At 44.5% G+C, this 142,292-nt stretch overlaps 4 protein-coding genes and 1 long non-coding RNA gene across 10 annotated transcripts in view; 3 read left to right on the top strand and 2 right to left on the bottom strand.

Annotated features, from left to right (window-relative positions):
- The first annotated feature begins 12,230 nt into the window (after positions 1-12,230).
- LOC107312893 lies at positions 12,231-21,869 on the top strand. The gene is made up of 3 exons (XR_001554684.2): positions 12,231-17,814; positions 18,470-19,077; positions 19,646-21,869. It is a non-coding gene; the product is annotated as an uncharacterized LOC107312893 (long non-coding RNA).
- A 1,080-nt stretch (positions 21,870-22,949) lies between these two features.
- On the top strand, positions 22,950-28,577 carry VMA21 (vacuolar ATPase assembly factor VMA21). Its single transcript, XM_015860830.1, has 3 exons — positions 22,950-23,079; positions 24,422-24,531; positions 25,526-28,577. Exons 1-3 carry the CDS (start codon positions 22,994-22,996, stop codon positions 25,666-25,668), a joined length of 339 nt encoding a protein of 112 aa, XP_015716316.1. The 5' UTR covers positions 22,950-22,993; the 3' UTR covers positions 25,669-28,577.
- Positions 28,578-68,707: 40,130 nt separating this feature from the next.
- Positions 68,708-109,340, top strand: PASD1 (PAS domain containing repressor 1). 2 transcript variants are annotated; one of them, XM_015860790.2, is made up of 22 exons: positions 68,708-68,955; positions 87,071-87,162; positions 88,608-88,664; positions 89,898-90,052; positions 90,293-90,384; positions 91,909-91,998; positions 92,704-92,824; positions 93,535-93,648; positions 94,323-94,441; positions 94,841-94,923; positions 97,895-98,001; positions 98,971-99,118; positions 100,933-101,014; positions 101,914-102,037; positions 102,180-102,277; positions 102,355-102,429; positions 102,852-103,010; positions 103,526-103,720; positions 104,375-104,574; positions 104,731-104,823; positions 105,262-105,469; positions 106,461-109,340. In XM_015860790.2, exons 3-22 carry the CDS (start codon positions 88,633-88,635, stop codon positions 106,629-106,631), a joined length of 2,466 nt encoding a protein of 821 aa, XP_015716276.1. In that variant the 5' UTR covers positions 68,708-68,955; positions 87,071-87,162; positions 88,608-88,632; the 3' UTR covers positions 106,632-109,340. The 2 variants fall into 2 exon arrangements, with proteins under 2 accessions (XP_015716276.1, XP_015716277.1); XM_015860791.1 differs by lacking the exons at positions 68,708-68,955; positions 87,071-87,162; positions 88,608-88,664; positions 89,898-90,052 and having other exon boundaries at positions 90,357-90,384; positions 92,708-92,824.
- A 2,418-nt stretch (positions 109,341-111,758) lies between these two features.
- On the bottom strand, positions 111,759-138,355 carry TBC1D8B (TBC1 domain family member 8B). Of its 4 annotated transcripts, XM_015860784.2 has the most exons (21): positions 138,137-138,349; positions 133,193-133,303; positions 129,573-129,691; positions 128,847-129,072; positions 128,141-128,381; positions 127,161-127,368; positions 125,526-125,690; positions 124,616-124,765; positions 122,273-122,423; positions 121,267-121,481; positions 120,713-120,830; positions 119,738-120,023; positions 117,962-118,091; positions 116,955-117,053; positions 115,685-115,753; positions 115,239-115,479; positions 114,328-114,393; positions 113,959-114,042; positions 113,053-113,109; positions 112,672-112,769; positions 111,759-112,341 (listed from the first exon to the last, which is right to left on the bottom strand). In XM_015860784.2, exons 1-21 carry the CDS (start codon positions 138,264-138,266, stop codon positions 111,931-111,933), a joined length of 3,375 nt encoding a protein of 1,124 aa, XP_015716270.1. In that variant the 5' UTR covers positions 138,267-138,349; the 3' UTR covers positions 111,759-111,930. The 4 variants fall into 4 exon arrangements, with proteins under 4 accessions (XP_015716270.1, XP_015716273.1, XP_015716274.1 ...); XM_015860787.2 differs by lacking the exons at positions 111,759-112,341; positions 112,672-112,769; positions 113,053-113,109; ... (2 more) ...; positions 115,239-115,479; positions 115,685-115,753 and having other exon boundaries at positions 117,946-118,091; positions 138,137-138,353; XM_015860788.2 differs by lacking the exons at positions 111,759-112,341; positions 112,672-112,769; positions 113,053-113,109; ... (3 more) ...; positions 115,685-115,753; positions 116,955-117,053 and having other exon boundaries at positions 117,973-118,090; positions 119,736-120,023; positions 138,137-138,353.
- Positions 138,356-141,748: 3,393 nt separating this feature from the next.
- The window catches only part of RNF128 (ring finger protein 128), a 27,017-nt gene continuing 26,473 nt past the window's right edge, over positions 141,749-142,292 (bottom strand). For both annotated transcript variants that reach the window (XM_015860738.2, XM_015860737.2), the window contains exon 7: positions 141,749-142,292. This exon is cut by the window's right edge and continues 888 nt beyond it. The gene's annotated coding sequence lies outside the window, so the exon portion shown is untranslated.

Below are 142,292 nucleotides of genomic sequence, written 5' to 3'. Positions count from 1 at the left end.
AAAACTATCCTGAACAGTTCTGTGAAAGAGAAATTACCCAGCATATATCCCTTATCCTATCTACTGTGAAATGATTTGTTACAGCCAAATGAAACTGTCCAGCAGCAATAATTTCAACAAAGAAATCCTCTTCATCAGTGCAATGAGAAGGTACAATTTATTATGTCAGAGTAAAAGAAATCTATTCCATGCACCTAAATCTTGGACCTGGAGAGATTTCCTACAGCTTGATCCCTTCCCTCTTGCAGGAAATTAGCCTGGCCCCGAGATATCAGCAGCGGCTCCTCCACACTTGGCCCCACTGACCAACAGGGACTACGCTTGTAGCACAGAGACGCACAAAACCAACAAACAAAGAGAGATTATTCTTGCGTATTTATGGCAGCTGGCTCTAGAATTGTAGCAGTGTCCACAAGTGTTCCCCAGTGAAGGGTGAATCCCAATAGAGCATTCAGAACTGGCCTCCAGAGAGTCTCTTCTGCCTTAAGTAGCTTGTTAAAGCATCAATCTCTTCCCAGATAGGCTAGTGGGACCCTTGCAGTTTGTTTGTTGTGGAATAGTTCATATCATAGTTCACAGTGATATTTTTGTTTGCCCATAGGGATGAGTGTGTTGTTGCAATACATTAGCTTGTACAGTGTGTTCAAGACAGAAAGGTCTTTCATGTATTTCTGCTTCATCATGCTCATCAAATTAACAGTGATCTGCCACAGGGGTGGATCAGGGTGGACATTAGGAAAATGTTCTGCCTCAGAGGGTGGTGGGCATGGCACAGCTCCCAGGGCAGCAGGCACAGCCCAGAGCTGCCGGAGCTCAGGGAGCAATGGGATGCTAAACTCAGCCATAGGATTTGGGTTTGGGTTTGGGTTTGGGTGCTGCGTTGTGGGGCCAGGGGCTGGACTCGGTGATCCTTGTGTGTCCCTTCCAGCTCGGGATATTCTATGATTCCCAATATAATAAGCACATTAGCCAGTGGTATTTTTAAAAGCTTTTCTGGGTGCACTTATATATCTTCAATTACAGGAATGACTCAGAAAATAAAGCTGCATTAGTTACTGGGTTTGATTCACAGGGTTTGAAATGTATTTCTGAGACCAACGAGCCTTATGAAGAGAAGCAGTGCATTCAAAACAATTCCTGGTAGCCTTTCCATTGCAATGCTCTTCCTTCCCCTCACGATGTCAACATCCAAAATCATCTATGCAACAGATTGCCCTTCATCTCACATGGATAAGGAAAGCTGATGTGCATCCCTCGAGTGCAAACACAGAAGGGGAAGGAGCCTTGTGCCTTAAAACAAACTGCTCTTGCAAACTCCCCCTTTGGCTCAAAGCTTTTAGAAATGTTTAAAGAAAGCAAGGTCAGGGCAACAGCACATGGAGACACTGTCATGGGTCAGTGAGGGAGATGCCTGAAAAGCAAGCAAGCTCTGCTCTCCTTTCTCACTTGCTGTGCTTTAGGTATGTTTTCTCAACAGCTCCTTGAGGCAGGAGAGAAAAATCCCCTGTCTGACACGCTGGGATGGGGCAGTACAGCCGTACATGGGTAGTGCAGATGTGGAAGAACCAAAATCAAGGTAGAAATAATGCCACCTCTACCCATACCCTATCCTTTAAGCTGTAATTAGATTGTTACTGTGATGAAATGTGCTTTCTATTTCATAATATGTTTATTAAGTTGGCAGTCTATGATTTATTATGTTTTTAATAATTAATTTTCTTGCTCATAAGTACCTGGATTTTTGCAAAGGATGAGATAGGACAGCATATTACTGTCACTTAGGAACCTTAACTGAAATGAAGGGTTTGGCTTTTTAATGCAATTTATATTTATGAGAAACTAATGTAAAATGATTTTACATCATCGAAGTAATATAACTAGTAAAAGATCATGGAAATGATAGTAGAATCATAGGACTATAAAGGATGGAAAAGACCTCTAAGATCATCTGGTCCAGCCATCAACCCATCACCACCATGATGCCAACAGAAATGGAACAGCTGCAGACTTGGGTCCTGGTTTTTCTAAGCACCCAAGGGTACCTCATATGCTCTTGAGGGTTCGATCTAGGGCAGAACTGCAACAATTCAAGCACAAGCTTCACTTGTATTCATTCTCAGGAAGCTCAGCCAACCTGATGAGTATTTCCAGAAGATTCACATGAAGAGTGTGGTCGGCATGGCAGCGTTAAACTGCGTTTGAGTTCCCAGTTCATGGGTATTGTTCTACCTTTGTGAAAATAAAGCTCAGATGCCTGGTCTGATTGTAACAGCACCCTGAATGTCAGCAGCTGCCACCTGAATGAGGAGAAGAACCAGTTTTGTACATCTGGAGATGAAGTCTACAGAGCACAGATAACATTGTTAATGCATTTAAGGCATTCTGAGTCTGCCGTTAAGAAACCACTGTATGGGAAATTGGTAATCACAGCCTGAACCTCTGATTAATCAGCTGAGACAAGTGTTGGGTCAGCTGTGGGAGCACAGGTGAGAGTAATTTAGCTGTGCTCCCAGAAGGGGTGGAGCTTGACTCCATCTCCTCTAGACCTCATTTAAGGGCTGACCACCACTAAGGCAGCATCTCTTGGAGATTGCTCCCTGGTGAAAATTGCTTCAGCATTTCCCAGCAAAGGCATCCATATCGGTGAGTTTTTCCTTATAAATAACTTTTTGAATATCTGTTACCATCTTGTATCATTCCACCTTAGAACCACAGATCCCTCACATGTCAAGGTCAGCTAGAGGTTTAGGAATTTATTCATGCCAAGAGAAGCTAATGAACCGGTTAAGAGTGATATAGAGGTCTGACTCTGTGAACGTGTTGGTTAATCACCTGAGAGTCAACTAAAGGTGATTTTGATTACTTTCTTGACTTTTTTTTTTTTTTTTTCCCTGTGTTTAGCTTGAGTAATATTTAGTAGCACAAACTGATTTTGCTATGAAACACACTACTCCACTGATTCTTGGAACCTATATAGTTTTATGTTAAATAAATGTAAAAGCTCTATAAAACAGGAATACAAGCTGTGCTGTAATTTCAAGGAGTAATCTGCTGAGGTGAATGGATAGGTCCGGGTGGACTTGGCAGATGTTATGGGGTGATCATTTCCCAATGATTAACACTCCGAATACTGCCGCAGCTATTAAAGCTTCACTCCATGTGCTGAAGCAGATAGGAATGTGGATTCAGTGAAAGGAATCCACAGCAAACTCATCTCAGAGCTTTGTAGATCCAACAGATCTCACTCAGACAAGGAGCAGAAAGCATTCCTGGTGAGAGCAGGGTCTTCTCCAGAGCCTGGCATGCAGGAACATCAGAGGTCTCTTTGCTTGGCCCACTTGGTCTTCCAGTTCTTGTAATGCTGTGTAATCACCTTGAAGTCTTTTCATGGGTTGTTTCAACCTCTTTGACACTTACTGGAAAGGTAACACAAGATCTGTTCCCCTGATGAGACTCTTCAAGAGCAGCCTGTTTCTCTTCTGCTTTAATGGACTTCATTCCTCTCCATTTTCACCAGCGCATGGAAAAATCACAGGCTCTCATTTCAGCTCCAAAGCTCCCTTTGCAGGCTCATGAAAGAAGGCTTTTTTTTTTCCAAATCCAGCTTTTTTTTCCTTTCTCCTTGAGAAGGGCAAGCAACATTTTAAATCAGTTGCTTTACTGCATCTAATACGGATTGATAGTAGAGGAGAGCAAACTGATGCCACTGGGAGCTTGAACACACTCCTCTCCAAGTGAGGCAGGCATTGCTCCTCCGGTGCTGTACGGATGCAGCCAGTCCCTTTTGCTGTGAATCTAGAAGGTGAAGAACCCAGCTGAGGATGGCAGGAACGAGCGACACAATCTGGCTTTGCTGCAGCACATGCTACAGCAGCTCCAGCTAAAAGAAGAGGCCTGCAGGGATGCCATGAGAAACAGCCTTATCTGATGGCTACGTTTCATGTTGAAGTTTTCCAGTGGCATTTCACAGGGCACATTTACCCCTCTTCACTCTTCACTTAGTGTCTTGTTCTCTCTTTCTTTTCCAAATCAGAACATGTGGCCCCAGCTGCTAAGCCATCCATTCAAAGCTTTGCAAAAGGAGTGATTTAAACACGTGATTTGACCTTGCAGAGGAGGGCTGATAATCAAGCACTAATTTGAGCAACATTTTGAAAGCCGTTATGTATTTTATTTGCGGATCAGGAACTGCTTAAATCAGTGGTTGTAGGGCACATCTTTGCTAAATCTGTAAGGTGCTCTCTGCAGGCAGCTGTGCTTGGACATTTCTCAGTTGTATTTCTGAAAGCTAAGGGAGTGACATGTTCAAGGCGTGCCTGGTTTTGCAGCAAAGAACATTTTAATCAGAGAAAAATTGCTGATAGTGTAATGAAACATGACAATTTCTCATTTGTTTCACTCGGCAGGAGCATAGCTGGCAAAACTGTAACTAGTAATTAGAGCTTATAATGAAGAAACATGTTTACTAGTGGACACTAGAAGAGAATGTGGAGCTCATTTCTCATTGATGTTAGGTCTCTCAAGCCCACTTTGATCACAGGAATTGTGGTTTCTCCCATATCCCCAGGGGCCAGGCTCACCTTTCTGACCCCTCAGCCCCCAAAATTAGAAGCAGGTATTTACTTTGGAGCACAAGGCTTTCAGTATTTTGAATGTTCTCAGAGCCAAAGCTGATGTTTTTTCCACTAGTTGGTGAAATGTTTCATCCTCTTCTGAAAGCTTTGCTCAGCTCTTCTCCTTAGCTAGGTCTCACAGCAACAATTTCCACTGGTTAATTGCATTGGTTTTCAATAGATGTCTTCTAGCTGCATGGCCAACTGTAAATTACCTGATTTCTCTCTGCTGTACCCCACATCTCAGCTTGGTGGGCCTGAAGAAACGTGGCAAATACCCTGGGAGCTCCAAGCATCGTTGCCTGCGGGTGATGAACCACCTTATTTGTGCAGTGCTTGCAAGATTGCTCTGGGAAGAGTTAGTGGCCTGAGGAAAACACAATAACACCTTAAATCTTGGCCTTGGCTAAGAGTCAGCATGCATTAATATATAACAGTGTGGGCTAAATCAAGCACTATAAATATAGGAGACTAGCTCATTTTGGCTTCTGTGTGAAACCAGAGCAACAGAAATAATACATTTTCTGCTGAAAAGAAGCCCTAGACTGAAACCAACCTTGCACTAGAAGACATATCAAACCTGCTTACGTTAATGGGAGCTGCTGGCTTTTACCTAGAATAAAATGTGCCTGGATTATTTACAAATTACACCCTCGTTGTGGTGGAAAAAAATGAAGAGAAGTGAACCTACACAGAATATCTGTGAACTCTGGGTCAGGCAAGGTTACTGTTGGTGTTTAATCATCTTTTGAGGCTACTAGTGCAGATCTTGGGCTCCTCAGGTTTTACAATTAGTGAGTTGTAACCTTCCATTCCAGCACTTTTTGGTGGAGATGATGATAGACTGAGCATTACACTGAGAGCGATGCATGCTCATGTGTAAGGCAGGAAGGCAGGAGTCTGGGCATTACTTGCGTGTGATGTGTGCACCCTGTTGTGTGCATCAGGAGAGATTTCAGCTGCAAAGGGATAGATCACGGAGATATGGTAGTTTAATTTGAGCTTGTCATCCAGAAGTAATGAGATAATTATCTTTCTAAATCTGTGTGTTTTGACGATGTAGAAAACAATTTAGAGTCAAATAGGGGTCATTGACTTGCTTTATTCTTGTTCTAGAATGCCAAAATATAAATGATTACGCTAACAGTGTGTCAAGGTTGTCAGTGAGCCCAGAAACATGTCATGTATCTGTCTGCCTGGAATGAAGATTTTGTTCTGTGTGCTCTGGATTCAGTATGTTCAAACATGGTGGGCAGAATAAAAAGGAAACTGTAACTGTGGGGTTGCCTGGTGTCCTCTTGCTGAGAACAGCTTCCCCCACTACTGCTATCTGCAACCAAAGGAAGTCCCCCCCCCCCCCCCCCCCATTTTTGAATGGATGGAGGCATTCTTCATTTAGCACAATAAACTGTGAAGCCTCTAGGCCATAAACAAGAGGAATAGTTCAACTAATGAAACGGTTAGGGCAGCAGCACTAGGGGGGACAGATGCATCAGCACCTATAAGCACGTGGGCCTGGCAACATCTCTTTTCAATCAAACATCTCCACCAAACTCCTGCAGTGCGCTGGTCACACATCTGTGCTGATAGCAGAGTGATATGCCTGGCCACAAGCTGCTGCAAATGGATCAATTGGCATGGCTGACCTGCTCTGGGGACAAGCAAGCCCTGCAGACTGGCTGGTTGGACTGTGTCTTGCTTTTCTGCTGCCATCTGCTCCTGTGAGCCCCCACTTCTGGGCCACTTCACTTCCCAGCCATGGCACAGAGCAAGGCAATGCCTGTCTTCCTGTCACCTTCCTGTCCTCCTCCTGTGTGCTTCCTTATCTCTGGAGTGACTTTTCCAAGGGAAGCTGATCCCATCTTTCTTCTGTGCCATCTTTTAGGCCCAGTTATTATTCTTGTTCTCATCTGTTCCATGTGCTTTTCCTTCAAATTAGCTAGGTAGGAAAATCATATGTCTACAGCTTTTCAAGGTAGGACTTGTAGTGGAGAAAATATTAAACCCAATTATTAGCCAGTGAAAACAAAATTATTAAGTCCTAGGGACTTATTATACATCTGGTATTCCAGCTGTTTCTTCCATTTCTTGCAAGTCTGAGCTGTACCAGGACTTGAAATCTGGTCTCTGCCATTTTATTTCCAAATGGCTTTATCTCTGCTTAGGCTGTGCTACCACCAGCAGATACACTGATGTGAGCTATTGAGCTGTCAGATCTGTACACTAGGACAGCTTAAAGAATAGCAAGATTGTTCAGGAAGATGGAAGTGCTATTACATTTCCTACTGAACTGTTGCTCTTGTTTTAAAAGCAATTGTCCCCTTGACATCTAGAGCCTGTCCTCTGCTTTCAGCCAGAGCTGCTTTGGGGTGCAGGGAGACAAGACTGCAGCAACAACCTCAGGGTCAAGTCCATTGACAGGCAGGTTTTCAAGTGTGCTCTCAAAAAATGCAGCATATACATCCCTTTGGGATTTCATAGGCTAGGTGAGCGAGCAGGTGAAAATAAGAGTGAGGCAGGTATTTTAGATGGTATCACAGCAGGACTGGAATCATACTTCTGTGCTGTGTTTTTCAGTGTATTTAATGCGAATTAGGGCTTCTGGCTTTGCCCCACACCCTAGGCTGGCAGGCTCCTCTAAAGCAGGTATGTGTGCGCAGTGGTGCTGTGGCTGGGGCAGGTAGCTTGGGGACCAGCTGGAGACAGCTGGTCTGGCTGAGGAAACAGCAGGCTGCTCCTACGCTCTCAGATGATCAGGCACAGATTCACAGCTCAGTGCTGCTTTTCATGCTGGGATCAGAAGGAGAGAGTAGGCTGAGGCTCGGGGCTTCAAAACCAGGCTTTGCTTTGGAGATGCAGTCGTCTTATTTACACAAGGAACTGAGAACCAGAACCCCCATATAAACAGCTTTTATCCTTTCACATCTTTGTGGCTCTGTTTTTTGTGGGCATTTTTTTTCCCCCTCCAAACAAACATCCTCTCCTGCATGTAGATGCTGACATTTCTTTCAATAAGCTTCCAGCAGAGGGTTGAAATAGGTGTGTCCTTCCAGAAAGCCAGGTTGTTTGAATAACTCCTGCTTCCAACAGGCATTTGGGAGGTACACTTGTCTGCGAGGGGAGTGCCCCCAGTTCTGCAGTGAATGAGGCAGTTCTTTGAAGAATCAAGATCTCAGTAATTAACAGCTGATCTGCTGTTTGTTTTATAAGATTCAGTGTCTTCTGGGTCTGTTTCCACACCTCTTGCAAGCCAGGCTGGAATCCCCAGGCCTCTTCTTCCTGCTTTACGGCTGCTGTAACCAGGAGGAACTACATTCTGGCAGCCTAACAGCCGTGACCTTTTCTTCATCTGAGCAAGGGGCTTTTCTTTCAGCATCCTGACAAATGTCTTTGCCCTACAAATAACTTTTGCAAACACGGAAAGCATCACTGGTCAGAACGGAGAAATGCATGCTACTTGGAGATGCGTTAAGCTGCAGCGTTCCACAGAGGCACCAGGCGCTGTGACCACACATCTAGTGCTGGGCTCAGGTAGAGCGTAGTATGAGCTCCTGTGGTGTGTGCTCATAGCCAGGCTGCAGAGAGATCTTCTGCAGAGTTTGGAGTGCACCAGGACAAGAGTGGGGTAGCTGAACGCAGTGCTCTATCTGCAGGAGGACATGAGGGCAGTGGAGATGTTCCCTTTGTCCTACGTGGGCTGGGATGCTCCGTGTTTTTGTTTTTCATGGTTTCATAGCTTTGCACAGGAAAAAAAGACTAGTTAGCACAAAAAGCGTGCCATATGCTGCTGCATATGGCTGAAACATCTGCATATGTACCCAGAGATCTGATACGTGTAGGGAACTTCTGTTACAAATCTAGCAGTGGAAGAATTATCTTTGGGATTTGTATATAAATATACATATACGCACACATATATTTTAATCTTTAAGGCCTTAACTATATAGTGGGTAAAGCTCATTGAGGGAATTCAGTCTCTTGGCTTTGCCTTGATGTCTTCACGAGCAAGCGATGTACACAGAAGGTACTGACCAGAGTGCCAGATTCTTTCTTCTATGTCTGCTCATACAGTACCTACAGGGATGGAATCCCTTATCCTTGCAAGGGGTACAAGGAAATACTACAAGTCAGTGAGTGAAGTGATGGTTCCATGCTTCCCCACTGAGCTAGGAAGATGCTGCCCCTGAGGAGTCCCGACATGGGGATCTGAAGCATGAAGTGCTTTTTCTAAGCACATATGAATGCAAAGTATCCACCTCCTTCTGTTGTATTTGTGGTGCAAAATTCTCAATCACATGTAAATTCCCCCAAACATTTCAGCAGATGGCAGCTATAGGCAGATGGTGGAGGTGGATAGAGGGTGAAGAGATGGAAAATCATCTGACAAAACTAATGGAGGAACCAATTGAGCTAGTCCATAAATATAAATGTATTCCAGACTGCATTCTTCATACCTCACTTTGTCATCATACAGGGGGTGGACTACTGATGGGGAAAGGCAGATGGAAGGTGGGGGAAGGTGAGTCAGCAGGCTTTGATCATGACTTGGGTTGCTCGCTGGGAAAATTCTTCACCTGCATCTTCCCAGTTCCCCTGTGCAAGAAGAGGAGATGTTAACGCCCATGGGGTAAGTGGGAACACCTGAAGGTGGCTGCCTACAATGGGGCCGCCTGCTACGGAGGTGGTGGTACACAGGGCAAGGCTGTGTTTCTGCTGTTCCAGCCACCTCCTTACCAAGCACTTCTGCAACAAGTGCGTAAGGCACATCTTTGTGCCACTCTAATGCTCCCGCAGAGTCACGCACTGTTACGCTTGACAGGGAAATGACTGAGTATATTTCAGTAGATCAGAGAGTTGATTGTACACGCACAGGCGCCGCACACAAACCTCCCCAACTCACTGGGTTGTTTCGAGACAGCTATAATTAGGTGTAATAACTGCAATCAGAATTAAAGCTCCTTTTAATGGGGATACTTACTTCTTAATTCAGTATTAAAGTGGTCTATTTCAATATTGGATAAACACTTCAGAGAAATCAATGAAAACTAAATTGCACAAACAATTGATTTGGTCTTGGGTAAAAACTGTTGGGGGACAAAAAAGAGAGAGAAGAGAGAGAGAAAGGAGCTTACGTTGAAGTCCTAGGCTTCAAAACAACATGAGCTAAGAAATAACATGTTATCTACTTGTTCCGTACTGCATGTAAGAAAACATACGATTCCTAAGGAAGGTTTCTTGGATGGCAGAAATTCCTAGACACTATTTTAATTATCGTGTGCCAATAGTGCAGCATTTGTGGAAGGTGTCATCTAATTAAACTAGAATTTTTAAGTACCAGCCAGCAAGAAGGGCAGTAATAAGGGACCAAGATCTGTCTGTAATGCAGATGGGATGTGCAACTGTAATAGTATGGCTTTAGGCAATATTTAATTGAGTGGTTAAATTATCTTTTCCAGACGGGAAAATAAATTACTGCTCATCTCTCCAATTTATTTTAGCTTCTCCACTTTCTGTTTCCTGAGGGAGTGGTGAGGGAGTGTAGGACATCCCTAAATATGTCCAGGATGATTTATTCTCCCTATATACCACAGACCTCATGCTTTAAGGATGTATACGCACATGGAAGGTGGAATGTATGTGGCTGTAGCTGTGCACTCACTCTTTGGAAGGATATGGTGCTGGTCAGTGCGGTGTTGTCACCAAGGTCTGGCTGTGCTGGTGGGCTGCTGGGCTGGCAGATGTAGCATCCCTGTACAGTCACCTGGTCTCTGGCTCTTTGCCACTACTCCTTGGCAGAGACCCCAGGCAGCTGAGACACCTCTAGCCTAGCCCTGCTGAGCTGCTGTGATCTTACAGGTCCCGCTGTATATATATATGCGTTTAAACGTATATATACATTTAAAAACTACATCTATATTCTGCAGCCAGATCCAGAGCGTGTGTTCTGCCAGCTCTGTGCTGTGTGCCTGGGAAGATGTTCCAAGCTCTGGGACAGCCTGAAAATCTTCCCTTTGGCTCACAGCTTTTTGTAGCTCATGATTGTCTAGGGAAATTTTCAGCTTGCATTTTATAATTCCTCAGGTTGCCCCAAATCAGCCAAACAAGCGCACAGAAATACACAGCAGTGTCTGGTGCGTGGGAGCAGAACGTGAAACATTAGTGGAAAGTTTCAGTTACTTATATTGGTTGCACGTGACTTCAGATCTCCGGGCTGGATGAACTTTTTCCACAACCAAGTGTCCCCATCCAGACATGGCTACGTGATGCTGCATTAGCTGCAGTGCTTTCTGCAGGCTGCGGGAGCACGGCTGCTTCCTGAGCTGCCAGTGGGTCTTCTGGGACAGTCTGTCCCAGGATCAGAACTGGCTGCCCATGTTGGAAGCAGGTTGGGGTGCTGTGTGAAGGGCTGGTGTGGTTTTGACGAGTGCTCCATGCCTAGAAATGAATTTCTCCTATCTGCTGTGTGATTCACAGCCTGGCCAAACAACTGTGCTTTTTGATGTTGGGGACATAGCATTTCTTTTTATGGCAGAATGCTGGTTTCAGTCTGTCAGCTTCCAGACACATTCACTTTGCACTTGGGCAGCTCTCCTTCCAGCCACAGACAGATGGAAGTAACCACATTCTCCATAAAATTCTGCTGAAATTCTGGTGGGGAGAGGAGGGTGAGGTGCTTGGAGGTGCGCATGCAGCTTTTCAGGCCTTCTCCCCCAAAAGCTTTGTGCCACTGCAGGATGATCTCCTCATTACTGGAGTATTGTGGCTATGGATATCTGCTGTCCTCTCTGCCAGCACCACCACATCTGGAGCTGGAAGCCAGTGCCTTCCTTACCCCAAAATGAAGGTGTGATGGAAAGGAGGCATGTTCCTACATTGGCAGTTTTATTTTTAAAACGAGCATGCACAGATGCTTTTTAAGCTGCCTGGAACATTAATTTAGTACCCACTGCTTCTGAAAGCATTTTACTTTCCTTTCCAATCAGCCTCTCTCCCTTAGCCTGGTTGAAGTCTTCCATGCAAACAGCCCCTAAACACTGATGTGGGGCAGGAGCAGCAGCAAGGAGCAGCTGCATGGTAAGGAGGTAAGGCTTGTTCTGTACCCACAACTATAAATCAGCAGTAAATCCAATCTCCAAATATATTTTATTGTGTGTCCCTGCACATCCATAAATGATGTTCCATATTGGCATTGCAGAAACAGTAAGTACTTACAATTTCTACATTTGCTTTAATTAAAATGTATTTAAAGCCCAAGTACAAATCAAGATTGGATTCCAGTGATTTGTTGCTCTCAGTGGTGAGTATTTATTCCCATTCAGCTCTTGTGCATACTTTCTGACTGCAACATGAGAACAGTTCAAACTTCCTGACTTTGGATCTGATGGTTGAAATGTTTCTTTGTAGAAAAGAATATTTTGCTTGCTAAGCCTCAGCTTCAAAGATGCTTTTCTCTGCCTCTCAGATTGTTCCTGCTGTCGACCGTAATAGACTGCTCATTAGAAAGACGCCCTAAGAGCAATGGGCACAGATCTATTTCTTCTCTATTTCTTCTCCTGTGATGTCTGGCTAGGCTGTTCCAAAAGCTGATGGATCTGGGAGAGATGAGCAATTCAGTTCTTGTGGTGAGAAGGAAAACTCTCTGGACAAGTGGCATTTCTAGTCCTCTAACAGCCACTGGACTGGCTGATGGCGGGGAGGAGGCTGTGGCTAAACAGATGTGTGAGGACTGGTCCCTCTAGAAACCTTGCACCAAAGTGGGCAGCAGGAAGGAACTGATGGCATCGTTCCCTCTGTGAACAAGCCCTGCAGAATGGCCTCAGGTGTTAAGGCTCCCCTGGGCACCAGGAGCATGAAGCACAGACTCATAGGGTTTGGCTAATGGGACTCCTTCCATCAAGTTCTCCATTGCCTGTGGAGCAGCAGCATGCTGTTGTGGAGGAAGTCTCTTTAGAAATTCCATTTAGGAGATGCACTGGAGATATTGGCTCACAGAAGTTGAGCTGAGTGGGTGGCTGCTCCTGCCAACGGAGCTCCATGCAGAAACACAGCTGTGCTGAACAGCTCCCAGTCAAACAACAGGGAAGTGTCACATCAACTCCAGCCTCTTATCTTGTGCACAAGAACATGAGAAAAGTAGCAATGTGTGCACTTTGATTTACATCATGTGGATCTCCTGAACCAAAAGCCTGCAGAACTGAAGGTGCTGATTGTGCAGGGCTGTGGCTATGAGGAGCTCACAGGTTGGTCGTGCCAGCAGGCTTCTGCCTGCTGCTTTGATCCCCTACCACCTGCTGAGACGGATGTAAACCACTGACACGTTTCCATGGGTACCCGTTTGTAATGCTGCTCTTGGGTAGGATTCAGGGTTTGTCTCTCCCAAAGTCTGAAGCTTTTCAGTAGCTATTGTGAAGGATTTGTGCTGTTACCTGCCCACACCAGGGCAGGTGGGGTGTGCTGCTCGCTCTTCTCTTTCCATTCAGAGAAGTGCTGACATGGCACAGCAGGTGCCATGTGAAGAGATCCGAGCTTTCCGCCAGTTGCCCACTGAGCTCCGCAGCGGTTCGAGCTTCTTGAGAGGTTCATTTAACTCATAAGGAGTACTGCATTTGCACTTATGCTGCTTCGGGTATCTAAGCTAGTTTCTGAGAAGTACCTACCTAGAGCGTTCACACTCCTGCTGCCGTGTGATGCCTCTCCCAGGGCCAATGTGATGCCTGAGCCTGAACACCTTGAAGTACAAAAAGCACGTCTTTGAGGGAAAATAATTGCTATTTCCATCCAGACAGGATCTGCAGGAACCAGGGCTGAGCCAGGCTCCATCTACCCAGAGCCCTGCGTATCAAGCAGACAGGGCACTGCCCTCAAGACAGGATGTTTGCTGCTCTCTGAGGGCAAACACCAGAGAGGTGGCTGTGGGGAGACTCCCGCAAACTCACCTCCAGCTCTTCACAGCCAGGCTGCTCACAGCCGCGCCATCACCACTGCTGCAGGGGGTTCTTCCCATGTGCGGTAACACAACTTGTCTCTGAGAGACTGTGTTTGCTTTTGGTTGTAGCCAGTACCCCAGAGAGTAGCTCCAGGCTGGGCTTGCTCTTTGGTGCTCAGCCATCCCATTCATCCATCAGTGGGGAGCTGCCCATCTCTTATCACTGAATTTGGGCTTAGAGCTCCTTGACAGAAAATAGGAAGGTTATTTTACATGTGGAGGAATTTATTAAGCCTGGACCTGGATCTCATTTTTATGCAATGCAAATGAGTAATAACAAGCCTTCTTCATTACCAGCTGAGCGCTTGGGCCATGGCTATTAAATCCCCACCTCCCTTCAGTCTGTTTCTATCAGACTGCCACATTAAGCCGCAACCTCATCGGAATTCATAAAGCCAGCCCAGACTTGTGTTGGGATCTGAGCCTGCAAAATTAAAACTCGAGTAGCAGAACACAATATTTCTTTGGCTATTGAGAGGAGCAAGCCGGGATATTTTGGGGCATGGTGTGTTGAATGAGGCATGACATCACCGTGATTACTTGTGATAATGAAACATTTCACAACAGCCATATGGTGAGGGAAAAAAAATAAGGGTTCATTTATCTCACTGCTCTGATCTGGTGACATAACACTGACATAATGGGCAGAACCATCCTGGGTTTTGTAGTCCAGGAGTGATTTGCATCACACAGCGCTGACTGTATGCCTTGGGGGTGGCTGCAGAGGAGCACCCAGCTGTGTGCAGTCCACCAAGCTGCCTAGGACGTGCCTGGAAGGACAGCGCTGCATCCAGACCTTTGCACATGTGAGACCAATGTTGATTCTTTGCAGATCTTTCATCTAGTTGGAATTCTGCTTGGTAGCTGAGTGTTAACACTAGAACTTTAAAAATATTAATGGCCTTTCTTTACATAAAATGCAAAGAGCAGGGAACTGCCTAAGGGAGCAGCGGTGATTCCGACCTCTTTTTATATGGGAATCCCTTTCTACCAGGAGACCTGCCTTCAGTTCAGGCTTTCCAACAGCAGATTTGTTCCAAAACACAGCTTCTCCCTCAAGCAAGCTGACCGCAGCCCTCCTGCAGGAGCCCTGGCTGCTCCAACCAGGCAGAGCTGGCTCCAGATGGCAGAGCCCCAAAGCTCCTTGCCCCAGTCCTGATGTCCCAGTGAGACCCCAAGCAGGGAAAGACTTCTGGTCTCTTCCCCTTAAAGTGTCCTGCTTTTTGTGGGGAAAATAAGTACTTGGTAAAGCAATGAAAGGAAAAGGTCCCATGACTCTCTGTTGCAGGTTCTAACTCATTTGTCTGGGAGTACTGAGTGTCAGTGATGGTTATGGATTTTACACCATGCTCCCCCTTGAGTGATTTCACTCCTCGGAGACTCACTCTCAAATACTGAGTCGAGTCCTGAAGGTGAGAAAGGCAAGAGGAACCCCTTATCTGTGGATTCGGATGGCATTTTGTGTAGGCTGAGCACCAACTGTTCAGCCTCTTGTGGATCCTGCTCTGCTGGTCTGCAGCGCCGTGTGCTGAGCGAAGAAATGCATATCCCAGGGAGCTCCTCAGAGATTTGGTGGAATGAAAGGAGGATGTAAAAGGCTGTGAGCTGCCTTTTCTTTGCAGGCGAAAGCTATCAGCGCTTTACCTGGAGCAGTTCCAGAAACTGTAATTATGCTTTTGTGTATGAAAGGAGAAGTGTGTTTGTACCTGACCTGGTGTCTGGGGAGACGAGATGTTCTGTCTTGGGATATTGTCACCCTGGGGCTGAGCTGCCTGCACACAGCTGTCACAGGGTGCAGATTTCCCCTGCAGTGTGGTCACAGTGATCTGACATTATTCATCCAAGTCTATGGCAGTCTTTTCTGCTTTCATTGCCTTTGGGTCAGGCTCCTGCTGGTCAAACAGTGCTAATGCTGGTAGGACAGATTCTTCAGACCTCAGCCTGTAATTTCAGTACTATTGCATTACCTTTAAAAGAACCAAAAAGTTTCCCAGCGAGACACAGGTTATTTAGATAGAAGGTGATGACTTGTACTAAAGTCTTCTGAACTCCCGAGCAACCTTTTGCTGACATCCCTGGCGCTGACAGGCTGCAAAGCAGAGATGGCCATGCAGAGCATCTTTGCCACGGCGAAGTCCTCACCAAGAACCGTGGGCAGGGTCTGGGTACAACCTGGAATTGCAGGTTGGCTACTAGATTATGACATGCGATGTGACTGAACTAACTTCCCCCGGCGTCATAGCCTGAAATAAACTGATTTGAAGCAACGCGTGGCTCGCTTCGAGGACGGGTATTAGAGCCGTGCGGGCGCTGAAATGTCACCCAACGCCCTGGCGCGGCCGTGGGCCATTCCCTGCTGCGCAGCGACACCTACAGGGAGGGACCCGCACATCACCGAGCTCTGCATGGGACTTGCTGTCCTAAAACTCAGCGCTGGGGAGGCTTAGCAGGTAGTGTGAAAGGAAATATCCTCTGTGCCGTTATGCATTTGGTTTTATTAATATATATATATATAAGAGATGAAAGAATGTAATATTTGAATGTATAACTTAGGAAAAGGGCTAAGGAAGTCAACATGTGAACTCCGGGCTTCCCAAAGAGACTGGTGGAAACCAATATGATCAAGCACCAATTGCCTTCAAGTAAGGCAAAAGCAACTGCATCCCGGGTGCAGCTGACAGTATCTGCTGGTGCTGTGCCTTCAGAGGCGGTTCAACAGCCATAGAGCTCAAGTACGTGAATTTAAGACTCAGAGTTTGCCTTCACATCACCCTAGCTGCTTCTCCCTGAGCCATCACCCCCTGCAGTTTTGTACCCTGTGCAGGCAGTGTAGCTTTATATGTGCATATTTCTTTGCAGTTACAGAGAATTGCCAGTGTGTCCGTTTCAGTTTTTAATGTGGGCGCTGACCTTAATCACAGCCCCTGAGCAGTGCTGGCTGGAAGGGAGCTCTGGCCCCCACTCCAGCTCCAAGCAGGATCACCACTAGCACAAGCCCAGCTCAGCTGCAGCTTTACCATGCTGAGTCTTGAAAACATCTAAGAACGAAGATTTCACCATGGCTCTTAGGGCAACCCATGATGCATAACCGCTGCCAGTGAAGAATATTACGCCTTGGAGCTGACTCAGTCCCCAGGGATGTTTAACAGCAGTTCTTATGTTGTAGCCAGCCAACAGATTTGAGCTATTAGCATTAACACCAACAATTGCTGCGTTACCCTCCACCTTTCCCTTTTTCGCTTTGCTTCCATAAGCTGTTAGTCATTACTCCCCAGGCCACTTCCAGAGGTGTCCTCCTGCTCCTCTTCAGCTGCAGCTCTTCAGTCCAATAGCAGCAATATTTGCTAGTTTGTGAGAGATGATGTGAGATGGGAGAGATCATTGTTTTGCCAGAACACCGTGATCCTTAACCGAGCTCCCTGAAAAGCCCAGGTACATCATAATGCTATCAATTTCTCACTGTATCAGATTAATTTTGAGCGGGAACTGCTCAACTGAAGGAGACCGTACCAGCAAAAAGCATGTTTATTTTTCCTCTGTGTGCAGCAGTGACCGTGTCTTCATACAAGACTTCATGCAATGCCCATCAAAGGCCAAATCCCTACTAACCTCAGCAGACACATTAGCAAGCAGAGCAAGGGAAACACCTCCCTGCAACAAAGCAGCATAAGACTCAATGAAATGTGAGTATTATTTATTTAGAAAATAATTGCCCTATCATTGGCGGGCATCAGTGAAACAGAAGCATCTGTCATGTAGCCTTGGGCTACTGCTGAGCTGAGGCTCACACTGCTGCGTGCTGTACACGGTGTACCCTCATGTACTATTCGTTTCAGCCCCTGCAGCCTCCAAGCTTAACTGGCACACAGTGATTCTTCTTGGAAGCTTTTTGTATTTTACAATTTCTAATCTGTTTAATTCCTTACTTTAATGATTGCTTGTCATTTTTACCAAGAGGGGTTGAAAGAGACATTTGACACCGCACCAAGTGGAGAACTACTTGTGGGCTACTTCTGCTACTTAACATGTCAGTTCAGCCGCATATCAGGGAGAAGGAGAGCAGTCTTAGATTGGTGAAATGCTTGACAGAGGGACCTGATGGAGAAACCAGGAGCTGTGCTCTCATTGAGTTACAAGCAGGCCATTGTGGCCTCAGCATTGTTCCTTCACCTGAAAGACAAACCGAGGCTCTGGCTGGACACAAATATCTTGTGGGTGAGTACTGGATCAGAACAAATAACTCCTGTCAGCATAGCTGACCTTGGAGATTTTTATTAGCTAATTTAGATGCCACACGCAAAGGGCAGATTGAAGCTACAGTCTTGGTTAAAATTTAGCTCTCTCTTAATTGAGTTGAAGAAGTCTGGCTTACATCCTAAACTGTTGGCATCCTGTATTGCTACGAGAGTGCTGCTATTTGTTTTATTGGAGGATGCAAATAACATCAGTGGCATAGTGGTACATGGCTCAGTATGTAACAAGATCGGGAAAAGCCGGTCATTTTATAAACGTTAATAAAACTGTCTAAATTCTGTGATGGAGCTGGTGCATCTTGCGGTGCTTTCCAGGACACAGGATGAGTAGGGACCATTTGCTCTATCAGTTCCAATGAAAATAAAACAGATTTTCAGGAATGGAGAGAAGGAAAAGTAATTTTTGTGTAATCACTGCGAAGCTCATCAGAAATGATGCACTTTTAAAGACTGTTTCAGCAGAGAAATGACATTTTTCATTATCTCCCCACGCAGTACATTTGTGTAATGTTTCCAGTTGTTGTGCTGGATCATTTACTCCTGAGCACTGTTATTTTTAGTCTCTCTTTTGAAGCACTTGCATATGTATTTCTCTGTATCTATTTATCTTTCTACAGGCAGCATTTCAGCGTACCAGAAGTCTCGTGGTTCACCTGAAGTCAGACAGTACTCTCAGAGTCTCAGAAGTACGCAGCTAAATATGTTGAGGTCTAACTGCTCCACTAAGGCCTTCTCAGAATCTCTACTCTCTACTGCCAATGGCTCACGGTGCTTGAGCAAAGATTTCCCAAGCTGTTCATGAAAGGATGTTATGAGGTCAGCCAGGATCTGGCTGGAGTCTGAAACCTTTGGATTCTAAAACTCATTTTGAAGGAATTTTGGACTTTAAGAGCTTTTCCTAACCAAAATGAGCACTATATTTTATCAGCTGGATTATATTCAGAATGGAGAATTTGCATTCATGTCTCTCAGCAGGCTTTGGAAGTACTTTAACCCCATGTAAGGCAACCTGTTGATCACAGCCTGAACCTCTGATTAACCATCTAAGGCAAGTGATGGGTCAGCTGCAGGAGCACAGGTGAAGGTAATTCAGCTGAGCTCCCAGAAGGGGTTGAGTTTGACTCCACGTCTCCTAGATCCCATTTAAGGGCTGACCACCATTAAGGTAGTATCTCTTTTTGGAGATTGTTCCTGTGTGGAGTTTTTGTGGCAAGCTTTGAAACTGGTGAGTATCCATTTGGACTGTGAGCCTCAACACTGGTGAGTCTTTTCTTACATACCCTCTAGCTATCCATTCACTTTATATAATTACAACTATACATTTGTATAGCTACAACTGTATGCTCCCATTCTCAGCCATTCTGAATGGCTCTCGATACAGCACTGAGCTGTGATTTTGGTTCTTTGTGTTATTTTCGTGACCAACAGGCTTAACAGATAGCCTTATTAAGCATGTGGGACTTCTTTGTATGTTTCTGCCTCTGCGAGATGAAAGTAAAATGCAGATGGTTCTTTGAAACTACAGGACTAGATCCTTGTGACAAAGGCAGAAGGGCTGGGGAGCCATGAATGTTCCCAAACTGGCAGCGGTAGTAGGGGAGGCACAGCTAACAGTGCTGTCCTGTTGCCATATGGCCACATGTACTGGGTAGGAAGGCTATAATGTTGCAGTTTGGCCATCCTGATTGTCTGACAGTAGAAATGCCTTCTGTGAAAGAAGGAAAGCCATATGGGTATGGCCATGATCCAGCCCTAATACAAAAGAGGTTTTCCCTCTTATTTTATGCTAACAGTATCAGTCTTGGAGCCAAAGGGGTATGTTTTACACTTCTGAAGAAGTCACTGAAGATCTGGACTCTTCCTGCTGCTTCTGTGCTCCCCTGTAAGCAAGATGTGACTGTAAGCCTACCACAGAAGCTGCCTTTTGAAGTGAAAGGGCTGTTGTCCCACAGCAGCACAGCATGGGCAGAGCTAACAGGCATGGAGCCTTACAGTTCCCATTGCATAAAATAACATCCTTTTTATGAGCAGACATTATTCAAGCTGTAAGTCACACACACTTCCAGCACTATAAAACACAGCTCTAGAACTGGCCAGGAAACAGCTGCTTTTTCCAGTTTGTTTGCATTTGTAGATGGGGGATTCCACTTAATGTTTGTCACAGCACCCTCTGCTTTTCATGTTGACAGATCCCTCCTCCCCGCCGCTACCAGTGCACTCCAGCCCTGGCTTCATCCTGCTCTGTCTAATGGTGCATGTGCCAACCTCAAAACTTGCTCTGCTGGTACAAGGAATTGCCATGGATGTATTTATTCCAGCCAGCATCTTGCTTCCAGTGGTGCTTGCAAACACTGCAAGAAAACACAGCCTTTTCTACGTCACCTGCTGGGAGCTGATGCTGCTCAGCTGTGTATGCCGGGTGCCTGCAGAGTGCTGGCTGCTGCAGCCTAAACCTGCTCCAGGGCCAGCTGGCAAGGAAATAATGGGGATGATGGCAGGGAGGGCTTTTGCCTGTGCCTTGCAAATAATTGGTTTTCTGGTAAAGGGGCAGGGAAATTTCCCGGAGAATCAGACAGTGAAGATAAAACTAATACAGGATAAACACAGATGGCTGGGTTGTTGCTTTATGCCTCTGCAGTTGGATATGGAGGTAGAAAAGTCTCCAGTTGTTGATGCTTTTTTTTTTTTTCTGGGCACTTAGAGTGTCTCAGTTATACTGTTTTGGCTGGATTCTTTTTTTTTTCTTGGGAATCATATGAATTACCTAGAAAAATAATCTCCTCTTTGTGATAAAGCCCTTCTGGCAAAGGTGGAAAGCAGCTTGTATTCTGTTTCAGCTCAAGCCTGTGAGACAAATCTACAACTTTGATTGTATAGTCAATATTGCCTAGGCAGCACTATAAAATGTCACATACTGGCCTAGTTCCTGTAATATGTAAGACCAATTCCATTTGCCAGAACAGACAGAGGGAATTTCTTCCTCTTCACTCAAGTTCATTATCTACAGTTTCACTTGTAATTGGTAAGTATGGGTTGATTTATATCAGCTGTGGGAATGGAGCCTTTCCCACTCTTAGTGTAGGGCCTCAGGTATTTCACAATGGGTGTGGAAGGCAGCCATTTCTGTCAGTAGCTCTATGTTGTCTCTGAAAAATGACAGCAATTATAGCAGGAGGTGGAAATTAGCCTGGAAGACTTCTAACCTCCATTAGCTAGTAAGACTATCTTAGCTCTTTACTCTGACTTATCCTAGAAACAGGCAACAAGGTTATAACAGAAACTATACTCCTATAAAGCCCATATAAACAGTTTCTTTGTTAAACCACAGCATTAGTGATAGTCTGGTTCTAAATCCACAAAGCTGGTGCTCAAGTCTGCAATGTGGTCTATGCTTTCCTTTGAGAAGCTGGACTTTTGGACTGGAGTATCACAAAGAAACAACTCTTTCTTCCTGGGGTGCAGAAGTTCAAAAACAGAATATTTGCAGTACTGCTGGAACCGTAATAACATAAAGAAAATGAAAGGGTTTGGTAGGAAGAGATAACAGCTTCACATAGATCAACTGGCATCGCTAGAAAAAAAGGGATACTGTTCTGGCACAGAAGCCTTCATTATGTAGCAAGAGACTGACAGCCCCTAGAATAATCAGTTTGTTTTCTCAAGTCTATCAGATGCTGTAATAAAAATGTTATCATGCCTTACAAACACCAGCTCTCTACATAGGAATTTTCCCTCTGTACTTCAGATCCAGTCACAAACATTATGTATCTTTCCCCCAGCCATGGCAAACCATGACCTGAAATAAAGCTGTGTCTCACACCTGCCCTTCTACATCAGTGCCTCTGGGGCTACTCCATAACCCTGTAACATACATTTGCTACATCTGATTAAGTGGTTAATAGCCTCAAGGAAGGCTCTACTCAGTATTGCTTGCTTGATGCTAGGAAATGTCATTTCAAAAGCTGGATCCCAGGGATTACTTGGCATTTCTGCAGGATCAGCCCTTCTAAGTTGTGTCTATTCATCATTCCTTCCACGTATCATCTTCTGTTCTGATCTTCTGGCTTATATCCTCTAGTCTGATAAATCATCAAGGAAAAAAATCCTTGAATATTACATATACACGTACATCCTCACAGAATCACAGAATGACCCGGGTTGGAAGGGGCCTCAAGGATCATGTAGTTCCAACCCCCCTGCCTGGCAGGGCCACCAAACATACACATTTACTAGATCAGGTTGCCCAGGGCCTCGTCCAACCTGGTCTTGAACACCACCAAGGACGGGGCATCCACAACCTCCCTGGGCAGCCTGTTCCAGGGCCTAACCACTCTCCTAGTGAAGAACTTCCCCCTAACATCCAACCTAAATCTTCCCTCTTTTAACTTAAAACCATTTCCCCTAGTCCTGCTATTGTCAGCCCTTTCGAAGAGTTTACTCCCCTCCTGGGAGTAAGTTCCCTTCAGGTACTGAAAGGCTGCAATGAGGTCACCCCGCAACCGTCTCTTCTCCAAGCTGAACAAGCCCAGCTCCCTCAGCCTGTCCTCATAGGGAAGGTGCTCCAGCCCCCTGATAATCTTCATGTCCCTCCTCTGGACCCTTTCCAAAATCTCCATATCTTTTTTGTACTGAGGGCTCCACACCTGGACACAGTACAACAGATGGGGCCTCATCCTCACAAGCAGGTGGTTCTGGTTTTCAAGATCTTCCCTTTTCCAGCTCTGCACGTGATGTGGGACTCTCTTTCTCCATCTGCCACTAGATGCTATTGCTCCAGCAGTTCTTCCCAGCTGCTCTGGACCCTCCCTGAGACTAAGGCAGTAAGTTCAGAGTGCTCAGTCTGCACAGGCTCCCTTCTCCATCCAGATTATGAAATGAGCTCCCAAATGCACCAAGTTCTGCAGACACACAATGGTTTGCATTGAGTTGCTTTCAATCTTGTGGTCAGACTGTGATTCACGGGGAGCAAAGACAGGGGCTGCAGCATGAATAAGGTTGAGAGAAAGGGCAATGCTCCATGTGCTTGGGAGCACACGGCCATAGTTATCAGGCCAGCTGGCTTTATCACTGCTTCGCCCTGGCTCTCCATGAGCAGGCCGCACCAGCAGTCAGCTGACGGGAAGCGGCGGCAGTGCGGTCACATGATCGGAAGCAGCGGCGGCGCGGGGCTCATGGAGCGCTACGACAAAGCGGCGCTGAACGCGGCCTTCGTGCCCGAGATTCGGCAGTAAGGACCGGGAACGGACGGGACCATGGCGGGGCGGTGGGGGCCGGGAGCTGGCGGCTGGACCGGGAGGGAGACGTTCCCTGTGTTGGTGCCCCTGGGTTGGGAGGGCCGGCTCCGGGAGCGGGGTGGGGGAGGGTACCCAGAGAAAACTTAGGGCAGGTTGTGGTAAGGGAAAAGATTCTGGGCATCTCTTCTTTAATCTGTTTAATAAGCTGCTTGAATGTATGGCGATTTAATGGGGCCTGATCAGCACAAGTGCTGCTGATCAGTGCTGATTTAGTGCTACACATCACTGTCATTTTGTGACCCTCAGAGTATGAGGGTTTGCTTGATTTTTATTCCCACTTATAAGAAACATTGAGGGTAAAACATTATTTCAAGTGCTACGTTTGTCCCAGATGTCTGGAGCCTTCACAAATGGCTGTGGGTTATAAGAATTGTGTGTCCCTGACTTGAATTGGTTTGGGCTCTGAAGGACATGTGTCATTGTTTATGGTGATCTTTGGAAGCCAGAAGGTATTGCTTGGCTTACATGTTCACTACTGCATAAAATAATGTGAAGTCAGTGAAGCGGAGCAATTAAAAACTGGTAGAAGTACATACACACACTGAGAAACAAGCTCCGTGTGTTGTTTTGTGAATACAAAACCTGTTCTAGCAGGTGAAGTCCAGGGAGAGCTTCCCAACTACGTGGTCCCTCCTCATTCTTCTGTTCAAGGTCATTTAAGCTTAGGTCTGGAAAGGCAAAAAAGAAACAAACAACAAAATAAAAACCATAATGTATTAGCTCCATCTTCTAATTAATGCTACAGTTACTCCAAGGTTTTTAGTGGAAACAGGGAAGTTATTTTAAACAGAGGGACAATGCTTATTAAAGGAGCTTCATTTCCAGCTTCAGATGGTTAAGTCATCCCATGTACTTCCCTCTGTGATCTAGCCCATGGTACTTAGCTGGATTTATAGTTATTTTTTCCAGAGAAAATGGGGAACTTGGCAAGTTTTGATGTGAAATATTGTCACGTATGTCGTATACACGGATATCTAGTACTAGATATTTAATAATATGAAAATAACACTCCTGTGTTGTTAAAACTAGCAAAACAATAATAGAAACATCTAGTTTGCTCATCTTACTAGTGAACTTTAACAGCCATTCCTGCATCTTTTTGCGTACTGTGGTTTTCTGTTGCAATTAGCAAATGTATGCTCAGTCTTTGTCACTTCAGTGCCCTCAGTTCTTGAAAGTAATTGGATTGCTTCTGTTCAAGACAAGTTCTTTTCTTGTGTCAGGCATTGCATATTGTGACTTCCTCCTATCTGTAACTATTCTTATTTATTTCAGAAATGAGGGTTCATTAACATCAACTTTAAGAACACTTCTGTTCTTCACAGCTCTAATGATCACGTTACCTGTTGGGCTGTATTTTTCATCAAAGGCTTATATATTTGAAGGTAATTCCGTCTCTATCACTTAGCATTACTATTGCAAAAACAGGAAAACTTTTCTTTCCTCTTCTGAGTGTTAGTTTATTTATACAAACTCAAAGCTCTGTTATGTTTAACTTGTATGCATATTCTGTGTGTCTTTCCCTGCATTATAACCTGAAATTTAACATTCACTATTGTTATACAGTGGTTTATATTGTGTACAGGTGCAGTATTTCCTTTACCTAAAGAGTATCTTAACACCACACTTCTCAGAGCTCCATCAAGATTATCAGGGATGGGCTTCTTGCAGCTGTTGCCAATTAAATGTGTGATCACGACAGAGTGATATTATTTAATGATATTTTTTTTCTGCATTTTAAATCATACCTGCATTTATAAACATCAGCTGTTAAAGGTAGTTGCTTTTAAGAGCAGTTTGTGACTAATTTGGAAGGTCTTGCAGGATGCTTCTCCTTTTGTGCTTCCTGCTATATGTAGTTCTCAAGGCTGAGAAACTTGCTAAGTTACTTTCAAGTTTACTTGTAGTATATTGAACTGTAGTTCTTTTTATCTAGGATATTTTAGATGGAGTCTTAACTTTGCTGTATAAGTTAATGGCAAATGTCAGCATGGATAAGATTGGGCTTCTTTGAAAGGGTGCCTTACTGGTGTGTGTGTACTTGTCTTTTTTGTTATTTCTTTATTAAGAGAAATGATGTTTCATGGATTTTGAGGCTTATTTGATGCTGGAGGATAAAAAAAGAAAATGTGGATGTTGTAGAACTCTGAATTGTGAACTTTAAAAGCAGAGCGTTTAATCTTAAATATTTTGCGGGCTTGATTTATTCCAGATATGCTTTCAAGGTCTGTGATTATTGCAGTACATTCTTTCTTTGTATCTTTTTGCTCTACGTCTTATAGCAGTACGTTGAACTTTGGTCTTTTGAGGGGGAAAAGAAAAGGGATCTTCTGTTTCAGCATTCATAACTAATTTTCTTTCCTTCTTTTATTTTCTCAGGTACCTTAGGAATGTCCAACAGAGACAGCTATTTTTATGCTGCCATAGTTGCTGTAGTCACTGTTCATGTGGTACTTGCGATGTTTGTATATGTAGCATGGAGTGAAGGCAGTCGACAGTGGCGGGAAGGCAAACAGGACTAAAATGAAAGCCATCATCACCTGATACCTACAGACTGTAAATATCATTTCTGCAAATGAAAAGCATTCTTCAAAATGTGTAATAGATGTACGCAAAGATCAGGCTGATATCTCAGCCCCCTTCAGTTATGATAAGACCCGTCCTTGTCTTGGATGTGTAGCAGTGTTTTCTGTAGTGCTGATGGAAGTTGTATGTGGGTGTAATCAGCTTCTACTAGGTTGAGCTGAGGAGATATTCACATGAAATCAGAATGAAATACTTAAAAAAACAAACAAATCACATAGCTATTTTTGCAATTCTTAGTATTTCTTCTGGCCTGCTCTGAAAATAACATTGCCCTGAAGCAAGCATTATGTTCTTAAATTAACTAAGTTGCTATTTAAAAAGTAATGTACTTCACTTGCTGTCCAAACAAAATGGAAAAGATGAGATTTCTGTGATTAGTCCAGATGTGCATTCACTTATTCTAATTCATCAGGTTACTACAAATATAGTTTACTTTGTTGGACGAAGTGGAATAAAGGCATTGTCCCAAATAGGCAGCTCTTTATGGTGATGCGCCAGGCAGAAGCTTTGTACCTGTACCAACTGGAAGCTGTCAGAAAAAGCTGCAGATGAGTTCTGAAAGTCTCATTAAGGAGCACCTTCTGAAGTATTCTGACCTTCCTATCAAAAACAAATGTTGCTTTCTGACTTCAGCAATTCATTTTTTCAGGACGTCTCAATTCAGTTACTTGTGTGGAATCAGTAGGTTGTTTAAAGTGTAACACGAGGTAAATGTGTTTAGTGACCTTATCCTGCAGTTAGAGTGTGAATCCAAAGCACTAGACAAGCTTTGTCTGCTATGAGGTGGAATTACTCGTTGAAGAGGTTGAGTAATTTGAAAAACTAGAACTTTTTACTTAGAAAATCATGGGGTGTCTTCCTAATGTGGAATACTCGCCTTTCCTCATCTTCAATTGTGATTTTTGTTACAGTATAAAACTTAATCTCTAATTTCCTTTTCTATTGTTTTGAGAGCATTTGTCTTATTAGCACAGTGCTTATCTTTCTGTTCTTCTACGGTTAAACCTCGATGAAGCAAAAGAAATGTGGCACGCTTTTTTTTATGTCCTTACTTCTGTATATGTACTTGATAATTGCTGAAGGATGCAACTGCATTGCCTGTGGGGAACTACAGCAGTAACAGCTATAAGCCGCGTTAATGAGCAGTGGAGGAACAAGTGAGGTATAAGGGAGAAAACAAGCTGTAGCTGTCTGCAACTGTTGTCCTTTATGAAGCAGAACACAAGAACGATCACGTTATGGAAACTTTGCTTTTCTTCATGTGTATGAATTGTACACTGTGAAGTGATACAATATGTTGAGCTCTTTTTCTTCCTCAGTTGTGTATGGACACTTTCTGTAGTACAACAATGGTGATGCTTTTGTGTTGTAGAATAACAGCCTAAATTTCATATCTCTGTTGGACTGATGTTAGCAATTAATTTAGTGTGGAGAAGACTTCTCCCTTAGGTTCCAGCAATGCACAGAACTTTTTCTAAAGCTGTTCACTTTTAACTTATTGTACTTCAGGTCTTTCTGTTAAATTGAGCTTTCGGTTTGTTGTATTAGTTGAGTATTTTTTGAAGTGTTTTGATTAATACAGGACTCAGAATTATTGTGTTGCTACACTTGTCTTCTGTAAAATGTTCCCATAAATGAAACAAAAATCAGGTGTCCATGCCCAGTAGTGAGAGGAATCTGTTCCCAGAACTCATTCCTCTTTTCAGCCTGTGTGTGTGTGTGTGTGTGCAAACATACACACTGTGTTAGGGCGTTAGTTAAGCATTAGCAATGAAACCTACACAGGAGCATGAGGCTAATACAAATTACTTTTACTTTGTATTTCTGCAATGTTAGATTGCTGCCAGCAAAGTGGAGAACAACTGATGACGGATGAGAAAAGTGAACATCTCATAGCACTGAAATAGGAATGTAGTTCTTATTATGATGTATTGGGTCTCTGTTCTCCAGTGTGTGGAACACGCACGTTGTAGAACAAGTAATTTACTTTAATAAGAAACTGCTCTGCAATACATGATGCACTAAATAAATGTGTGTGCTGAACATTTGGAATAATATCTTTAATAATGCTCATGAATACTGCAGCTTACAAGTACATCAGCCGTGGCATTATTCAGTAGCTGTGGTTATTTATAATGGTGTATGGATGTGAAAATGGTTGTTGTGCTTTACTGCTTGGGTCTAGTGCTGTTTCACTTCATACACCTGAATTCTTAGCTGCTAGATTAGTTTCCTAGGAATAGTAAGGAACCAACAAAAATCTAAGAAACTTGATTTATGTATAGAAATCATAATGTCTCAGCAGCTGGACGCGGGAAGATCTTTTCTCTTTGAAGACAATGTTTTGATCAGAGATGTTCTCCCTGAGAAAAGGGAGAGTTTGTGACTTTCTGGGCAGTAACAGTCAAATACCCCTGGGTTTTACCTTGCCTATGGTTGGAAGCTGAAACAACCACTAAGGTAAGTGCTGCAATGAGAACAGTCAAGTGATGGAATTACACCGTGACTTGGAAGCTCAAAGAAGAGAAACTACAGCCATATTACCTACAATCTGCATGGAATAGATACTCTGCTGGGAGTCGCGTTGTGCCTTAAAAATGCCAAGATTTATTATATTTCAAGAGCTTGATTGTGTTGTTTGTTTTTTTTTTTTATTAAGTGCTTATATTTCCTCATGTCTTCGTTAGTTCCCAGGCTAACTTAACTGGTGAGTCACATTTTTATTGTGTCATGATCCTTGTGATTGTTCTGCTGTTTAAATATTGGTACTCCACAACTGTGATCAGTTCCCGTATTTTGTTGCATTGCTTTTATTTTCTATAAAAGGACAATGTGATATTTGGAATGATGTGGTACTTTTAAATTGATGCTGTAAGTTTATTCGTTATATTCCTGAGAATGGATTGAAACGTTGTGTTAAAAAGACACACACACATACACACACACACACACACAAAAGTGATTGTCCCTCTCTACTCTGCTCTTGTGAGGCCCCATCTGGAGTACTGTGTCCAGGTATGGAGCCCTCAGTACAAGAAAGACAGCTGTTGAAAGGGTCCAGAGGAGGGCCACGAAGATGATCAGGGGGCTGGAGCACTCCCCCTATGAAGACAGGCTGAAGGAGATGGGCTTGTTCAGCCTGGAGAAAAGAAGGCTGTGGGGTGACCTCATTGCAGCCTTTCAATACCTGAAGGAAACCTATAATGAGGAAGGGAGTAAACTCTTTGAAAGGGCTGATAATAGTAGGACAAGGGGAAATGGTTTTAAGTTGATAGAGGGAAGATTTAGGTTGTAAGGGGAAGTTCTTTACTAGGAGAGTGGTTAGGTCCTGGAACAGGCTGCCCAGGGAGGTTGTGGATGCCCTATTCCTGGAGGTGTTCAAAGCCAAGTTGAATGCGGCCGTGGGCAACCTGATCTAGTAAAGGTGTATGTTTGGTGGCCTTGCCAGGCAGGGGGCTGGAACTTCATGATCCTTGAGGTCCCTTCCAACCCAGGTCATTCTGCGATTCTGTGATGTGGTCTTGTCAAACTGCATTAGCAGTGTGACAAACTAGATGTCAGGCTTTTCTATTGGATTCCTGTGGTAGGGGGAGTTATGCTTGCTGAAAAATTATATTCTCACCTAATGGTTAGTGGAAAAATATTTGTTACTGCAATTATGGTGGTTTTTAAAAAGCTGCAGAGTTATTGTAGTTAAATAAAGTATGCTTAGACTTTTAATTGCCCACACAATTGGATGGGGTGTACTCAAAGCCTACAGACAGGGGTGTTGTTGGTAATGATTCAGGTTAGTAAAGGACAGGGACTCTAAAATAGAGAACTAAGCTATATATGTATTATTGTGAAGGATTATAATGTGGGTGTGATGGAAATTGAGGTAGGTTGTTGCTCATAGAGCAAGGGAAGGAAAGGTCCTGTGAAAGCCAAGTGGCTCAGGACAGGTTGAGGGCTGGATGAGCTGGCACAGCTTGCTGCATGGGGACTTAGTTACCATATGTTCTTGTTCAGAAATATTTATCCTGTTGTTCTCTAGGGGATTATGCAAAATCATTGATCTGAAGCATTGAATGTAAATCATAAAAATACAAAGCCAGTTCTGGTTTTAACTTTCAATTGAAGTTATTTGTAGGTTGACAGCTTTGCATCTCCTTTTGTGCAGATGTGGGGCACGTTTATTCAGCTTTCTGTTACACAAGGAGCATTGTTACTAGCTCTGACTCATCTCTGAGGGTTGGGTCAAGCCCTCGGAGTGTAAATATTTCTTAAAACACAGGCCAACTGCCTCTATTGTACCAATAGAGATGATCAACTCTTACTCTAACGGAGACAAAAGCTGCTTGTTTAAAGTTCACAGGAAACAGTGCTTGATGCTTCCCTGCAAGGGGGAGGCTCAGTTGTTCTTGAAAGGATGCAAGGAAATGCTACATAGCTTGGGCCCCAAAATGATTTTCATATTTGAAGGTGTATGCTAGAGTGTGAATTCCTGAGATGGTGGGGTGCACCTTGAATTTCTTTGTTAAGAGGGATGAATTATAGTGCTGTGTAATACTGCTTATGAGTTATGGGTTAAGACAATACTGAGTTGCTTAGGGTTGGAATGTGACACTGTATAATAGTTTTAGTGCAGATAGCCCCACGGCTTAGATGCCTGATGCGTGCTATTAATTAAAACAGTTTTTAATTGAAGGGTGATTTATGAATGAGGGTAACAGCGGTGAAAGTTAAGGAAGAAAAACCTTGATGGGTGTGGGTATGTGTTGCAGGCATCCCTGAGGAGCTGTTTAATAGCTGCTGCTGTTCATCCTCAAGATGTGGTTCCTCAGTTTGCATGCTTTCCTTCAGAAGTTTTTGTTCTATCCCTCAATACAGTGTTGGTTTTTTTTCGCCCCATGTAAAGCTTATTCTCACCCAACAATCCAAGCCAAAGGTGCTTCTGATGATTTGAGTGTTCCAACCATTTTGATGTCTGTTGGGTGCTACGTGCAGCTGTGTTTAAACATGGAATGGCTGTAGCTGAGATGTCAGGTTCTGCAGCATGCACAGGGCTTGCTATGTGGCTATCAAATGTTGTGCTCTGTGTGTTCTGCTTGCTTTCTTATTTAATGGTTACAAAAATGTTATTAGAAGTAGTCTCAAGTAGCAGCTGTTTCACAGCTCCTGGTTTTACTAACAGCAAACTGGATCTTTACTAGGTTTTTATGATTGAAATAAAATTACAATAGCTCCACTCAGCACAATAACAACTGACTGATCTGTTACACACTAAGCCAGTTCCTTCGTATTTAGACAGCATTGATTTCCTACCCATTATGCATCTGCAAGCAGCAGAAAGTTCCTCACAAGTTTTTTAGCACTTCTTTCTCTTTACCTGCCCTAGCTACTTGCTGCTGCCTCAAGCACTTGGCAGGTATTTTCTATCCACATCATCTGCTGTGATCCCTAGTTAAGATCGGATGGAACTTTGTGGAGAATAGGGCTTTCCAGACTATGTGTTTTCAGAACTGTTACTGCTAGTAATTGAGATTTTTCTGGTCATATCTTGAATCAGTGAACATAGGAATGTTACCATCTGATTTTTGTGTGGCCTGATGTTTTCTACACAGTCTGTGCAGGTGGCTGTAGAGCATGCTCTCCTTCTTTATGGGATATGAGTATCCCGTGACATCTGTCTCTGGATTTTTACCTTTCTTTTTTCAGTTGGCTTTAGGCTTTGCAGGGCTTCTGTCTTGCATACTTTTTCTGTCTGGTACTTTCCTCCCAGCTCCTCTTGAAATCTTTCAACAGTAAACTAGGTGAAGTCTGCACACTCCTGGAAGGTGATGCTGCGTCTTGCTTATTTCCATTATTCTTTGAATAGTATGAATGCTGTGCTTTTTATCCTGCTTTGCTTTTCATCTCTTCATTTGCCCACAGAATTTTGCTAGGAATAAGTTCTGTGGTCAGGATGCAGAGTATGCATATGGTGGTACCTGGGAGAAGGGTTGGTGTGAGGCTGGGAAAAAAAGGAACCGAGTAAAAGATCCAAAAATTAAACTAATGTATAACCTTATTTCTTCATGTGTGCCTTTGGGTATGTACATGCCTTTGTCTTAGTTCTAAGCACTTGGTTTGGGGATCTGCATTCAGGCGTGACTAATCTGTGCTTGTCTCCCTCTTCAGCCTTTCACAAAACACCATTTGAAATGTTTTATTTTTCTGTATTTAAAGAACATTCTTTTATAATCCAAATCCTTTTTCATTTGTCTAGAACAACTGGTGGAAGTGTTTTTATTAATCTTTTTATTATTTATGCACTTCTATCTGCAGTACACAATGAAAGCAAATGAATTGATCTTTTGAGACAAGCTTGCTTTTTATCTTACAGAAACGATGACTCACTGGATTCATCCAGCCCTCATCTGCATTCCTCCCCCAGCTAATAAGTTAAATGTGAGTTTTATGTTTGTATTAAAAGGCAGCCTATGCTTACTTCACCAGGGAGCTTGTTTGAATGTTGAGTTCATAAGACAGTGTCTCCTTGCCAAAGAAAAACTGCATTTTGAGGAATTATGGGCCTTTTCAAAGTCTCTTCCCTGAATGAAGATAACAGCATTACATTTAATTTGTTAACTCAAGTTTACAGTGGGCCTAATCTGGTGTGTTTGTAGCTCTTTGTGGTGGTGCCAGAAGGCCTGTGGCTCTGATAAGTAAATAAGTAGCAGAAGACAAGAGACCTCTGCTCTTTTGCCTTTGGGTCTGTTAATCCTGTAGGTGGAGAGCATCAAGGTGTACAAGATGCTCTGATTATTTAGGACAAAAGTCATCCACTCCCACAGCACTGCAAACCGTCGTACTGATCGGACTTGGGAGGGAGCATGGAGGACAGAAGTGGGTGGAAGTACTTTAAGTAAGCATTGCTGCCGAAGCTCTGTGCTATGAGAAGATGCCCAACTTGGAACTGACTCCCACACTAATGAAGCCAAGCTTGTTTTAAGCTAAGTAGTGTATGGTCCTACAGTTCCGCAGTGCAGATGTTCTGTGAGCCATATTCTCCACTGTCCAGAACTACAGGTGTCTTTTTGCATACCTCCAGCTAACGTCAGACTCTGCAGATTCCTATTAAAGGATTTTTGGAGTTTTTTCACCACTTTTATTTTCCTTGAGCTCTCCGCAGCAAACATCCTTATGTGAATGGAGTTCTCAATAGAAGAAGTTGCAGAGGTACAAGTGATTGATGGGGTCCACCAATTACTTTGGGCAGAGCAGCTTGTGGGAGGAAGAAGAGATTCCAATCTGTCAGCAATAGAAGCTGAATTGTATGCTGATGTTCATTGTCTGTGGAGAAACGTTGCAGTTGACTGCAGGCTGATAGTTCGAGAGAGATCTGAGTCTTCTCTTGCAAACAGAGTGGTCTTCAGTGAGCATGGTTTTGTGTATGCTTCAGCGTCAAGACCAGACCTAAGTGTGCAGTAGGTTGTTTTTCCCAGGTGTATTCCTGTTAGCTGGTATCAAGAGCTTTCCTTAGTTTGAGTTTCACCAGTGGTCTACTGACTGTGTGTGGACTGAAGGCTACAAATCATTCCAAAAGTAAGCGCAAGGTAAACCAATGTGATTTCCAAACCCTCTCTTATGCTATAAGTAATTTAAAAGTACGATATAATGAAGGCGATACATGTGCCCAGAAAGTACCTCCTGCAGTGCCTATTTTGCAGTTTGGTGTTCCATGTAATTGCTATTAGTTTCCTCATTTATTTGTACGTATGCTCGTTAGCATCTCTACAGAGTGGAGGGACTGTTCAAATGCTGTAGGGGGTGAGCGTATTTATTGTAAGCTGATAATCCTTGTAACTTGTTACATTAAAATATAAATGGATTACAGTGTAGTCGGAGCATGATTAAAGTGGTTAATAAACTGCAGAAAGAAATGCACTGAAACTCTAAATAGTATTATCCTTTACAGCAGAATCACGCCCCCATTCATTTTAATGGTATTGTGACTGACTTTGTTCTAGTCCAACTTTGAGGCAATGCCTCCATGAAAATCTCATGATGTGCCTTCCAAAATGGCATCAAAGACAAAGAGAGAAAAACAGACTTGACAAAACAAGGTCAGTACATTAGCAAGAGCAGAGTGGGCTGAGCAGCTTTGTTTCCTGGAATCCAAGCTTAATTTCAGGAGCATTTCTGTATTCCTGTTAGTGTCACTGCTGCTCTTCTCAGCAGTAAGGGACCAAAAAGTGCCTCAGTGGTGGATAAAGGGCTGAAGGCCTTTGACCAAAGCCTGCTGTCTCCTTTCAGAGCACCTGAGTTTAAGGGTATGGGATGCACAAGGCATCCTTTTGGGGTGGGGAGAGTGGGATGTCATGGTCCCATCTAGGTTTGTAGCCAGCCCCTGTACAAGATGGATCATAGAACCACCAAGGTTGAAAAAGGCCTCCAAGACCATCCAGTCCAACTGTCCCACCTACCACCACTATTTCTCACTAAACCATGTCCTTCAGTATAAAGTCTAAATAATTTTTGTACACCTCAGGGATGGTGACTTCACCGCCTCCTTGGGCAGCCCATTCCAGTGCCTGACCACTCTCTTTGAGAATGTTTTCCTAATGTCCAACCTGAACCTCCTCTGGTACAATGTGAGGGCATTCCCTCTAGCTCTATCACTACTTAAGTTGGAGAAGAGGCTGAATTAATATCTTGGTGAGAAGTAAATGACTTCTGTCACCTTGAGCTTTCTCTGGTAGGCCTCTGAACAGAGCAAACTGACAGTGATTCTGGGTTTGGGGGATTTGAAATGGCTTTCTTGATTTTTGGTGTAAAGGGAAGGTGATTGTGAAGTGTGCGGGAAGTCTTTAACCTCCTAGATTGGCATTTTGTGGGATTACAGCTTTTCAGCTTTTTGTTTCACCTTAAGCACTGGCAAGGCAAGCGGTTAAGGAAAGATGTGCTCAGAGCCTTTCAGTGCGGCTCTTCCCTGAAATCAGCCGAGCCCCCCCACCCCCCAATCTGCATTTCATAAGGGTATTAGCGGTGTAATTAATAGGGGTTGTGTAACAGTACCTAATTAAACTCTGATCATATCGTGTAAATTTAACTTGATTATCGTTAGCCTCAGTGAACTCGGCAGGAGATTAATCCCCACAATTCCATCAGCACAGAGGGCAGCAGAGCCAGTGCTGCCCAGCAGCAGAGCGGCGGCGTGCCATGGTGCCCCGTGCTCTGAAACCCAGCAAGGTAGAGGCAAGCACAGCTCCGGAGGTGGGGGATTGCCTTGCAGCCACAGCCTCACTGTTTTCAAACTGGTTAAAGGCCATGGGATGCCAGCAGGCGCCCATGGCACGGGGTCTTATAGTCGCTGAAGAAGGAGCCTGTGAGAGGATTATGGCTTATGTAAGAGTTTGCTGCCTGTGCCAAAGCTGCAGCCCCTCGATGTCAGCGGGTGCTGTGCTGCACCCACCAGCAGTCAATGGATGCAAGGACATATGCAACGATAAATAGCGATGTGGGGACTCTTTAAGATGAGACTTGAAACTCAGGACCTGTTCCCTGCCTTCCAGAAGATAGGGGTGCAGCTGGGATTTTGTCTGTGAGCAAAGAGCCAAGGCAGTAACCTTATTCACTGCCTCCTTTTCCCAGATTAAAACTGTGTTCTTTCCTGCTATCAAACATTTCCCCCTTTATTTTTTTTTTCCTTTTTTTTCTTTTTCCTTTGCTAAAACACCAAATGAGCCTTGGGTAAAACAATCTGTTTTCCCAGCTCACAGCTTTCGTCCTTTCTCCCACCGACGTGTCATCTGCCACTAATAATAGTCAGATCAATGGGGCTGCCTCCTGCGTGTCTCAGTCTGACGGCAGCCCAGAAGACCCAGATGACGAGAGGAAAAGGGCTGCCATGCAGGCTGCTTTTTTCAAGTGTTCTGTGCTTAATTAAAAGCAAAGAGAAAGTTTTACTCTTGTTTGCATGAATGGTCACATCAAACAGTACAGGAAAATCTAGGCCAAGCTGCTTTCAGCAGCTGAAGGAGCATTACACTACTGCACCGCATCCTTTCATAGTAGCGATCTCTCTTAATAAATGTCAGGGACCTTTTGAACTTCCTTTGATCTGGGAGCGTTGCCTTTTGCTGGCAGCCTGGAGCCCACCTTGCCTCGCCCCCGCCAGCCGTGGAGAAGATGCATCTGCGTGGGATGGGGAGCGCGCATTATCTGCAAGTGGAAGTGCAACGGGTGCACACTCGTTGCCTACAGAAATGGTGCCAGTTATATAACTCCCGCTGTGAGTAATAAGGTACAACTCTGTCCACTCGTCCGCTGGAGGTTTCGGAGGGCTTGGTGCTCCTGGCTGCTTAAAAGGTAAGTTGGGAATTTGTTTCTCGTTAATGGTGCACGTGTGTGTGTTGGTAGTTAAGCTGCTGAAAAGATGCTCAGAAAATGAGAGAATTAAGCGTGCTCGCAGCACTTCGTGCAGGCACAGGCAGCTTGCTGATTTGTTACTGATCATTTTGGGGCACCGATGCTCTGTGAGACAGCTCTGCAACATGCTTGTTCTGTTCTGGATTCCTTAAAGATGAGCACAATTAAGAAGACACTGCTGCTAAGCTTAAATGGCTTTTCCTTGGATTTTATGGTTGTAATAACATGTTTGGAGAGAAGGCTGTGCTCAGGCAGCAAAGTGCTTTATGTTTTACATTTAATGAAATGCTTTACAGGATGTTGATGTTGCTCGGAATGTGACTTGCTGCTGTCAGTTGTGCTTGCAGAGCTGTGCCTGTCTGCAGATCTGCTGGCACATCTGTCTGTTGAGACGGTGCTGCTGGGGCTGACCTGCGACTGTGGGCTGGGTGCCCGAGTGGGGCTGAGCTCCAGGCATGGCAGGAGGTCCAGGCCTGCTGACTCTGTGAGCTCTGTGTGAGAGATGCTGATAAACTAGGGCTCCTGCACAAAGCTGGAAGGGCTGCAGAGTGGCGGCAGGACTGCGGTGAGCTGTATGCTCAGAAGGTTCAAGCAATGGGACACAGCACTTACATGAGCAAAGGGACCTAGATTTGTCCCAGAGAGCAGTGTGCCTGAATCCAGAGCAGCCTCAGGCTGCAGGATGGCATTGCAAGGGTGAGCGTTGTCCTGGAATGAACTGTGCAGCAGAACAATAGCTTGTGTTAGATACAGCCTGTGCTCCCCTGGGACTGAGAGTCTCTGGTGCTCAATTTTTAGATTCCCTTTTTTGTCATCCTCCAAAAGCTACTTGATGTCCCTGCTCCTGTCACTTCAGCTTATGCATTTGTTCCTTGCAATGTACAGCTCAAGCAGCAAACTAGAGGGGCCTATGTCCTCTTTCATTGTTGTTCTCTCCCCAGCCATGTGCCTGCTGGCCCCACAGAGTGGGCCAGGCCCTGCTGAGTATGAGGACACAAGCTGTGTGCTCACTCTCAGTCTGAGGGTACAAATGACCCATAAGCAAGAAGCTTGTGGATCAGAAGACATTCAGATCCCTGCTTGGGGAGGAGACCAGGTGGACTGCGTGTGGTTCTCCAGCAGCAGGAGGCAGGCTGGGCCTGCTGTTCTTCCCTTTCACGTGTTCAATGCATGTTGTTGGCCTCAGCTTTTGCCCAGTAGGGTATTTCACTGTAGGGCTGCATGTGCTCAGGCAAGGATTTTCAAGGGGAACCCATCATTTCTGCCAGGTGTAGGAATTGATCGTTGACACACTGCTGAGGCTGGCTGGAAGATACCCAGGGAAGGCTTTAGCATAGGACTGGCCAGGAGACCCAGCAAACACATATCACTACTCAAAAAAAATCATTATAATAATTAAAAGTGATGAGCAACCTCAGCTGGCAACTTAAACATAGCAGCCAAGAGTGAACCACCCCTCCAGGACTGCTGACACCTGGGGGAAATCTGCCCAAGGGCTGCAGGGTCCACTCAGCATCAAGGCTGCTCCTTGCACACAGTGCTCTGCCTGGGGGAACAGCCCGTATGGCAAAGTGCTGCTGCAGAGCCTTGCCGTTGCACTGAGCAGATTTCTCTATGCGCATGTCCGTGTTTAATTAGCATTATGAAACAGTAATAAAAAATTGAAAATGTCATTGCAGTGCTGTGTGGGGCTAGGACTTGCAATTCAACTGTGAGTCTCCTGTTGGCAAAGCTGCTCTGAGGTTTATCTGAGCCCTGCTGTGTGATGTTTGTTTTCTTCCCTGAGCAGACTGACCTTGCTCCCAACTTTTGGCACTGCCTTTTCCACATGTGAACACATCAGCATCCTTCCTGAGCCTGTCTGGTGGTGGAAACATAGCCTGGTTGAAACTCCCTGCAGCTGGATCAGCATTTAGCAGCATCACCACCTGCCTGATATTGCTTTAGGAACTCAGCTCCAGAACTGTAAATGTTTGTGCATGTTGGTTGGTGTAAGGAGGCGTTGGGTGAAGAGAAGCCCTTGAGAAGTTTTGGGGCCAGGCATTGTAAACAGTGTCATGTAAGGGAGAGAGTGGTTTGGAGAATAGCTCTGGAGAAAGCAAGTGTTTTGCCTACACATTTTTCAAAGTATTAAAACAAGCTGAAAGCCTACTGCCTATTTGCTGTAGCTTGGAGATAGTTTAGAGCTGGGTTTAACTGATGGCTCACCCATATCTTGTAATTCAAGTTCTTTGGAATGGGATTATGAACATTTGGTCTCCCCGTGCTTCCTCTGGGGCAGGCTGAGCCCCAGAGTTGCTCTGCAGGCAAACGTTTGCAGTGGGGTCAGGGCCAGGGAGTGCTCCAGCTTCAAAGAATCAGGAATTCCCTTTGGAAGGCAAATGGAAGAATAGGGCAGGGATTTCCAACATGCAAATAGAAGACCATATTAATAACATGTAAATAATCAAGTGTTCATTCATTTCAGTGTAGCTCTTGGAAGATTTCCCAGGATGTCTTTAAAGAGCTCCTTGTTAAATAGTAGGATGTTCTTTCCCCATAGGTAGGTGTTAACATAAAAACATCTCATTTCCTGCACTTGAAGAAATTACTACAGAATTGCTGGCTCTGGAGATTACTGTGAAGGCTTTTGGGAAATTGCAGAATCATAGAATCACTGAGGTTGGAAAAGACTTCCAAGCCCATCCAGTCCAACCATTCACCTTCCACCCCATTTCCCACTAGACCATGTTCCTCAGTACAGCATCTACATGCTTCCATTGGCCTCCCAGGGTGCAGGTGCACACTGTTGGTTCACATCCATCATTTTTGTCCACCAGGACACCCAAGTCCTCCTACAAGTGTCTGGGATTGCACCAACCCAAGTGCAACACCCTGCACTTGGCCTTGCTGAGCCTCATTAGTTTCTTAAGCACTCACTTTTCAAGCCTGTCCATGTCCCTCTGGATGACATCCCTTCCTTCCATTGTTTCAGCTGCATCACTCAGCTTGGTGGCATCAGCAGACTTGCTGAGGATACCCTTGATTGCTAGTCCATTGAACCTATTTGCTGTTCTGACCTTACCCTGGCTAGAATTTGAGTTTTCATAGTGGATGAATGGGACAGCCTCTGCCCAAGGCACTGCTTTAACTGTGTGGAAAATATTTTGCCAGGCTGTGTGTTTATTAATAAGCTGATTTTTGTAAGGAGATGGAGTACCATGCCTGAGCTCTTGTGGCAGGGCTAGCTAATGATATTGGACAGCAAGCAACTGTCACTTTTGCTAAACCTGTCATATTGCAGATAAGCTGATTACAGCATGCAGTTGGGGTGGGCAGAATGACAGCCTAATCCATCTTAGGGCTCTACCCAAAGTCAAATCTTGAGTCTGCTGTCCTAAAGAATATGGTTGACCCCTGGACACCGTTGTCTCCAATGAGAGCTAAGGAGCAGAACAGTCATCAGCTTTGCTGAATAAACTCTTATCAGTGTGTCTGCTTGAGGGCTTGTAGACTCTCACCCCTGAGCAATGATAAAATAGGATTTGTGAGGAACAGAAGTAACACGGAATTTGTCTGAAAGCATGTCTTTGTACATTGCTTGGAAATGCAGCACAGTATATTTGCAAGCCACCTGAGGGGCTGAAACAGCCCTGTATAGAAATCACAAATGCTTTGAGGTTCAGCTGGTATCGTGTCATTTGGCCAAGGCATGTAGCAGGTTCTTGAATCTTGAAAGATTAATAATTTCACAGATGGAGGTGCTACTTAACTTTAAACTGCTGAGTCAGTTGCTGAATCCCAGCTCCTTCATATTTGGCAACCTTTGTTCTACATTGCTTTTGTAGATGTATACATTAGATACTAGATACGATTTCCTCAGCTGATGCTGTGATGTATGGGGCACAGTGGCTCAGCTTTATGGAACATTAACACTCAACATCAGATGCTGGTTTTTTCTTCACATCTTTATATCCATTCTTAAATTTTCCTCTATGGTATTTAATAGAGTTTAAGAATATTTTCATTCTCTTCCTCTTGAATTGTCCTTTTGTCCGTGCATTGCCCAACATGCACATGGTGTTTGCATATACTACTGTCTTTACTGCAGATATCCAAGCTCCATGTGAGGTGAGAGTGCTGTGTTAAGCTGAGACAGTAGATGGCATGTAGAGTTTGAGGGCTGTTGATCACAGATTACTGTCTCACAGTGCTTCACCCTCTGTAAGTTTGCAGAGGGCACCGAACTGAGCGGTACGGCTGATGCAGCAGAAGGAAGGGATGACATCCAGAGAGATCTTGATAAACTCGAAAGGTGGGCTCATGAGAACCAAATGAGGTTCAACAAGGCCAAAGGCAAGGTGTTGCACTTATGACAAGGACGAAGTGATAGCATCAGGGAACTGAGGTCATGGATCTGAGTGCTGGGATGCTCATGCCCAACTCCACCAGTGTTTACCTTGGGATATGTTTTGGCTACCGACTGCTAAACAGAGCAGAGCTGAAGGTGCATTATTCCTGTTCTGAACCGCAAATAGTCCGTTGCATCTGACTGGATAGCACAGCATTAGTGCCTCTAACCAGCTTTACTACAGAGCATGCTGAGAAGCACAGCTTCATACCATAGCAGTACCCTTATTTTTATCTTCAGGAGAAAATATTTATTTGAAATAATCTTTTTACTCTCAAAATTTAAAGCTATTTCTAATTGAAATGATATCCATGAGTACAAGTAACTTTTTTTTAAGGTAAGAAAATGTTTACTGGTACCATTCTACATTTGGGTTGTAGCTCTTTGCTTCCCTGATACCCTTTGTTCCCAGAAGATCAGTGGCCAGAAATACTGTGAGTTAAAACTACTTGATGCAAAAGATGTGAGAACAAATGCCCCAAAGCAATACAATAAAGAGCTATTAGGGGTAGAAAGGTTTTCCCCTGTTAATTCTGTGGGCTTCTTAATGTAAACATTGAGAGCAAATTGTGACTAGCTCTAAAATGTTATTTAAAAATCTGTCTTTAGATAGACTGAATTGTTTTCCAGTACTTCCTTTCTAAAATGTATACAGTAGAATTCATAAAGATGTGTTGTTCTACCCACGTCTGTGTCAATGGTCCAATAATCAGCACAGGAATCATCTTTTTCTCCATTAAAATAAACACAAAATGAAAGTCTGATTTTTCTTCTCCTCTACACTTTGCTATGTAGGTATTAGAAAATCAAATGCTCTTGTTCTATGAAATCTTAAATGGAAGTTTGCCAGTGATATTCTGTTTTCCAGTAGTTAATGGATCTGCAATCCAGAATTAAAACGAAAGCAAACAAAACAAAGCAGACATCTAATAACATCAGAGTGTTCATTACTGAGCTCAAAGCTAGATTTTAATGCTATACTGAATTCTCCACTTACGCACCAGCACTTTGTTGAATAGGTATGACCCCAAGCACAAGCTCAGGTTTCACCCTTGTGTTTGCCGCATAGCATCAGTAGTTGGCGCAAGATCTGGCTTCAGCTTTGTAGCGAATTCAGGACAGTAGTTTTTAAACACAAAGGTCACTGCATTGCAACCCAAAAGTGAAATATTCACTTTGCATTTGCTAAACACTGAAATTGGGTGGGTTGCAGTGGATTTGCATAGTGAATTGCTCAGTAACAATATGTTGGGTGATGATGGTGTTGTTAAAATAGAAACTACCATTGGTGTTTGGAAACAGTTCTGTAGGAGAAAAAAGCTCTTCAACATTCTTTTGTGAAGTAGCTGCAGACGGAGCACTGAGCACATGGTGGTGTGTAGGAGAAGAAAGAAGTACATTAAGGCATCTCCGTATCTGTTGCATGAGTCATCCAAAACTGATGTAAATACGCTTTCTTTTAAGCTGTATTTATCTTATGTAGGAATCAACAGTGACAGTTCTGTCCTTCCTGGGCAGCAGTGACGCAGTGACACGTATGCTGTTTCAATAAGCAGTCATGCTATGCACCTCTGTAGCCCTTTTGGAGCTCAAAAGACAAGAGAATGACTGAAACCACCTCCCCAAGACCACTACTTGGGAACCTGAACCACAATGCTAGCATCAAAATCCAGGATGGTAATGCTGTATCATTTCTCTGTACAGAGATGAGCACAAGAGTCTGAGTAACACAGCAGTTTGAAATAACCTTACTATTTCTTTTACTGGTTTTTATTTCCTTATGTGCTTGATTGGGCAGTCCATGTGACAGCTGCTTCGTTAGGCTCTGTGGGCACAGCTGCAGTTCTCCTGAAGCTGGTGGGAACTGGGCTGTAGCTGGCCAGAATGAGCTGGCAAATGTCAGAAGTTAACATAGCATCAAGAAAAAGATGTTGAGAACTACAGTAATCTGTAACAGGGCTGGTTTTCTGAAGGAGATTCCAACACTATTCCTGTTGGGGATGGCCTAGAGTTTGGGCAGTTCCTCTGAACAAGAAGCCACCCAGGGAAGAAACATACTACGGCTATCCAGGGCCACAAAGTCGTGACTGGCAACCATAACAGCAAACACAGCATCAGGCCCCTCAGTTCTCTCCCAGTCTTCTCCTTTCTGATGATTTTGCCCCATACTTGTTGTAAAGGAAACTGTTGATCACAGCCTGAGCCTCTGATTAGCCATCTGAGGCAAGTGATGGATCAGCTGCAGGAGCACAGGTGAAGGTAATTCAGCTGTGCTCCTAGAAGGGTTGGAGCTCAACTCCACCTCTCCTAGGTCCCATTTAAGGGCTGTCCACCACTGAGGTAGCATCTCTTTCTGGAGGTTGCTCTTGTGTGGAGTTCTTGTGGTGAGCCTTGATGTTGGTGAGCACCTATCTTGAAGGCCTTGGAGTTGGTGAGTCCTTTTCCTTAGTTATCCTCTGGCTACTTATTTCCATTTGTATTTGTACTATTCCAACTGTATGTTATACTTGTATTAATTCAACTGTACAATTCTGTACTTGTATTATTTCCACCCTACAATTGTACTTTGCAGTCCTTCAGCTTTGGAGCCTATAATGGCAGAACAGAGACTCTTAGCTTCAGGGTCCTGACCTGCTTGTGCTTTGTCTGGGATGGAGTGAGTGGCTTTTTGCTGTGCTAATGCTTATTAATTGCATGGAGGAGAGTTCATATACAGTTTCTTGGCATTACACCAACACAGATGTATTCTGCCGTGTGCTTTAGAAGTTTAATTAACACAGGCTTTGCAGTATGTGCTGGAAAGTAAATAACAGGCACATCTTTATTTACTTAACAGAAGAATAACACTTCTTTTGAAGATAGGAAAACTTTCCCTAATGTGTGTGACTGTATTCACCAGTGCCCTGCAGGTCAGCCTGCAGCACACACGCTGCTTAAAGCCCCCATCAGCTCAAATGCCAGGCTTAGGGGAGACTCAAGTGCTGTGTGGATCTTGCAGTGTGCCTTTGTAGAGGGGTAGAGCTTCATCCCTGTGGTTGCACGCAGCACAAGCAGGCAGGCAGCCACAGATTCTGCATCAGTCTGACTGCTGTGCAGAGCCATTTATGGAAAACACTTCAATGCATGGGCTGATGCCACTTTGCAGATTGTATCATGCTCGTAATCAAAATATCCAACATGAGCGGAATACCCATAGCTGAACAGTTTTGCTTTGAAAGGACTTCTTGGTGGAGAACCTGGTTGTCATCTGTGCTATAAATCTCAGCTGGCAGCATTTTAGAATGGGAGTCCTGATATGACCTCTAGCAGAGAATCAGAGATGACAACCATGTGAGAAGGCTACTGTGCTTTTGATGCCATCTGCATTGTAATCGCCCCTGCAGGGGAAAAAAAATAAAAGGCTTATCCCATCAGCAATACATCATCCTTCAGCATCTCATCCATAATGTCTGGTTCTGGGGCCTTGCACATTGCTTATGTGTGAGCTTTCTGTTTTGGAGTCCAGGGTTCTGCCTGATCAGAGATGCCAAGTCGCTACCAGCATTAGGAGCTCTGCTCAGAGACCAGAAATGAAGCCTTTTTGGAGCTGCTAGGCTGGGGAATACATTCACGCATTTAACTGTTAACAGTCTGAATAATGAGCCCTCATTAGTTTCCTGGGGCTCGCTGTATGCTCAGGGCTAGGACTTGGTGTGTGCTGTGCAGCACCTGGGCTCAGTCTGGTACGGAAGAGCAAGGTTCCAAGAGCCTTCTGGTGGGCTGGCTTCTCCTTGCCTGCAGCTCTCAGCCTGTGCAACCATTCTTGCTCTTCCTTGGCTCCTTTTTGCTATGGCATTGAGCAATCCGGGGTAACCATCTCATTGTATTCCCAGTTTTCCAAGAAAAGTTTTCACTGTTTTGTAAGTAGCAAAAATATGCTTAGCCACAAACTTCATTATTAGCACAATGTTCACAGCTGGCTTAATGACAAGGCCCAGGCTTCTGCTGGGGTTGAACTGAGCTGAATGCAGCCATCAAACTTCCCCGCTTTTCACTGTACTTCTCCTTTACGCATAACTGACCTTTCCTTCTGCTCCTGTTTTGTCCTTCAAATATCACTTAAACTGTGTTTTATGTGAGATAAATGCTGCAGAAATGCTACTGATTGCTGCCACATTCAAATTGGACAACTCTTTGTTATTCTAAGGCATCAGATTGCTAAATTGTCTTCTAAAACCCCAATACAATGAATATTTTTCCAGGTTGTCATTACAGAGAGGTAGAGTAGATGCTGTTTGGTTTGGGTTTTTTTTTTTTCCGCTTAAGATTAGGCAAGAATATACATAATATTTGTTAATTGTCCCTCATCTCTATGTTAAGTGTTTACTGCTCTGCTCCTGTGAATAGGTTATTACTGGTTTGTTTGTTGGAAGTCATCACCCGCGCTTCCATACAGAAATTGCAGTGGGTGATGTTTTTCCTCTGGACCTCTTTATGACTCCTCTTTCATCTGCCTGCTGGTTTTTCTCTGCCTATTGAAATTTATTCCCTTCTGGGGGGCTGGTAGCCCAGATGTTTCTATGACAATGGTGTCTTTTATCATCAGGATTTCATAATTAGGCAATTATTTTTTTTACAATGCAGTCATTCCAAAATTTTGTGTAATGAGCAGTTAGATATAATCTGCTGGAGATGCGTTTTTGTGTAAGTATGGATTAGAATAGTTTTTAATTTTACAATTTCAGAGATCTAAATTAGACATTGTCATAAAGAAAAATGACTTCTTATGTCTATTAGGACATTTACTTCTGTGTTGTGCTTATGCCAGCTAGTCTGAAATACTTCCACATGTTTTTAATCTTAAGTTAAAATTGCTGGTAAAAGAGATGGTGGGAAATGGTTTGTGATGGCACAAGAAAGCATAGCTAGAGTTTGTAAGATATTATGGTGCCCTGTTCCCTCCTCTGCAACGGGGAAGCCAAAGGGTCAACAAGAATAAAATCTAAGTCAGGCTGAGCAGGCTAAGGGGGAATGGTTTTAAGTTGAAAGAGGAAAGATTTAGGTTGGATGTTAGGGGGAAGTTCTTTACTAGGAGAGTGGTGAGGTTCTGGAACAGGCTGCCCAGGATTGTTGTGGATGCCCCGTCCTTGGAGGTGTTCAAGGCCAGGTTGGATGGGGCCCTAGGCAACCTGATCTAGTAAACGTGGAAGTTTGGTGGCCCTGCCAGGAGCTTCATGATCCTTGAGGTCCCTTCCAGCTCAGGTCATTCTGTGATTCTGAGCCAGCTGGGAAGTGGAACAACTTCAAGACCTTCATGCTGATCATTTCAATCACTTTTTAGTTAATTACTTTTTTGCATGAAGCTGGAATGCTTGGCCATGTCTTTCATTCTCCACCTCTTCCTATTTTGTGCATGTTTTAATTGAGAGACACATTGGCAGTAACTGAGTACAAATGGGCTCATCCCATGAAGAATCATTTCCCATCATTTCCCTGAAGAGCCCCCTCTGTAATTTCTCTCGCTCTGTCTTAACACTCTTGTTTGTTTTCCCTGATAGTTTGTTCAGTAAAACAAGACTCCTTTCCAATACTAAGCATATATCTAGCCCTTCTATTTATCTTTTGCTTGTTATTATTTAGCATTAAACACTGATTTCTAAGTGGGAGTGAAAATACTTTAAGCAGAATCATGGAGGAAGAACAGGCCTCCTTCATGTTGTGCTCCCTTGGACAACTTCTTTGTCTATGCCTATGGTGGCACTGGTACTGCAGACAGCTCTTCTGGTTGTTTCTGTATGTCGGTGTGGTGGACACCCAGGTGCGAGCTGTGTTTTGGATGACTCAAGGCTAGAAACTGCCCTTCATATTCCTGTCTATCCTAAAATGTTTTTTGTGACCAGAAAGAAGTTCGTGATGACCACAGCCATCGAACTCTTCCCAGCCAGACCCACTATTTACCTCCAAGTTAAGTAAGAGGTGACGTCGCGGTCTGAGCTAGGGGTGGCTTTCATGTTACGTGGTACTCAAAAAGTAGGTTACTGGGTCAGGAACAGCAAGTTCTGACTGTTTGCCAGCTCGGCCTTTTTTTTTCCCCCCACAATGTTTATACTGCTGTGACCTGCCATGCTAAAATGAGTCTAAAATGAATGCAGGCAGTGCTCTAAAACACTGAGATGTTTGATTGAACTTGTCCTTCTGTACCTGCATCAGATTATCAGTTTGCAGCGTACACGCTTTATGGTGCCATTCTTTTTGGAAAGGGAAAGTAGAGTTAATTGCAGGCAAACCCAATGTCGTTTGGGTACTAGGGGACTCTGGTTGCCCCATCCAGCACAGACAGCAGTGGGATGTGGATGGGGCTGCCCCTGGACACAATGTGACATCCAAAGGAGATTCCTTCTGTCCAGGAGGCAAGCTTCTCTCTGGTCAGTGCCTTTGTGCCCTGACTAATAAGGCCTGAACCCTCCGCCCCCTTGTTGAGTGCTAGCAGTGGAGTTCATCAGGGCTGTGTGGCCTGGCTGCAAATACTTGGATAACCTCACTAATGAAAATGTTACTCGAAGCAAAGCCACAGGGTATGTGCGGTGGCTCACTGCCAAAGCTGACTTAAGAGGAAACTATGTGGGCCATTCAGCCAAGTGATTCATTGAGCGTTCAGTGCTTCTGAAAACTCATCTAAAAGAGTTTAAAAAGGGGGAAGAAAAAAACCAACAAAACCGTATTTGAGGAAAGGCTGCACCTCCCAGAAACTTTGCTTCAGTTGCTGAGAGCATTCTGCTTCCAGAGTAGATATAGCAGGGCAGAGAGAGCAGCGTGTTGTGTAGGGAGCAGTGTGACAGAAGCATCACAGCACATCCCAGCAGGCTGCCCATCACACTGCCCCATCCTGCACCATGTTCCTAGGGGACCTTACCCAGAGCCCGTCACTGTCCTCAGCCCTAATTCCTGCCTGCAAACCAGTGCTCACTAAGCACCTCCACCTAGACATTTTCTGGGTTAGAAGTGACATAAAAGAGCAGGAATCTGTCTCTGTTCTGCAGCTCTATTGCACAAATAGCTCTCCAGCCTGGCACTGTCACTGCAGCAGCTGTGGCTTGAAAGTAAAAATATCAAAGCATGACATAAAGGCTCTGCTGAGGAACTGGCAAACCACTGTTATGGTGAAGGAATGCCCTCATAATACTCTGTTTCCAGTCAAAGGAAAGGTGTGCTCTCTGTGTGTGTGGGATTCTGACCCATTAATCTAGTTGCACTAAATAAGATGTACCAGTTGCTCAGGAACTGATAATAGGATGTAGAGTCCCTTTATCTCACGTGCTGAAATCCAGAGCAGGCCATCAGCAATTGGCACATCTTACCACCTGATGCCTGCCCAAGGCTTTTGCAAAACGAGTCCCAGCTCCAGAGCCACTGTGTAACTTTTGGGGTTTCAGATTTATTGCTTTTATTTTCCTTTTTGTTTGGGGGGGGGAGGAGAGAGTGTCTCTTGTCACCCAGTCCCTGCCTCGTGCCTTCATTAGTAGAGCACACAGCCAGCACTGGCCCAGTGTGGGGCTGCAGCATTCTCTTCCCCTGCAGATGGCTGTACAAAGCAAAGCTGAAGTACGTCAAAGTCCTCTGGAGAGCAGCCAGAGCTGGCTCTGTGCACACGAGTTTGTTTTGGGGCTAAACATGCAGTTGTAAGCTCTCCTAGCGTCCTAATTCAGCAGCTATGTCAGAATAATAGAAGAAAAGCCTGTAAAGAATGAGGCATGTTTCTTCTCTTTCTCACAAGTGAGAAATACCCAAAATATTTGTTTACAGTAATTATTTGAAAAACATGAGAGAATGAAGAAAAGCTTTACTTGGTGCTGCAATTGCTCTCAGACAGACGTGTTTGTATTCCATTCATTATGATGAAGCTTTATATTATATATATATATATGTCTTTCCAATCCGTTCATAGCTGTGGGGTATGTATATATTTTCAACCCTAAATTATCCTTATGCGATCAAGACAAATGAACTCCAGAGCAGCTTCTTTGCTGCTACAGAGAACGATCATGCTGTTAAGCACCAGGCTGGCAGCAAAGTCCAGGAGCCCTCAGCAGGCTCTCTCTGTGCCTGTAGCTTATAATTATTATGGCTATGGAAAGCTGCTCCTCTGCACCACCAAGGTGCTGGGTGGTGCCCTTCATGTGCCACTCTCTTCTGCCTGGCATGGTGATGAAACTGTCTCTGTTGTGGCTGTCTGTTCATCAGGAGTCTCGCTGCACTCAGGGTGTCCCCTGTTACTGAAAGCCTTTGCTTCAGTTGCACAGGAAATTATTTCATTCCTCTGTCCTCTGTGGGTTGGGGTTTTCCACAGGCAGGGCTTACCGAACTGCCCACATCCCACTAAAAATAGGGATCTGTGGCTCCAGAGCACTTAGGCACATTTATTCAGCGCCTGCTGTGAGCTTTCTCCAGGCTATCCCAACCCATTAATAACAGCTCCGATGTTCTGGGTTTGCCTCAGCATTTAGGAAAATTCCCTTCTTCCAGACAGGGGCATTGCTGTGCTCTGAGATCAGAGTCGCTTCCCCTGCTCTTCTCACGGAGCACAGGAGCATGGAGTGGGTCACCCCTGCTGCTCACCCTGTTACTGAGGAGTGAGCCCTCTTGCAGCACTGCTGCAGCCCTGCTCTGCCCCTGACTCTGGCTGTGCAGTCCTGCTGCTGATTTGCATGTTTCTGTAACACAGTTCTTTCCATTTCCACGCACTGGTCTTTCTTTGCGAAGGCTCTGCCCCTCTCTAACAGACAAGAGGCACAGATGGCTCGGTGCAGCTTTTTACATGTGTTGGTTTTTTTGTTGTTGATTTTCTTTACTCTTTCATTTCTACAGTTCATTGAACAGCAGCAGTGTTTAAGTTACGTAAACCTTAAGTACCTTTTACTTTCCACGGGAATTGCACTTGCTTTGCCCACCCCTCCCCTAACGGCCCCATGCTCAGGAGCATTTCAGCTCCATTTTCCTTTGGTTGTTCTGCAGACAGGACGACGCTCCTTCCATGCTGCAGAAATGACCCCAGTGGTTGGAAAGGGAGTGTGGTTTGATTCCCTCGGGGATTATTTTAGGATGTTCCTTGGAACTCTTGTTCCTTGGTACTTATTACAACATACTAAGTGTGTAGACAGCCCCAAATTGTCTGGGTAAGTTCGAAACACAGACCCCATGGCTGACACTGGAGTTGATCTTATTATTCAGACAGTCTGGGGTTGCCTACACACTGTAGGTGATTACCCATGCTGGCATATAGAGTCTGTGCTTGGAATTCTCCCTATTGCCCAAGTGAGAACAGAGAGCCCATAGGCCTGGGTGACAGGGATGCTTGCAGGCTGGCCGCCTGTGCTTGGCACAGTGCTGCTCAGCACCATCACAGCTGTATCTGGTGTTCTTAGCCCTGCTGAAGCATCTTGTGAGAAGCTACAGAATGCAGGAGAAACGTCCCCATGCTGTGATGTTTCCTGGCCCCTGTTCTTCCCCCAGGCCTGCTGACAGTAGGCACTAGCAGTGCAGTGTCCCTGCATGAGGAGGAGGGCTGGGGCTGCCCCGTTCTGTGCATTGCTCTGTTCTGACACCCACTCCTGCTCATAAGCAGTGGTTGGGATGGATCCATTATGCTTTAAAGAGCTGGTTAGAGACCTGATTTATAAAACACGGATCTGTCATGCAGACAATGTAGATTTTTTTAATGTGCTCGAGCTTTAAATTGTGTGTTTTGACTTTTTCCCAGGTTTCCTTTTTGGCAGTTCAATTGCAGTGCTCCCTGCTGGGGCTTATTTAAGGGGAAGAAAGGACATAGTGTACTTACAAATGTAAATGATGTATGTTTATTCCCCTGAACTGAATAAGTGGTGAACCCAGAAGGTGAATAAGATAAGCTTATCAACTCAATACTCTTAACTTTCTTTGCAGCAATTAAGATAAGGTTCATACCTCACTGACAGTTCAGCACAGCAATACCAGGTAGTCATGCAGCTTTTGTACTGACAGCAGATGGTGATGGCACTTATCCTAGCTCTGAAATACAGAGCCCTCTCTGGTGGGATTTCAAGGATTTCATAGCAATTGTATTTTCCATTTCTACTAAAAAATGGCCGGCTTCATTGTGCAGGACAAATTCTAAATGGTTCCACTGAAGTCACAAAGCCCAGATTTACACCCTCGTGTTTGATGAAATCTATGTGTCTCTCAAGCGTTCTCGGAAAGCTGACTGTCTTGTTTCTAGATGAGTCTGCTAATGTTATTTCAGAAGAAAATATTTACATATACAGAGAAAGAGAGGTGGGATGGGAGTTCCTCTTTCCTGCCTGGCTCCCAGAGCTGCCTGGAGCTGGGCACAGCTGTAGGGGGGTGGTGGGACACAAAAGGAGAGGGGCCCTGGCCAGGAGCAGGGTGGGCAGTGACCTGATGTCACCTGTATGGGGCAGAGCCACCACGTGGCCAAGGGCCTGGTGCAGGAGTGAAGCTAGAGAGAGGATGCTGTGGGGTAAGATGTATTTGAGCTTAGCCACTACTTCCAACACATGTGAAGGTGATGATCTTGCTTTAGATCTGTTCCTTTTGCCACGTCTCTACAGGCCCATGCATCTCCAGCACTGCAAAGTGCTTTTAGGAGAAACTGGCTTCATTTCAGCCACCATGTAGGACTGCTCCAGCTCAGTGTCCTCTTCCATTCGACCTGGAGCTCATCTCACTGCTGTGACATGATCTCTGTCAGCTTGAACTCTGCTTGTACCCTTTCCCTTTTGAGCTCAGAGATTTGTGTTTTGGCACATCCTCTTGAACAGCTTCACCCGAGTGTGAACGGAAGCACGGTGCTGCTCTGCAGCGCTGCAGTGCTGAGGGATTCCCTGCAGCAGACATGACCCTTCAGTTTCCTACCTAGTTGGCTTTGCATTAAGGCTCAGCTTACTCTATTATTAAGCCTGCCCTCAGCTCAGAACTGCTGACTGTTGGCTGTGCCCGTCAACTGGTAGGTTTCTGTCCTTCCCAGCCAGTCTGTAATTGGTGCCTGAGGGCTGCACTCCTTCCCACCCTGCAGTGATAACTGTAGCTCTCCCAGTCCTCTGGCTGGGAAGGAACACGGGTCAGTGCTTCTAATCCAGTGCTTCTCAGGGAGCACTGGGAGCAGGGCAGGCTGCTTGGGTGCCCCTCCAAAGGCAGGCTGGGGGCTGGCAAGCTGCTGTCAGCATGGTGCTGCTTTGTGGGGTTCATGTTCACATAATGACAGAAAAGACTTTGGCAGCAGCATTAGGCACTGGCCCAGGGGTACTGCTGGTGGCAGAGGGATGCTCAGGAATGGCTTCATCCCCCTTTAATGCGGAGAATTAAATATATATGAGAATATATGAGTTGCTTTTTTCTCATCAATAGATGAGAAAGGGGTACTGCTTCCTGCTTCTTCATGGAAGAAGCCATTCTGTCCTCTCTCTTTATTTACCTTACTGATTTATGTTAGGTTAACACTGAGAATTGCTGTTAGAAACATACCTCAAACAATGACAAACAGGAAGAAGGAATGGCTACAGCAGCACTGGGTCCATATCTCACCACCATTTCCTTTCCATTCCTGATGCACTCAGATGCATTTCTAAGTCATCACAGAAGTATGGCTCTATTCATTCATCAGATTGCTTCTCCTTTTCTAGGAAAGCGATGTGAGAAAGCAAGATGTTCTTCCTTTTTCCAAATTACAGAAGCAAAAAGTTCTGTAGTTCTGCAAGCTGACAACCACAGTTTTGCAGGGTTACTACTGGGAACGCTGCTTGAAATGAGATTCAAGCCTTGGCCATAAATGTACTTCTTAAGTTCATTGCAATTTGCATGTGCAGCAGGACAAATCAATACGTATCTCAAAATAAAGCACACAACCAAAGCGTGATCTCCAGCCCATCATGGAGGGGCTGTAAAGATAACAAAGCGAACCTGCTAGCAATTGCTCCTTTGCAGCAAGAGCTGGTACACTTCTAAGCCACTCACAAGCCTGTTAAATAACTGGCCATCTCTTAAGCTCAGGCACCCTGGCGTGTAGGAGGCAAATAATTCTCAGGGGGATTTAACACAGTTATGTAAAATAATCTGAAGCCATCCTGGTTGCTCCAGAAAGATTATAATTAAGCAGGGTTTTTTCAAATGTCTGCTGCACCAGTTGATTTCTCTTTGTAAGGAAACAAAACAGAGGTCTCATTCTGATCTGGTTGAGAAGCAGTTTCTGTTCCTCTCACAAAGAGGAAGGGGGCTGTGGATGTGCTGCTGCGTGTGCCGCTGGCAGTCTGGATATTTATGACACTGAATATCTTTTGAATAGTAATTTGTAACATTTGATTAATCTTCTGTTCTGTTTGACAAGAGAAGCACCATGATGCTGAGCTGTGTACAACAGGCAAGGTGGCCTCCTTGACTTAATGCTGGGATCAGATCCTCTCTGTAGGAGCCCCATAGCCCCTGCAAAGATTTTATAGTAGTCTTCTAGCATCCCAGTGCACATCCAAGATGCACGCAGAGTGCAACTCATGTTCCCTGCCTGCACTGTGCCCTTATCCTGCCCTTGCAGCAGGCTGAGGGTGGGACATGTGGGCTGAGAAGGTCCTTCTGGATTTTGTTGCCTCCTGGTTTAACCCCAACACATGCTCTGTTTTCCTCCCTGGCTCTCCACGTGACAAGTTTTCTCATATCCTGGGTGCAGTGGGCTTTGTCATGGGTTAAAGAGAAAAATCCTTCCTTCACTGTGCCAGCTGGCTAGCAAGGATGTTGGTTATCTGCACCATTATACCAGCTGCTACATGTAATGATCTGCTCACCTCAGAATCATAGAATTACTCAGGTTAAAAAAGACCTCAAAGATCATCGAGTCCAACCACAGCCTAATGATAATACCCTAACTCTAACAACCCTCTGCTAAATCATATCTCTGAGCACCACATCCAATGGCTCTTAAACACATCCAGGGATGTGACTCAACCACCTCCCTGGGGAGCCTATTCCAGTGTTTAACAACCTAAACTTACCCTGGTATGACTTGAGGCCATTTCCCCTCATCCTGTCACCAGTGAGAAGAGACCTGCCCTGCTCTCACTCTAAGCACCTTTCAGATACTGGAAGAGAGCAATAAGGTCTCCCCTCAGCCTCCTTTTCCTCAGACTAAACATCCCCAGCTCCCTCAGCCTCTCTGGACCTGCTCCAGTACCTCTGGAAACCCTCTGCTTGTGTTTCACAAGCTCCTAAGGAAAGCAGATAAGCCACCACACTGCTGATGTCTCCGGCAGCTGCCTGGTGCAACGGCAGTGGCAGGAGGGAAAGGAGCTCTTTGGGATATGCTGACTGAGATCCACGTTGCTTAATGGGGAGGGTGACGCTTGGCAGGCCTGAGCACCGACTGTGCTGCTATGTTCTGTTCCGCCATAGCTAAAGCAGAACTTGCAGGTGACCATATCTGGGGGAGTTTGGATGCAATATGCTCATGTATTTTCCACTGCTGAATGGAAAGGAAAAAATCAGTATGATTGTTGCTGTAGGTATCTGTCTTACTTGCGGATGGTCTAGGTTTCTGAATTGCTACTTGCCTGTTACATGAGGCTTTCGGGTTTCACTATCAATTAGAGTGGCCGCTTTTCTAATTAAAATAATTCCCAAGTCCAACTATTGTCTTGGGCAGTAAATGTGCCAGGTTATCACAGATAAGAGGATTTAGTAAGAAAATGTGTTACCCTCTTCTCAAAAGAGGTCAGTGTAATTCGAGTAAAAGGCTGTCCTAAAAATCAGAAAACAAGCAAAGGAAATGAGAAAGTAGGAGCCAGGCAAATACTGCTTATGTAATTACAGCAAAACAAGTAGGGCAAGGGAGATACCCAGGCAACCAGGCTTGGGGTACAACTGCACGTGTGGTTCATGCTCGTTCTGCCAGGGGCTCATCTCACGTGTGGTTAAAAAGAAAGCCAGTCACTCACTGTGAAATGACAACAGCAGTGGAACTGTCTCCCTTTAGGATGAACGTTCAGCAGGGCTTCAGTGTACAGCTACTTGTGACAGATCAAAGGAAGCATTAAAAGTGCATTTTCATCCTCTTCTTTAAAGTCATTCTTCTCAGCTCTCGACCCTCCTCCTCAAAATATTGTAAAATAACGATTTCTGTTACGGGAAGCCAATTTGCCCACAATGGGACTGAAATTGCCTGGCAGCCACCCACACTTTGCCCAGCAAGCTGCTTGGCCACAGGTCGTGGTGAGAGATCACAGAATGGTTTGGGTTGGAAGCGATGCTTTAAAGTCCAATACTGTTGCTATAGGAGCATCTCTGGCAAGACCGGATTGCTCAAAAACTTGTGCAACCTGACTCTGAACACTTCATCACCTTCATCTGTATGTCAGAGGTGGACCCTTTGAAGAAGCTTCTTTTCCTCCAGTCTTTCTAGATTTGACAGTAGGAACGAGCACTGTGATTTTTAACTAACTGAAGTGAGGTGAGAGGAATCCTGCCCTGCAGAACTTACATTCCTTAAGGTCACGGAGAACTAATGACCCTTGCTGGAAGCAGTTCACGCCTATGGGCATAGGTCTTGTAGGTGGTTTGCAAATGTGTCATGGTAGTGACATACAACAGTTTGCTTGAATACTCACATCCATCATGTGGATGTGAAGCTCTTGTTTGTAAGTGCCAAACACAGGTATGTTTCTGGGCCAACAGAAATGAATGTGTATCAGCACTGGAAATATAAGCAGCCAGTCTTGATTATCATGTTGTGATTCATAGCTTTGCTTGGTCTCAGAGCACATTCAGGAACTTGGCCTTTTTAGTGCTGAACAAACACAAAACAGAAAAGCAATCGGAGCATGGTGGAGGTTCAAGTGCAGGACAGCATAAGAAGCAACAGGAGGCCACCCAGTGACAGAATTGCCAGATGGCCAGCAGGTTTGCAGAGGGTGGCCCTGAGGGGCCATACTAAGCCTTGGTGGCAGAGTCAAGTACAGCCAGCTCCTGAAATGCACCTTCATAACTGATGGTGTGATAGGTAATGGCAAGATTGTCGTAAACACTTGCATTCTGAGAACAATATGTACAAGAAGAGTGTGTGTCTCTGTACATGCTCTCTTCCCTTCATTAACTGGTCTTTTTCTCCATCCTCCACCTCAACTTTTTCTATTTTCCTTTGCTTTTAGAGGGCTTTTCCTTACATAAGATGACTTTTTCCACTTCCTTGTATAAATTTTACCCTTGTCTCCAGTCCTGGAGTATTTATAGCTCAATGGCACACATAACCATTGGGCATACAGTAATTTCTCTTTGAATACTTTCCATATCTCTCCTGTGTGCTTTTCCACCCACATACATTCCACTGCCTTATCCCAAAGGATGTCTTTATTCCTCCTTTCTACCTCTAGTTTTTCTATTGTGTTTTTTATGCTTTTGTTCTTGATGGGTTAAGTGTTTTTGCACATCACAGTTTGAAAAAAAAATTCCCTTCAGACTCTTTTCCTGAACCAAATCCTGTTCATCTGATACACACATAGATTGAAATTCAGTCTTGAGTAAAAGAATGACCTACCTGTCGTGGAAAACCTATTTTTCACTTTTGAATGGGACAAAGGCCTCAGACTGGCCTCCACTGAGTAATTAACTTCACCTGCAAGAGTCCTACCGTGTGCTGTGGCCTCTAAGGTTGTAACTGTGCCCAGATATTTTTGTTGTCAGCATTTTATTTCTTGTGGTATCTTTGTAGCAAACAAGAAAGTGAAATTCTTTAGGGATTTTTCCCTTTCCCCTCTCCTCTCCTCTTTCCCGTCTTTTGTCTTCTTTTCTTCTTTTCTCTTTTTGAAATATTGACAAAGCTTTTCTGATGAAAATGTGAGAGTAATGACAATTCAAATTTTGTGGTTATTTTCTTCCTTTATCCATTTAGCCCCACAAAGTAATGCAAAGGTGATGGCTATTCATTGGAAATACATTGTTCTTGTTTCAGTGTGGAGTAATAGAGACATTCTTTGAAGGCCAAAGCTGGATAGATACACCCATGGGACTGAAAGCAATGACAATGACCAAGATTTTAGTAGTCACTATTAAATAGCCGCAATGCTGTAGTTGGAAGGAATACAGTCAGGGATACTAAGTTGAATTACTTCTGCTATTTGGCATTCATGGCAACACTGATGCAAGACTTCCCTTAATTCAAGAAGGATAATAAAGTGCTGCAGAAGACTTAGAGAGTGTGAGGAAGTAGAAAATGCATATGTTGGTGAAGGGCTCCAGGACTACTTGATTGACTTTGTGGAGGAAAAAGTCTAGAGGCTACTCTGACTGCAGCCTAGAGGGAGCCAATATTCATAGCAAGGTGTAGTTACTAGCAAGTTCTTCTGATTAGCAGATAAGTGGATAACGAGGGCCAGTGCATAGGAATTGAACTTGGGAGAATTCCCAAATCGATTAAATTTGCACAGATTGTGTGATTACTGAAGGACTGGGTCAGAACCTCCTGTGCAGAATAGCTGCAAGCCCAGACTGACTTTCCCAAGTGCCAATGGCTGTTAGCTGAAGAATGCTCCCAGCCATGGATGCTGGCAGCACCAGCTCTGGCACCAATCTGTGCAGGCAGCGTATAGTGGTCAGCATGCCAGTGGTCTAATGCAGTGTGCTTGAGCAGAAGCTCAAGCAGGGGTTAATCCAGACATTGTATGTACTGCAATAAGGCACAGAGTCCTGGTGAGCTGACCAAGGTGGATTTAGAATATAGGAACAATATTAGCTTTTATTAATTCAAGCTGTGAAGAAATCTAACACTGTTTGGCCTGATTTTCAAAGATACAGAACTCCAGCAAAGAGTTTAAATTTGCGTAGCATTCATGAAAATCAAGCCATAAACTTTCCCCACTTAATCTAACAGAGGAAGAGATAAGGCCTCTCCACGCTTTGCAGCAAGTCTGTGACATGATCTGAGCTCAGAAGACCCTGATTAGTCTTTCCATCGCTACTTCTTCCCCACTTCTAATTAACTCTACTTTTATGTCGTCAATGCAATCTATTATATAACATGGACTATATAAATTCCAGGAATAAACCCCTGGAATACACTCCCCAGCATTCCCACTCAGAATTGCAATAACCACAAGCACATCCTGCCTTTAATTATACAGAAGAGGTTTCGGTGATTTGGTGTCCTACATCAGTATTAGAAAGCTTGGGCACTGAATTGCTATAAATCAAGAGCTTTGCTGCTCTCACAACAAGCCCACTGGGAGCCTGACTTTCTCAAAGAGCTTAATTAAAGAGTGCTTATTGATAGCTCACCCCTGTAGCCCATTAGAGCTCCGCAGAGATATCTGTTCTCCAACATCACTGTGAAAAGTGGGACAGCCCTTTCTTCTTAGGAAGCTCTGTGTTCTTAATCACTTCCTTAGATGTCAATATGGTCCTGGTGATCTTACAGTCATGTTGCAATTAGTTGCTGATAGGTGTGAACAGGGCATATCTGAAAAACTCTATGGAGTCACTCTTGGCTAGACAGTTATTCAACACAGCCACAATTTTCCACAGTACTTTCTCTGGCTATATCTCAGTGCACTTGGAAAAGTGAGATTAATGTGTGGCATTTCCAAAACCACTCAGATTTTTTCCTCAGAAGCATGTAAGTTCCTTCCCTCTGACGAATGCAGCCCCTTGTGACTTACAGAAAGTAAGAACCCATGTTCCTATCTCACTAAGGCCCTTCAAGATGTTATTCAGTTTTGGCTTGAAAACCACATTGGAGTTGTGGAGTTGTGTCGTGGTGCAGAGCACTGAATCACTCAGCCTGCTGATGGCAGATATGAGATCTCATGGATCTAGTTGTCCTTATTTTGAATGCTCTTCCACCTTTCTCATCCTTCGTGATTGCAGGCATTAATCTAGTATTATTTCTCATTAAACTCTGGCCAACTGAACGTGCCAGGAAGATTAAGGAGAGAAGTATAGGCTGTCATCCTGCTAGTGGCTGTATCCAAAGCAAAACTAGTTTTAACAGAACCATGTGATAGACAGGAAGTAATTTGCAGCGGTGTTGCAAGGAAAAGGCTCCTCTGATTTGTGTTCTTCATTATTATAGCAGGGCTTTGTGAACTTACTGTGGGAACTCGTGTCCTTCACTGTATGTGATGCAAGCCAGGCTGCTTTAACCATGTGTATCGTCGTTGCCTTCCTGATGCGTGCTTTCCTTCTCTTTCCCAAGGAGGGAAGAAAGAGTTTGCAGGATCCTCACAGAGGAGGAGTTTGTCCTGGAGACAAATTGGCTCTGGAAAGGAAGTTCTGCCTGTCAGCAAGTTATATGTTATAATATGTGAAGCTGGCAGTCACTTGCTTATGCCTCATGGCTCATGTGATGATTTGTGCACAGTTCCCCACCCTGATGTTTCACTGTGATCTTGTTGTCCAGATACAGATCTGCCCAAACACAAGTCCTTTGATTGCCTTTGGGTATAGGTGAGGAAACGCTGCAAGCCCCACGATGCCCCCACTCATGCTCTGCACACTGCAACTCCCCTGCTGCAGCCCTGAGCAGCCAGTGAGAGCAGAGCTGCTGCAAAGCATGCCACAGTGCCTGCAAGCCAGGGGGATTTCTGATATAAGGCAAACCGGCTGCATGCCCACCACTCAGCACTCAGCAGATGACAGCTGACAGCTTTAGGTATGAGCTGCAGCATGCTGGGTTTGGAGACCAGCTCAGGGTTTAGAGACCTGCTCAGGGAGCAGTGCTGCTGGTGGGGACACTGCCCAAGTGCAATGGGTGCCAGAGTAGGGCAAGCACAGGACTTCTCTGCCAAGTGCCATTGTCTTCCCTTGACTTAACAGGCATGTGGAGATGGAGATCTCCAGAGATCTGGCAAAGGAAAATGTGGCTCCACTCCCCCTCACTGTCCAAGTGCTCTGGTTTTGCAAGGGGTGGAGTTAGGCTCCTGGTTTGAAGCAAGGAAATTCAGCAGCAGAGGTATTGGCCGCAGGAAACCAATACCATTTTTCTTCTCATGTCTTTATCTAAAGCCGCAATTTGTTGATGATGAAAATGCTTTTAATAAGAAAACCAGAAGCATTACCGCATTGGCATGGAATGTAGTTAAGCATGTGATTGGGGTGAGGTACAAAATAAGGAAGACTCATTGCTGCTGTGAGGCTGACTCTGTTGAGTATAGATCAAAATCCAGGCTATTCTACCATCCTGACTTTTCTTATTCAGAGACCACACTCTTCCAAGGCTGGAATGCCAAGGTGTCTTTCTCTTGTTCGGTGTAGTAACGGTGGCTATGAAGGGTGCATCTCCCTCTTTTGTGCCTTCATTGCAAGCAGATGGCTGTATTCCACAGATGCTGACATACAGAGGTGATGTAGGCTAGTGCTGTGTGCTTGCTTGCCCTCCTGACCAATATATTCTGTGAATGGTATTGTGGAGTGTGTTAGTCATAGGTGTGGCTGTGCCACATCTGGAGTCCTTATCAATAGAAGAAAAGCCTGCTTGTGCCTCTGGGTTATATAAAATGAAAAGAACTAGAAAGACAGGGGGCAATGGCACTGCCATTATTTTCCAAGCTTTAGATTTGTATGAAGTAGAGATATTAAATTGTGCTTACATCAGAGGGCGGCAGGTATGAATTGAGGATACCGCGCTGAACTTCAGAATGAATAACAGCAACTAAATTTCTACCTCAAAAGCAATAAAATGAACATAATTACTCATTAATTGCAAAGTCTGGACCGTTTGAATGAAATGCAGTCATTTAGCTCAATTTTGTAATTGCAGTAATAATGGAAGCCTCAATGTTGTAAAGCCTTTATTCTTTTTAACAGAACTTAACCTGATTTAACTTCATATGCAGTTGGAACATGATAGCAATGATATTATTAATAACTGTTTGTTATCATTGGCAAAATAATAACATCATTGTGAAGTGTCATAGAAAATGCCCCACTAGATTTTGCCAAAATTCACTCTGAAAGTCTTTATCCTTTCTGCATCTATGGGAGAAGAGATCACGTAATCTCTAGTAATTTTGGACAAGAGTTAGAAGTTTGTATTCCCAGAGAATTACAAAGTATTCTGATATTCTGAGTGAGGCCAGTGATAAGTCTTGGGAATGGTAACCCCCATCTTCACAATGCTTTATTGGTGTTAATCAGTACTTCCCAATACAAGAATAGCTCGGTAGTTATTATAGTATAAATATTAACTAATGGTGGGTTGAATTCTGAATACTTTTGAAGATGAAAGTCCTGTGTTCAATGTGATAGTTACATTATGGAGGTAATTTCTAGACACTGAAATCACTAATTCCTGTCTGTGAGGATAATGAGTGAGAACAAAAGTCTTTTTGGTGTGTTACTATCAGCAGTGTGATGCATGGGGCTCTCTGTAAGGTGCTGGTGCTGTGCTCAGTGCATCCATAGCACAGCTAGTGGGAGCCTCAAACCTTTCCTCTCTCCTTGGGATGGCTTCTTTAAAATCTCCTGGACTCCCTCTATTGTATTCAATGTTTCGTGTGCTTGCGTAGTTCCATTAAGCCACACAATCAACCCTGGGAAATTGTATGTATCGCTTTTCATGTAAATTGGCAGATTTCCACTTGATAAACTGACTGAGCAAGTTTTGAACCCATTGGCTCAGCCCATTCCTCTCCTCAGAGAGGACTGGATGCTGCCAGCTGCTCCACGTACCTCTCCTACACTCTGAAATGAAGGACCGAGAGCCTGAGTATATTAATTCTCATGGTACTTTGTACCTATGCATACCCAAAGCTGCTCTTTCCTTCTGACTTTAACCTGAGTATCTATAGCAGTACGAAGGATGAGATTTTTCTCATTATTTACAAAAATAATGCTGGCAAGAAAACTGTATTTTGCACAATCACTCCTCAGTGTGAGATACTTACAGGCTAAATATATTCATCTAAGATATGTCTTTGGGCATCTGTTTTCATGCTGCATTCTCTCTATGAGCTGCACAGAGATGGCTTTCTTTAACATCAATGTATGCAGCGTGGGTAGATCTGAGCGCAGAATTCTGCCTGAAGATTTCTGTTGTCTTTTTGTTCAATCAAAGGATACGGCTCTAATTTCTCCCATTTGTAAATTGCACACAAATCACAGTCATATGCTTGGCTGAAAGTCTCGAGTTTTACCTTCCAAGCTACTCTAAAAATACATCTCAGGCTCTGCAGCCTCCCAGCTTTAAATCTAGTGCTCTAACATGCAGGGTAGCCTAAAAGAGTGCGCATCCTTCATAGCAAACATATTGCCATGCAATCGTTGCAGAAGTGAGTTGATATTCACAAAGGCTTAGTTTCCTTGCGTTGCCCAGACTGTATTTTATGAGGACACACAAGCAACAGTGTGTTCAACTGTTTTTACTATTCTGAGGGGATATTTAGAATATGTGAGTAAATTTGCTCGCCACTAGACACCATCAAGGGACACCTTCCCACTCTTTTTTTGGAAGCATAAACAATACCAGTTTTGTAAGAAAATTAAAAACAAGCAAGCCAGTAAAAAGTAAAGTCCAGCTTTACTTGTACAAGTGTCAGACTTCAACAAAGCTGAATGTCCTTCCCTTACAGTGCATATCATTCCACAGAGCTCTCTAAGGCAATTCTTTTCAGTTTTACAGGTCACTCAAGTCAACCATCATGAGCTGGCAGTGAGCTCCACCCAAAGAATTTTGCTTGTTTCTAGCATGCTGTCTAGGTTTTTGTTTGTTAAATCAATGAACGTTTTCAGTTTATATTCCTCCAAAAGAGGAAGGCTCCTGATACATAGCCATTCAACCCCTTTGTAGTTGTGAGTGGTGGAAACCCTATACAGAGTCCCCCCACATGCCAGCACAACCCCAGACCTGCCTGGGCTGGGTTGGGGCCAGCTTGTCCTCACTCAGGCCCTGATATTGTGAGGCAGAAGGTAAGCCGATCAGCCCTCCCAGCCAGCTCCAGCAGCCCAGACCTGAAATAGAAACACACAGCCGAGGACTGGCTGCACACTGAAGGATCTCCAGTGTCCTCCAGAGGGAGGAGGAGGAGGGCACCTTGCTCTGAGATCACTCTCTGCTCTCTGCCCTCAATATGCCTCAATGAGCACTGCCAGAAGTGGCTGATGTCCACATGGGTTTTGCCCATGGCAAGCAGGAGATGGCTGAGTTCAGCCCCTCTGGCTGTGGGCCCTAATTTTAGAGGAAACTTGTTGAAAAGTTGAGGGCTGTGTACAGAAGCTTCAAGGTATTATTTTTGTTGCTAAAAACAAAAGGAAATATTATATGTGTTACTCAGTTGGGGCAGCACATGAACAGTGTTTTGTAAGATGCTGTTAAAGAATACACTGGGTCCCTACAGGATGTATTGGACTGCAAACCTTTAGAAACAATGCAAAACAAAGGAGGAAAAAAAAATATTGGAAAGTAATATATTGCCTCTATATGCCAATGGAAAGTAATTTAATTATGGAATGAAACTGCTGTACAACACTGCCAAGGGAGCAAGCAAATGGGAACCTAACAAAAAGGAGAAAACTGTCAGTCTTTCAATGTGCAACCATTTTGTTCTGAACAGCAGCAATTATGGAAATGTGCAGAAGAGTGTTTCGATGATGATAAATCTGCAATATGTCAGGGAATATTTGGAGATTCGTATTTAATTACTGTGACTGCGCAAATTAAACAGTGGAAAAAAGTTGTCAATGCTGTTTTTTTAAAGCAAAGTAATAGATCCAGTGCCAAAAGCAACATGGTTAACGTCGACAGCTAAAAGAGTTTCCCTCTAGGCTAAGCCCTGTGATAAAGAAGAGATGTCACTTGTTAAGCACTTTTGAACATGTTTGGAAAGGTTAGGAAGTAAATAGCTAGAATGATTACAGATTGGTTCGCTAGCGGTTTGCTCAGCCGTGTGTGTCATCTCAACGCACTGTTTGTGTTCCAGGTTACCCACAGTTCTTGATGACAGTTTGATGCGTTATTTCTTCCCCTTTAGGAATCACTTGAATCCTGGGGGGTGTTGGCCATTCAGCACACATTTCAGACACAAACACACCTCGTTTCTGATAGATAAATAAAGTAAGGCGTTCCCCTGGTGTATGTCTAAGAGACGTGGCTGCAAGTGCCAGTCCCAGTACTGTTGTGCTGTGAGGGCTCATGCAAACTTTTTGCCTGATTTTCTCATCTGTAAATGAAGCAGAGGGTTTTTTCTTGTTTGTTCTGTTTTGGTTTGTTTGAAGGTTCACCTTTGCGAAGTGCTTTAGGGTCTAATATTGAAAAGGAATCTAAGAAACAGGTAATAACCAATTGTAGACACCAGGCGATACCCCACTGCAAAACATAGAAAAGCAATGGCTGCGCCTAAAAACCCCACGCTGAGCTGCTGTCAAGGACACAGAATTTGTAGGATGTATGAATGGGAGCGTTTTCTTACGAAGATGCAGCACTGAAGTGGGTTGTGTGCCATGATCTGCTGCAGTTGTCATGGCAAGTATTCGCATTTCCCATAGCAACAGAACTGGTAAATAACTGCATAAAACGCTGCATTAAGTGACCAGGGCACAAGTTAATTCTCTCATCGGCATCCTTAACTTGAGCACTCTTCTGTAGATGAAGCACTCCACTGAAAAGCGAGCTTTCCTTTGTGACATGTTTCCTCTTCATAGTTTCATTATGATTCACCCACCGGTTGCTGCGCCAGTGACACGCTCTGTGCCGCGCACGCACTGCTGTGTGCCGCCTCGGTGAGCCCAAGGAGATGATGACGGGGCAGCAAACCCGCAGGGAGGGCCGTTTTTATAGCACTCTGTGCAAGCGCTGCCTATTGCAGGTCAGCCCAAGTTCTGGGAGTGAAAGGACTGAGGCTCTACAGGAAACAATGCGCTTTTAAAATGATTGTCTGAGTGTCTCTCTCTTGTTTTTCCTCAGTTGAAAGGACTGTTATTCTGCAACCCAGCACCGCCGTCAGTGTCAGAGGCAGGCAGAGGCATTACGTGGGCAGGGCGGGGGGATGAAATTTGCGGGGAACTAAAAGATGCTTTATAACACAGCTTCAACTCTTCATTAATTGTGCTCCAAAACAAGAGGGTTTTTCGTTACCTTTGAAATAAATTTGTTGTAAACAACCATTTTCCAGATAGTGGCTTGTGAGGAGAAAAACCCAATCCGTTTCCCTTCTGCCTCTGCAGAATGACCCAAGTTCCATGGCAAGCAGGTTCATCAGACTGTTCTTTATCCCTTGCTCACAAACCCTGACCAAAGGTGATGGTATTCCTACTTGGATAAGGAAACTCTGACTGTATATTCACTTTCTGTAGAAACACAAAGATGTGACCACCTGCAGCTGCACGGCACCAATTTCAGTGGGTGTTGTTTGCACTTCTTTGGACTGATGTTTTGCCACCCTGCTGGTAAATGAAATCCATCACATAATATTCACTTCTAGCATAATAGTTAATTCATTGATGGTGCTCAGCACCTCCTCTGTGCCCAGAAAGATGCACGTTTCTGTGAGTAGAGAGTGCATCCCACACAGTTCTGTCTAATTCTTGACACATTTCAGTATCATTTGGTGGTAAAAGTCTGTGACAAAGTCTCCCAGACTTGCATTTTAACTTGCTTTTGGGCAGGTATGAGCACAGCAGCTTGGCACCAGCAGTGCCTGGTGCTTTCGGTCTGTCTCACTCCCAGGACCAGATCTCTGTGGAAGATCAGATCATTTATTTTATGCATTTGTGGATTTATTTAGAGGGCTTCTGTGCTTATATAAACAACTACATCAGTAAAAGGGCAGAAGGAAAACAGTGGGATGCACCCAAGGACCAGGTTGAATTGGGATCAGGGACACACACTGTTTTCTTTCTTGTGTGTGTCCTAAAAGACCATTGCAGGAGATGTTTGGAGAGCTGTGCCTCTGTGCTTTCAGCCATGGGTGATGCTCCAGCCATGGCATCACTTGATGCTTGGACTGCAGAATCTGGGGGTGTTTGTCCCTTTAACAAAAATGTTATTGAGTTTTTATTCTGTGATGTCAGTTCAGGCCCCTCAGTAGCTGATTATACTAATCAGAGGTGATTATTGCCTATGCCCACTTAGTCCACATTTAAATGAGGCAGCCTAAATTTGTCTTCGGTACAGCTTCCAGAAGATACAAACCCTGAATCAAAGCAAATTAATGCATAGCTGTGTTATCCTATAGGGTCCCACTAAGAGACAGCTGGAGGAGCTTCAGAGTCTGGATGCTCACAGAACGATAAGGAGAGAAGGGGGTGGCCCTGCTCTTGCTTTTGCAAGGCTTTTTCCCCACTTCTTTGAGGCAGGCAGAATAGCAGAGCATGAGGATTCTTATTTACAACAGACAGTAACAGTTTTTCCTTTATAAAAATAGTAATAATTGTTTAAAGTATGAGCAGCTTCATTAAAATATTCTTCTTTTCCTGACCTGGTCTCTGACTTTGGCGTCTCTCAGGTTTCCAAATGAATACAAACATATTCTACATGGTTACAGAGGAGCTGGATATCACTTTTGCTTCCACAAGATCCACCTAAAACTGTACTGTGCAAAAGAAGGTGCTGGATGAGGAAAACGAAGATGGTTGGTCCTCTAAAGCTTAGGTGGCAATCTGTCCTCAGTGGTGATTAAGTTTGTGTTCCCAGTCCTTTTGAGAGGTCACATAAAGCTTCAAAGCAGCACTCAGGTACCAGGTTGGACACCAAAGGGGAATCCCATTCACATTAGAATAAATGTGGTTGTGTTGTTTTGTTTTTTTCTCTGCCTTTAATGGAGTTTCCATTCCCTTTTCGGAGCTTAAATGAGAGTGGGATTTTACCCATCTTCTCATATGACTGCAGTGCAAACCTGAGTTTTAATTTCAGTCTTTTTGAAGGGGGAGAAAAATGAAGGCAAAGCCACGTAGGCCCCAAGAACAGATGCATCTGCCGAGGGAGAAGCACGCTAATACTTGCAGGGTGCTGCCCAGAGCACAGGGCTGCACATCGACAGGCTCTGAGGCAGTATATCTTGTATATTACAAGTAAATGTGACTAAAATATCCCAGAAACTTCAGCTATGTTCTTTAAATTCAACCCACTAATTATTTAACCATCTCCCAACTTTGACTGTGTTAAATAACTAATACCATCATTCAGAGCCAAGAACTTAATCTGCGGAAAATTCTATCCTTGGAGAAGATCAAAGTGACTTCAGCAATGTTAGGCACACACCTACAGCACTTGATCCTGGAAAAAAATGAAGTGTGCGTTCAGATCAGCCTATTCCTTCATGTAGGTCCCCGTGCATTAACCTAAGTTCCAGAGCCGGGATCAAGGACCCGTAGAGATCTTGGAAAGCAGAGATCTGAAAATGATCTGAAAACACAAGGGTGCAATAGCTCTGTTTCTCAGGCACAGCTCAAACGAATAAAGGACAGCTAAAGAAGGAGCTTAAATTCTTTGCATGGCACAGTATTGAGGTACCAGCATTGTGCAGCAGTGCCAGCACGATACACTCCATGTCGTGCCAGTCCTGCAGTACGGCACCTGAGCCACATCCCAGGGCCTGTGGATCCAGGCAAGGGTGCTGTTTCTGCTTTGTTTCCTCTGTTCCCCTCTATCCTTTTGGTGTGGCTTCCAAGCCTCCCTGTGGCTGCTGCATAAAAAAAACAGAGCATCACGTTGAAATTACAGGCATGCTTTGCAGTGTGACAGGGTTGGGTGCTGGTTTGGGTCTTGGCACTGTGTAAAGGTTCCCCAGAGTGCTGGGCACATACCACAGGGGCAGGCTGTAAACACATACGTGTAAACACATATTTTCTTTGCTGTTCTTATTTTATGACCAAACTCAGTCACCCTTTGGCTTTACAGCTGCTGACACGTCCTTGCAATGCAGCGCTGTCAATAAGGGTTTGGCACCCATTGCAGAGAACAACTACAGCTGCCCACCACTGTGGCATGCTGAGCAGTGCATGGGTTCTGTTGCGCCAGCATCTGCCTCTCCGCTCCTGTTTAACTTCTGAAGCGCATTCTTTGCAATGAAGTAATTAAAGCCATCCACATGGAAACTCCTTCAGCTTTGCCACAAGGGAGAGCAGCCCCACGCTCGCTCAGCCTGCTCCCCACTGTGGCTCTACCTGCCAGGAGTCTGGGTTCGAACACTTCAACTACAGCACGACCTCTGGTCAGACCATCACATTACTGTGCTTAATGCATGCCATGACATCCCACAGAGGTACCCATTCCCTTGCCCTCATCAGTAACAGCAGGCACTCCTCAGGGTTATCACTATAACATCACTTCCCTTTCTGTGGTGGCATTAGGTTTCCCTGCAGCAAAGTCCATCTTCCAGAACCTCCTTTGTGCTCCGTTCTGCCCCCACAGCTGTGCCATGGGGATGGGGCAATGCAGAGCGGGAGCATCAAGTATCGCCGTGGGCAACACCGCAGGCAGCAGTGCTCAGGTCTGCAGCACCGCAACCACGCAGCTGAAAGCAATAAAGCCGACTTGTTGGTGTGAATGTGCTGCCTTGGAAGGGACTTAACAGGATGTAGGTGCCCGCAGCGAGTGAGGTGTAGCTCAGGGACCCTAATGATGCCTTCAGCCTTCGTGCCAACGCTTCAGGTGCTTCCAGAGCAAAGAGAAGCGGCATTGAGGTCCCGTCCATTAGCGTTACCCAAAGGAACGAGAGAGAAGCGGCCGCAGCGCCCCGGTAAGAGAGAGAAAAGCCCGCTGCCGTCGGCACGGGATGCTGCGGGAGCGGGCGGGGTCCGCGAGCTGCCCCTGGCCCTGGGAGGAAGGGAGAGATTCACGGCGAAGAAAGGGAAGGAAAAAAGGAGTCCTATGAGGAAGGAAGCGGCAAATGTTAAATCAGTGACTCATGGTGCGGAATGAGTAATCACGTCAAAGAGCAGCTTGTTTGGGGCACGGACTCGGTGCCGAAAGCCGGCTGGAGAAGGAGGAGCGCTGCCGTGCCCGGCGGGGCTCGGCGGCCGGAGCGCTCCGGTGCGTTCCCCGTGGGTCCCGCGGGCTGTGCGTGCCGGGCAGCGGCCACGCCGCACCTCGGCCCCACGGGGCGGCACTGACCCACTTTCCGCCGACCCCACGCGGGCCGCGCTCCTCCTGCGCGTTACCCCGTCCCGTCCCATCCCGTGAGTGCGGGGCGGGGCCGCGTTCCGCGGGTGGCGGCGCGGGCGGCCGCCGGTGGCAGCGGGGCGGGAGGAGGAGCGCGCCTGTGCAGTGCCGGGAGGCCGGGCTCTGCCCGCCGCCGCGTTACACAACCGGCCGCCGACACCGGCCTCTCCCCCGAGTCCCGCCGCAGCGCGCCCGCAGCTCGCATCGCCCGCCCCATGCCGTGCGTCCCGCGGGCTGCGGCGCCCCGGGCCGGGCGGTGACCCCCGGAGCAGCGGGGGCAGCGCACCGGGACCGGGCATGGCACTGAGAGCGACTCCGGAACGAGCATCCTCCTCCCGGACGGTACGTACCGTGCGGGACCGCCGGGGGTCACGGGGGCGGAGGGTCCCCGTCCCGCTGCGGGGGAGCCCCGCTTAGCACTGCCATCGTCCGACACCCGGCGAAGTTTCGGGAATATGGGAGATTTCCAGCGGCAACTTTAAGCCGAAGTCGTGTCGCGTTCCCAAAAAGCGGAGCGGGGCGTTGGGCACAGGCAGCTGCGGGGAGCCGGTGGGGATGCGGGCTGCGCCGAACTGCTGGTGGGAGCCTGTGCGCTGCGGGCTGCCCTGGGCTCCATCGGAGTTTCCTCGTTCTGCCGCCGATTTCGGTCAGTTTGGGAACGCGTTTTTCGGAATCTACGGTGGAGATCGGCTTCGAACTGAATGTCGCGCCTGATTGTAGAACGTTAAAAGCCAGGCTGAAAAGTTACTGTTCTCACGGGGCTGTGGGAGCACTCGGTTGTACGAAGTGTTTCCGTGAGAAGCAGAAATTCGGGGAGATTTGAGAGCTCCTCGTGTGGTTCGCCCAGGAATTGGGTTTGCGCGTGGTAACTCCACAGGCGGCCGGCTCTGGACTGGGAGCGGAGCGGAGCGGAGCCGGTCCCTCCCGCTGAGGGTGCGCGATGTTGAACCGCCGGCCGGCACCGAGCTGTCCGTCGGGTGCCTCTCTGTATGGCCGGGACGAGGATGCAGCGGGCGCGGTGAGAGCCGCTCAGGTGCCTGCGGGCGGCCGGGGCAGAGCGGTGCGGTGCGGGGCTGCCCCGTGTGCGGGCACTGCCGGAGCTCATGGCGTGCGGTGTTCGGTGTGCGAGGAGTCGCTTTGTTTTTAGCAGAATGACGGCTCCCCTTTGTCCTTAATTTGCTGGATCGCTGCTCAGCCATCCTCACCGTATGGATACGGGAACTTGCCTTAAAGGAGCGGCGTTTGTGGCTTGCGCGGTCTGCATAGGTCGTTCCTATGATTGCTGTTTGAGCAGAGCTGCTTCGCGAGGATGCGGTGTGAACATCTTGCTCTCAATATAGTGCAACACCGCGTACCGTTCTGTGGGAGAATCTGTTTAAGTCTTATAAACTTCCTGGGCTGCAGCTTCTTGCTATAGTTATCCTCTGGACCAAAAGAAGATACATTAATGTTTCTGGTTTTCTGGAAAATACATTCCAAAGCCAAGAAGAGGCTTCTCCTGTCATGCACTGATCAGAGCAGATCAGCATGTTGGTGATGTGGTGCAGAGCATCCTGAGCACTGAGAGCATGGCAAGGCTCTGGGGCTGCCCAACAGCTGGCCCATGGCACAGAGGGGAGGCTCCTGGTGAAGCCAGATGGGGAGGCTGGTATGAGTGGAAGGCATCAGTACCTCTTGGGCTGACCATGTGTTCACTGCTGAGTCTTGAAAGCTTTTCTGGATGGTGTTCTAGGAAAAAGTAAATGTCTGTAAGAGTGGTTATCTCTGTCCCTTCGTTCCATTCGTTCAGAGCAGTGGGTCAGAATTACTTGATCTAGAGAAAAAGTAGAATTGGTTTGAATGTTTTTTGCTATTCTACGTGGCATTTGGCACAAAGTCCTGCAATGGTTCCTGTTTCTTCACCGCTCCGTTTATGTCTCAAATTATTTTACTTGTTTAAGATACGTTGAGTACTCAAAACTGGCTCAAGGTTAGACATTAAAAGGAGCAAGTGGGTAGGTCTTAATTAAGTCACATCGAGTTGGAAGCAACATTAGATTTCAGAGATACTGGTGTCAAATCCAACTTCTGCTCATCAGTAATATCAGAAAATGGTGCCATGGCTTTGCAGTTCGGAAGCAGGGCTTCTCTATGCACACAAGTTACATTGTTTTGGCCTGAATTATGCAACTGCCCAAGAATGATACAAAGGGTTTAATGCTGACATAATTTGCTCCTTCTGAACTGGAGGAATGAGCTGTGTGCCTGTACCAGAATGCTGAATCCAGGCTCGTGTTGGGGTAGTTATGGACTCTAGGGGAATAACATCTTTAACTCGAGTTGTAGAATGAAAGTCATGTGGAACAGTGCTGTTGGTGTTAGCAAAGTGATCCAACTTTGTTTCCCTTACACACCTCCTGTTTCCTTGTTTCTCTGCTGTTTATGGTTGTGTGTAGCCCGCGGTCTTGTGCTGAGCCAGCCACCAAAGCTTTGTCAGCAAGGCCCCCTGAGCCCTGCATTGAGCCCCAGGTGGTGGCAAAGCCCTGTTCCAGCTGTGTCTGCAGCAAGCCCTGCCACCTCGAGACCATCGGGTTTGGTCAGAACACAGGGGCATGTGCACTTAATGAGAGAACTCAACCTACTTCATGTTCCATTATTGGCTTTGGCCTTGCCTACACAGAGAGATTACACCAGTTAACCTTAAGTCCATTTTTAAAGTGATTTGATTAACCTGATGTGACCTCATGCATGGGCGTTCTTATTTTGGTGCAAATGAACTTATTTTGCTTTAACCAAAACCTGTCTTTTGTCAGCTTAGGCAGAACTGAAATAAACCATCCCCAAACTGAAAGGAGAACTCGTGTCTGTATATAATGACACAACCTGTGCATGAAAGCAGGGCCTTCTGTAGGATCTGGAGCAGAGCGTGGTGTTCAACAAATCTGTAGGAGACCAGCAGCTATTCATAGCAGAGTTAAAACACAAAACAAAACAAAAACAACAACAACAGAACCCACAAGTCAAACCAAACCAAGAAAAACTGAAACGACTTGGTGGGACAAAAGGAGGAGTCCTAGCGATCTTGGTTCTGGAAAGCCAAAAGCAGTGCACCAGGCTTGCAGAGAGGCTGTCCTGGGGCTCCTCAGCTGCAGAGAGGGGAAGTGTTTGCATTCTGTACACGCAGTCCCAACTCAGCTGGAAAATAGAAAAGTGGTGCAGGGAACTCTAGGCGTGCTGGCTTGAGTGCAATAGTACATGGTGTCTCATGACATATTTTGTAGGAAAGAATAATTAGACGTGGAAATAATGAGGAAGGAGAATGAATTGCAGCGAGATTTTATCAAAGATGGATTGTGGCAGACTAATCTAACATCTTTTTTATATAACAGATTTCTTAGGTGGGGTAATGCAGGAATGTGATTTATGTAGAGCCAAGCACTTGATACCATGCCCCACAGGACACGGTTGCTTAAAATGGAAGTGGTGGCTCAGTGGAAGAGCTGAATGGTAGAGATGGCCAAGCAGATGGAATGGCAGCTATATCCAAATAAAGCTGTATGAATGGAGAGTGGCGCTCACAGAGCATGGGGGCAATGGGTGAGTGAGTGTGCAGTGCTGCTTCACATGCAGCATGGGGGGGTGCGGGGAGCTCTTGAAGGTGGGGTCCATATGGAACAGCAGCCATCTGTCATATGAAAGGAATTTAGATGACTGTTGATTGGAGTGATAGAAATGACATAACATTTAATAGCGCTGGGTGCAAAGCCGTGTCGAGTTTAGCACCTATAGACCAACAAGAGTTTCCAGTGTGAAGCAGAGCTCACTGTGACGTGAACAGGAGGGAGGGACACGTGGCACCAACTGACCTTGAGCAGGCAGTGGGACGCCTCTGTTGGGGACACTAGTGTAATTCGTGGGCATCTGAGGAGAGTAAAGGGCTTTTTGCTGCCGGTGGAGTAGCCCAATGGGATCTTGCGTAGCTCTGGAGAGCCAGGGCAAGAAAATGTTAAATTAGAACAGCAGGAGGGCTAGAGATGTGGTCACACAAACGAGCTCTCTATTGTATGACGTGAGAGTAAACAGCTTAATTTGTTTAGCTCTGGCCAATTGAACAAATGAGGGCATGGTTTACTGTGAGTCTTTTTACGCACAGCTGAGAGTCAATAGCAAGGAGGAGGAAAACCTGTGTAAGTCAAATGTTAGCAACCACACAAGATTAAATTGTGTAAGTTGGTCGTGAATAAATTTGAATGGGAAATTAGAAGAAAGCTTCCAACCACGTAAGGGCTGAAGTTGTGTAATGGTCTTTCAATTAGGGTGGTTTTGAGATAGATCTTGATAATCTTATGAAGGAGATTACACAGTTAAACTGGAGAGAGAATTCCTGGAGATAGGAAGTTAAGTTTGCAGAATTAGTCCTTTGGTCTCCGCTGTATTTATAATTTTAATGTAAGGTTACAAGGAGAATGGACCTGGTTTTGTTAGTAGTGCTACATTGACGGTGGCTTCTGCTTTGTCCGTGGGAGGTGGGGTGAACTGTAACTTTGTTTTGTTTTAGGAAAGTTGATGTATAATAATCTGCATTTTATTTCATTTTCATATTACGAGAGAAAGAGGAGGAAAGGGAAGAATAAAAGATACAAAGCAAGCAGGAAAGCACGAAGGAAAACAGCTTGACTTAGCCTGGAGCAGAGATCCCGTACCTGATAAGCTGCCTGTTAAGAGAAATTGAAATATGGAAAAATGACAGTGCAGATGAGGATAACAGTGAGATTGCAGATGAGGAAGTGTGCTAACCCAACTGCGCGGAGCTGCTGAAATGCGTTGGGTCATCTGACTGTGCTTTGTATTCTTAGCAAACACGATTGTATAATTGATTAATTTGCCGACATTGCCGTAGCGCAGCGCTATGGTAACTGAGAGGCTCCCCAAACATTTGCTGTGCTTTAGCCCAGCAGCAGCTCAGTGCCACACAACCGTGCATGCCCTCTCCCCAGGTGGGATGGGCAGAGAATCAGGAAGGTAAAGGTGTGAGAGCTTGTGGGCTGAGGTAAAGACAGTTCCCTAGGTGAAGCAAAGTCATGCATGCAGGAAAGCAAGACCTATCATGCATAATGGTTTCTTGGGAAGACTAACACCACTGCTATGGACGTTCCCCCTTCCTCCCTCCTTTCTCCAGCATGATGCTGTATGGTACAGGACACCCTTTTGGCTGTTCTAGGTCAGCCATTCTGGTTCTGTTCCCTCCCAGCCCCTTGCTGGCAGGGCAGCTCGCAGAGCTGGGTGTCCTTGGCTCTGTGTAAGCACTGCTCTGCAACAACTGAAACATCAGTGTGTTATCACCACTATTTTCATCAAAAATCCAAAACACTGCATCATACAAGCCTCTGTGAAGAACATTAACTCTGTTTTAGCCAAAACCATGACAATGCTGTCCCAGAGAGCACTGCGAAATGCACCTGTCCTTGGGAAGGAGGCAGGGAAGACCTGGGCTGGCATGTACTGATGGGATGCTCAGAGGCCATGCTTTGTTGGGTGCCAGGTATAGGTTGATTAGTTGATTGACTGGTACCTAAATGCAAAGATATTTGTAGGTGTATTTACTCTTGTTTACAAACTGCCCAAACCTAAGCAAGATTTTCAAGTGTGTAGCAATGGCAGGAATCATATCCATAAAAATGCTAATCTCCTCTCTTGCCTCATCCATTCAACCCACAAACACACATACACACATGCGTAAAAGAAATTAGTAAGGTCTGTTTGTTCTCTTCTGGGCTCAGCCTACTTTAATCTGACTTCATCTCACAGCTCAGCATGGCACGTTGCTTCAGGACTGTGAAGTTTTGACCGTAGGCACCATGCTGGGTAAACCATTTTTTGGAGGAATAAATAAGCAATAGATGAGCTGATAACAGCTCCCTTGCCATTAATTGGTTTGCATACACATGGCAGCACTCTGAGAAGGCTTTTAAGCAAAGGCAGAGGCTGTATGTGAAAGGGCTGAGCTGTCTGGCCCCATGGAGGCCAAGGCTGAGCTCGCATTTCTGTGTGCTCAGTAAGTGCCAATCCCACAGTACGTCTTTATGGACTGAGGAGGATGCTGTGTGTTTGGCCTAGTGTTGGCTTGTTGCAGCAACCAGCAATTAGAGAGGCAGTAATAGTTGGGGAGGTGACAGCCACGCTGAGGAAGTTTGGCTGTAAACCTGTTTGTCCCGTCTCCAAGCACAACGTGTGCATCCATGATTTACAGTAAATTAGAAATACTCTGATCAAACTGTTTCTAATCACGTTTTATTAAGTGGTGCATTAAGTAATTGCTTGCGTTAAGTGAGTCAAGTGTGACAAAAAGACAGGCCTTTGGTCAGTCCCCCTAATGCTGAGTATGTCAAAGATGATGATTTGCTTTTCACTCAGTAATGGGAATGGCTTCATTCGGGGCAGGCCTCCAATGGAAGGGACACAGTAGGAAGTTTTAACAAAACAAATGCTTTGTGCTAATCTTAACACCTACGTTTTCTATTTAATCTCGCTTATTGCAGGGAGCTGGGCCTCAACATTTACTGGAGACAGTGAGTCAACGCAGAAAAAAATGAGCTACTTTATTTTCTTTCTATGAGAAGCTCTGGGGTTGGCTTCCTGCATGGCAGCAGTGATACAGAGTTGTGTAGTGCAGGAGGGGATATGTGCTGGCCCTTAGGGCCAGTCCTGCTGAGGGGTTCCTCATCTCTTGGGACTTGGTTCTTCTGCTCTTTGTGTCTCACTGGGGATGGAGCAGCTAGTAGAGCAGTTAAGATCTCGAGTCTTTGGCTGATTTGATGGTTGATAGGAGGCTGTTGTGATTAGAGGAGAATCTCTGTTTTCTCTCAAGGGATGGAAAAGTACTAACTGAAACGAGGACAACAACTTCTATGTTTTTGTTTCTATTTTTCTTTTTGAAGAAAAACATATAAATGTTAATAAGTGATCCGGCTGGAATAGCATCTTTCTTAAAGTCATTGTTAATGACTTGTGTGAACGATGTGAATTTGATTGCACAGTGAGTAAAATGTTATAAATATAAATCATCTTATTTCAAAAGCTGCTGTACCGAGAGACTAGTCTGGGATTTTCCAATATAGTCCAGTTTGTGTTGTTCAAATGAGAAGATATATCACTGAATAAATTGGATGATCAGCTGCTTGACGTAGAAGGCACAGTGCTTATTTGTGGTGTGTTGAAGTCTTAGGAGAGATAAAATGTCAGTTTAATCTTCTTTAGATTGTGTTTGAAATGTACTTTTTATGAGGCATTTCTAACTGTTCCAGAGTTTACTGCTCAGACAGATACGTAGACTTTGTTTCTGTTTGACCTATAGCTCCTCAAGGTCCTTTGCAAGCAAATGCAGGCAAATTTCCTTCCATTATTTTTATTTGCTTCCTTGACCATGAAATAAAACTCGTAGCAACTATTGGTGTTGCTGAATGTTTTCTTCTGACCTGGCTGCTATCATGAGACCTGACTGCTAGCACAACCAATGTGCAGTACCAGTGAGAGCAGTAATACCAATCTCGTTTTGTCGTTGGCATCTTTGGCATAGCACTGAGGAGCTCTGCAGTTGATTTGAGAAGCTCTTTGCAGTAATGAAGAGCATGGAGTTTAGAGGCACTCGAATAAATACTTTCTTTTTCTTCATTTTTTAAGTCTTTGAGATAGACTTACTGCGGAAAAGAGGATAGCTAGATTAATTAAATCAAAATAACCAAGCACTAGTTTTCTTCCTATGTTTCTAACAGCGTCACAGCTTTGAGAGTCTGCTCGTAGAACAGCAGAAGTGTGGCATTTAATTTGGTGCCTTTTCTGACACAAATGTCATGTTTTATTAAGGAATCATTAGAGTCAACTTTACTCGCAGCTGATTTTCCTCCTATCCTTGCAACACTTGCAGTATCTTTAATCAGAAGAGAGCCCTGGTAAGGAAATGTTGCTGGAAGGAGGACATGCAATGAGTCTGGCAGAGCAGGATTGCTCTTCTGCATAGAGGAAGCAAACAGGTGTGAGATATTAAAAACTTATGACAGGTAAAGGGAGATAATTCCCAAGATAATTTGACACCAAGCTCTGCTCCAGCATCTATCTCCTGACAGGCTTCCCAAGCCCTAGGTCATAAGGTTAGGGAGAACTGTGGGCTGGTGGTGTCATCCTCACCTGGTGCTGCAGGCCTTCCCCACCGCAGCCCGTGCCACCAACGTCAGATAGCCTGTCATCACCCTTCCATTAAGGATGACTGTTTCTAAGACATTAGCATTCATGTCAGGACTAGAAATGGATCAGCACAGGCTGAAATCATTGTCAGGAACAGATGTGAGATACCTAATCAGTTATTTCCCAAGGAAAATGAATTTGATTGCGTGAATAGTTGTAAATATTTAATTCAGCAGTTCAGCTACTACAGCAGTGGTAAACAAGCTTCTGCCACTGACGAGAAGCATTTTGTGGTGCTGCACTTGATTTCTCATTCATTTACACGTCAGTGTTGAAGGAAGCAGCCTGGGTCCTTGAGTCACCGTGGCAGCCCAGCTGTATGCAGGGCCTGCATGTTTTGCCACTAGGGCACGATCATGGCTCAGGTTTTGATGTTGGCATGAAAGTGACCATCTGAGCACCCAAATATCACTCTGGGCCCAGCCCCATGCTGGCTCTGGTGCTGAGCCGTGGCAGGGAGAGTGGCTGCTGTTCCTGGTGGTAATTAAACAGTAATTAGGGACACAGCTTTAATTTCATGAGCAGTTGCCAATTCTCACTTATTGACAACAAAAGTAAATTGAGTTGGAAGGAACATTCATGCTAGGAAGGACGTGATGCTGATTTCTGTGAGCTCGCAGGGAGTTTTACTGTTGACCTTTTGCAGAGGGGCTGTTGAGAGGAGGAGAAGGAAGGCAGGAGATTGTTTTTCTTTCTGCCTAACTGATTGTTTTCCTCGCTTGAGTTTAGTCTAAGCCACTGTGAAGCTGGCTCGTGGTTTGTAGGGGACGTACACGACAGCAGTGCACAAAGAAGGAGGCTGTGAGTACAGATGATATTTGCCTCTCCAACACAGTGTGAAATCCTGAGGAAACTGGGACTGCTATCTAAAGGTCACGGACATTTTTAACTTCTGCAGCTTGCTTCATGCCACTGCGTAAGTCTTTGTCAGGGGTCGTGCTGGCCTTGATGGTGTTACGTAGTCCAACTTTCACAGAAACAAGATCCCCTTTAACCCGTATAGTTTGTGAGCGTATGCATGGCAGCGCCTTTCTTTCCATCAGCTGGTTCTGGTGTTGATCTTCTCAGACAGACTGTTTTTATTGTGTTAAACGCAGTATGGACACTGCTAGTCTATGTGGTTTAGGGTGCTTTGGTCGGGAAAGCCCCGAGTAACATATTTGTGTCTGTCCTCATTCTGGAGGGCACAAGCCAGTCTCACTGCCTTCACCCAGGAGTTATTCAGAGTGGTGTCCAATGAATCTTCCTAGATGAAGGCCTGCATTCTGCAGCACACTTTGCTCTCTGTTGTGGGGAGATGCCATCTGATGCTGCAGCCATTTCAGCTGGCCGGGTCTCTAACCTGAGAGCCAGGGAGTGCCTGTGTCTGAAGGTGTGGATCCACTGTCCTTTGCAGCCCTGCCTGCATAGCCAGGATGCTCTGCAGGAGAGTATTGCCCACTGCTGCTGCCATTAGCTACTGCCTAGAGGAGAGCTACCCTTAGAGAGGTGGACCCACACTTTTAACTTAGCACTTGTGTTAGAGTCCTAATTTGGACTCAGAGTAAGAGGATTCTTAATACTAGGACAATGCAGATATGCAATAGAACATATCTTTAAAAGTTCTGTGTGCTCACACTATTATTGCAGTCAACATAGAGCACTCTGTTGTCCAGACAAAACACACGTGCCTTATTTCATGGTCTCTCATCCTTTTGGGATGTTTCCAGATCTCTATCCCTCTGCCACAGGTGAGGAATCCCTAACAGCCTGCAGGTAATGAGTGTGCCCTCCAGCAGGATCAGAGCCTCTCCTCCTGTAGCATCAGGGCTGGAGCATGGGTCAGACCAAGCCTCTTCAAGGGTCAACAGCAGGAGCGTGTCTGTTTGATCCCTTCCTCTCCCCAGAGTCTCTGTGTTTACTCAAATCTTTTTTGTTTGGATGTTGTCTGGGAGGGAGGCATCTTTTCTGGTCTTACAGAGCTTAAAGAAAAAGGCCTCCAACAGAATCCCTAGAGCAAAGCAGACATTCAGCCGTGCTGAGTCATATTTTGTTATTTTGGCTGATTATCCAGCCAGCCATGCAAAAAAAAACCTGCAAGGGAAAAAATGTGTGTGAATATCTTATCTGTGTGACAGAATGAGGACTTGGGTCTTTGTGCATAATATGTGTAACAATAATGACCCAGTATTAAAGTGCTCCAGTGGCTGTCATACTTGCAGTCTAAAAATGGTAGCAAGTAAAAAGAGAGAGAGAAATGTTGATGTGTATCCTCTCCTTTTGTCTCTCAGAGCAAAAGTTCTGCTTTCTCATTAAGTTTCCAGTGCGCATTTGCAATAGTGCGCAGAATGAGGAATATGATTGTGGTTGGTTGTTTAAATATTCTTCTAATCCCAAAGCTTTCAGAACAAATCACACCTTTTGAGGAGCTAGTTCAGAAGTGACGCGGGCAAGATATCACAGGAGAACATTGGACGTGAAGTTCAATGTGACTCAGTGAAGGGAAAGAGAAGGTGTGTAGGTTGTTCTAAAGAGGGGAGGAAAACCAGCTGTATTATTAGCACTTCCAGTAGCGTACATGGCAGCAGTTCTTCTTGGAAAAAAAAAGCCATGTAGGCTTCAAGAATTCAACTCCATCCTTGGTGTAACCACAATGGAACTACAGTTGGATCAGCAGCTTTGCTGGTACACAAGTCTTCTACTGTTACTGATGAGCATTACTTGGTCCAATATGCATTTACTGTCTGTTTATTATCTGTCTGTCTTCTTCACGGTAAACAAGGAGAAAGTTTGGTAGCCGCAGAAGATACTTTGCATCATGCAGTCCAACTGGGGCCATTGTTAGCTATTCTCTGCTCAAAAGAGCTGCTCCTAAAGCTGGCTGAAGCACAAACCTGTGTCTGGGGTCTTTGGGACCCCATTGTAACCGCATTATGTATTTGTGTGCAGAAAGCAACACATGGATGGAAAATTACCACCTCAAGACAACTGCAAGGTGTTTTGGGAACTCTTAGTAATGAGATGCATTTTCTCACAATAATGCTCATGTCCAGTGCTTAATCATACACTTGAAACATTTGGGCTCAGACCTTACGAAAAGTGTTTACTTACTCGGCTTCAAGTCACAGGCCAAGAAATAACTTGATCGGATTAGTCGGAGTTGAATAGGAACGGCAGCAAATAGAATCAAATGAGTGTGAACGGTGCCGCTGTACTCTGCATTAGAAGAATATCTGCCAGCTGCCGTTGCAGAGCATAATCCTGCAAGATGCTGACGCCTCCGGTTCCTGTTCCCCGAGGGAGCAGGCGGGGCTGCTCTGGCGTGCAGTTTCCATCACTCACCTGAGTGAGTTTTATTCCTCTGAACTCCTTCTTTTCCCTCTTACATAAAAGTTGGTTCTTTTGTACCTCCTCTTTTCGGTAAGGCTCTCGGCGCTTGCAGGGACGGAGTGCGTGGCTGGTTATTCTCAGCCGCAAGATTACAGCAATGGCAGCAGCAAGGTCAGTGGGGCATGAACACACAGCTCAGCTGGAGAGCAGATGTGAGCAGATCATTTAAGGGAAGCAGCTGAAATTCTCAGAGCCAAATGAGGATAAGATGAAATTTTGAAATGTAAGCGCTTTGTTTAAATTCCTTTTTACTTATGCACGTTGTACCTGGAACACTGCAGAACTGAACACACTGAGAGGGGAAAGAAGTTTCTTACGCTTGAACTTGGATGCGTGAAGGCAAAGATATAAAATGAGGTCAGTTAGCTCAGCCGCAGCGAATCCTTTGATATTCATTTAATGGATAAGTAGATAAAACTCTAAGCAAGCTTGCATGCGAGACTTTGAATTTAAACTACTAAAGCTCTTTATAATTTTCTCGCAGATTCCTCACGTAGGGCCGTACCACTGCTCAGATAACTAGTGCTGTGCCACTGGCGGAGCGCTGCATGGCCCCAGGGCTCCTCTCTCCTTCCATCTGCCCAGAGTGCAGCAGAGAGGTGGGCTGGCGCTGGGAAATGCCATCATCTTGGCTGTGCTTGGGTTGGAGATTTGGGCTGAAGTCGATAAGTTTGGATCAGCAGCTGAATTCTCCCCTTCTGCAGGGAGGCTTTCAATCTAGTTTAGACCTATCATCTCTAATCCTTTTGTCATAATATTTCCTTTTCTTTTGTTGTTTTTTTTGTTTTTGAATAGCTTCCTTATGTATTGAGTTCCAGAAATTCCAGGCTGGTGATACACATGAAAAACAGATTGCAACAGAGAGCAGATTAAATTACTCAGGTCTAGGATTACTGAGGCAGAACTATTTCTTTTTTCTTCGTGTTGTTTTAAAAAGGAAGGAGAATCTCTTTTTCATTTCTTGTTGTTTAACTGGGAGGAGTTTGTGCTCTGTGAGCTCTCCTTCCATCACTGCTCGCTCAGCAGCCACCTGAGGAAAAAATAATGAACTGTTGTGTTGGCTTTTTTTTCCCTTTCTTCATTTGAAAATCAGTTCTTATTAGTGCAGCATATTTAAGGGAGTTCTAAGACTGCAGCCTGATGCTGCAGGAAGCTTTTTTTAGGAGGGAAGGTTTGACCGAGTGCCAGTAGACAGGGCTAATCGTCGGGACATCTGGATTCACTTCTTAACTCTGCTGCCTGACCTTGGTCAATGATTTAGGTCAAGCTTTTCCAAAATGTGCCTTGTTTATAGGTACTTGTCCTGGGTTTCAGCATTGCTGAAAATTAGGCTGTAACTGTGTTTACCGTTTTAAATCCAGCTTCTCAAAACTGGTGCGTTCTTAAAAAGAGACAGAAGTGAAATGTGTGCCCTTGTTTCCTTGCTTGTACAGCAGTGATAACTGTGTTTATAGACTGCGCTGTAAAAGCAGTCTGTGCAGGTAGGTCGTGGAGTCACTGTTTAAGAAATGTTTAGATGTGATACTGAGGGAAGTGGTTTAGTGAGAAATATCTGTGATAGGTGGATGGTTGAACTGGATGGTCTTAGAGGTCTGTCATGGTTTTGTTGGTTGGAACCATCAAGGACACACTCCTGTCCCTTAGGAGTCCTGTCCTGTCCCTGCATTTACTCTGCAAGGCAAGCAGCCTTCAGGCCTCACTGTTACTTTTTCATCATGAGTTCAACATCCAGCACAAGTGAAGACAATGCCCACGTGCTCTCATCCCCTCACCCGTACCATCCACCATCACTTGAAATGCATTTTGCATATATGCCTGAGAACTACAAAGGAACTGAAAACAAAGGCATGTGTTGAGCGGAAAAAGAGAACAACTAAGTACATGAATGGTTCTTGTGTCATTTGGCAAACTGGTGGTTGCTGAGAGTTGGCCTCTTTCTGACAGAAATATAGGGGAAGGTATTTAGTTTGATCAGGATTTTCTTTACTGCGCAATGATTACATTTACTCTGCATGCAGGGAGAGCACAAAGCCTAAGAAGAGATAGTTCAATGACATACAAACTTTATGTTATCTTGGTATGAGTTTCAACCACAGTAAAGAAAACAGTTAACATAGAATGGTTTGTGTTGGAAGGTACCTTTTAAGATCATCTGGTTCCACCCCCCCTCCTATAGGTCCCTGTAGATACCTCCCACCAGACCAGATTGCCCAAAGCCCCGTTCAGCCTGGAAATCTGAGTGATGTTTAAGAGTAACACATCCAAAAGGACAGCTTTGGCATGTTGGTTCTAGTACCTACGCAGCTGCCAAAACAGACACCAAACCCAAGAATCACCTTTTGTGATCTGCAAGAGATGTGAATAATGATGGAAGCACCCCCATATGTCTGTGTGTCTGCACATTCCCACGGGCCATTGCACCATGCGAATCAAACAAAAACAAAACCAGATCGTGAAGGAATTGCGTGTTTTCTGGAAATTTTGGAGAACATTCTGTTCACAGGAGTTCTGGTTGTGAGATTTCAGTCTTACTGCCTCTCTGTCTCCATGTGCCTTTCCTGGAAATGGTCATGTGATAACACGTCGTCTCAGTTTCTGCTGGAGAATTCGTTGTGAACAACTGCTTTTGCACTGTTCCACACCAGGGAGAACTGTCTGTGTGCTACTACTTGAAGATGATTTGGCTCTAAGCGTTCGGATCTGGAAGTACAGCATCTGATTGAGTGAGGTGTGTTAGCCACATATTTATAGGTTAGATGCATGATCATCATTTTCTAGTGCAGCATTTAGATTTCCTGTAGTAACTGCAGATAAACACAGGTACTCATCCAAGACTGCAGAAATGCTATTTGCATACTCATTTTTATCCTTGCTAATGGCAGTGGAATTGTGGTTTTGTGCTGCTAGGGCTAATGGGTATTCCTGCCTTTGTCCGTGTTTTGAGAATTTTAATAGGCTATTAGACAAATTGATAGAATTAATTAAATGCATGCTCTTCTCGTTACAGAAACCCTGGAGACTTTTAAATAATCTTCTCCAGTGTTGTATCTTTAGCCTTCGAGGCTTTGCAAATTGCTGGAACAGAACAAAGTTGGCTGGCTATTTTCTCCAGGATCTGACAAAAATCCTAGAGAACACCATGTTCCAGTAATCATCTCTTCTTTTCAAGTGTCTGTTCATGTTTTTAATCTCTCTTCCCTTTCCCTTTGTCAGAAGGCAGTATATCCTAGTTAAGAAAAAACACAAAACCCAAAAAAATAGAGAAAACCTACAGCAGCGTTGTTCCTCCCTCTGTCTTTCATTTCGCTTCATTTCTGTGCTGAATCACAGTGTTCTGATACAGCCTTCTTTGTGGTATAATTGTTTTCTGTAATCCATTTTCTTTGGGCTCCTCTTAGCTTCTGTCTGAAGCTGTTACTGCTATAATGAATGTAGTCATAAATCTGTCACAGGTAACGAGCTAAGTGCAGAGCTCGGTGCAGCGGGGAAGGGTATCTGCAGCTCAGGGAGGTAAGTAAGAGCAGAAGCCAACCCCCACCTCATCACAGCTTCCTTCCAGGGAGCTGCAGAGAATAATGAGATCTTCCTTGAGCCTCCTCTGCTCCAGACTGACCCATCCCAGTTCCCCCAGCTGCTCCCCATCAGACTTGTGCTCCAGAGCCCTCACAGCTCCATTGCCCATCCATGGGCATGTTCCAGGGCCTCCATGTCACTATTGCAGTGGGGGGCTCAGCACTGCACACAGCACTCAGTGTTAAGTAAGAGGAAAGGACACAGAGAGGAGGAAAGCAATGGGAATACAAAGATGACGGATAAGGAGCAAGGACGTGGAGAGAAACAACTTTTGAGAAGGATGCAGTTCCCTGAAAGCTGCAGCATGTCCTGGTGTGATGGGTGAGTGGCTGGGCACTGTGAGAGCACAGCATCTCTGTCAAGCACTTGCCTGGTACAGAGCAGCCAGAAACATTCAGAGGCGTTCGCTGGTTTTTCAAATGTCATTTACATTAGCATCCTATAATTGAATCAGTAACACTTTACTGAAAAGGTTAAATTGTGCCTTTTAAAAATTAAATCAGCTGTTTAGCTGTCAGTCTCAGCCATGCCCTCCTGTTGCCTCTGGGAGAATGAAGCATTGGCATATTGGCATATAAATCGTCTTGCTGGAGAATGCATTAAGTCTCTTATTTATGACTACGTTATGGCGTAAAGTGCTGCTTCTTGTAATTGAGGGCTCTCTGCTGAAATTGCTGCGTGTAAAATCTGTGGAAATTATTAATGTGGCACCTTTCCATAATTAAAATACTTCCTATGGTATAGATTTGAAGAATCCCTAACTGCTGTACATCACTCAAGTGCAAAGTTCCAATGAGTGATAACCAACTACCTAAAGTTGGTTCTATAACCAACTTTTTCTGCATAGAGAATATTTTTAATTGATACAGTTTGGAAAAACACTCCAATTAGCTGGGGTAAGGGCTGGTTTGGGGTGACTGATAACAGCTCATAATCATAAAGAAATCAGCATTATCACACCCACCAAGCAATCTCCATCTTGCCATCAGTGGCATAGCCAAACCTTTAACATTAAAGCTACACTGAAGCATTCATATGAGCTGTTGGCTTCAGGGCATAATTCTTACTAATCCTATATACCTTTAAGAGAGGTCCTTAAGGTAACGCGTGTGTTCTGATGTTTTACAGCTACCTGATAGATAAGCATTTTCTTTACTCAAAACGTTGCAGCACCTGAAGTCAAACAGCTCTGCAAAACATCCGCTTCAGAGGATGGATGCAATGATGAATGTGCATTTCTTGGTGGCAATACTGAGCATCACCTGCCATAGTCAGCATAGGAATGGATGCTGGCAGTACTACAGGTGTCCTCTCTTCACCTGTCTGGAGAGTTCAGGAGTCCTTCTCATTGAGCACTGCAGGAGAGGATTTTCAGGAGGCAATAAATAAATTTTGATCCCTCTGGTTAATACAGTTAAGGTCAAAGAGATTCTATCTGGAGCTATTTAAAATACTCTTAGCATGCAGACACGCTGCTGTCAGTAGTGCTAAGTGCCTTACCTTGCTGAGGAGTGTATACAACCCTTATGAAACTATTCTTAAGTATTCTGGTTACTATATTTAGCACTGGCTCATAACAAGACAAAAAGCACTTAGCTAAATGTAGTCCTGAAGTGCTTAATCCGGCTAAGAATATTTTGTCCTTAGGTGTCTCCTGCTGATTCTTTTTACAGCTCACCATCCTGCTGCATCATGCAAAAAGCTTCTCTGTGCATTTGGGCCTGTGACTTCTTTTATGACCATTTATTTTGTCTGAGGAGAGATGCAGGGCAGGCTCATCGCCCCTCTCCCTCATTGACCATGCTCAATGGGATGCAGTAGCTCTGCTGGAGACCAGGGAACTCACTCAGGCTTGGTGACACTAGCTGAATCCTGCCTGGCTCCTGGCAACTTCCAGTTGTCAGACGGCCAATGGATGAGACATCTGAGAGGTTTCTGTGCAAAGCTTTGCACTCAAAACCCAGAATGAATCCTTGTTTGACTCAGTTTTTGCAGTGAGGGTGGTGAGACACTGGAACAGGTTGCACAGAGAAGCTGTGGGTGCCCCCTTCCTGGAAGCATTTGAGGACAGGCTGGATGTGACTGTGAGCAGCTTGGTCTAGAGGGAGGTATCCCTGTCTATAGTAGGGCGGTGGAACTAGATGATCTTAAAGGCCCCTTCCAACCCATTCTATGATTCTGTGTTTAGGCCTGTGTATGAAAAAATGTTTTCTGACAAATGGTAATAAATCTGTGGGTGTAGATCCAAGTAGTTTTTATAAATAAAGCTCATTGTTTTAAAAAGAATATATATATTTTAGCTCCATATATTAGAACTTAGTAAGAGTTAGAACAACTTCAATGTGGGTCATCCTTCTGGAGGAGAAGCAATGATACAATCTTGAAAAAATAGCACTGACCATGAGAAGCATCGGCCAAGATAAGAATTTCAGTTGTAATGTAGGTCAATAGGATAGCAAGCAAGATCATGCGATCCTTTAGAACTGGGATAGAAGCTTGTAATTTGACCAGTATAGGGTTGCCATGAGACAAGGCAGAGTAGGGCTGCTGTACCTGAGCTCATTACCTAGTTGTTGTTCCCAGCTGCAGCTTCACTGAGGATACCAGTCATTGCATAAGGTTTTCCCTGGAAGTTTGCTTGGTCTCAACCGCAGTTTCCTGAATCTCTTATGGCTGAAACACTTGGAATGTTTATGAGTTACTCTCATACTTCTGCTATGTCAGGAGCTTCAGTCCCCTTCTAAGTAACGTCTGCACTGTGCTGGATAAGCCCCTGTCATTCAGTTTTCCTGAGCCGAGTGCTCTGAGCAGACAGACTGACATCATTCCACTGTGCTGCAGTGAGCAGGAGTTTGGCCTGTTGTTCCAAGCTCCCCTTCAAAGCCTTGTCCCTGTACCACTACACAGGCTCCTGGTGGTTAGCAGTGGGTCACACACAATGAGTTCAACCTCTGCACTCTCCAGTGCTTGTCATGTGTATTGTGCAGTAGTTCTACACTGTCTTCCTGGGCTTCCTTCCCTTTGAGGTGCTTTCATGTCTTTGAGAAGGGAGGAAGCTATTGCTTCTCCGTTGGGTTATCAGAAATGTAGGCATGTTTGCTTGGTCACTGTGGCTACAAGTACTGGTGGTGTCAGTACTTGTACTGGTGTCCCAGCACCAGGTCCCAGAGGGCTCATGGTCACACCCGTGCACAAGTCTCATCTGTGCTGTCATCCTTCGGCTTGCAGTGATTGCTGCTCTTTAGCTATGTCTTGTTTGCAATTCTGTTTTAACTGGATTTGCTTTTCCTTCCAGGATTAATTTTTCTCCATCTCTATTTACATGGTGATAAGAAGTGCTAATCCCACTCCGTCAGTCTGGACTGATGAATCTGAGAAGTAGAGCAGGTAATGTTTCGCTTGGCTGTTAGCTTGCAATGACTCAGGCAGAGAGAGCCACTCCCTCCACATGGAGTACCTTTACATTGGGGACTAAAGAAGTCACACACTTTCCTCTGCCCAGGTCTCCTGCAGGGAGGGGATTCCTGGCCTTGGAGCAGAGGAGGGAGGTTGACTTTCTGTTGTGTTTCACAGAATCACAGAACCATAAGGGTGGAAGGAACCTCTGGAGCTCTACATCCAACCCCCCTAAAGCAGTTTGCTACAGCAGTGGCACAGGAACGTGTCCCATTGGGTTTGGGTATCTCCAGAGAAGAAGATCCCCCCGCCTCTCCAGACAGCTGTGTCAGGGTTGTGTCCCCTCATAAGAGTTCTTCCTTATGTTGCAGCTTGTGCACACTGTCGCTTGGCCTGTCAATGGACTTTAGAGCCTGACCCCATCCACTTGTCTCCCACCCTTTAGATACCACGAGCAGCGTCTTTGGCATGTTCTCAAGTTGTGGATGGTTTTATTTTGATTTACCAATCAGAGGCACTGAGAACGAGTCCCCAGTGAAGAGATTGCCCTCACTGTGCTGAATTTGCCATTGTTGCATGGGGCTTGAGAGTGCCACATCCTTCCTGGGAAGTGTCTCCAAATGTTCTCACCTGCTGTGCTGCAGGAACAGTTAGAATACACCACAGTCAGCAGCCTGTGCTTGCAGGCAGGCCCTGGAGAGGCCAGCTCTCATTCCCTTCCATTCCCTGGGTGATGCCAGCTAAGGAATTGTTCTAGCTTGGAATGTCAGCTGTGAGTCCCTACAGTAGGATGCAGCTGGGAGGATGGTGGAGCCAACAGCAGGCAATGGCTGCAGGGCACTTCAGGTGAATCTGTCTCATATTGTCCCTTGGATCATACCTTGCTGTTGCCTAATACTAATCCTGTGGGGGATCAGCACAGCTTCCTCCTTCCTCCTATGCCCTTGCACCAGGATAGAAATCTCAGGTGCTCCTTAAGCACTGCAGTGAACTTCAGCAGCCAGGCTGGCTCCCCCAGGCAGGCCAAACACAGTGCTGCCTGGCCCAGACACCGAGCTGAGGTCAGCTTTCACATTTGGTGGGAGATGCTGTGCAGAAAGCAGGACGCTGGTAGGACTCCCCATCCCTTGTGTTCCCCTGGCTATATCAGGTGCTAGCTGGGCTTGCTTGGGACTGAGGCCATTTCATGAGGGGGACCGCAAGGGCAGCCTGGGGGCTGCTGTTTTTTTTCCAGTATGATCATATGGCAGAGGTTTCAATCCTCAAACCTTTGGTCAGAATAAGCAAGAAACAAAGTAATGGAAAGGAGGCTGGGGAATTAGATGATAAAACCATCCAGGAGGTCATAACACACAAACTAGAAAGCTCCATGATCTGACATCCTCTGCAAGATCTGGCAGCGTGTCTCAGTAAGTACTTCTGTCCTTTCTTTTCAGAGCCCTGCGTTGTGTAAACGAACTGATGGATGAAGATGAGAAGGACAGGGCAAAGAGGTATGAGGGGATGCATGGAGCATGGAAACACTCCCAGAGGAGAACTGTAATTGCTGTGTTGTGTGATGCTTGAAAAAGTACTTGGGACACTCATGTCAGAGGCAAAATTTTGTGGTTTTCAGGCCATGTACGTTGGGCCACGTAAAATGTAATTATGTCACCATTTTCAAGCTCAGTGCTCCTTGGATTATATTGCCTTGCCCTCAGAATCTCGTGTTATCCTCTAGCTGTTTATCGTCCCAATGATTTTGTTGGCTTCACCTGGGGCAGTGCTGCTTAGCACCGGGCAGAGTTGGTCTCCCTCCAGAGGAGCTTGGCTCTGTTCTAATTACTCATCACACAGCAGTGCCAAAACAGAGAGAGCTGCTGCAAATGTGTGTGTGAGAACCTCCGAATGCCAACCTGAATGTGAACAGGAATGCTTGCTGCATACCATCCTCGGTCGGGGGCACAGGAGCATGTATTGTCATGAATATGCTCGTAAAGAAAATTAATGACTGTTGGAAGAGGTTGTATGAAAATAGAATTATCTGAGCTATGAGCTTTGGAAAGAACATTTTGGAAGAAACTGAATGGATTTACTTTCTTCCCTTATAAAACTCTAATAAAAGCATTCTTAAACTGCATTAATGCAAGCTGAAAACGAGTCTGTGGTTTCCTTAGCCAGACTCTCAACATGCCCAATTTCATAAGTCATGCCGCTGCTACTCTAGATTTTCAAAACCAGATAAGAGAGCCTGTACTTGACTTGATTCTGCAGTCAAGTTGCCTCTGCACAGCGTCCTCTGGCAACAAGCTACTTCTGCAATTACAGATCCAGGAAGGAGGCAGCCTTCTTGTTTTGACCTTTACGTGCTTGTATACTAACTGCAAAGCAAGAGTGGGCAAAAAGACAGTGTGTGGTGCCAGGACTTTCTTACTGGGGAAATTTCACCTTCGTGTAGTCATCCCTGATTTTGAAAGAGTGAGAAATGCTGCAGGGATGGACATAGACAGGCATAAATGCCTGTAAATGCTGTTTGCTACTTGCAGGCATTGCTTGCTGACGGGGAGTTCCGTCCTGCTGCAAGGCTCCAAGCACCAGCACTGACACCCAAGCCTAATTGTGTACAGGCGAGCGGTCGCAGCAGAAGCTCAGATTCCTGTATTTAAAGCATTCTGCTGAGATGGGGCCTCGTGCCGAGCTTCAGGCCCTTCGTTTTACTGAGCGACATTTACCTTTCTGTCTCACAGGGCATCACGCAACAAATCTGAAAAGAAGAGGAGAGACCAGTTCAATGTCCTCATTAAAGAGCTCTGCACCATGCTGCAGGGGCATGGCCACCCTCTCAAGATGGACAAATCCACCATACTGCAGAGGACCATCGACTTCTTACAGAAACAAAAAGGTACTGAGGGCACCCAAATGCCCCCTCTTCCTTGTCTTGGTTTCTTATGTGTCTGCATTGTGACGATGTGAAAATGGAGTGTCGTGTGTAAGAAGGCTTTGTGCAGAGAATGATCTGAGGATGATTCCTCTGAAAGCCTCTTAAAAGAAATTGTGTGACTTGAAACTGGAAAAAGAAGAAAAAAAACAACATTCCGGTGATTATGAGTAATGTTGCTTTTTTCATGCTTTTTTCTCTTAGAAATCACAGCACAGACAGAAGCCTGTGAGATTAGACAAGACTGGAAGCCTTCATTTCTTAGCAACGAGGAGTTCACCCAGTTGATGTTAGAGGTAAGAAGAAATTAAAGCCTCACAGATTAGCAAGAACTAATCAGTTCAGTGGAGTCGCTCAGAGATGCAGTTCTGTTCACCTGTAGGTCCCCGTGTTAATGATTTCTCCTCTACTGGCACATCTAATCCAAACCTGATAGAGACCAGCATTGTGCTAAATGCCTTGCAGGCATAGAATTAAAAATATGACTGCTTCCCCTTAAAGAAAAAGGGCATTTCGTTTGGAAGTGAGACCAGTTTGTTCCGTATTTGGCTCTGGAAACACCCAACGAACCTGAGTTTTTCCTTTCTCAAGGATGCAGCTTTGGTTTTGTACTGCATGTTCCTCTGCTGAGGGCTTCTCTGCTGCATAGCTGCAATTTGCACCACCAGAATCAGGGTGTATGCTGGGCCGAGCTGGGAGGTGCGGCGGTGTCTTTGTTACTCCTTTTCATCAGGATGTCGTGACTCACCTCCCTGGAAAAGTCTGTTCATTCTTTCTGGGAATTTCTTACCAAACAAAGCCAGTTTGTTCCAGCTGAACCAAAACACATTTCCCTCTTAGAAGTGGCAGGGGGGGTGAGCCTTCTAATAACTTCTGGTGTGCCGGGCTGAGCCCATTGACTAGCTTACCTCAAGTTCGTGGTTTTACCAAGAGATGGCTTGTTTTTAGCAAAAGCAGGGAGTCACAGTGAGGTAGGGAGTGACCAGCTGCAGGGGATGCTGCTGAGTGCTGCTTCTGCGTGGCATCTATGGCTCCCTGCAAAGTGGGCTGAGATGGCTTTACCAGAGCTGGCTTTGTGCATGGTGCTGGTACAAGATGGCCAGCACCTTGGGAGTGTTAGAGAAGAACAGGGACAGAGCCTGGATGGGCTGCACGAGAAGGTGATTGTGAAGAGCAAAGGGAGTTCTCAAAGAAGATGCAGAAACTGAGAAGGCACAGAGAACATGGACTCCAGGCCATAAGCCACTGTGAAAAACAGGGAAAACAAATTTTCAACTTGTCACATCACTTGCCTAGAAAATGAGTGCTTTAAGCAAATTAAATACGGCTTTAGATCTTGTTCTTAGTCTTGTCTCTTGATCTATTAGTCACGGATTGCTAAAAAACAGTATCCATCTATCTGTCCGTCCATCCATCGCACTGGTTTTGCTGTGCTTCTATCTAACATCTCTGTACACACTGAATTGGTTAGTTGTTGTGCAACTCAAAACGCATAATGAAGTGACTGAAGTCACCAGGACTGTGTGGGTGTAGAAAATGTAACCACCACCATCTTGCTTCATATAAAATAAGTACTCGCTGGGTACAAAATAGAAGTTGATTTAGTATTAATGGGCAAATAAGAACATATACAAAAAATGCTGAATTAAACAGCACACTTTTTTTCCCCCACGTTAAACTATTGTTGCCATAAGCGATTTATGTTGGGTTTAGAATCCAACAGTCTAAAACCACAGAATAATTTAGCCTATTTATTGTACTGGAAGTTGCTCCGGTGTGTAATTCTTTTGTTTTCCTTTTGTCTCATCTTTTGTCATTAGGCATTAGATGGCTTCCTCATCGCTCTTACCACTGATGGGATTATTATTTATGTATCCGATAGTGTCTCATCTCTGCTTGGGCACTTACCGGTAAGTTCTGACAATGCAATGCGTTGCAGGATGGCTCTCCTGTCTTAACACAGCCCTGTCACTGCAGCCCAGGGTCTTTAGTACCAAAAATGTTTGAGTTTCCCATTTCTGTTGGGTATGGAAGCTTCTGCTGGTTCCTCAGGAACATTTCTTGTTTTTATCTGGCATAGATTATGCTTTGTGAGGACAAATTTGAGCCTGAGTATCCTAACCTGTCTGAACAACTTGATGTGCAGAGAAACAAATATGTGCTGACATTACAGAAGAACCCCTTTAATCAGGACATATGGGTTCATCAGCACCAGGGCACTTGCAGGACAAGTTAATTTTGCCAGTCAGCCTGAAAGGCCAGGGGAGGAGGTGAGCAGGAGCTCTGTCTCATCTTCTGTCTCATGCTTCCAAAGGGAAAGGTTTCATGTTTTCGTTCTGAAACGATAAATTTCACTTCCTGTTGTGTTTCTGTGGTACCAGGGCTCCTCCAGCTTGCATGTGGCTGAACTGAAGGGCAGCCACTGGGGCCCGTTCAGCCTTTTGCTAATAGATGGCAGCCTGGGGGTAAAATAAGCTGAGGGTGATATTCTGCCCTAGACCCTTGTGTTAAGTGTATTCTAGATTGGCAGCATCTGTGCTCCACTGTAGGATGAAAGCGCGTGTGGTTGTGTCAGCCTGTGCTGTTGAACATGACAAAGCATTCTTTTGCATCAGTCAGATTTGGTGGACCAAAACATATTAAACTTTCTGCCTGAGCGGGAGCAGAGCGAGGTGTACAAGCTCCTTTCTCCACGTGTGCTCATGACAGAGCCCGTTGCAGCTGATTTTCTGAACGGTAAGCTCTTTGCTCATCTGTTGATCAAGGAGATTTGCCACAGGCAAACAGCTCCCAGAGGGAGCTCCGAGCTGTTTAGAGTTCTCCTGTCTGCCACTGCTGCTTTGCCTCTGTGAATATTCTGAATTTTGATGCAGTACATCAGCTAATGTTACTGCTTGCTACCCATGCTCGATTTGGACAGTGTGTCCTTTACTGTGTGCTTTGGCTCACAGGACAGAGGGAAATTGCCCTCATTAAGTATTTTTCCTGGAGTGGGAATAAGCCTGTGAAAGGAGTTTGGGGTCTGGGGGAAGAATGAGGGCAGGAGAAGTACCAAACGGTTTTGGCAGAGTCTTGTTCTTTAGAAACTGACATATCTCAGGCCACTTGAGAAGCCCTCCATGCAGTTTAAGCAGCGGCTTTCCTATCTGGGCTGCCCACCCGGGTCTCTGCTGTCCTGCTCCTGGACCATTCCCTCTCTGTCAGGGGCAGCTGCCACTGACTTCAGCCCCAACGTAGCTGGGTACTGCAGAGCCATGGGTGGTCACATGCTGGTCACAGAGCAAGCTGATCATTGCTCCCACTAGTTACATGCTTGTGGCCATTCGGAGCATCTCAACAGCAGCAGGGTGGGTCTAAAAACATGGACACAGTCCATATATTGAGCATTCTAAAGTGCAGGCTGCTGGTTGTGTTCCTGATGTCTCCCTCTCTTTCTCTCTTTTCAGTGGAAAAGCAAATAGAGTTTTGCTGCCATTTAGCGAGGGGCAGCTTAGATCCAAATGAACCTCTGACATATGAATATGTGAAATTTGTAGTGGATTTTAAATATTTTACTCATGGTAAGTCACGTCTCCAGCCAACTGCTATCTCTTAGCCTCTCTCGTTTATTTTTGTGTTCTTCTGTAGCCACGTGAAGCCTTGTATCAGCTAAACAGGCTGTAACCAGCAGGGATGGAGTGCGCTGTGGGTTTGTTAGAGGGGCTTTTCATGTAAAGGATCAGGGCAAGCTGCTGGGCAGAGAAGGGGCACCAGACCAACCCTCCCTCCATTTGATTCACTGCCTGTTGTGGGTTGGTCTGCGTTGTTCTGGTTTTTTCCTCGGGACAACAATCCAGCCTTTTGGTCACCAAATGTTTTAACATCCAGTAGTGACTTCCTTTGTATTGGGAAAAAAAAAAAGGCTCAGGCTAGGATAAGGCAGTAGTTCTTTCTGTATCCTCTTGATTTTCAATCTGAGGTTTTAAAGGGACACTTGCAAAACATGCCCTGGAATTGAGCAGAAATGCCAGCAAAGAGACTGTAGCTGTGTGCTGTGAGCAGTCAGAACTGACTTGAGGTGGTGCAGCCCTGTACAGCCTAAAGGATCATGCATTGAATAACGTCAGTATTTATCAGTGTGGCATCATGGTATGGGTAGGAATTTGCTGCTTGGGTTTCATCAGTCATTGCACCTGTCCTGACATGAAGAGTCTCCTTCCTTTTCTTCTTAAATAAATTCTCTGGTTGTGTCTAGTGCCTACACCCTCCTGCAATGGCTTTGAGTCAGCTATTGCACGAGCTTTCAGGTCAGCCACGGAGGAGCAGATTTGCCTCGTAGCGACAGTTCGTCTTGTCACACCACAGTTCTTAAAGGTGAGGGTTCTCCCACTGCCTTGTTCCTTTTGTGTCTTTTCCAACCTTTATGTTGTGTGATTCTGTGATCCAGTGACACAGACTGGCCATGCTGAGGGCCTGACGGAATGGGGTGATGTTTATTTTGGAAAGAGTAAATGTAAAACAGGGGTTGCATTTGAGAAGAGCTCTGAAACTCAGCACTGAATAAATTGTTCAGCCGTTTTTCATCAGTTTCTGCCTCCGTAAAACGAGGTTAATGCATTTTTTGGAGGAAGAAAAGCCAAGTGCTTTTAAAGTGCTGTGTTTTGCTAGGGTTTGTTATATATCATATTATAAGTGATGCATTTTTGGTCGTGAGAGAGGACTCCTTTGTCGTTGTGCATAATGAAATGTCTCAGAGAGCCAACTGTTTTGCAGGAGCTCTGCAATGTTGAAGAGCCATGCGAAGAATTTACATCGAGGCATAGTTTGGAGTGGAAGTTCTTATTCTTGGACCACAGGTAAGAGATTTGGGCACTGAAGTATAAGCAAATGGTAGTTTAAAAATAGAAATGTTTACATTTCTGTTGCTTGAGATCCCAAGTAAAATGGCTGTAATTAAACTACACTACATAGATAATGATATTCCAAACTTACTTATCAAGCTTCCTTAAAAGCTTTGCCCTCTGTCATACTTAAAGAGGTTAAGAAACTATGTAAGTAAAGGGTGAATGTCTAGAGAAAAGTCCAGCTTCACCAGGGCATTAAGTCATTGATGCTGAGCACCATGGATTCTATTCCCTCTACCACTTAGCTCCTCTGCTCACCATCTGCAGCTTCCAAGTACCTGCTGCATGTTTTGCTGTATTGATAAACATTTGATTTCCACCCTGATAAGTGATGGAATTTAGAAAAAGCAGTGGATTAGGTAGTTTAATTGCAGATTTGCTTTTGTCTGAACGCGGTAGGGTAGGAATGTGGAATGAAGAGGTCTGGAATGATTTCATTAAGCTAATTAATATAGGATTCATTTACTTCAGAAGAAGCTAGAGGGTTTTGTTCTCTCTCGCTTCTCTTCATTCAACATGAAAACATAAACACATTGCCAAATGCTGCCCTCTCCATTCCGCCACCCCTCGCAAGCTCTGCAAAGCATCACCCCTGGTAGGTAAGGCTGGAGGAGATAAGCTCTACTGGAGAGGGAGCAAAGGCTGAGTGTCGTCTGTGCATCTGGATCAGAGAGTGCAAACACAAATGGGGAACAACTTGCATTGCTGCAGTAGGGACAGTGCACTCTTGTGCGGCACACCTTGAAGTGCAGACAGCCCCACTTACTGCTGTGTGGGTTGGCACAGCCGGCTCCTTAGTCCTGTTGTTGGGATCTCACTGCAGTGACTTTGTTAGACTTTAATTGGCCTGTCCAATGAGGCACACTTTCAGAATCAGGTGATTTAACAAGGATTCCTCAAAGAGCCCTAAGCCCCTTATGTCACTGTCTGAAGCAGCGAGCTGGCTCTCCAAAGGGCTGTGCCCAGAAGCTGCTGTGAGTAAGGCAGGCAGGAGCTTCTTTGCAGCATATCAAAGAGCCTTTTGATGAATGAATCTAGGTTATGACTCAGAGAGGAAGCTCTGCACCAGGCTCTCGCAGCCACTCCAGTCCCACTGGAATCTCAGTGAGGAGACCATTGTTGCTGGGAGTAGATTAAGCTAGTACAGACACTGAGACGGTTTGTGACAGCACCAGACCCCAGAACCAGAAGGGAATCGTGTGGGCTGTCTCATGTAATCAATGCTTCAAACCTCTCTCCAGTGCAATCCCTGGGAACTGTAGGATACTGTGAAATGTTGTTGGATATTATCCTGTTTCTTCCTTGGCTACATCAGCTCACAGGTCTTGATCCTAGAGGTGTGCCCTCAGTAGGATCATTGTGTGCCCAGGACCTTTCAAATAATGGCCACGGCATGCATGGAGTCATGCTGAATAATATAGAAAGCACCGTACAGATCTGGTTAGATGTTAGAAAAACAGGAAAACCTGTTTTCTTGGTGTTTATATGCACGCAGGGGGAAGAAGAAAACCTGTGAACTTTGTTAACATTCTGCTTCTCTTCTTCATTGTCTTGGTTTTCCCTCCTGTTACTAAAAGACTGCAAGGTCTGCTCTGGCCAGGCTGAAAGCTGGGTTCCTTGTCCTTTGGGCAGCTGACCCAGCCTTCAGCCACGCACTCAGAACTTCACTGGAAAACCTTGCTTTGCATTTGCACAGCCAGCTGCAGGCCCCAAGGCTGGAAGTTATGCTAACAAGGCACTTCTAAATGGTTCCACAAGCAAGCCAGCTCCTTGTCAAATGACAGATTAGGAGCATTCTGTGGTTGCTTTCTCATTTAAAGAAGTCTGGCGAAAGTCATGGAAGCATAATACTTCCCTGATCAGCTTAAATGTTTATCTGATGTGCATCTGAAAGGCATTATTGTCTTGAAGATAAGCATGTCGAGAGACACCGGCCAATCTGCCAAAGAGACGGCAAGGACACTTTAATAAATGTATTATCATCATTAACAGAAATCTGGGTCACATGAGGAAAAGGAACACAGTGCTCTATGAAAAGTCCTTTGGCTCAATGGGGCTGTATTGTGGCTGAGACCACTGTGTGCTGAGAGCTCTCTGCGTCCAGAAATGTGCTGTTAGAGTGCTGAAGCCTGGTTCATGCAGACAGCTCCTCGCACTGGGCCAGGTCTGGCATATCTCTTGGGCTCCAGAGCTCCTGCTGAGCCCTTGATCCTTATGGGGCTGTGCCACAGGGCTGCTGCCCAGCAGACCCCCATCCATATGGCCTTTTTCTCCCTCTGCCCTGTTAGCCATTTGCTGCCAGGCTGCCCATGGCTGTGGGGAAGCACTAGGGAGGCACTGCCAGGATTTTGAACGTCCCTTCAGGAAACTTAGCCAAGGAGGGGAGAGGTCATGGACCTCTTCTGGCCCTCTGTACTTGAATAACCTTTTATGCTCCCAAGGGGATGAACGTGGAGCTGGGTCATTAGGAAAGACAGGGGAGGATTTCCCATTGATATCCAGAAGCTTCCCACTTACTTTTTCCTCTACAGTCACTACCCAGATGACATTTATATCCAACCTGCTGGAGAATTTTGCTGGGGCTCTGGGTTATTACGCACACAAACATCCATAGTGTTTCTCAAGCCACATTTCACGGGCGTGCTTAATGGATTGAGTCACTGCATACGCACATGCCCTCCCTACACCCACATAATGAATAGGCTACGAAGCAGTAAACACACACCTTTTCATGTTTTTTGCAGTTTTTGCCTCTTTCTCTCTGTGCCTTTTGCTTGTATCTGGCAGTGCATCACTGTATATGTGACAGTCTGCTCCCAGATGGAGGTACCAAGTGGGTGCACCTGATGGCTTCGGTCGTAGTATTGCCCTGGTGTTACAGTGCAGGTTTGTGCTCACCACCTGCCCTTTGCTTCTTTCCTAGGGCTCCGCCTATTATAGGATACTTACCCTTTGAGGTGCTGGGAACATCAGGGTATGACTACTACCACGCCGATGACCTGGAGCTTCTCGCTAGGTGCCATGAACACTGTAAGTCCCTCCACAGTACGCCCACTGTTCAGACAGGCAAAGTCAGGTGCTGGTGAATGACTTCCAGGAGTAGCTTCAGGATGCCTCGGACAGGACCAGGTGCTGGGCAGTCAGCAGCACGGCACGTTAGCCAGAAGGCCTTCTTTAAATGCTCCTTCTGAAGCACATCCTCATTAACGGGATGGCTGAGAAGGGCAGCCCTGGCAGTTAGCAAAGCAGAGTTTGTAAAAGTGCCTGTGTCCTCGTGGCTGGACAGGCTCCCAGCTGGCAGGTGGGCTGCCATCCCATCCTGCCTGCTGTAAAGTGCAATGGGTTTGCTTCAACCGCATTTTTATTTCACTTTGCGTTAATTATGGGTATTTTAAGTAAGCATGTTTCATTTTGTACTGCCAGCAGTATGGGAGCAATTAAAGTGGTTATTTAATGTAGTTCCCCTTGTTATGTTCCTGTTATATTACAGCACCTGTGATTTTTCTGGGTATACTCTGATACGTACTCCAGTTGTTGTATTCGGGGTAGCTCTTACAGCTCTCAGTGTGACTGCTAATTTCCACCACCATATTATTTGTGCTGTTATTTGGATCCAGCCCACCATCTTAAATGCATCCTCATCTATTTCTGGAAAACCAATACTTTGTTTAAATGATATTACTTATGCTTATTACTTTCAGAGAAGCCCGCTAATTAGTTGTGGAAATATAACCAGTTATAAAATGATGTCAAAATTAGTAGTTACAAGAACGATTTCTAAATATTAAAGTGCACTCTTATGGAAATTGTGGAAGTTGGTAGCAGGAAAGAGCCCAAAGGAAAGCTGTCAAGTGGCTGTGTGCCTGTCATGCTTATAAAGCCACAAGAGCAACATTAGCATGGTAACGAGGCTAGGGCGGAACGTTCCTTCTAATCACCTTTGTGCCATGAGCGTTCTATAGGTCTCTTGCTATAATGTGCTTTCTTTTTGTTTACCAGTGATGCAATTTGGAAAAGGCAAGTCGTGTTACTACCGGTTCCTGACCAAGGGCCAGCAGTGGATCTGGCTCCAGACGCACTACTACATCACTTACCACCAATGGAATTCCAAACCTGAGTTCATTGTGTGCACTCACCTGGTAGTTAGGTAGGGCAAGCACTTTAAAGTATGTGTTCCGTGTCCTCATCCATTATGTTTTCCGGTCCTGTTTTGTGTAAGCCAAATATTTGCTGTGTGGATTAGCACACTAAACGGTATGCAATTGTAGAAAGCTATTACGACAGGGAACCTGGGGAAGAGCGTCATGTGTTTTCACCATGCTTTGGCAGCTAGGCTTGAAAGCCACCACTGTCCATGACTATCAGGTTTTGTACTTGGGCTGGAGCAATCCCAGGCATATATACAGACTGGAAGGAGCAGTCCTTGAGAGCAGCCCTGCAGAGAAGGACCTGGGGGTCTTGATGGATGAAAAACGTAACATGAGCCAGCAGTGCGCTCTTGTAGCTCAGAAAGCAAATGGCATCCTGGGCTCCATCAGAAGAGGGGTGGCCAGCAGGGACAGACAGGTGATTGTCCCTCTCTACTCTGCCCTTGTGAGGCCCCCTCTGGAGTACTGTGTCCAGGTATGGAGTCCCCAGTACAAGAAAGACAGAGAGCTGTTGGAGAGGGTCCAGAGGGCCACAAAGATGATTAGAGGGCTGGAGCACCTCCCCTGCAAAGACAGGCTGAGGGAGCTGGGATTGTTCAGCCTGGAGAAAATAAGACTGTGGAGTGATCTCACTGCAGCCTTACAGTACCTGAAAGTAATGTATATACTCCTATAAACAGGAGGGGAGTCAACTCTTTGAAAGGGTAGATTACAGCAGGACAAGGAGAAATGGTTTTAAGATGAAGGAGGTAAGATTTAGGTTGGATGTCAGGGGAAAGTTCTTTACTATGAGAGTGGTGAGGTGCTGGAGCAGGCTGCCCAGAGAGGCTGTGGATACCCCATCACTGGAGGTGTTCAAGGCTGGGTTGGACGGGACCCTGGGCAGCCTGAACTAGTATTAAGTGGGGGAGGTTGTTGGCACTGCCTTTGGTGGGGGGTGTTGGAGATTTGTAATCCTTGAGGTCCCTTCCAACCCGAGCCATTCTGTGATTCTGTGTGAAATGGGGCGATACATCTCCTACCAAGCCTTTGCTCAGAGCATTACGTACTCAGGCAGGAAGGTGGCTGCTGTCCTGCTGGCCATGTTCCTCACCCACAGCAGCACCCAGGGTGCCCTGCAGTGCACTCGGCTGCAGGCTTGGTGGCAGAGCTGGGCTGGAGCGAGCCAAGCTGTGCCAGGGACCTGCTGCCTCCCACTGTCAGCACACAGCAGTGCTCAGAGCACAGGTGTGTTTGCTGAAGGGATTGAAGAAGTAGCAACATACTGATTTGTTCTGCTAACTTGAGTCTGGTAGTTGGTCAGTGCATCTTTCCTGAAGAATCCATTTCCTTTGGAATCAAGTTGTGGTGAAATTTTTTTATCACTCCCCCTTTTTTTATGTCAAATGTTTGGAAGAAGCTGGAAATCTGGAAATCTTTCCCACATTCAGAAGCACAGACTGGGGGCACCTTACATCAATACACAGGTGTTGATAGTTGAGACGCTGGTATGAAGTACGTGTAGAGTGCTATTTTAAACAAACATCAGATAGAGCAATTGCTTCTGGGCTGTGTTGATTCTACCGTGCTTCAGGCAGTTGAGCTGTGCTTCAGGCTCTGAATTTATTGTTCAGGGACTTGTTTCAGTGCCCACGCTGCTGTAAGTAAGCTCAGCTCAGCAGTGCCTCGTGTGCCCTACAAAGCTTTCACCCATTCACGTTTCAGTCCTAATTCTGACCCTACAAGTGCTCAGAGCCTTTAGAACATTCTCTCCAATATATGCCAGGCACAATTAGAGGCACAATGGTTTAATTTTCTTTCTTGTTTTTACTAGTTATGCAGAAGTCCGAGCTGAAAAAAGGCGAGATCTTGGCCTTGAAGAGTCATCAATTGAACTGGCGTCGTCTTCAATAAAGGTACTGCATCCCTTCACAATTTAATGAACAGAGGCACTTCTTATTACTTGTTCTTCTTTCTCCTGTATTTCTTTCTCCTTCCAAGTCTTTGCCAGGGCTATGATTTAAGCAGGTGCTCAGGAGTCATGGCTGTAAGCCCCAGTCTACCCTGTCTTGGTGCAGACATGAAGCTGCAACTCCAGCATTTGCATTGCTGCTGCTCAGCTTTTCCATGTGTTTTTGAGTGTAGGGCAGTACTGCCATGCACCTGTTTGGTTAATGCCAGCTTGGTACCGATACTCAAACAAAGGTTGGAAGTTCAGGGAAAACAATGCACCGGTTCTTACTCCAGATTTCAGCTCTGTTTGCACCACTGGACAGGATGGCCTCAAGCTCAGGAATGTGACCAAAACAGTAATTTTCATGGCTTGAATCAGTTTCACATCCCTACATGCCTGCCCAATTAACAAGGTCATTTCAGTTCCTTTTAAATTCCTCCTCTCAATAGTTTACAGATAAGACCGGTAATCAAAGCCACTCTGAGAGGATTGTTGTGTAATTATCATTCCATTAGCCTCGCTACTCTTCAGCCATTATTTTATAGGAGTTACTTATAGGATGCACTGTGGATACCTCCCAGAGACCTTTTGTGCTGGAGCAGAGGCCATCCTGCTAGCAGAAGGTCTCACTGCATCACACTGCTGTAATTTCCCCCTTCCCATATGATAGCATTTATGTTTCTCTACAACCAGGAAGCTACATCTGCTGGTGCAAAGCAGTAGGAGGAGCAGTAGGGCAGCTGCACCCATTGCTTGCTCTTGGGGAGGGGAGTGGGGAGCTCCTGGGGGGGCATAAGGAGAGTAAGAGCATGAGGCTATTTTCCCCTTGACACCCCCTTACATGTGCTTCTCTCCCTGCAGAGCCACGGCAGCTACCTAGAGGTGGGCCACTGTGGCAGCAGCCAAGATGCCAGCCGGGAGGGAATGTCGCTGTCATCCCACAGCTCCCGCCGCTCCTCTCACACTGCACTCTCTGACTCTGCCTGTAGGTGCCCGGTTCAGTGGGGAAGTGAGGGGCTGGGCACCTCTGACACCTTGTGGTGCTGTGTCCTCCATCACCCTAGTGAGAGCAAGGGTGGCCGGGCACAGCTCAGCTGCAGTGTGATAGCAAAGCATCTCTTTTCCAGCCACCTCATCCATGCGACATACCGATACCAGCACTCCCACCCGGCCGGCGGTGCCAGAGAAGGCAGCCTTGAGGCTGGCGGCAACTGGAAGCGCTCAGGTCAGTGCTGCTGAAGGGAGCAGATGGAGAGGTGCTGGGGACCGGGACCTCCAATAAAGCAAAGTTTTCATTTTTAGGCCGTAGCAACGCCTCCAGCCACGGGTGAACACCTCCCTCAGCAGCCGGCGGTCCCCTCCCAGCAGGCTGTGATGGTACGTGGTGTGATGCAGCTTCTGCTCCAAGCTGGGTAGGAGGGAATGGGTTGTGCTGGGGCTTTGTGATAAGCAGGAGAGCTGGGCCCTTGCCCCCCAGCCAAGCTGGGATGCTGAAAACATAGGTTAAAGGAAGGCTCAGAGCTGTCAAACTGCTTGGGGCTGCTGAAGACTCATCTGTGTTGTTAGCAGCTGGCACAGACTGACACAACAGTGTTACAGCCCTGGTGGAAGAAGGGGGTGATATGACTGGTCTGAGATAGGCCAAAATAAGAAAAGAGCCTGTCACAAACACAAATAAAAGGGAATTATAAATCATAGCTAGACAGGTATTCCAGTAGCCTGCCTGCCTTGCACAAAAGCATCACGATGAATGTGTGCAATGGAACTGGTCCAAGCCATGCTCGATCTCTGCCCTGCAGCCCGTGTACCACTTCCCAGCCCCTCTGGGCATGATGCACCAGCTGAAGGAGCAGCTGGAGGAGAGGACGCGCATTCTGCAAGCAGACATCAAAACGCAGCAGGAGGAGCTGCACGTCATCAAGGAGCAGCTCCAGCTGGTGCAGGACTCCAACCTGCAGGTACCACTTCCCTGCCCCCTGACTGTTCATCCTTTGCTTTTCCTTAGAGCATGCAGATCAGTGACAGAGTCGTCTGCAGCAGAAGTGTTTGGAAATGAGCTGTGGGTGAATGCACAGTGTTGTCTCAGTCATGGGGATGGTTGGCTACCCCTGAGGGGTAGCTGTTGTCTGTGACTGCTTAAGGATGGAGTCATGACTTAGGAAAACAACCCCAAGTAAGGGGTCAGGTTGATTAGAACTCACCCTGCATGGCGATGCCAGCAGTTAATGCGACTTGTGCCATCCCACGTGCTTACAGAGGCCTGCTAGGAGCAGGAGGGTCTCCCAGCAGCTGGGAGCATAGCACAGCTCCTGTGGAGGCCCTGCCAGCTGCGCCCCTCAGCACAGGGCGGGAGCCTACAGAGCCCCTATTTTCTGTCAAAACCCAAGCACCATCTAGTGGCAGTAGCCCAGCAAAGGCTGTCTTATATCCCTATCTGATGTGTAACGCACCCCTGCCTCTCTTCTCCTTAAAGATGCTGATGCAGCAGCCAATCCCACTGGTCTTCAACAACACGCAGCGCCAGAGCCCACGGAGAGCCCCGCCGCCATCCCGGCAGCCCAGCACCAAGAAGGCCCCACAGCCGGGCCCCATGGCCAAGCACTACAGGGCCCCCCCTGTGTCCACCCCGCGGCCGTTCCTCAGGGAACCCTGCAGCACTCCATCCCAGGTGCCTAACTATTATCACACACGGGCAGGTGGCACAGAGCGTTTCGTGGTCATGAGAGGGGAATTCGTTTCTGGCTGAGGAGTCTTGGAAGGCAGCTGTGATAAACAAGCTTAGCATCACTGGGTCTACATTCACAGCGTAGAATCACATAACAACTTAGGTTAGAAGGGACCTTGCAGCCCCCCTGGCTGCCCCCTCACTCAGGGGGCAGGGCCCAAACCAGTCTGACCTTGGGCACCTCCAGGGATGGGCACCTACAGCTCTGGCAGCAGTGCCAGGGCCTCATTGCCCTCCGCATAAAGAATATCTTACTCATATGGAACCTAAATCTCCCCTCTTTTAATTTGAAGCCACTACTCCTTGCCCTGACACTGCACTCACTGATACTGAGTCCCCTGCTCTCCTGCAGGTACTGGAAGGCAGCTATAATGTCTCCCCAGAACCTTATTTAGATGAAAGAATTCTTCCCACAGCTGAGGATCATAGAAGGGTGACAAATGCCAGCAGGGTTTTTGTGTGCATAGACGTATTCCATTCCTATCACTTCACTCAGGGAGAACTTCAGCTGTTCTTTGTCTTTATCCCAGTTTGAAGCTAACTGCATAACTAGAGGGGCTTCAGAACCTGATCTGTGCATCTGCTTCTGCATTTCAGGTACCGCAGCAGCAGCACCTAATGCGAGGAAACCCGGCGCAGCCAACATGTCTGCCAGGGCAGACGAGCATTTCAGTGCCCCTCTACCACAACCCCACGGTGTTTTCGCAAGCGCATCCCGTTACAGTGGCTGCACAGCTGCCAAGTGATGTTAGCGAAAGGCAGATGCAGTCTGACTACAGCCAGGACAGGAGCCTCAGGTAAGGGCATCCTATTGCATTGGCTTTTTTTCCAAAGAGAATCAGTGGTTCCTTGTGTGCTTTAGGGGAGGGTTTACAGGACTTGTTCCTAGAGGTTGGCAGCCAGCAGCCTGCATCTGGCCTGCCCTGACTGCCCCCTCTTTTTCCTCACCACAGGATGCTGCTGGACCAGTCCATCCAGGCCATGGTACCTGCCGCCAATGGCAGCACCCAGCCCACGCCGAGCAGCGCCAGCAGGCAGCCGGGGAAGTGAGTCTTTGCTTGTCCCTGCTCCCACGTGGTGGTGTGGCACGGTGCTGCTTCGTGGCTCCAGAAATTACTTTGAGGAACCTGTGTGCGATCACATGAAAACAAACCAGACTTAAAGAAACAAAATCTGAGCTAGTTAGGAGAAGTAATGAGAATATGTACTTCTTTTAATTGCAAAAAACTCTTAATTGCAGTTCTTTGGAATATTTTCCTATGTGCTTGCTGGCTTTTGCAAAGCGTGAAGAGCTTGGTCAAGTCACAGAGACATACAACCTTATGTATGTGGCTCCCTGAGGTTCTAGTCAGTTATGCTTAGTGAGAGGGGACTTGTATGTGGGATTTGGCACAGATTGACAAGTCCTGTTGCTCTGATTCCTTCAGCACTGGGCAGCAAAGCTAGGGTTGGGTTCTCACACTGGATTTTCCTCCCTGTGGCAGATTCGTGGCAGAGCAGCAGCCCTTGCCTCCCATTACACAGATGCAGCCCATCAGCAGCAGCACGGTGCGGCCCCCCACCCCCTCGCCCGTGTTCTCCCCATCCGTGATGCTCCCCCATGGCAGCTTCGTGTCCCACCCCGGCAGCACCCCGCTGCACCTCCACCCCTGGCCGCAGCAGCAGGTTCAGCAGCACCGTCTGTACCTTCAGGTAAGGTCTGTGGCTGTGTACAGGGCTGGGGTGGGATCTGAGGGATCTGGGGAAGAAATGGGACTTCCATCCCCACTATATCTATCTATGCATGCCTGTGTGCACAGCATTTCCAGCCTGACTTGGTACCCAGTTTCAAGGCTGTATTTCCAAGCCCAGCTGTCCATTAGAGAACAGAAGACAGAACCAGGCCTTCAAGTATGACGTCTCATCCAGAGGGCTGGGGTGGGAATCCCGCTGTGGAAGCGATGGGTGATAAGGGATTGGTCCCCTTGAAAACCAGCCTCCTGCTGCTGGGTCTCAGCATGGCAAGGGGTTTATATCAGCTGCAGTCACTGCTTTCTTTCAGTAAATGGTTGTTTCCCAACACAAACCTCTGGGAAAAGCAGTTTTGTTTTTTTGATGCATGTTTTCATCAGTGCATGCCAAGTGAACGGGGCTGCCAAGGAGGGGGGCTGTTGAAACTAATAATTAATGAGTAATGTGCTCTCCAAGACTGGCTGGGTTGGCAGAGGCAAGATATAGTTGTCCTGGAAAAGATGGTAGAAAACAAGAAGGGGAAGAGCTGGAGATACGCTGCAGGGCTGCATTTGGAGTGAGAAATTAATTGCTGTTGGAAACATGGAAAGGAAATGCTCCTGCTGTTGCATATGTGTGTGCACAGGAGCTGCTGTAAGTCCAGAGAACAGCAGCGGGAGGAGAGAGCTTCAGTCAGCAGCAAGTCAGGCCTCAGTGCCATGGTGAGGTGATGCTCTGTGGAGCAGCCATAGGGCTGCCTGTCCCTCAGCTGTGCTGCAGCTGCCTGCCAAAGGCCTTCTGCTGGGCTGCCTGTAGGGCTGGTAGGATGGGGCGTCCCACCACCCCGCCATACTCTTCTGTCCTTAGCTCACCGCTGTGTTGGCACAGATCACCTTTGGGCTCTGGTAGCCTTGGACAGCAGTGAGGGAGGGGTGCTGGTTGTCCAATTAACTGCCTTTGTGTCTCCCTGCAGATGCAAGGTGCTGAGGCGGTGCCTGGAGGTCCCAGCCCACGTGTGTTCCAGCCCCACCACCTCGCGCAGCAGAGCCCCCTGAGCTATTTCCTGCACCCGCAGCCGCAGGGCCGCCATGCCCAGGGCCAGCCCTGCAACCTGCCTGACCTGCCCGAGATGCAGCTGCCCTGACCGACTTGCTCAGACCAGCAAGACCCCACCAGGGGACACCGCACAGAGTGGGATTGCCATGGGGCCCAGCTGAGGTCTCCTGTTGGCACCACCGCTCAAAAGAGCCCATGGGCTGCGAGTCTCAGCCAGGCCTGCCCCAGAGGGAGCGCGCCGTCGAGCTGAAGAAGAGGAGGATGCTCACCTGGGGCTCCTGCCCACCAGAGCCGCAAGACTTGGTGAGAAAGGTGTGCTTGGGGCAGGGGCCAGCGTGCTGCTGCAGAGCCGTGCCTGCCTGTGCCAGTGCTGGCTGCAGATCTTTGACCTGAAGGGGACAGCATCCAGCTGCAGGCAGGTTGGCTGAAGCCCCTGTGGGGATGCCGGCACTGTAGACAAGCCCCATCCGATGAGGGCCGCGGTGCTGGAATCACTGTGACGCCGATCCCAGCGCTACAGCACACTGCAGGGTTCCCCTGTACATAGCTCGTCTCGCTCAATAGGTCCGTCGTGGAGTTTGTCCTTATTTCTATACCTCAACCCCACCGTTTTGTTTTCCAGGAGATTGGGATAATGCTGCTAATTTATGTAACACCACTTTTGCCTGAATTTCTTACTGTCGTTAAACCAGCTCACACCACAACCAGTAAGATATTCCTCATCTTTTATGTTGGTTAAGAAGAAGTGCAGAGAAATTTATATGGTTTTTACTCCCTGTAGCCAAATATTTTTTCAGGTTACGTACAGAGAATCTTTACTCTTTTCTCCTCCGTCATCCTGTTCTGATCCAGGTGGATGTTGTTGTGTATGTATCTTTCTTAACATGAAAACACATACAGTAGAACACCACATGGCAGCAAACTTTGCTTGGTCAGATTTCAGTCTGACAGACCCGAAACGTATCCTCACAGCGACACAGGCCGTGTTAACGAGCTCGCAGGGTCAGCAATAAATTGTATTTTTGTAAATTGCCACTTTTTAAACTATACGTTTATATTTATGAATCGAAAACGAGTCTTTCCTCAGTGGGTGTATAGCTGTGTCCCTACTGTTTGTATCTTTCCAAAGGAAAAAGGAACTTGTACATTTCTGAGGCGCTGAGGGCTTAACCCTGGGCACTGCTGGAGCCCAAACACAGATGTCGGCATAGGCTGTTGCTTTCAGCTTTGCAGGTAGGAGGGGAGCAAAACGTGCACGCACAGAGGCACACACTTACACCACAGATACACTATTGCAGCCTCTCAGAAGGGAGCAGGAGAGATTTGAAGGGATGTTTACATGTGAGATTGGCCTTGCTGAAACAAGCATCCTAAAACATGCACTTTATCACACCCCCCTTTATTTCCGCTAGCACAGCCTCTCATGGGCCCGGTGCCACCCGGGCAGAGCTGTGTGTGCCATGGGGCAAAGTCCCAGAGCTCCTGCTCAGCCTGCCTCCAACGAGGCATAGTAGGCTCAGGGCCATGGGATTTTTGCCTTAGTTATCACTCATGCTCAAAGAATTAATGTCTAAACGAATCTCTTTATTCAGGTGAATTCCTATCCATTTACCTCGGTGATAGCTACGACCTGTGTTTTTGGGATCCCTTTGGAATTGAGGGTTGCTGGTGGGCTTGGTTCCCCCCAGGTGCTGATGAGAGAAGCATGAGCGGTGCTGCCTGCACCAGGGGTTGGGCTCCAGCGCTCAATGACATCCTGAGGCTTTCTAGCACACAAGCACCTATGTGCTAGCTCTCTCTCCCTTCATATATAGATATACAGGTGTGTGTGTTTTTAATATACATATATATGTATGTGTGTATCTATTATCAACAGGCCACACAATTCCAGACCTCTGAAAACACAGGCAGCTTTAATTAATAAAGTCTTGCACTTTTAGCGTACTTGTACATATAAGCTAAAGCCTGGTGGGTACAGATCAGGCTGCTTTGACAAACACAGTGAAAAATTGACTGTATATATTGTAACATACGCTGTGTAAAAGAAGAAGAAGAATCTTAGAAGCGACTATAAATCTTGGTTTATTTTATATGATGTCAAATATAGAGACATTTATAAATGTTATTATTCTTAAAAGTATTTTGTAATGGGAACAAAGGAAGTGTCTTATGAAGATGAAGAGTAAAGATTTTATTCTTGTCTCGAATCTGTGTCGCTGCACAGCTCCGTTGGACGGGAACCTGTGCGTTGGGAATAGCTTTAAGCAGATCATACGTGGTATTTTCCAAAAAAAAACCAAAAAAACAAAAAAAAAATAATTAAAAAAACAAACAAAAAAAAGAACAAAGAAAGAAAGGAAGAAAGAAAGAGAAAGAAATAAAAACATACCTGTAACACCTCGTACACAGTCGTGCTGTGGTTTTTCCCAGGCACTGTGGGTCAGCTGGAGGGCCCAGCATGGAAGCACATTTGCATTGCATGCAAGGCTGAACTGATCTCAGTCTGCAAAACCTGGGTCCCCTCTTTTCTTCACCTTTAGGGGAGCTTGAAGGCCTAGTGTGGTTCTTCTATGGCTCAGTCCTTGCTAAGAATGCCTTTAACGCAACTGACGCCCTTGAATAAACACCTGAAGCAGCCCATCGCGGCAAAGAACAGTGCTTCAAACACAGAACATTTTTTCTTAAATGAAACATATTTTATTGAACACTCCATTTGTCTTACAGTACTTCTACATACAGCACGCTGTATAAAAAGCCAACCTGCCAACACAGATGTGTTGCCTTCTTGGTAAAGTGACAAAGCTGTAACAAAACAAAAAGCAAACCAGTCTATTTTCCCTTTCCAGACAGCAACTGCAGTCACAACCAAGAACCCTGTATAGTACAACTGGATGAGAATATTCCAGGAGATTCAACATACAGCTATTTCTTACCTGCTATAGATTAGCAAATTCTGCTGTAAAGTATATTATTACATTGTCATTAGAATGAGGAACAAGTGGTTTGTCTTAGGAACGGACTGACGCAGAGGGGGCATTCTCTGAATCACACAGCAGCCAACATTTCTATGTCTCAGAAGATGCCCCGGTTTGTATTATAAATAGTTCACCCTGTGGTGGAAAAGGCCCAAAGGGACTCACCCAGTGCAGCGTGATGGGGGACACCAGGCTCAGAGGCTGTCCTGGTGGGCACAGGGATATGTTTGACAAAGGCAGCGATAATGATGGCCCAGCCACTACTACGCATGTGTTCTTATGCTGTCGGATGCACACACTGTTCCTAAGACAGGACCCATGAGATAATGGGAATGGTTACAGAAAGAAAACGACAGATGTGAAATGACACGTCTGTACTTATCTAACCACACCGCTTGCTGCTGATGGATAAGCTGCTCAGAGCTCAAAGCCTTGTCTAAAAGACTCCAAATGACAACATGAATGGACGTCCCCCTGCAGGGAAGGGCTGCAAGCACAGCGGGCTGCTTCCCCACTGAGCTCTTGCAGCAGGACTGTGCCCACCCACCAGCTCCCACTGCAGTGTGACGGCCATTACAGGTTCACCTTTGCAACACCAAATATACTTTAAATAGTTGGGTTTTTTACCCTGCATGTGCTTTTAAAAACACCTTGGTCCTCCACCAAAAAGTGTAATCGAGTTTTAATACTTCCACATCCCTGCACTACGTAGCTTAGTGAACAGCCGTTACCTCTGACTGCCTCTCGACATTTGCAAGTTCCCACCATGGACCAAAATCTTCATCCTTTTTCACTATATTTTCAGAGTTCCTGCTCATTCAATAACACCGTAATACCTGAGAGTGTAGGGGAGAGAAAGTCATTCATACATTCATTACTCCAGATCAAAACCACCTGCTTTAGAAGCAGCAAGATAACTTACACACCAATCGCAATGGTGGCATTTCAACAAATGCTTCTAACACGAAAGTCGTGTTGTTCCTCATTCCTTTTAGCACTGCAAAGAACAGCCAGCAGTGAATGATACCATCCCCATTCTGCTTCTTTACAAAGACATGCACAGTATAAAAATAACACTGCTCTGCAGACAAAGTTTGTCACAGGGACTTTATAAACAGCTCTTTTGAACCAATTTAATGTCGTTAAAATACAGACTCTTCCCATCTTTCTGTAATCCCACTCTAACACGAGCTAACTAAGGTTCAAGGTCAAACCCCATCAGGAAAGCACTGGCAGAGCTTACCTCCCCAGCATCTTCACTACATCATCTTTATGTACATAAAAAATTCCACTTGAGGTTCACAGGCATTTTGTTGTTGCCATGAATCCTGGCAGACAGAAAATATTACAGCAGCAATAAACCAGAGAGCTGTAAAAAAGAATTCATTATCACTTAGTTGGGGTGCGGACCCAGCGTAGGCAAAGGAGCAACTGCAATCTGTCCCTAACAGTACCATAATCAGCATTCAGCTTATCTGGAAGCAGCTATGGACAGTCTGTCCTTGGCCTTTCCAAACACTATATATTTCTTCACCACGCTTCTAAGATGCCAACAATGGCTCTTGTAAGATGAGTGCGAACCACCACAGGATCAGGCACTGCTCTCTCTTTGTTTCAGCAATCTATTCCAGCCTTTACACCTGCCTGCAACTTGGAAGACCAAGCAGCTCATACCATTTTTGCCTAAGCTGAAAGAGGATTGATATGAAAATAGGACAGAGATCTCAAATATAGGCTGAGCTATAAAAGCAGGAAATTAGTTTAAAGGGCCACACTGCAGAAACTGAGACGTGGGTCAAGACAAGGCAGTTTGCAATGTGATGACGAGGGGCTGAAATCTGTCACAGTGCAGGACCACTGGTGACACCAAAGCAGGGAACTGTGAGCACGGCTGCTTTCTTCCCTAACCTCAGGCTCCTGTGCCACCATAGCTACCAGCTGAAACTTCTGCTCATAGTCTTCACCTCATTCCTGTCCATTTCCTAGTTGGAAATAACTAACCTGGATGTCAACCTCTGAGCTGTTGACGACTCATTTTAAGCGGAAAATGTCTAGACAGAAGTCATGACATTTATCACAGGAATAGAAATGAACGTGGGGAGTGCACAGCTGTCATTCAGAGAAGTCTGTCACAGGTCACATCTAGTATTTCCTACCAAAGCTGCCTATTTTAATAGTACAGTGGGGAGTTTATCCTTCAGCCCCTGCTTGGATCGAAACTTATGAACAATGCAAGAAAGTGATTGTGCTTCAAACTATTTTTATTTACATGAAATCATACCAGTAATCTGACATTTAAAGCTAAATCTTCAAACCCCATTGCCTATGTAAACAACGTACTCGATTTCCATAGTAACAACCTTCATCTGCTAGTGCTCTATGTAGTTAATTCAGAGTCAAAGACAAAGTTAATTACATTCTAGTTCTTTCTTTAAGTTGTAAATTTTTAGCGCTCTCTATTCTAGCTTTTACCTCACGAGGTTTCTCAAAGAATCTCACAAAGGCTGGTTCGTTCAGTAAGGATGCCAGAATCTGTTCAAAGGCAAAAGACCATTCGTGGTTCTTTTTCAGACCCTGCTCTCCGCTGCCTTCAGTCTGCTCAGAGCTGCCTTCCTCCTGTCCTTTCTGAGAGCTTTCAGCAGGCACCTCTGATGTGGCAGCCAGACTTCTGACTGGTGATGTGGGACTCTGAAGCCTTCTCCCAACTTCTTCCATTTTCAGCAGGAGACTGGTAACCACTGCTATAGCCCGGTACAACAGTTCCTCCTCAGGATCTCCGTGGAATAGATTGTACAGAGTTTTTGAGAACTGGATGAACTGAGACTAAACAGACACACAGAGGAGACTATTCAGAGAACAGCGACACAACTCTCCTGTTTCACTACGCATTGCAGTCTCAACCCACTGCTTGCAGCTGTTGGGCCCCTGCTGCAAAAACTGCTCTACTGGCAGCATCGTCACGGACCCTGATAAACCTGAAAGCCCCCCTCTTACAGCCTACAGTAAGCTTACAGTTAAAGTAGTTTAGAAAATGTGAAGGTTTGGGGCTTAAGGGATCCTAAGAAACCTTTAGAAAAATACTAACAGAACTTAAAAAGAAATACAGAAATAAAAAGATCAGGCACATGATCCTCTGACACAAGACGGTTTTACCTGATTCATTCTTGGCAAATCCTTAATGTTTTCTTCTTTTTTAAGAAGTTCATCTTGCCACTGCTTCAGATAGGCCTGAATATCAACCTTGCCCTTCCCTATTTGACCAAATAAATAAATAAATAAGTAAAAATGAAGTGAGCAAACAAGAACTGAGAGCTTCCATGAGATACCACGAGCAGAACAACTGCATCCCCCATGTCATTCCTTTGGAACTTTGGGGCCAGGATCAGAGTTTACATTACTCCCTCCCACCACAGGTCTACACTTACAGAAGTGGTTATAATGTTAGCACTACGCTGGAGATGATGTGAATTAGTGTACTTTGTCAGCATGCACTTCCCAAGCACTGCTCCCACAAAAGACTTTAGCATTCTCTACCTTTTTCTGGGCTGCTCTTCAAAGCATCACTTTCAAGACTATCCCCAGCAGATGAAACTAGAGTTTAGAAGAGAAAAAAAAGTTATTGCTTTGAGACAGGAGCAACAACGTTTCACCTTCCTTTTATCTAAAATTCTTTCCTTAAGGAGAAAGACCCCAAAAGACCCTCCCCACAAAGAAACCGTGTGGCAAAATCTGGATATCTTCTAACAGAAAAACAGAAGCCACTGCAAAGCTGGACACTGCAAAAAACGACAGTCAGCCCTATCAAGTAAAGAACCTTCAGAATGCTTTATGGCCCATGCACTGAGCAGCACTGAAGATAGAACCCATGTGCTGTGGATAAGGCATTTTTGGATAGTTTCTAAAAGTCAAAGAGGGTCTTTCTTCCAAACAGTTTTCCAACTCCATACATTTAAATCCCCCCTTCCCCCCCTTTCCACCCCCAACTGCAATGGCCACCTCTTCAACAACTGCTGTAACAGAAAGTCTTCCTACTACGATGAAAAATGCTGACCAATTATATTCCTCTATTTCAAGTAAACACTTGCAGCCTTGGAATTCATTCATCAGGCATAACCAACTCAGGACAGAACATCACTATTCTGTGTGCAGATGCCAACAAAATGGCCCCTAAATGATGCTCATAATGAAGCCACATGCGGCTACAGAAAAAACTGCTGTGAAGTGAGATGGTTACCCACAAATTCTGCACTGCTTTGTATGACAACTGAGCTATTTACAGAATATCTTCACAGAAGATTCTTGCTAATAGTAACATGATTTGCTGGAACAGGTAAATTCAAACCAGATTTTGGAGGGTTTCAGAAGAAAACTCCCCATTTTTCACCACGAGATAATTAACAGAATCCTTCCAATATTCTGTAGGCAAAGCCATACACTTACCACTGAGCTGACTGAAGTGGATGAGTTCTTCTTTTGAAAGATCAACACCTTTGGAAGGGCTTAGAGATTCCACTTCAGTAAAAGCTGCAATAAATAATTGAATAAAGTGGTTTTGGAGCTCCCAAGCATTGCCAGAGGAGGGAGAAAAAGCAAAAGCTTTAGACTTATATATCATCCCTACAAACAAAATGGGAATGGTGTTTGAGTGTATGAAGTACTTCCCAAAGTGTACATCACCCAGCAAAAAACCACACATCTGTATTACAGCTACAGGACTGTACTGTAGCTAGAGCTTGTGACTGCAGGAAAAGAAGAAAAGCTAAAAAAAACCAAACCAAACAAACCCACCAGAAACAGCCTCTTACTAACCTGGAGGGATGTGCAACTTAAAAAGAAGCTTGAGTTTGTCAGTGAAGCTTCCATTATACATGGTATCTGTTTGAGACAAGAAAACAGGTTATTCAACTGGACCAAGATTTAATGTGCCCTCTTAACCTACACAACCACAATCCACAGACACTGGAACAGGACATATGTCATGTCCTACATGGAGTGCAACTAGAGATGAAGCTTAAGGAAATATCAGCTGCAACTAAGCCTAGGGCTTGCCTACACTGAGGAAAGAACGCTACAAAATTTTCACACACTATCCTATGAAGTATTTCTGAATACCCAGTGAAACACAAAAGCACGCTCACTAATTAGATTGCAAACACCTGTAACAAGCTAACACTGGGGTTACAGAAGAAAGTACAGAGCACAGGATGCCTGTGACTTACTGAAATAAAACCACAGCACCAAAGAAACGTAGCATCAAAGTCTTCCCAGCATTTGCCTTTCCTATTTTTACTCCTGAGCTTTGAAAACAAGATGAAAGGAACAGAGTAGCAACTTTGAAAACTTTCAGTTCCCCAGAGATATGAGGCACCGGTTATCGCGCATGATCTGTGTATGAAACGGCCTACAGAGCGAGGAAGCATTTATCATCAAAACCACAAGGTCATGCCATTTTCTAACTTTCCTATGGTTTTGGTAGTAAAGCTGGATTTAAATATAATGTCAAATAAGAGATTACCCTCCAGGGGGATTAACATTTCAGAGAAGTTACTAATTTGTAAAGCTCTCTGTTAGCTACTTCAATACAGTTCAAGACAATCTGACCCAAAAATAAGAGGCTCCTTAAACTTGCTATATAGTGAACGGGAGGTGATAACACTCCGGTCTACTTCCAAAATGGAGATCCCTTGTGAGTGTACGATGTATACGTGTTGTTCTCCTACCAAGAACACAGGAAAATTGTTTGAAGTTGATAAGGCCATGGCAGTTCTCATCCATCAGTCTGAATGTCCACAATGCAATAGAGTCTCTGTTTGCACAGTGCGACCACGGGCTCAGGAGACGACAAAGAACTCTGAATTGCTGGCAATCAATTCGATACTGCTCAAGATACGGCAGGCTGGCATCATGGTGTTCTAAAACGGGACTATTTACATTCCAATAGCAGGAAAGAAAGTGTTCCCTCTGCAAAGGGAAGGTTATAGATATTAGATTGTATGAATAAACAATTATTTATCTGGGTTAAAGAAGTGGGGAGTCAGCTATGTAGTTTGCTTTTAACAGATGTAAAATAAACATATTGAATCTAGCTTTCACCTCACTTAAAGCTACTCCACACCCTTCATTCTGTCCACCATTAGGATGGATGTTTGAGAAAATGGAGTATTACCTTGAATAATTCATAAAGCTCATCAAGATCATTAGGGCTGAATTTTACATCCTGAGACACAACACGCAGCTGAAACAAAATTAAGAAAAAATTAATGAGAAGTCTCTTCATGGAATAAGCCCATAAAACGTGAGAGACATACACTTTTACGAAAAAAAGATGGTTTGAATCTTCCAGGTTTTCATATGTGATAATTAGCAGTAAGAACAGAATTGCTTCTTAAAAGGAATTAGAAGGTGACTGGAAGGAGATTAATGGGAGAAATAAATTCTCCCTAAAAAGGGAGCTTAAAGAGAGTCACATCATTTGCATACATGAAGCCTACACTGTGAAACCCAAGAGATACAACTTGAATGTTAGACTATTTATAATGAACTAGTTCAAAACTAGTATAAAACAAATATATACAGCTTCCTTTATAATGGACAAATGCACATCCAGCCCTTACCTGTGAAGCTGAATCCCCATTTTTTAAATGATGAAGAAAAACAAACAAGATTTTCAAACAAGACCAGTACCCATCTTCACAAGATGTATGTTTTGTAAAATGAAATATAACAGATAACATCATAGCTCAATACACAGCATTTAGTATTGGTTGCTACAAGCCACATCTACTATTGATAAAAGCACTGCTTGCTAAGCAGACCACTATTATTACCAGTTACTGCAAATAAGCCAATGAAAAAAGAAGACAAACCAAGGAAGTACCTTGCAACCCCTACCTTCATTCAGAAGCCTGAAATAAAAGAATGGTGTTGGTAGCTGAAGAGCTGCTACACCAAGCATGCACTACCACACACTCACACACACCACAGACACAAGAAGCAACACTTGGTGAATGCTGACAATAATGCAGTGCAATAATCTCTTTGGTGACATTTGGGATAGCTTCCAACAGAAAAAAATGCTAGTAATTAATTGTGTTACTGTAGCACTATGTCTCAAAGAGAAATGCATTAACAATTTAAGAACAGAAGAAAGAAATGTAGGTCAGCCTGTTCCCATCAATGCAAAATGTCTAAGTTATGCCAGCTTTTAGAAGCTGTATGTGATTATGGCATTTGTAATGAGAGCAGAAGGTCATGCTGTGATTCAAAGACTGAAAACATCACAACTCAAACCTCAGCTAACAGACACCCTGCAGACAACAGGGATTTCAGCCTACAAAGCGACTTATTTGGCTTTGGAAATTGTAGTTGTTCTAAAGATGTTCCAAAAATGAAGGGATTTTACCAGATGAAAGGGTTTTGTTTTTCAAGTTACTCACCACATTCTGCTTGGTTGTAGCTTCTAATGTCTGGATCACGTAAAGCCTGTTTCTGCAGCGCATACTCTCAACATCTTCATACCGAATATCACCGTATCTCTATGAGGAAAAATACAGTTCTATGAAAACAACTCCTGTTAGATACATCTAAGCAGGTATTTTTGTCTCTTCTGCATCAAAATACAAGTGTGGATGCACAGGAAGACCACAGAAACTGAGCAAGGAATCATTTATTACCACATCAAGACTAGTGCAATTTTAAAAAATAAATAGTGCAATTTTAAAAAACAAAGTGTTTAGAAGACTGGTGAAGGAAGAGAAGAAACCGCAGTTCACTGTATGGGAAGACAAAGTCTAATGCATATGTTGTCAGGCTTGAAGTTCACTCTAGAGAACTCTAGATGGTGGAGAAACCTATCTACAAATGGATTAATACCCTGATCTAAAACTGAGGACAGAACAAGAAGCTAGATCTATATCCCCCCCACTACTGCAAAGCTAGACACTGCCCAAATCAAAGCAGCATACTGAAAGGAAATGCTAGAAGATCCCAACTGATCCTCCTCACCCAGCACATCCCAAAACATCCATTTCACGAGTACAGTTAGCTAATTATGTACAGTTTCCTGCAGCAGACATTATGTCAGATGTTATCACCATCTGCAATGTAATCAGACTCAAATGAGTAAACACAAGTGCTGTTTCTCCTGTGCTTTGTTTGTCATTGAGCTGACATACTACTAGACACGCTATCAGAGTGAATGAAGGATGACAAAGATGCACGACCCATGACGAGTCCAGGGAACTCCACTCAGAACATCTTAGCAAACAAAAAAATACAAAAACAAATCTATCTTGTAATATATACAGTTTTCAATGAGCCTCAGCAAAATGCACACTGTAATCCCTACCACTCTAGAGAGGTTTCCTACACTCGTTTGAACAATGTAGCCTGCACAATGTAAACACTGCGTGGGGTGCAAAAACATACCCACAAGAACACATACTTCATTTGACTCTCGGATCAAATCAGTAATGTCCACTTTTGGGTGGTCACCCTTCGCATCGCTGAGGTTGGAGCCCTGCTGCACAGCTGGAGGCAAAGGACTGTCTTTGTTGGTGACACTGTCAAAAAACCTGCGTGAAGCAAGAAATCAGTAGGAAGCAGATTATCACAACAAAATAGTAACAGCAGCATCTACCGAAAAAACACGAGCATAAATAGCAAAATAACCTCAATGTGCAAAAGTAGCAAAGAACATCAGCATGAATAGTACAAAACTGATGCAACAGTAGTACTGATACACATACACAGGAACCCACAACCCAGAAAAAGCTGTTGAGCCTTGAAATTTTCAAGACACGGTTAGATAGCAACACAGCTGACGTGACCTACTGCTAATGATAATTCTTTCTGCAGGTGGAAGCTGCACCAGAGGCTTCCAGAGCCCCCTCCACTTGGCTTTCCCCTGGTTCTCAGTGTGCTACATAACCAGGGGGGAGGAATGGAGCCTTGGGCTGAACTATGACCCAGGCAGTCTTAATTCCCTCAGATGCATAAGCCAAGTCATGCCCGATCTGTACTATTTATCACACCTACATAACCAGGGTAAACAGTTCCAACATGGAGGTCAGCCAACTCTTTGGCCAGTATTGAGAAACAACTGTCTATGGAGTGACAGCTTCCTGTTTTTGGAGGTGACACAAACCACTGCCATCATTTTATAAATACACCAGAACGCTGCAGGCTGGATTAAGTGTGCAGCGGAAGTGTTGCAACCAAAGAAAATGTTAAAAGTCAAAGTTGAAAAGAAGTTCACAATGATCACCAAAATAGTGGGTGTCAGGTGGAAGAGGCAGTTTATTCAGTTGAAGTGAAGCTTAAAACTTCACTCTGCTTTTAGATTTTATATTTTAATTAATGAAAAAACCGAGTGAATGTGCTCTTACCGCTATTGCTTCCAAGTGCTTAAAATTCAAACAAACACAGTTAGGTTCTAAAATAAGCACCAGGCTGTATGGTAACTTAACATAAAAATACATTTCCCTCATTAATTCCGTAGTTCATACCCCATCCAAACATGCAACACTTAAAAATCTGGCTAAAGGGAAATTCTTATTATCACTACATAATGATTACAAACTCATGACTCATAGAGCAGAGTCTCAGCACAGGGTTTCTGTTTTAACACTCCCTGACACACAATCACAGGAGCAGCAACAGCTATTTAGGCAGCTAGTCAAGCAAAAACCATGCAAATAATGCATTAATTAAGAACATACTTGATATTGTGTATTTGAATTTTTCTTTAATGCTAATATAAAACAGCTATCTGGTCACTGCTGTCCTCAACATCATTTTTTTTCCCCCCTCTATTATCCACCATTAGCAGCAGAGGAACCAGCAGCCAAAACTACAAGAAGTGAGCTGCAGAATATTTTCTTACTAAGTGAATGTCTGAACTGTTTGGAACAGTCTTAGTGTTCTCTAGACTAGCTGCTTATCATGCAAAGTCATCTTTTAGTTAAAAATAACAATAGTTCTTACTTTAAAACACATGAATTTGCAGCAATTCTAGTAAAGCTTTAAAGGAGGACGGGATTTTCAGAGTACCCAGGCAAACTTCCCAGCCATCCCTTCCAGAATTTCAACATGATATGAGCATTTAATTACTTCGAAGTGTCTGGAATTCTTGGCTAGATGTCTCCCTGCTGCCCCACACATCTATTTGCACTTACAGCAGTTGTTACGCTGCTTTTAAGAACAAGACATACACTGATACCTGTTGAGAACAGTCACTGCTTCTGCATCATCCTTACAAGTTAGCAACTTATCCATGTTGTATTCCAGCACTGCAAGTCCCAGCTGCAAGATTGCCTTTATTCCATCATAGAAGAAACAGTCCACCACATTGACTGCACTTTCAATAGGCAGCACACTGATAAAAAGGGTAAGGAACCAGGAGAGAGAGACCGAGGAGAAAAAAGTCATGCCCATCATGTGGTCTGTCAACTGAGGCAGATGAACTCTGATGAGCTCCTCAAATACTGCCTGATCTACCAAGGCACCTGCAGGGAGAGGATAACAAAACCACCACCCAAGTCTTAATAAAGAGAAGTGTACTTTTCTCAGAGCACTGGCCAGAAATCAAGCTCCTATTCAAATGCAATTTGTTGTAAAAGCAAACACAGACCTAGCTGCATGGCACCACTGTCTCCATTCCCTGTGATGGAAGCTATGCACTCTACACATGGACTTCTGCATTCTGTAAAGTATGCTGGCACTCCTGCATGTGCATGACTACTGCCATTGATTCCCCTGTCAGCCGATGTGTCCTCTCTGCAATGAGAGAGAAACCTCACAAGTAATTTTCTTCTAGCATATATGCCTGCAAGCTTTAGTACTAGGCTGTCTGCTTCTGGAACAACTCTATTTCTTTTATTTCAGCTGGCTAAGTTCCAATGAATAAAATGAACTGCAGCTTTAATTCCAATAGAATTGTGTAGCAGTCTAAGAAAGTATTTCTTGAGTAGTTATCCCTAGAGTAACAATAGTATTTGAGAAATCATACCCACTCTCACTTAAGAAGGATCTTAGGATGTTTTCTGTTACTTCCCATTTTCTACTTTACAATACTGAACCATGCGCCACAATTTCTTTGGTTACTACTTAGGCTTCAGCTCATTCCTTACGACTGTTCTCAAGGACTGATCATTATATTCAGCTCTAGATAGATTACAAGACAGACTGATGTTACCAATGATTCGACGATTGAAATAATCAGGTAGCATCCGTTCACACACAGCAACCAGCAGCCAGAAAGCTTCCTCCTCTTTAGCATACAGCAGAAGTACTGATGTCAATATGTTCATTGCCTGTAAACATTTACACAAGAAAGGAAACAAGTATGAGGAAAGAGGGGGAAAGCCCAACTGTATCATCATTTGTTAAGGTTTATATTTCTGAAGGCCTTTTATACCACGTGTTTAGAGTTCTAGGATAACCTGCAGCCCTACTAGGTATAAGGATTCTATATTTATATTATCAAATTCAGAACGTAGTACTTAAGCTACATAAAAATGTCTTTAGATTTTGAAAGTCTAGTAGAAATGCAGGCATAAGTGCAATGGAGATAGTGGTGTTTAACAACAAATTCAAGTACAACACTCATGTGACACGGTGGGATGAAATAAGCAATATATAAGAACAAAAAATAAGAACAAAAAAAATGATGTATTTCTGTGATTGATTTTATGAGGTACCCTTTACTGCCATGATGAACTCATGTTTAGGCTCTCAAAACTACTGTACCTGACAGTATCCAATTTGAGGATTCCTGTATGCATAAGCTGTAAGAACTCTCCGGAGCGCAGAAATTCCTGTGTCGCTTTGAAAAGCGGGATGCTCAGGTAAGGAGCGACGTAAATCACGTTCAATTTCATCAGTAGCTAAAGTGCATGTTCCCAAGGACTTTTCCACCAACTCAGTGTAATAACCAGGGCTGGAAGCCATATCATTGACAGCACCTGACAATAAATATTAATGAACAGCATTAGAGGACAATACTAAAGCATCTACACCATTTTCTGCCATCTGTAGAATTCTAGTGACTTCTGAGATACCTCCAGCTGCTACTGAAATTAATGGCATTCTTCCAAAATAGAAACAGAAAAGCAAAAGAAAATAAGGCTTGGAGGAAAGTTACTTTCCATTACAAAACTGACTTTGACTTACTTTATTTCCTGTTTCATTAGGGAAAAAAAAATAAAAGCTTCCTTTCACCTCTGCTCTGACACACGTATGTTCTACAGCAGGAACTCACCAAAGTATACTCAGAGTTCAGGCAAGAGATTCCCTATGCGTATGAAAGTTCACTCTCTAAACCAAGCAACAGTGGCTAACAAATAGCTACCGATACTGGAGCCAAATTCTCTTCTAGGAAAACACTTATTTTTGTTGTTCTGGGAACACCATCCTCCCAGAAAGCTTAAAACAATAGAAAAACAGGCCCATAAACACACTTTGTTATTTAGCAAGTAGAGGCACTGCAGAAACTGACTGTCCCCTTGAAGTTTGCAAATAGAGCACACAGTCGTTTTTTTGGCTGAGTTTGTTGCAGAAGACGATGACACAAGTTTCGTCTGAATCAATGCTGGACATATTTTAAAGGCTCTTCCTTCAGAAAGGTTTAGACAAATTGCCACAGGAAAGAGCTTTATTGCTGTTGGTTTTTTTGTCAGACTATGGTCAGTCAGTAACAAGAACATCCATATAATATAGCCCACAAAATGAATCCATTATACTTGCTGTGCAGTACCTGAGAAGAGCAGCCAGAGTTCTCCTCTTAAGGCCTCTGGGATCCCTCTTACAACTAAATCTCGAGTCTTCTTGGTTCGAAACATACTGACACCATGACCTCGTTCGAAGAAAAGGATATTCCAGGACTGTTCCTTCATTTTTTCTTTCAACTACAGAAATATTAAATAAAAAGAAGACTATTATGTATACTGAAAGGTTTTTTTCATGTTTCAGAAAACTCTACTTTTCTCTCAGTTATATTCACATAAACTGTAAACAGCAGCATTAATATCAGTATTGCTATCTGAAACACTGATGAAGATCAGAGCCTACTGCAGAGAACCCTTGTTAGCAGGGGGTGCTGGACTAGAGGGACAGGACACAGTGCAAATACGCAGATAAATTCTGTCATCGTAGTTCTGATGCATACCAAAAACACACAATGGGTAAACAAAACTCATCATTTTATATCATTCCTGTGGCAAAAAAACACAGAGGCTCTTGTTAAAATTCTTTGTCAGCTATTTACATGTAAATACACGTTTATATGATACATACACAAAAATCTAATCATAACTTGGATCTATTTTAAAGTATTCTTATTTTTGCTTCCTGGAATATTTTCTTAGTAAACAGTAAATTAACAGAAGGAGGAAAAAAAAAGGTGAAATTGAGTGAAAGCAGTAGAAAACCAAGAAAAATAGGAGGAAACACTTCAGATTGCTTCTGCGTGGTTCCAGTTTTCTCTGTGCTAATCTGCAGGCTCTAACGAACAAGCATTTGGCCATGATGATGCAGTGTAATTAAGCAAGTGATTACTTGCACAGTCAAATCATACTGTTACAGATATCTGCTTAATTATTCAGATAAATCAACATTCTGCAGTTTCAATGTGCCTTTGAACTGTTCTTTGCTAACAGCAATGAAAATGTATTAACGCTGATACAGACAAGATAACATCCCACAGAAACTCAACAGAGAAAGCAGGCTGTTCTCCTTTCTTTCTGGTTCATCACACTTTGTTACATTACAGCAGTTGACAGATTTGGAACAGGGTGGGTACAAATGGTGCAAAGCACACAGTGATGACATGACATCAGCACCATTGTTTTGCCACTGTTTCTAAATTGCTCCTCAGTTTGTTTTTATTTAACACGAGCTCCAAATAGCAGTGGGAAAGAATCAGTAATCAGGAAAAACTGCAAGAGAATGAAGTCGAGTTAGATTAAGATGGGGAACTAACAGCTGAAAACACACCCGTATTGGTTTTACATTTAATCAAATATTTATCAACCAGAGAGAACACTTGGCAAGCCAGCATTTACCATCAAAATACAAGACAACTGTGTACGCATTTGAACTTCAGCAGCACCAGCCATGTAAGTAAAACCTCCTGCAGAGGGAGAACTGGCAGAAATTCCCACTTTAAACATAACTGAAGCTACAGGCATTTTACTTGCAGAGAAGGAGGTGAAAAACATGGCAGCAGTGAAATAGGTCCTTTGTAGAGTACAAGACTTCTAATAAACTATTAATTGTGTTCCTAAAGAGCAATTCAACTAATCTAATGTAAAACAGCTGACCGTATGAGGTTGCAGCCCATGAAAGACTCCAGTGCTCACACAGGGTGAACACTGACACTGTATTTTCTACCCTTGCAGCAGTAATATTTAATACTGTTAAAGCAATTAAAGGCAAACTACAGAAAGTAAATTTTGCCACTTCTTTCCACTGGACTATAAAAAGTACAATTTCAGAACCTGTTTTCCTTTTATACCTACCAAAGGAGTGCTTATTTTCTGATACTTCTAATATTTAAGTTCCACATCTGAATTTGCCTAATTTTGCCTAACTTTGCTGAAAGCAAAATGAAACTCTTCTGTCCTCTTGTACACATCACAGAGAAGCAAAAATAGTACATCTTACTGCAAAAATAATATATATTATGAGTGTGGTGTTGATGGATGGATGCATAAAAGAATGAAGCAATTAAGAAATGAAGTAAGTTTCCTGATAACAATTTCCTTTTCCCGAAGACTTTGTAGTGACTTTGCACCTTGACAATTCAGATAGCTCCGAAACATGTTCACTATCACGAAACAGCCTGCTCTTCCCTGAGGGGCTGGAAGAGCAGGAGGAATTAGCTCCATGAAGATGAGGCGTATCATTATTAAACAAGTTGAGCAGAAAATTGAATACAGCCATGAAGAAGAACCCTGTGGACTCAAAATACAGAACACGCAAATGAAAGAAGACTGGCAAAGCCACAGCAGAAATCGGCAGCCTTGCTGGAGTATGTTTTGAATATGCTTAAGTCTCTTCTAGTTAGATTCCGAAAATAGTTGGGCACTTCATCTCTTACCATTTTAGGGTCCAGATTCTCGGCATCCTGAGGATGGTAGACAGTCATTAGGGCTTCTGTACTGACAGTTTTGCTGTTATCTCTCAGATCTGTCTTTGGTGGTACCTCATCAAAATCCTTTGCACTGTCAGAAGCAGAACTACTTGCAACCTTAACAAATAAATAAATAGGTATTAGCAATGGAAGTTATAAATGCCACTACTAGACTATCTTTGCTTATCAGATTAATTTACAGGTACCAAATTCTGTACTAAAATGCAGCCTTGCATACAATTCATATATGTACAAACAGACTTCCAAAATAAATGAATAGAAAGCAGTCCCCATTCTGAACAGGCAGGCCTCAAGACTCTGGTACAAATCACCTCTACAGCCAAAACCTTAATCATGAAAGGACACCTCTTCAATAGGAATATGGTAATAGGCAGAGACTGGACCATCAATCAAGTCAAAAGAACACCATTAATTTCAAGGGAGGCACTTACAGAACTACAGAGAAATACTGAGAGCATTCTGAAAACAGCATTAGAACCTGGATGCTTTTCAAAACAATATAAGAGAACCCAAAAAATAATGCATTCAACAGTAACATCATTGTTCACATGCTCTCCCACACGTGGGCACTGAAATATTTACTTTTCCACGCCTTAAAACCTATTTTCTATCAGACTGATGGGCTTCAGTTCTTAAGTAAAGGGGCTGAAGGTAAGAAATGGGAACACAATTTAAAAAATGGAAAAAGAGACAACTTGTTATCTAGAGGTAAAGCAGACCCTCTCTGTAAAGATTCAGACTTAAATAGTGCATGGCACCAAAAACACAGATAACCATACATTAAACTTTTAGTGAGACTACATGACCTTATTTCTAAGAGTAGCTAATGAGAAACTAGTGTTAGCTGAAGAGTTACCTCTGTGGTTATATGCTGCGGACTTGAAGTTGCGTTGCATTTGATTCTGAGCTTTGTGACAAGCTGTTCAAAATCTCTAACTTCAGTGAAACGAAAAGCTCTTTTTCCTTTGGTACTAATGTTGACTCCTCTGTTGGCTGGGTCAGCCTTATCCACGCCTATCACCTAGGGAGACAAGGTTGTGTTAACGATGCAACTCATCCCAACACATTTTACCACCTTGTTTCCAAAAGAAAAAACTATTAAAAATACACACGTACATGGAACAGCAGAATGAGGCACCACACAAAGAGAATTAGTAATGTAAATAATGAACTGGCTATATTACAGCTTAGTGGTGAGGAGCCGTTCTCATACAAGGCAGTAAGCATCACGCCATCGGCTTTCTACAAGGTACTGAACATCTTCGAAAAGGTTTTTCTCAGCAGAAAGCATGGAGCAGACTTGAAAATCTTGCCACCTCCTACCTGCTGGAGCTGTTACTTTTTATCTTACCACCAGAAAGCAGACAGGTAATGAAACGAATCGAGTTTCACGAGAATTAATTTCCACTGAGAACACAACTCAGTGACAGCTGTCATAATATGTGATGGCTGGAGCTGATTTTAATTGCTATCGTGAAACAGCTACACGTTAGAGAAGCTAATACACTTTAATAACGCACATACCTGTAAGATAATAATGAATTTCTAGAGCGGCTGTCACTGCTGTTTTTACATTGTTACAGGAAAGGAAAGGAAGACAGACTAAATGAAAGAACTTCGTGGTACTGTAGAACAAATAGTGAGGGCCTGACAAACTACAAGGAGATAATTTAGCTCCATTAACACAGTCTCTTCATTCCCCTCCCTCCCCCCCCCCAGCTTATGGATGTTGCTATTGTTTGCAAGACTGTTTAAAGATCCTGGTTAATTTTTTAAGCTACTGTAGCACATATCTGGATGCCGCTGAAAAATCTCTAAGCAAATGTTAAAAAAATCTCTATCTATAAGACTGAAATGTGGCAATGTCAGAGACTGCACAAAGTCGGGACAGAGATGGAGAAGGCTTTTTTTTTCCTAGATATGATTCCACAGTCTATCTGCAGCACCCTACAGAACTATGAAAGTTGTCCTTCACAATACAGTCCTTGTTGGGCTTGTTGAGACTACCAGCTAGCACTACTATTTGTTCACTGAAGAATGTCAATGCATTTTCCTACTGATGTTTGAACAGACAGCACTTCTCAACTGCTGCAAAGAGATGAATGATACTACAGAGCTAAGAATGAAACAGAACAATTATCATCAAGATCCTCTGCTCTTTCCAATCCTTTTTATCTCGAGAATCTTACTTTAACTCAACTTCAAAAATTAAGCATTTTTTTTTTAATATATGTACTACTTGAAAAAACTGGATTCTGTACCCAGCTACAAAATGGGAGTGAATGGAAATGGCAAGAATGACACAGGGGACAAAGTCAAAACGTGAAAGTAGTTCTATAAGCGGTATTACTAAATATAGTATCAAAAGTAGAGGGAAATCATGACATCCACGTAAACTAAACTTATTCTAAGGAAAATCTGATCAACTGACAGTACGCTACACAACTGCAAATCTTCTGGTATAAGTGGCTCTGACCATAGTTTGCATTACCTCTCTTAATGGAATGATGACACTGCACAGGCTGCCATCCTGGCTAGCAAAGCAGATGTAGTTTTCTGAAATGCACATTTTCCCATGGGCATTGTAATGAGTGAAAGGAACCCATAAGAAGCATTCGTGAACTTCCTTCAAAGTCTCTTCTTTGGGTAGCCTGAAGAACGCTCTGAACTGCTGACTGTGGGCTCGGCTCTCTAGGCCTCTAGATTAAATAGCAAACAAAACAAAAAACAAGGCAGGAGAGAGAAAAGAAAAATGAAATATTTTAAAAGTATCCTTAAAAATACAAAAGTTGCAATGTCTTGCAGAAAGGCTATTTAAAACAGTAAAACGTCATGCACCCTCAAAACCTATGGCGTCAATTGGAAGGTTCAGCATTTTACTTGAAGAGGCAACAAAGTGCAGGACCGGACCTATAAACACCCACTTAATAGAAATTAAATCATACATTTACTACAAGAAATCACACTTTCCTGAGAAGGAAGGACTCTAAACCATCTGTTTGTTTACACACACATCTATCTCCCCGCCTTAAAAATGGCCATAAATGAGGAAAGCCTGTAGCTCACTGACTCTATCATTTATCTCCAGTGGCAGAAAAGCCATGCAGTTACGTACCTATGCATTTTAAATCACTTATTCTTCTCCTTCTCACTGAGAAGACTCTGAAGCTCCATTCTTGATTTCCTATTCCTAAACACTGCTATGTCTTTTAAAAATACAAACTACTATAAACTATCATTGAAGCCCAGTTCTGAAGGTTTGACCACTTTGTGTCTTCATATAGGCTTTGATACTGCAAAGCAATAAAAGGTTTCAAAGTCATGAAAGCCTTTGATCCCAAATTTGAACGAGACAGTTATTTAAGAGAACACCATCTTTGCCAGCATCTACTGATCTCCCTCAGACAAGGATTCTCCTCCCTTTGTCTAAAAATGCAGTGAGTCCAGAACTGATGGATTATAAGCAGTTACCTCTTGGTGATCTGCAGGGGGTCGTGAAGCACTGGGTCATTTTCAAAAGTCTCCTTATCAAAAAGTCTTCTAACAGCATAGTTTGCCAGCTGCTCCATGAGAAGGAAGGTTTCATTAATGTGCAAAAACATGGAAAAATAGTGATCTTCCCCACGGGAGCAGACATGAATGCTCTCTGTCAGGATAACATTGGAAGTCTTCTCAAGTTTTGATATTGCATCCCAGGAGATAATAAGCTTTACTGAAAATACAAATATAAGCAGATATGAGTAACGTCTCTATAGCTGCTACTCTTGTATGAATCAAAAAAGCATTAGTGCTAGAAAGTATAATCACATAACACTGTTAGATCACAACTCATTTGGAAATGGCTACAAATTCACAAGGACCAAAAAAAACCAAAACGACTCACTTCACAATTCCTACTAAATAATTCCACTAGAATGATTTTTATAGAAAGAAACATTCAAGACATACCATTTATGAAAATACAAGTCTATATTGTCTTCTTGTTTTGCTGTAATATGAAACTGCAAAGTGCAAACAGACTCACGTAAGCTACCCTACTTTAACAGATTATCAATTAGACACCTGCTCACATGGCAAAGCTCTTCCTCAAGACATAAGAAAAACACCTCCACATGCGAAAGATATACAGCAAAACATGAAAGGACTAGGCTTAGCATCGGGGCTAAGCCTTACGTACTCTCTGCTCCCAGCAAAAATGAGTAAAAGCTCAGGAAGTTGGTACTAAGATAAAGCCATCCTTGACAAGGCACACGGCCCTTCCAGTAGCTGCATGAGTAATAGGTAACCAACTTCTCCTGCTCTGGTAATCCAAAACACTTTTCAAACTTCATAAGACCTTCACGAAACTTCTCAGGATCTTCTTCTTTTGTAAAAGAGCCTTTTCCTTCTTCAGCAATCAAACCCTAAAACAAGAGAACAGTAATTTCACATATGGATTTACAACTTGAAGAATAGTCTGAGGATCAAAACACAGGTTATAGATCACATGTGCTACTTCAGATTCATACAGCTTCAGCATGACACACATCTTCAGGTTTCCTTATCTGAAAGCAATGTATCTTCCTCACTTAATCACATGAATTTCAAGGCTAAATGTTTAGTAATTGCAAAATGGACTCTCGTATACTTCCTAGGGGTTCCCAAAATTATTGTGAAATAGTATATTATCAGTTCAAGACCACTATCTAGAGGCACCTAGTGTACCATTTATCAAAAAGAAATCACTTATGTTAAACAATTTTACTTAACTATGTGGTAGATAAACAGTAACAATGGAACATATTACTCACTCAGAAGCATACAATATCACAGTGCTGTCTACATGGTACATAATATTTGTGTACATTTAGAGGAAAAAAAAATACTCAGCCTTTCCCAACTGTGTCATGTGCCTTCTACTTACTCTTATCTTCCCCTGGACAAAGCTTGTAATATCTTCATTTGAATCAAATACTGATAAAATGTTCATAACATTGTGTTCTAACCAGTCCCAGTGCTCTGTTATCTCTTCTCTGCTGGCTCCTGGTGGAAAGGAGAAAGATAGAAGTGACTTTAATTACTTCATGAAAAACATTAATCAAGAGAATATTCAGTATATTTCAGGTTCACAGGTTAATTTAAATCCACAAGTCCAAATCACACCAAAATGCTGATGTGTTTTTATCTTTCAGGCTCTTTATGCAGCTGTATTTCTGGCCTTTACCCCTAGAAGCATTCCAGCTTTGTCAACATTTTGTGGCTCAATGCTAAAGCCTGACTGGGACTGACAGTTCCTTCAGCTCAGCAGCATCACCAGCACACACCCATGTTAGTGAGTAGGATGCTCCCCTCGAAGATGGGAAACACATGAGATCACATTCAGAAACTAATAAGAAAATGAAACAAGAGCTTCTGATACCCTTGGCTTTGATCACTCAGCCACAGCACTTCCCAGAGGAGAACTCCCAGCCTCGGATTTGCAGTGGTGCACAAACTCTTCTAACAAGTGTAAGGTTGTATCACTGCATGCATCTCTACAGCCAGGATGGTAGCAAAGATTTCTCTCTCTCTTTGGATACATAAAACAACTGTTTATGCTGCCTACAACAAACATTTGCTTGTGCTTGGTACAAGTCATTGTTTTATCTTGTTTTCTATCAAGTCACATTTTAATTAGATTTCTAATCACACTAAAGCTTAGCCAACCACCATTCAGGAAACAGCTGTCATTTTATCTATATAACAAAGTTCTGCTTACATTCTAATTCCAAACAATGCAATGTTTTTCCACAGTCAGAGGATTCTAAAAGAGGACAGAAGCAAAACTGTGCCCTAGATAAAAAACCATATATACCAGACCTGATCCAGGACAAAAGGCTCAGCTGAACGACCCCTGAAGCAGCATCTGGCATCTCCAGTATTAGTACTGTTTTTCTTCTGAACCCTATTGGACTCCAATACTGAGGAATTAAGGAAGGCTTCCTTCTCTTTTGTTACATACAAGACAGAGGAATAACTTAAAAACCTGCTGTCAGGAGCCATAAGGAACATACAAAACATAGAGATGAGACAAGATTCAGTGTTGGGAATGAACAGAAATTGCTCTATATATTGTTAGTTAGGCTGTGCTACGTATGCTGCATTTGCAATGACACTTGAAAAATGATATGAAGATAATGAAGTAATGAAATCAAACCTAATTCTTCCTCTCAGACTACACATGCAGAGCAATTATTTGAGTCATTCTAAGAACCAAAGGCACAGATGTGACACACTGAAGATGAAACTATTCCTAAACATTTAAACAATTTAGCAGTACTGTTTCAGACCCTCGCTGTACACAACCAGAAAAGAAAGCAATCTTTTCCATTTCTTCGCTTCACAGAAGGAACAATGTGGTTTATAAGATAAAGTATAATTACACCGTGAAGCCTTTTGTTCTAAAGTATACTTACATAGCACAGAACTGGTAACAATTCAGTCCTAGGGTGAAGATTACCTTTCACATTTTCTCAGGGGCCATTAGAATCCCCCAGAGTGCACTTCCAATGCATTTATCAAAGTATCTTTCTTAATATCCTGACACTGTTTGTTCTGACTTCTTCTGGAGAAGTCTCACAATTTTACTTACAGTCAATGCAGAAGCCATTCAAATTCTATCTCATCTCTAATGCTGCCCTTCTTAAGTGAGATGTTATGAATTATATTAAATCATTTAACAGTTCTCTCGCTGACAACTGCCCCTCAGATGTGCCTTTGAAGAACACAAATACGAGCCAATTAGCATTGCAGCATGAAATGCAGAAACAATTAAGCCAAACACGGAAAAGAAGAAAGCGTAATTGATAAAGCAGCTAATTTAATTTTATAAACAGGAAAAGGCACAATTGCTTATTTAAGGTGAAGTAATGAAGGTTTATAAAGAAATCAGTAAAATTCAATGCAACAAGAGCACAGCATTTACTGGTAGAATTATTTGGGCTGAGGGAGCTGGGCTTGTTCAGGCTGGAGAAGGGAAGGATCCGGGGAGATCTCATTGTAGCTTACCAGTACTTCAAAGGAGATTACAGACAAGAGGGAGACTGAGTTTTTAGGTGGTCTGAAAGTGATAGGACAAGGGGGAATGGTTTTAATCTAAAAGATGGGAGGATTTAGGTTAGATGACTGGGGAAAACTATTCATTCAGAAGGTGGTGAAGCAGTGGAAGACACTGCCCAGAGAATTCGTGGATTCCCTATTCCCGAAGACATTCAAGGTCAGATTGTATGGGCCCTGGGCCCTCAATTGATGCCTGATTTAGTGGTTGGCAATCCTTCCCACAACAAGACACTGGAACTAGATGATCTTTATGGTCCCTTCCAACCCAAGTCATTCCATTACTGTGATTCTTTCTATTACATAAGTGTTTGTAGAGTGGCACCTCTATTTCCTTCAAAACTCATCTTTTGCCGCAGGTCTGGATGCCTGTGAGACCAGAGAAGTCCAGACTTGGGTTCTTTACTTTTGTATAGAACAAAACTAACTAAAAAACCTGAGAGCATGGAAAAAAATGAACTAAAATGTGGGTTGTTTTTGTGTGTTTGTTTTTTTTTTTAAATGTAATTATAGACTTTTCCACAGTTTTTAATAAGCCTAAGAAATAGATTAATCCTACAACAGTGACATTTGTCATCTGACCATATGACTATCTTAGTTTCAGTATAAAGGCAGGACCATGCTGAGGAGGAAAAAACAATGATGCATGCGAAGAACTGAGTTCTCTCAACTTTTGAAATGGAAGTCTCTCTGAATACTTGGTATTTCAGCAGCCTGTATAAAGGAATTTACACTTTATTCTTAGGGGAAGCTGCAGAATTTAAAACAAGCAGTAACAACAACAAGATCAACGTAGTCATAATGATGCTTTAGGAGAAAGTCATGTACTCCACTTTCAAGGTCAATTTTCTTTTCCATTTGCTACCGATTAATAACGTAACATGCAAAAGAGAAAGAACCTCTTACACCCTAAGAGTAACAGATACGAGGAAGAATTCAGCTGCTATCGTGATGGGAAGGCTGGCTCATTTTTAACAAAGATAAAGTAGGGGGAAAAAAAAACAGATAGGCAATTCCTGTTATTTATATCTATGGCAGACTTAATACTCTCAAGGGTCAACTTTTCCACATCATCCTGAACTGTGTCAAGTTACAGACCTCCTCTGCAGCTTAGAAAATAAAAGACTGTGCCCCTGCAATTCCAAGAGAGCATTAAGGCAGTTCCTCAGTACTGCACAGACTGCTGCAGAAAACAGGCAAGCTGACCTTATCATATGAAGGGTCCATAGGTATGTTCTGAAAACCTGGAACCATAAACCACTGTCAATCTCAGGTTTGAAATATCCTGAGCATCACTACATCATTACCAAGTAATATTTAACCATGTGAAGGTCACTGGAATGAACAACGATGTGAGAGGATTAACCCAACCAAAAGATTCAGCCCATCCTTTGCATCCTGACTTTTCACTTTATAAACTCGCTTAGCTTCTATAAGAATAGTACATACCACATGCAATGGACCAGTAGACCTGTGAGTCTGGTGTCTGATGCAGGATACGAAATGGAGCCACTTTCGATGTAGAATCCAATACTGCATCCAGGGTTCCCACAAGAAGACCTGAAGAAAACACAAGGAGCCTGGTAAAACTAAAGTTCTGAAATGCACGCTTACCTCCCAGTTCCTTTCTTACTGAATAGGAATGTTATCCAAGTGAAAATGTATCCTGTAATAAACTCTGAGGAAAAAAAAAAAAGAAAAAAAAAAAAGAAGCACAAATGAACAAAATGAAAAGTGCTCCCAGAGGAAGCTGCTGGAGAGCTGTTATAGACACAAAAGCCATTATAAACACAAACTGAAGGTGAAGAAGTTTGAGATGATGCCCATGAAAGCAATAGCCAGCCAGTATGGGAAACCAGAGGATAACTTGAGAAGGAACATGGTAGCTCCCTGCCTTTAATAAGCACAAGCAGAAATTGGACTGCCTCTTCATTAGTCACTTACTGCTGTTCTGTTTTACAGGCAAAGGAAACAGTTCTAGGGACACTGTAAAAACATCATGTCTGATCTATGAAAATCTCGTGCACTATCTTCACATGAGAACACCATGTCACACTCCCTATACAGACTGAAGCTTTCCCGTTCATCCCATTCTCCAGGCACTGGGCTACAAAATGCCTTTCTTTATCAAGTCTACCAGAGGACTCCACTATAAACTATGGAACATGAAGATTTCATCCTGCCGTCACGTGTGAGCGTATTAAATAAGGTGCATTACTCCATTACAGATTATACATACCAGATACAATGACCATGTTACCTCCTTGCCCCTAGATATTTAATTAGTTCCAATTAAAAACAGTTTACAGCAAAATACTAACAAAACACACTTCATCTCTAACAAAAAGAGATACACTCTCTCCTCTCTCTCGCTATATTTTCTGAGAAAATTAGTATGCATTTTATCTTGGCATGCAAACTCATTATAACTGAGTATAACAAAGCTGTGAGACAGCCCAGAGATCTTACAAGCTGAATTTAAAGCTAAGAATCAAGAAATTCTAACAGAAGAAGAAAAATCTACACAGAAAGAAATACAAATTGTTGGATCCTGATGCTCAAGGAAACCTTGTTACAACAGCAGTGAAAATAAAAGCAATGCTATCACTCTGCTCTCCTTCCATTACTCCCCTCTCATATTAGGAAAGTATCAGTTGTGAGTACTAGGGGAAGCAAAGCAAGACCTGTCAGTTTTATCAAGGCAGTCATCCTCTGAACATGATTTCCCTGAGACCCGCTTCCAGCACAGACCCCATGTGACCTATCAATGTGACTACTCACGTTTCAGAATGATTTTCCTTGTCTTAAAAAAATGGAAACAAATAAAAACCACAAAGGGAACCCAGAGACCAGTAAATTGCATCAATCAAAACTATTATCTTGCATTGCCTGCAATTCATAGACTGTGCCTTCCTGTTGAAAACTAGCATTTTTTGTAACTTCAAACTACAGTCAGACATTGAATAGATAACGTTCATAATTGCTTTAAGAGCTTTGGCTTACTGAGTCACAACACTGAGCTCATCACAAACCTGGCTCTGCTTTAGCAGATACTTTATTATCTTTTACAATTGTCCTAATCGGAGTTTTGTTAGGATACATGGTACCAAGACAGTAGTCACCATTGCTAAGGTTGATGCATCAGCTCAGCTTGTGTGAATGAGTGTGACAGCACACTAGGGAGCAGCATTCCTCAGTGCTGTAAGCACTCTCATCATTTTGGAAGGCCATCGGATTTTAGGCACAATAAGCTGCATCGGGTCAGTACTGCTCATTTCAGTAGTTCCACTGGTCAGCAGTGCTCTGTCTACAACCCAACTGCAGGTCAGTGCTTCAGACAATAAATACTCCAGAGGTGATGAGCTCATTACACAGCTGTAGTTACTGGCATCACTGCAAGGACCTGGCAGTCCCACCTGCTTACCCACATCAAACCTTCAGAGCTGAGTGTGGGTGACTCAATGGTAACACAAAGCAATGTGCCAGCACCGTGCTTTGCATTGTATCCTTGGTATTCTGCAGCAGAGACATTCACCAGGACACATTAGCAATGAATTGTGCTCTCACTTGTACCAATTGATGGCAATAACGCCTATCTGTTAGATGAAAATAACCGCCCAGCACTTAGTCCTTTGGGAGCAACTTTGCTGTGTTCTTCTATTTCACTATACACAACCAGAGAGTCCTGCTGTTTGCTTTCCCTACAGAAGTGCTGTTGCTCTGAAGCAGAGTTGACACAAGCCTGTTTGCTCCTCTGCTGCCTAACAGTACCTCTGAGATCAATAATTGATGAAATTAAAACCGGATCACTCTCCTGATTTACTACATTAGAAGTGTTACTGGACATCAAATATTGATATGAGTGTTACAGCTCCTTACAGGCAGAGATGCCTCATCAGTACAGTGCTGGCCAGTACCACGTCCCCAGGGACAACCAGCATCTGTATGTTCACAAGAAACATAAACATGATAAAAAGCGATGGCTTTCACATGAACTGTTCAGCTGTTTTGATGGTAAAGTCAATCTGTTAATAAATTGTGCATTAAAAAGGGAAATAAACCCTAAAGGCAATGCAGTGCAAGAGACCCAAACAGGTTCATTTAAGTCTCCTGTGAGAACAATTTCATCTCTATTTACAACGTACATTCTGGTCAGTGGTTATGGCTCAGGTGAGACAGTGGCAGCTTAATAAACAAAGGTGTGTATTCAGGGCCATATGTAAAAGTACTTGTTCCCAAGCTTCCCCTCCTGCCCTGCTATTCCCATTAAAATGAATTCCCTATCAGATCACCAAGTACCATTTTTAATTGATCCAATAGAAAGTTCTGTGTGAGACAAGTTCCTTGCTACTGATACCCACCATGTTAACGTGTTCTTTAACGTAATGCCTTTTAACAGATAAATTTCCTCATAGTACATATACAAGCCTAGCTCTGTCTCCCCTTCCTCCAGCCTCCTATGCCAGCACTCTAAGCCACCAGTGACACAGACAACAAGCTGCATCCTCTAAAAAGCAAAAATAGCATCAAGGACCTTCTACAGATTCAGGATAGTGATAATTGCTGCCGGAAATCGAGGACTTGAAGAGTCAGGATTTTTCCCTACATCCTAAATCTCTCTTTTTTCAAGCACAGCACATTCAGTGAGCAGGGAAGACTATTCCCATCCCTGTGTTTTATTGGTAAGTGTCTCTCCTCTCACAGCTGTGCTGTACACTGGAGCAGAAGGGAAAAAGCTAAAGCACGTCAGGGAAAGATTGGTATTTTGGTATTTTGGGACAACAAATATGACTCCATATTTGACTCCAGAATACCTGTCTTCCAACTTAGGTCCTATAACCAAGCAATATATATAACTGAAGCAACGTCTTTATGATCAACACATTCTGTCTCATTAGGTCTTGTGTGCAGCATGTGCATTCACAGCAGCAGTTTTCTGTCACTGTAACTGCGCTCTGTTACACGAACCATTTTGTTTATCTGTATCCTTATAAATATACCCTAGAAGGCCTAAGCTGATCTCCTGTAGTGGCTCCACAGAAAACAGTAAGGACTGGAGGACGGGGCCACACAGCTGCACTGCAGGCAGAAGATTCTGTGACAGCTCCATGCATGAGTAACACCAGGAAGTAGAACCAGTCAAACAGGTTACAGTATCTGCAGCCTTAGGTGAGGTCTAAGGAAGAAAAGAGAATGAAATGTAAAACTAAGCAGGTGTATAAAAGCAGAGAGGACCGAGGCTAAGCAAAACCAGCACAAAGGATCCATCTCTGTCCACAGTGGCCAACTTGTAAACCACACTATGCACAGACACAAGGCACTGAAGTAAGCACTAATTATCTGAGTCACACACAACACTAAGAAATTAAAACCAGGCGTAGCAAACGGTGCTAGTTTTTATACCTAGGAGGTGTGAATATTTTCATCCCTGCAAACATAAATCTAACCACGTTATTTTCCACTTCTCCTGCTAACCCTTGTTATTTACCATCTTAATTTAGGAACACCTTCCTTCTGCTTCTGCTCACTAAAAAGTAACCTGTGCAAATAGAAGCTCTGTATGAACCTCAAACAAACAGAAAAGGTATAGAAACAAAACACGCAACACCATCCAGGAAGGCATAGCAAAGGAATGACGCCAGCTGGGTGCTCTTCCATGCTGTCATATGCTTGTAAGGGCAGAAGAACAGACACAGACATCTCATTCTTTCATTTTAGTCACAGTTTTTGGATAAATCTTACCATGCTGCCAGACAAGATTCGTACACACCAGCCATAAGCCAGCAGTGCGCCCTTGCGGCCATAAGGCCAGCGGTACCCTGGGGTGCAACATCTAAAGGGCAGTAGCCAAAGGGATGGAGCCAGGCTCTTTTTAGTAGCATTCAGCGACAAGATAACGGGTAAAGGGTAAAACCAGAACAGAGTACGTTGGACTGGGGGATCTCCATAAGTTCCTTCCAACACCTTTGGTTCTGCGACATCCCAACGTGACTCCACATCCCTGTGCTGTTTCCCCTTGAAGGGGTCAATGCCACGCGGGTTCCTAAGGACTCAGCTCCTCCCAGCTGGAGCGTCAGAGGTGCCCGGAGTCCCCGCAGCACATTATGCCATACAGACAACAACCAAACCTGGGAACTCTGCTCTGCACCATTAGTTCTCATGAAATAAAGTACATTACAGCGATGCTGTCGCTGTGTCAGTGCCGTCTCCCGGGGCCGAGTCGAGCCCAGAGCCTCAGCTCTGCCACCTCAGCCCCTCGCTCAGGGTGCAAGAGAAGGGGAAGGAAAGCGATTATAAAGGGAAGGGGGGGGGAGGAAGATGCAAACAAACAACCGAGTCTCCCCGCGAGGCGGAGCGGCCCACGCACCGCCAGCCCCGTGCCCCGGGCAGTACCTGCCAGCCCGCCTCCACCCTCCTCGCCGTATCCCCGCCGCCTCTGCAGCACGAAGTACTGGTTGGAGCGCTCCAGCACCCACAGCTTGAGGGCATTTTTCAGCAGCACCTCTTCGGGCTTCAGCCACATCTTGGCGGCTTCACCGCCCGCCGCCGCCGCCGCCCATACCAGCCGCCGCCTCCCGCTCCCACGTACGCAGCCCGGCTGCCAAGCTCCACCGCCGCCCCGAGGCGCCATGGGAGCCGTAGTCCTGACCGGAGCCCTCCGAGCCTCAGACTACAGCTCCCGGTAGGCCCCGCGGGGCCAGGCCTCGGCCTTAGGCCTGAAAGGCTCCTCACAAAGCGATTTTAGTCTTGACTCCCTCGCAGCAGTCAAAAAAGCACGTCTAAGTTTGGCCAAACATCAGGCATTCATCGCCAAAGAACGCTGCTTTGTTTGGTGTTCACACTTGTTTTCTAGTCTCCCCAGCCTGCTGTGGGAGCCTGTATGGAGCCCTATGTGCGCCTGTTGTGCAGAAAGAAACACTCAAATGCCTGGCCCTATCACACTGCCCACACACATCACCTCATCCGACATCTCAACCCCAAGTGGGGGAGCAGCAGACACTGCCACTGCCACCTATTTACACTTCATGATGATGCTCTGCCTCCTTGATTCTATCATCCACCACAATTATAAGCTCACTTAGAGTATCATGGATGTTTTGGGTGACTTGACAACAGTTTGACACAGGGGCTCTGTGTTTTTGCCTGTCTGCAAAAGCTTGGTCATTTCACAGAATCACAGAATGACCCGGGTTGGAAGGGATCTCAAGGATCATGTAGTTCCAACCCCCCTGCCTAGCAGGGCCACCAAACATACACATTTTTTGCCATAGAGTAGCTCATCAGATCATCTACATATAGACCAGCACTACTGTTTTATGCTAGAATAAATCAATCAGGACCTTCCTAAAATTTTCCCAAAATAAAGCTTTATTGATTGTGTATCTTATCACTGTGCATTTAAACTCAGCCTCTTCTTTAAGTTATTTCTATAAAGAGATTGTGCACATCATGCACTAATGACAGATTTCAATCTTGGCACTTCTTCAACTTCATCCATTCTTTCCTATGGCCTTTCCAACAGCCCCCAATGCAACCCACAGCAACCCCACGCGGAAAAAGAAGTTATTAGCAAATGTGGTAACTGATACAGACAAAATAATAATGAGATAACAACTACAATACGTCACCAGATTCTCTTTGAGGCCGTCTCTACAATCCCTCTCCACCTGAAGTAACAGATATCAGTAGAAGAGCTGCTGCTGTAGCAGCTCCTGGAGACTGACCAGAGCTGACAGCAGTTCCTGCACAGATGCTGCTCTTTTAAGAGCACTCCCAAAGGGAGTGTTTACCATTTAATTTTCCCCAATTAGCCAAGCCCTTGGATATGAAACACTTACTTAGGATCTAATACAGGCATTCTAACACTGATGCTAATTGCAGGGAGAAATGCTCTAGGCGTTTCATACCCAGATCTTGGCTTTTGGCATCTCACACAGGCTGGACATGTTAGGACATATGTTGCTTTCTAGTGTAAAATTCAAACTTCGTTGTTCTGATTATTAAAAAGTAACAACAAAAACATCTTTGATCTCCCTTCTGCTGTTTCAAGGTCTTTCCTTTCTTGTGATCCCTTCAGGCACTGGTTCCTAAGACGCAGAGTGAAGAGGGATTTATTTATAGATACTTAAATTCTTTCTTAATCAGCACACAATCATCCTACAGTCTAATCAATGCATTCCACAGCAAGAGAGATCCATTTAGTGCCGCAGAATTTTTCTTTCACTGCACTAATGACCTCCTGGAAATGGTAAATGATTTCCCTCAAGTAACCACAGCCAAGTGTATATAAATAGATAAATAGCTGTGTAAACAGTTTGGCTTCACTTTGTATAACCAACAGTTTAACAACCACTGCGGAGAATTACATAGCTGTTAATTCACAGTGGGTGAACAGCACAATTTGGTTTCAAGTTTCCCTTAGAGCTAAAATTAAATAGTCAAAGCCGGTAGATTTCATCTACTCCAAAATGCCAGCCATTATGCCCCTGGGGGAGCTGAACAATATTCAGATCTGCACAGGGAAAACATCCATCTAAACCTGGGTGAAAATAGACCAGTGCAGAAGCTAGCCATCTTGTTAAACACTGAGCAAAATTCATTAAATCATGCAGTCGACATATGTGTAGGCATTTATGCTGTCCAACCGTTAGGCCACTTGACAGCTACAGATCCTTCTGCCTAGAGATTGAGGTGGACAAAATCTCTCTGTTTCATAGGAAATCCAGCTGCCCTCTTGACTCACATTGCCTTTATATGCCTCATCACAAGGCTTGCCTTTCCCTTATCTGAAAAATCTCAGTTACAACTACATTTCTGGAGTGATATTTAATTTTTTGTCCTTCGGAAGAAAAAATTGTACTTTAAAGTTTGAATTTACGGTAAAATCCCATCCATGTAAAGTCTGGTTTACAAGAAAGCAAAGCAATAGAGCATCTGGTGGCAGGGCTTACCCTCCTACAGAGATAGAAGAAGGTTTTCTCAGTCACCCCTTGAAAATACATAAATGTTTATGTGTCTAAAACAGAGCTTTCTGAAGGGAGAGAGATAAATGGCAGCAGTAAGCAAACATGGGAGGTGATGCCTGAATCTGTTTCTGCTTCCCTTACGGGGCAGAGCAACTGTAGTCTGTAGGACTGGATGAAAACAGTAATGGAGTCCAAAGGGACATTTGCAAAGTTGCCAAAGCAACTTTCAATGCATTGAGTTGGTCTGAATTTTATTTATTTATTGAGGTCAATTTTTGTTCCTGTTAAACACAGAAGTCTGACATGATTTCACAAAACTATTACCACAAAATTCTACTGCTACAGCTTACACCCCACAAACATATAAAGCTTCTAGACATAAAACTAAAGCATTTGGAGTAGTGTACTTACCTCTTGGCAGCTCCCTTCTCTGCTCTATGCTTCAGATGTAGAATAGAAAGATAATCACATCTACAAGCAAGATAAAGCTTCAGCAAGAGATCAGATTGTATTCAGATTTACATTTTGAGCTCATAACCAACCAATGCTTCCTGGACTTGATTTGGAAGCCTGCAAAAAGAGGGTTGCGGCCAACTCAGTTGGGTAACATTTCTTTATTTCCACGTTGTCAGTCAGCAATACAAGGCTGTACCTACTGCCAAATTAGATACAGTTAGAAAGTTGTCAAATCCTCTAACATCACAGCAAAGAAAAACAGGCTTTACCCCTGCCCTCCCAGCACGCTAAATTGGCTATTCAGCCTTAGCAGCCTGCCCTATAGCGCTTGTTTTTCCTTTATATAGAGTACAGCTACCCTGCTCCCGCCTTTCGGTAAAGTTTCAGCCCACACAACTGAAGCAGCCTGCACATAATTAGCACTCTTTATGGTTTTATATGGTCTTTATACTGGTTCAAGCAGGAGCTGCTGTTTTGGCTTCACAACACTCAATGAGTCTCAGAGTTGTGGGACAGGGCAAACCTGAGAAGTGCATCTGATTCCACACAAGAGCTAGTAAGCAACATTTCACGTCAGCCAAAAGGAGGTCATCAGAATATAGTTTTATTTACATTTTCATATTCAAATTCAATACAAATCACAAAATATTTACAACATTTTAAATTATACTATAGATAAGAAAATGCATTGCTTTTCCCCTGCAGATTCAACAGTACCTTATTGTGGGCTTTAAGACAAAGCTCTGCTAACATTAGAAACAAACCATAGCTACAGAGATAAAAAAATAAAGTGCATCTGTAAGATGTCCTTACTTACCCTTAGCGGGCAAGGCCCTAGACTTAATATTGAGGCACCCAATGCTCCTCCACAGCCCCCCACCCATTCAACTCCTCACAGGTGGCTGAACATTTCTCCAATCATCTGTTACATGTACAGGACATTAGCTGGCCCTGCAGCTTTAGCACAAAGGCAAGACACTGCACAGCAATAGTCCAGAACGGTCCAGCATTTTCTGGAGACTTGGTTCTTTCCCCAGGTACTGTCTGAACAAGACACAGCAGATCCTTTGAGAAGGATCTATTTTCCCATCTTCAGGGCAAGTCTTCCACAAAGCCAGAGCTCTTGC

The sequence above is a fragment of the Coturnix japonica genome, chromosome 4, assembly GCF_001577835.2.
Source record: "Coturnix japonica isolate 7356 chromosome 4, Coturnix japonica 2.1, whole genome shotgun sequence".
NCBI lineage: Eukaryota > Metazoa > Chordata > Aves > Galliformes > Phasianidae > Coturnix > Coturnix japonica.
Note: the sequence above shows the minus strand (reverse complement) of the source record. Positions and strands in the feature narration are given on the sequence as shown.

What these genes read in the sequence shown, in the direction of transcription:
- VMA21 (XM_015860830.1), top strand. Translation starts at nt 22,994, where the DNA reads ATGATCGGAAGCAGCGGCGGCGCGGGGCTCATGGAGCGCTACGACAAA. An exon ending in TTCGTGCCCGAGATTCGGCA is followed by an intron (nt 23,080 to 24,421) that starts GTAAGGACCGGG and finishes TATTTATTTCAG; the next exon opens with AAATGAGGGTTCATTAACAT. An exon ending in AAAGGCTTATATATTTGAAG is followed by an intron (nt 24,532 to 25,525) that starts GTAATTCCGTCT and finishes TTATTTTCTCAG; the next exon opens with GTACCTTAGGAATGTCCAAC.
- PASD1 (XM_015860790.2), top strand. Translation starts at nt 88,633, where the DNA reads ATGGATGAAGATGAGAAGGACAGGGCAAAGAG. An exon ending in TCACCCAGTTGATGTTAGAG is followed by an intron (nt 90,385 to 91,908) that starts GTAAGAAGAAAT and finishes TTTTGTCATTAG; the next exon opens with GCATTAGATGGCTTCCTCAT. An exon ending in CCTGCAGCACTCCATCCCAG is followed by an intron (nt 103,721 to 104,374) that starts GTGCCTAACTAT and finishes TCTGCATTTCAG; the next exon opens with GTACCGCAGCAGCAGCACCT.
- TBC1D8B (XM_015860784.2), bottom strand. Translation starts at nt 138,266, where the DNA reads ATGTGGCTGAAGCCCGAAGAGGTGCTGCTGAAAAATGCCCTCAAGCTG. An exon ending in CTACTGGTCCATTGCATGTG is followed by an intron (nt 129,692 to 133,192) that starts GTATGTACTATT and finishes CCTTTCCACCAG; the next exon opens with GAGCCAGCAGAGAAGAGATA. An exon ending in ATTTTTGCTGGGAGCAGAGA is followed by an intron (nt 128,382 to 128,846) that starts GTACGTAAGGCT and finishes TTGTATTTTCAG; the next exon opens with TAAAGCTTATTATCTCCTGG.